Genomic DNA, 144179 nt, shown 5'->3' with positions numbered 1-144179 from the left:
TTATCAGGGTTGAGAGATTCTCTCCCTGTTAATGGCCTGATCCTGAAGAAATTCTTTAATTGAGAAGGTAATCCCTTCTCCTCTTTGTAGATTTGTGTAGTTTGTAGGATCGGTAGGAAATAAAACTATAGAGTATCCCCATTGACCTTTTGCTGTGTTTGAACAAGCTGTCTCACAAAAAATAATAAGAATATTTGCTTTTAGATAGTAGAACTCTCAATCAAAAGGAATAATTTTTAGGAAACTAGATATCCTTGTGTTCTGAAATTACAATCTAACTTTTGAAGACTCTTCTCAAGAGGTAAAAGTTCTGTGAATCATTTTCTGTTTTCAAAACTGGTCTCCAAAGGTTATCCATTTTAAGATAGAAGCTAACCCATTTTCAGCATCTTCAACTCTTCACCTGTCATCCATCAACTCTTAAGGAGAAAATTGTTCACCCCATTCACTAGAGTTTATGGTTACTCAGAGTGTAATTCTAAAATATAAAAAGATTAAAGATAAGAGGTCTTATTACAAGCCTGCTTACCATGTTCATAGGAAAATAGTTTGACTGACATTACCAATACTGCCTACCAAAACAGGGTAATGGCTTGAAATTTCAAGACAAGAGGTCTCATCACGAGCCAGCTTGTTCAGTTAAATTATTACCAGTGAATGGCATTGTCAACAGCTGGCCACCAAACCAGGACAATGGCTTTTTATCTTATCAATGACAAAGAAGAAAAAACAGGTGAAAATTAAAATATGAGAACATATTTTGGATTCATTCTGTTAACTACACTCTTATGTGAATGGAAAAGTGAACAATACTATGGTTAAAAGGTATCCCTGTCGAGACTATAAACGTTTGCTGGCAACAGAGGCTCTACCTATGACAGAGGGGTTAATTATAAAAGCTGATTTGGGAAAGTTTTTGTTTTATCATTATAAACCAATAAAGGCCTATTTTAAAAACTTAGAATGTATCTATTTTCTTGAGACTAAATGAGAAGAAGTAAACAGAATAAGTTCACTTTGTTCAGAACGCATGAATATCCAGTTAAATTAGAAGTTTTCCCTTCTGATTGAGTTTCTAGTTTTGAAAAGCTTAAGTGTTTGTATTAGTTTCAGAGATAACTGGTTCTTCCAGCGAATCGCCAATTGTTGTGCTCTACAACAACCCCCCATTTCATAACATTTTCATTTACACAAAAAATTATTATATGGAATGGGTCCCTTTTAAAATTTAATTGGCATCAATGCTTTTGTGTTCAAAAAGGTATGATAATCAAATGAGTTTATGTATTTAAACCTTTTTGAATAATAGTGTTCCAATAATAAAGCAATCTTTTATTATTGCGATAGAGCGATCGCAAGATCGCATATCGCAATGACATGAGAAATACATTAAAACGGCACCTTGTTCTCCGCCGATGCGATATCGCTGTCGGCGATCGGCGATATTCCATGCACACCTAATAAAGGCACATAACTCACGCCCCGACGCGACGCGATATCGGCGATCGGCTATCGGCGCTGCCTCATGTGGGAGAAAAACACTTTAAGTTATTCACCCCGACCCGATGCGATGTCGCAATCGGCACTCGGCAAGATCTTTTCCTAATCATTGTGTTGCATCTATTCCCCGATGCGATGCGATATCGCTCATCGGCACTCGGCATCCTCAAAAAATTCATCACCTGAAGCCTTAAAGTTATATCGCCATCCGGTTGATAAAGCGCAAATTTCAAAATGCCGTTAAATGCAGGGATAAGGTAATGCATGTGTATTTAAAACTTTGCCCCTTCGATTAACGAACACTTGCGTTTAACCGCCAAAATATCTGTTGCACGCTTAAGGGGGTCATTCAGCCGGATAACGGTGTGATACTCATTTAATGGGTAGCAGGCCTTAAATCACCATTAATGCATCTGCAATATTTTCCCAGTGATTGGATCCGCAGCCACTTTTGAGAATTAATATCACCACGCTTCAAATGATATATCTTTCCCTTTATGGATTGTCATTGTTATTTCCTTGTTACGATTTCTCTTACCTTTGTGTAGAATTCATCTGTTGAGAGAAGTCTGAGCATGATGGGGAAGAAATCCAAGAGGACCGCGGGCTCCGCTGCTGCATCTGTTGCAGGACAAGCTGCCGCGGATAAGAAGAAAGGCCTAATTTCAGACACTACGTGCACTGGTCTCAATAGGACTTCATGGCAGGGCACATATAACCTATTAGAAACTGAGCAACCTGAAGTGACAGTGACAGAGGCTAGTGTGGATGTACTAAAGAAGTCTGATGCTACTCTCAAAGACTTGGCCGATTCCTTCCTGCACATGATAGCAGCCAGAGAACAGGTCCTTCCCTACACTGATGTAGTGCGCTGGGCAATCAAGGAAATTCCAATCATTGATAGAACGTTCCACACAAGAGATGGAAGGATTTTCGGGTCGTTCAAGCAAGAGCACCTAAGGCAAATGTATCATTTGCCCGAGCCGGAGAAAATCTATAACAAAGCCTTCGTGGAGAAATTTGCAGCCGAGAATGAAGTACAATCTGAACCCATCCGGGATTGGAGGCAGAACCCGGCCAAACACAAGCACGAAAGCTCGGGTAAGTACTCCGTCGATTCTTTGGCTTCTCCCTATTGCTATGCGGGGATTATGATGTGTAGGCTATGGGGATTACATGACTCTGCTAATTTCGACATAGAAATGGTTCCTCTGATGGAAGCAGCTGTTAATAGTATAATCATGGATTGGGCCACCATTCTTTCTGATAAGTTGGCCGTAGCTGTTCGTGACTTTAGAGCCAAATCCAGAGTTTCCGAAAGGAAAATCCCACCATTTTATTATAGCGCTTACATTATGGACACTTTATGTTTTAATTCTGAATTTCCTATCCTCGGTTGGAGGTGGACCACCCAAGACCCCTCACCCATTCATTTGTATCATCAGAAATTGTGGAAGTCCTCTTACAAGGACCATTTGTATCAAATTTGCAATGGTTTTATGGTTCCCATTCATTATTCCATTTTTGATCGACCTATTCCCAAAATTTCCTATCTCGCTTCCTTCGACTTACCAGCTGTAGCAAGTTGGTTTGGAGAAGAGCATTTTACCTATATTAGGGTTTATGGGAGCCAGGCCAAGCCGCATGTTCTCCCTTTATATGTTCCAGACAAATTGTTGGCCCGAGAAATCTCCTACCAGATTATGGCTGAGAGTGTCACACAAACTCTCAAGAAAGAAAAGAAGAGGGGTTGGCCCTCTTTTCCCTTGAGAATTGGTGTTTATAAACAGAGGAAGAAAGAAGAAGAGGAGAAACAAAAGAAAGAACTGGCAGATAGGCAGAAAAAGGAATTGGCAGATAGGCAGAAAAGGGAGAAAGAAGAGCAGCAGCGAAAAGAATTAGAGGAGCAGCAGCGAAAAGAGTTAGAGGAGCAGCAGAGGTTAGAACAAGAAAAAGAGCGGAATAAATCCCAGACAGAGCAACATAAACAGACCTCCATTGATCCTGAATTGCTTAAACAATGGAACCAATTCGATTCCATTATCAGTGGAAAGGAAGGTTCCAAAGATACAAACACCTCTAAAACAAGCGATGCGCCAGAAACCAATTCTTCTCAGGTTCTAAGCGGAACCAGCGGCCCACCCATTTCAAAGGATGTTGAGGTAATTACTATAGATCCTTCCGATCAAATTGTTCTCCAGGTGGAAGATATTCCTCCCCTGGATGTTTTCTATAGCCCAAAGTATAAAGCTGTTGTTAAGCGCTCAAGGAAGAGACGAAGGCTTGATCAACCTTCTATCTTTCCTGAGCAAACAATCACGGGCAATGTAGTGTGGAAGGAGGAATTGGATCCTTCCGATGATCTAACAAAGCTGTCGCAGTATGCGGGAGCTTATTCTGCAGCGACTATTGACAAAGCATCGGAGGTAAGTCTTCTATTGAAGAATAAGGACCATGAAATTTGTGCATTACAGGCAGAAGTAACCGAGGCAAAAAATAAAGCAGCGCAGGTGGAAGAGCAGTTGCTGGCACAACAGCAAGAAAACAATATATTAACCCAGCAACTGCAGACTAAAAGACAGAGAATCGACCAGAGCGCAATCCAGAAGCAGAAAGAATTATCGGAGGCATTGGCACAGTTGAGAGAGGTGAATGAGCTGATGACGAAATCAAAAGACGAGCAAATAGCTCGACTATTAGCACAACTTGAAGACATCAAGGGCACCCGGAAAGTGGAGGATTTCAGAGCAGAAGCAGCTCAAATAAATGGCGCATTAATATCTCAGATTAGACTCCTATGCCAGCAACTTACAGAGGCTGAGCCATTATGCGAAATATCTACAGCAGTATGTCAGCAGATAGAGAAAGCCAGAAATGAGCTAGATCAGGCCGAAGAAACCATAACCGGGTATCTTGATTGGCAAGATACTGATGTGGGGAAGGCAGCGAACTTGCCTAGAATCTATGAGACATACAAAGACATACTCTTCGTGGAATGGAACACTCAGATGATGAAAGCGGAAAGGGCAGCTTCAAGGTGTAAGATGATTGCCAATAATATGATTGATTTAGTCAATAACACACTCTATTTGGCAAACATGATTTCCCAGTGTACACCTGGAAGCATAACAACAGCAAACATGATTGAACAAACAAGTTATCATGACTTGGAGGAGAGGGGAAGGTTAATCGCTGGAGTAAATACTTTAACCTCCGAGGCATATTGGCTCTTTCTAATCAAACCGCACACTCAAAGGTCGGCCCTCAAGTGTTTAACAGATGCTCTCGGATGCCTGATCCCCGACATTCAGGATGCCACATATGATGCCCAGCTCACTTCGCGTCTCAACACTCCACCGGAAGTAGAGCCAATGCTGGCGATATGTCAGCTGAGGTTTAAAGGCAAAGAGCCCACCGAATGAAGCATTGCTGCCGACTGCCAGATCGCCAAGGAAGATGGAAAATATTTATTGATGCCAATTTAATAGCTTTTCAGTTTTTTTTTAGATATTTAGATTAGATTAGTATTTATAGACCCTTTCATTGTTTTGGAAAGGGTCGTAAAATTTTGTAATAGACTTAAAGGCTGAAGTTTGCACTACTGTGCTTCAACCTATATTCTTTTATGAAACTCGACCGATAGTTCTTAATTTAACGAGAAGGCTGTTTTATACAATTGTGCACTATTGTCTCTTGTTTGGAATGCTTTCTGGTTTGAAGGAAGGACTGCGACATAGCGATTAATATACTGGATTGTTAAGCAACGTACATGGTACTTTTATCTGCATCTGTTTCCTTTCCTCTTATATGAATTGCTGTGTTATTATTTTTGCTATTGTTGAATACATGTATGCGCTGTAACAGCAAATCTTCATTTCATTCCACTATTGGATGTTTTGTGATATGCCCTTTCTTTTAATCATGCATGTAGCAATGATATGAATGACAATGTGTAGTAATTCGCTATTATCGCTCTGCATAACTAATTATGCAGAGCAATCTTAAATGGTTTAAACATCTATGCTTTAACGTTAGAGTCATCTATATGCCTGCCTTAAAGCACAGATTATCAAACGCTACGCTTTGAAAGATTGATAAGTCCCGGGATTAGATTATAGATAATATATTTCGCCGATAGTTTTAGTTGTTCGCTTATCACCATCATACATCATAAGTTACTCATCTATCCCACTTTTATCCATTATTGGGAAACTGGTCCCATTATCCCCAGTCGGAGCCACTATTCCAAACGGAAAAGGAGCTGTACTAAGGTCCGGACCGGGTGGTTTCCCCTATGTTGTCGCAACGATTTTCGTGGCCTCAACAGGTCCATATACTAATGTTCCTTAGGGCTTCATCAAATCTCCCACAAATGCTTCAACATCTTCACATAGACCATGCTAGAGTTTCATACATCAAATATCAAGTCTTTGCCATAAACTAGGGTTTTCTCTCCAACCCTAACCTCACATAATCCATCAAACCCTAATCATCAAGATGCCTAGGGTTTTCTTCAAACCCTAGAGTTCTTTTTAGGTCTCCACCATCCTCTTCGTGCTTCCATAAAATGTGTCATCATCTGGGTGATCTCCATGACTTTTCTTCAGCCCAGCTCTAATACCATAAATTTTCTTAGGGCAACATTGTTCTTTGCTTTGATAATTGCATTTTATCATTAATACATTAAGTTCACCCCATATCATCATTACATTATTCAGATTTACACCATTATACATCAACATATGAAATTACATAGAAAGAAACAACATCACCATCATCATCAATGCAACGGAATATAATAGGAATAGTAGAAGAAAGCATGCATACACATAGAGACACTAGGATTGGTCCGAGACCAGAGAAAAAACCACTATGGGGAAAACCCTTGCAAATCTTCTTCTTCTTAGATCGTCATCAAATGATGCAGCAAAAGAGAGTACAATGAACCATAACTTTATCTGTGCAGTAAAACAATCAGGATATCCATGAAACAGATCTAATCATGCTAGGAATCAAAACCCTCACACTGATGACTGTAATGTGTTGTCACAAACTAATGTCAACTGATGTATACTTCTATCACTGTGACGAACACTGTTGAGCATGTTGTCACTATCAATGAGCCCAATACATATGTTTGCAACGAATACTAACAAATCAGATCTATAGATCTACAGATCTGTATAATAGCAGAGAGAAACCTCGATCTATTAGATCACTGAAGTCAACTGAAGCCAAGATGTCAAACCCTAGATCTGAACTGGGGTTACTCTCATCAACACTGTCTGTGTGCGACCGAAATTCCCTGGTCGCTCTCTCGACTATTGTGTGAGGGTAACTATGACTATTTGGTCGCTCTCAGGAAGACAATGTGCGTGCGACCGAGGTGCAACACACCTAAAACCCTTGGTGGCTCCCTTAAAGTTAGTGTGCATGCGTCTGGGACAACTTGGTCGCTCTCAGAACCATTCTGTGAGAGCGACCCGGGACCGATGCCTCAAGATCTGTCTCTGAAGCCCAAGTCGCTCCCATAAGCCTTTGTGCCAACGCCTATGGGTCTTTGGTCGCTCTCATAGGCTTGTGTGCCAGCGTCCAAGGACTAAAATGCCTAGTTCTGTGCCAGCATCCGAGATCCAAAAAACCCTAACCCAAAGCAAACCTTTCACTTGTGATTTCAGACCCTTGAGAAAACTCCTTCCGTCAAACCTGTGCGAACCAAGACAAAAGAGGAGAAGATGTGTCCAAATGATCTTGAGGTCTCTTCTATTTATAGGCTTTCCTGAGGGTCCTCTTGGGGTTAAGGCTGACCCATGCACTTACTCATGTGGTTAGGGCCAACCCATTCCATAATACATGTATAAATAAAATAATTCATAACTCAACTTTCACTTGAACAAATTGGGTGATCTTTAGGTCAATTTTGGTCCTCTCGAAAAGAGGAATCTAATGCAATCATTATCTTGGTCATTTGAGTTGTCCAAGGTGGAATTTGACCACAGTCGCAAAAATTAACAAGATTTACAATATTGACAACGATAATGAAAAAATCAAGCATGCGTCCATCAGCTTGAAGGCAACACATATAATTGGTATATGTGGTGGAAGAAGTCAGCATATGCAACCAGTTGGAGTAAATTCAGAGATGCTTTCTTTAAACGGTTCCAGGGTGTCAAGAAAGAAGAGTTCTTCACAGAACTCACCAGATTACAACAAAAGGGAAATGTGGACAAGTATACTAGAGAATGGGAAACACTAGCTACACGAGTAATTGGATTATCAAAAAAACACCATACTCAATCATACCTCGCCAGGCTTCAACCATATCTCCAGAATGAACTTAAACTTCATGATGTTACATCTATAGAAGAAGCAAGACAAAAAGAAAAATCTGCAGAAAAGAAATTTGATAAAATATCACTGCCAAAAGTTGAAAAAGTATATTCAAGACGAAGGTTTCCCCAAACTTCTGACATGGAAAATACAAAGTATGTTCCACCACATCTACGAGAAGGAGGAAAATCTAATATGGAGGTGCAAAGAATAAAAGAAGGTAAATGCAAACGTTGTGGCGAAAAATGGGACCCTAGACACAAATGTTTTAAGGGAAAGGATACCAAGAACTTATATAAATGTGAAGCAACCAATGATTCAGATAGTGAAGAATCAGACATAGAAGAAGTTGATGATTCTCAACAATTTTCCCCAAAATCAGACGGTGAAAATGTTCTGCAAGTATTGATATTAGCCATGACAGGAATAGCCCAACCCCAAACCTTGAAGTTAAAAGGGCATATCAAAAAGAACAATGTAATGGTTCTAATTAATATAGGAAGCACTCACAATTTTTTGGATTTAAATCTTGCAAAAAGGCTCAAAATTTTCACATATCCAATGCCCAACATGAAAGTGATGGTAGCCGAAGGAAAGAAAATCGAAGGAGTGGGAAAATGCCATTAGGCTAAATTGCAGATTTAGGACTACAACTTAGAATACCCATTTTACACTGTACTATTTGGAGGAGTGGATGTGGTCCTAGGTGTCCAATGGCTACAAACCTTAGGCACTTACTCTGCAAACCATTGAAAACAATTTATACAGTTTAGATGGAAAGAACAAAAATATAAGTTATATGGTTTTCAACCACCTAAAAATCATATTGTGTCATCCCATCAAATGGTGAAGTTGATCCAAAAAGGAGGTCTAGCATATATGGTGCAATGTCATCAGATGGAAATGATGGCTTCAAAATTAATTGCTTAAGAAACCCTTGAGATTCAGGAGTTAATTCAAAAACACAATAAGGTATTCCAAGATCTCCCCTTGTAAATGCCTCCTGAAAGAGAGATTGAGCACATAATCAAAGTCAAGTCAGGATCAAACCCTGTCAACATCAAGCCATATAGATATCCACATCATCAAAAAACTGAAATCGAAAAAATAGTCCCAGATATCTTAAAATGTGGTATCATCACAAAAAGTAGAAGCCCTCATGCTGCTCTAGTGATTCTAGTCCAGAAGAAGGATGGATCATTTAGAATGCGTAGATTATAGAAGATTGAATAAGATAATGATTAAGAACATGTTAATTTATGGTATGTTCTATGCTTAGAGAAGTTTACTTCAAATCTTCTTATTAGCCACTGATTAAGCAATCACATAAACATACAGTAAAGTGCAAATAGAACATTAATAAATCGACAGAAAACAAGATAAGACAAGAGACACCAGATGTGGCGGCTATCTAGGGACAAACCCTAATGCGGGGAAACCCTTTGATCAATTCTTCTTTAATCTTCAATAGTTCAGCAGAGAGAGAAATAGTACAATAGTTCAGATCTGTAATTTTTATGACAGCAGTAAAAGATGCCCTAACCAACACTTGCAAAGTGGATCAGATGATTCACAAATAGTCTAGAATCAACCTTAGTCAACCCAACCTTCAACAGAGATGAAGGACAGCCGGAAACAATCCAGAGAAAAAGGTCAAATCTGGTCAACGTCTAGGCAACCCTATGGTCAACCCTAACCAGATTTGCGCTGGTCACTTTGTGGTCAAATCAGCCCTCCAAATAGCAGATCTGATTTGCGGCTTGCTTGAGGGAGACTCCCCACACAATGCCACAGTCAAAGGAGGCTTCTTGCTGGTCAACGCTGTCCCTATTTGTTAGCTGCACCCTAGGTCAATGCAGAACAAACCTACGTCCCTTCCTTGCTGCGTCCTCATCCTTGTGGTTGTGTCCTTCTTCTCCCACTAGCTGCTCCTTTGTTAACCCAAACAAGAAAGGAGAGAGAGAGCAGAAGAGATGATGAGATGAGATGCTAATATGACTCAACCTCTCTTCTATTTATATGAAACGCTGGGCATGTGTGCTACACACTTAGCTGCTGGCCGACCTTGACAATTTGTCAAGTAATTAGAAATAAATTCATATCTCCATAAATATTCGTCCGAATTGGATGATCTTTAGATCAACCCTACACCTCTCGATGAGAGGAATCTAGGAAAAATATCAGCTGCCATAACTAAGGTGACCCACATGGAGTTTGGCCCTAGTTTCCAATTTTAACACTCCCTCTCAACTAGGGAGAACTCCATCTGCTAATCCGTCTGACCGTCGATACTATCTCTGCCATCAAATGCACTGCCCTGCACTGCTCGACTCTATTCTGCTCTGCTCTGCTCTACTAAACTATGAAGAAGAAGAAATGATCGAGGATGTATCATACCATCCTCCACTGACCCGAAGACAGTCTCAGAGTGTGACATACCACTCTCACTGATCCCAGATCAATGGAGGTCATCCTAGGATAGGGAGTACGGTAGATAAAACAATGCGTCCATCGATAGTACTACTAATGGTCCCTGGCCCCATTTCCCTACTCATTGATCAGATGAGAGGTACTTCCCATGAGTCCCAGACTGCATGGATAGGATTCCTCGACAGAAGAACTAATCATCCTGTCCCAAAGTCGCCACGGCGTATCACAGGAGAAGATTGAACCTTTCACCCTGTACATAGCACACCAATAGGGGAGGGTGAGTCACCCTGTGGCTGTATGTCGCTCCAAGAAATACCCCACACCCCCTTGGAGCTCCCAAAGCTCAATGTATACATCATACACGACCCTCATAAGAGGGTCTCTCAACGACACCAAGTCATTCTTGGAAAGTCAAGAATTTGACCTTTCCTAGGGGCTTCGTCAAAATGTCGGAGACCTGCTCATCTGTATCGATATGTTGAAGCATTATTGCTCCTCGTTGCACCATATCTCAGATATAGTGGTACCTGATATCGATATGCTTGGAGCGATCATGAAATACAGGGTTCTCTGATAAACGAATTCCGCTCTGGTTATCACACAGGGTCACGGTAGTGTCCAATGTAAATCCAAACAGCTCACTGAAGAGCTTCCACAACTGTGAAAATTCTATCACTGCAGCGACTAATTTATTTTTCCTATTTATTCCACAATAAGTTATTTATGAAATTACTTCAATAAACATTAAAATAAATAGTGCTTCAAATATCACATTGTAATAAAAACACAAACATATGCACAAGCATTAACACATTGACACAGATATTTTCGACAATAGTCCCCGGAAAAACCAATAGTCCCTGGAAAAACCCAATATGGGAAAACCAATGTCGCAGAGAGGATTTTATTATTCAGCAATTTTCTATACAACAGGGTGCCAAACTGGCTTACCCACAAAGAGAAATAATTCTCCAGCACTTCTCCCAATCCCAGCGTCAGCCCAGCTGACCTCTGCGTGGCTCTCAAACCCTCTGCGTCAGCCACTGCTTGATTGAGTCAGCCCTGGGCCTCTCTGCGTCACTCACGCAAACCTAGCAAGTGACTGCGCAGTCTTTTGCTGCCTCTATGTCTACCTGAAAAGCCCTGCGTCCACCTCTCCTACCTCAGCGCTGATCTCCAGTTGCTGATCCCGCCTCTCTGCTCTGTACTTGCCGCCTCCTGACTGCTCACCAGACCACTAGTTCAATTTCTCAGCTAACCTCACTCCAAAAATTGAACTGACTAGTCTCTCTCAGTGTGTTCTCCAAGTGACCCTCAAACCTCCTCTTATACTTTTCTCGTGGACAAATCAACGGTCGCGATTAAGTCCCTAATCAACGACTAAGATTAGATCTGGCTTGATCCATGACTTTTGGACCATTCTAACACAGTTTTATATTAATACACATTAATATTTTCTTTTCCCTAAGTTTAGACTTAGGGACTCCATTAAAAATATTAATTATTTTAATATCTCCCAAACTGTTTAGAATCTGCCCAAACCCTTTCTGGGTATTGGAGATCTCATGTGCCTTAGCCTCTCCACCAATTTTCGTCGCTAGAGAACATCCGATGGTACCCCAAATCAACACTCCCTCTTTGCAAGGACTGTGCTCCAGTAATACTCCTCACTGAGTATCACCTTGATCATCCGGCATCGGTCCCTATGCTGATGCTAAGCCTCCCTGCCCAACATCCTTTGCACTGCTGCATCCTGTGTTGTTGCCCATGGCTCTGCTACTGTCACTACTTCATCTGTACAACAACTCCCTCTACATTCGTGCTACTGCTGGTCCTTTCTCCCAACACTACATCTGCACTGCAACTCCTTCTGCATCCTTGCAGTTATCACTCCCATTTCCGCTACTGAAACGAGTTCTTTACCATCCCCATATTTTCCCTAAAGTAGTCAAATTTTTTCCTGCCAAGGGCCTTGGTGAGGATGGCTGCCACCTGTTCTCCTATAGGAGTGTAGCTCAACTCTACAGCTCCTCGTTGGACACAGTCCCTGACAAAGTGACACCGAATATCAATATGCTTCGACCTATCATGAAACACTGGATTCTCAGAGAGTTTGATGCAACTCTGATTATCGCACACGATCCTGGTCAACTCCATATTTCTTCTGAATAGCTTCACAAGCAGTGTTCTAAGCCATTTGGCCTCACACGAAGCTGTGCTTGCCGCCATATATTCTGTCTCAGATGAGCTCAAAGCCACGGACTTCTGTTTCCTACTGCACCAGAAGGTCATTCTTGATCCAATGTTGAAACAATACCCAGAGGTACTTTTCCGATCCACTGAACTTCCTGCCCAATCTGCATTAGTAAATCCACTCAATCTGATATCCTTACTCATAGTATACAAGAGTCCATAGTCGACTGTGCCCTATAAATACCTAAGAACATGTTTGGCTGTTGCCCAGTGCGCCCTCTTCGGTTCCACCATGAACTGACTAAGGGTGTTGACAGAGTAGCAAATGTCTAGCCTAGTATTGACCAAATACATCAGGGACCCTATGAGCTGTCTGTATAGGGCGGGATCGACATCCTTGTCTTCTGATGCATCAATCTTCTTCTGATTGGTGATAATTGGCGTAGCCATAGGTCTACATTCCTCCATCCCGAATCTTTTCAAGATTTCTGTAGCATACCTCCCTTGCCCAAGAAAGATTTCTTCCTTCTGCTGCCAAACTTCCAACCCTAGGAAGTAGTGCATTCGTCCCAAATCCTTCATATCGAATTATGTGGCTAGATTCTTCTTATAGTCCCCAATGAGTCTGGATGATCCTGTCAGAAAGAGATCATCCACATAAAATACTAAGATTAGCGAATCGTTCTCTACAACCAGATAGTAGAGATTCGGATCTGCGTCACTCTTGACAAACCCCATCTTCTGCAAGTAGCTATCTATTCGACCATACCATGCTCTTGGTGCCTATTTCAACCCATACAAGGTTTTCTTCAATCTGCATACATGAGAATTCTTCTCATGAGTTTCAAAGCCGTCTGATTGTTCAATGTATACCTCCTCTTCTATTACCCCATTCAGAAATGTCGTTTTGACATCCATCTGATGGATCTCCCATCCCATTTGGGCTGCAAGAGATATCTCAGTCCTAATAGATGTATACCTGGCTACCAGGGCGAAGGTCTCCTCATAGTCAATCCCTTCCTTTTGAGCATACCCTTTAGCCACAAACAACCTGGCCTTGTATTTCTCAACGCTGTCGTCTGCAGCATATTTGATCTTGTAGATCCATCTTGAACCTACCACTGATCTATCTTGAGGTCTTGGCACAACCTCCTAGACATCATTATTATGGAGTTGTATTCCTCTACCATCACATCTAGCCAAACCTAATGTTGAGCTGCCTCCTTGAAACTGGTAGGTTCTCCATCCTGAGCTATTAATGCCTGATATCTATCTCACTGTTTTCGCTCCCTCTTATTGTTTCGTGGCGCACCTATGAAGTCCTCTGCATCTCGTAGAATCTAACGAAGTTCCCTGCTAGTTCTTCCTCTACCAGCAGGTGCTTCTGTTTGCTCCTCCTCCTCATCCTGAGAATTTTCCTGTCCTAAGGAAGAATTCTTTACTTCTATTGGTTGAAGAGGCTTAACCAACACCTCCTCTTTTGACTACTCGTCGGAAGGCATCTCGTGAGATCTTCTGAAAGCCCTGTCCTGCTCCCTAGAAGATAGATTCTGTATGCCTTAGCGTTCTCGCTATATCCTACCAGATATCTCTTTTCTACAGTCCGATCCAGCTTCTTCCTCTTTTCTTCGGGTATGTGGCAATATGCTAGACTCCCAAATATCCTGAAATGACTGACTTCAGGTGTCTTCCCTGTGAAGACTTTCTCTGGAGTAATCTTGCCCACTGCCCGATGAGGAGTCCTATTCTGAACATAGACTGTTGTGTTGCATGCTTCTGCCCATAGGAATTTTGGCATATCCTGATCATACATCATGGCCCTAGCTGCTTCTACAATAGTCCTGTTCTTTCTTTCTGCTACCCCATTCTGCTCCAGATTATATGGAGTTGTCCACTCTCTTCTGATGCCCTCCTTAGCACAAAAATCAGTTAAGTCCTTATCGACATATTCTCCACCATTATTTGAGCACAAAACTTTTATTTTCTTCCTAGTCAGATTCTCCACTAGAGGCTTGTACTCCTTGAATCGACAGAAAACCTCATCCTTGGTTTTCAAAAATAAAACCAAGTTTTCCTTGAGTGGTCATCAATGAAGGTAAGGAAATACTCAGCACCATTGAGAGCTTTGACAGACATAGGTCCGCAGATACCAGAGTGTATCAATCCTAGTATACTCTTGGCCCTGTGTTTGCTCCTAGGAAACGCTGCCTTGGCATACTTTCCTAGAACACATCCCCTGCATACATCATCTCGTTCCGTACTTAGATCCGAAACTCATGTTACAATGCTCCTGAGAATTCTCAGAGCTCCATGGTACAAGTGACCCATTCTTCTGTGCCATAGTTCGTTCAAGTCCTTGTCTCCATGACTGCTTATTAGTGCCATTGGTGATTCTAGTTGCAATCTATACAACAGATTACTTTTAATCCCGATCTGCACTTTCTTTTTCCAGCTCGAGTGTTTGACGTATACCTTCTCCTTGATGAAGTAGACATCATAGCCCTTGCCTTGTAGTTGCGACATGGAAAGTAGATTCATCCCCAATCCTGGTACATGCAGTACATTTGTAGCACGAAACCGTTCTCTTGATTCTGTTTGAAAAACTATGGTACCCTTCCCTACTGGAGTACACTTTGCCTTGTTCCCCATGGTGATCTGAAAGTTCATCTTCTCTTCTCGATATTCTAAGAAACACTCCCTGATTCCCATCATATGGCACGAAGCTCCATTGTCTATATACCATACTTCTGATGATGCAGCACTAGTCATACACGCCACTTCTTCTTCTAGCCTGGAAGCCAACATAGAGAAATCGAAATCTCTTTCTCTTGTGCAATCTTCTGAAAATCTGTGTGATTCCCCTGACGTGGATGCCTCTGCATCGCGGTCTCGACCCATAACTGATTTTCCCTTTCTGTCTCTGATTACTCGCACCGATACCATGTGAAAATTCTATCACTGCAGCAACTGATTTATTTTTCCTACTTATTCCATAATAAGTTATTTATGAAATTACTTCAATAAACATTAAAATAAATACCGTTGCAGATATCACACTGTAATACAGAAACAAACATATACACAAGCATTAACACATTGACACAGATATTTTGGACAACAGTCCCCAGAAAAACCTAATGTGGGAAAAGCAGTACAGCAAGGGAGGATTTTATTATTCAGCAATTTTCTGTACAACAGGGTGCCAAACTGGCTTACCCATAGAGAGAAATAATTATCCAATGCTTCTCCCAATCCTAGCGCCAGCACGGCTAACCTTTGCGTGGCTCTCAAACCCTCTGCATCAGCCCTGGGCCAAGAGAGGCATGCCCAGCAAGTGACTGCGCAGTCTTCTGCTACCTCTGCGTCTGCCTGAAAAGACCTGCATTTGCCTCTCCTGCCTCAACGCTGATCTCCAGTGGCTGATCCCGCCTCTCTGCTCTGTACTTGCTGCCTCCTGACTGCTCACTAGACCACTGGTTCAATTTCTCAGCTAACCCCGCTCCAGAAATTGAACTGACTGCTCTCTAAGTGACCCTCAAGCCTCCTCTTATACTTTTCTCGTTGACAAATCAACGGCCGAGATTAAGTCCCTAATCAACGGCTAAGATTAGATCTGGCTTGATCCATGAATTTTGGACCATTCTAACACAGTTTCATATTAATACACATTAATATTTTATTTTCCCTACGTTTAGATTTAGGGACTACATTAAAAATATTAATTATTTTAATATCTCCCAAACTATTTAGAATCTGCCCAAACCCTTTCTGGGTATTGGAGATCTCATGTCGCTTAGCCTCCACCAATTTTCATGACTAGAGCACATCTGATGCTACCCCAAATCAATAGCAACCAGACCGCCTCACAAGAGGCCATACTCGCAGCAATGTACTCTGCCTCAGCGGTGCTCAAAGACACCGACTTCTGCTTTCGGTCCACCACACTACCTCCCCAGTCAGCATCGGTATATCCATGCAGTCTTACATCTCCGACAGTGTATCTCAACCCATGAGTGATTGTGCCACAAAGGTATCTCAACAGATTCTTGGCACCAATCCAATGTGTGTGGTGAGGCTCAACCATATGTTGACTCAATGTGTTGACTGCAAAACATATATCCAGACGGGAGTTCACCAAGAACATCAATGCTCCGATGAGTTGACGATACTCGGTAGCATTTTGTAAAGCACGTCCGGCAGCACTACCGCTTAACTTCTTGAATTCAAGCTCCATCGGGGTAGTCACGGGCTTGAAGTCCACCATACCGAATCTCTCCAATATCTTCACCACATATTTTCCTTGAGATAGGAAAATCTCCCCTGGCTTTTGCCAGACTTTGAGTCCTAGGAAATAGTGCATCAGTCCTAGGTCCTTCATCTCAAACTCAAAAGCCAACTCCCTCTTACATTTGTGAATGAGAGGGTTTGCACCTGTTAGAAAGAGGTCGTCAACGTACAACACCAGTATGAGAGGTTTGTCATCTTCAACCTTAATGTAAACGTTAGGGTCGGCTTCACTCCTAGTGAATCCCAGCTTCATCAAGTAACTATCGATCCTCTCATACCACGCTCGGGGTGCTTGCTTCAGCCCATAGAGGGCTTTCTTTAACCTGCACACATGAGATTCCCGATCATGAATCTCAAATACTTCGGGTTGTTTCACATAGACTTCCTCTTTGATCGAACCATGCAAGAATGCAGTCTTGACATCCATTTGATGTAGGCTCCATCCTTGTGAAGCAGCAAGGACTATGATGGAGCGGATGGGGGTGTAGCGAGCAACAGGTGAAAATATCTCGTCATAGTCTATGCCTTCCTTCTGAGAGAAACCACGAGCGACAAAACGAGCCTTATATTTTTTAGCACTTCCATCATCTCCATGCTTTATTTTGTAAAGCCATTTTGAAGTGACAACAGCTTTGTCCTGGGGTCTGGGGACCACATCCTAGACATCGTTCTTCATGATGGACTCATATTCCTCAGTCATAGCATCCTTCCATATTTGATGTCTGACAGCTTCTGTGAACGACGAAGGCTCATTTTGTATGATCATGCTCATGATGGTGTCTTTCGGCATCATCAAGTGTCCCCCTGAACCATGAAGGCCTCTTCCTAGAAGAGGAAGGCTCTTGCAGAGGGGGATCAATAGGATCCATAGGTTCTTCCACATCAGGCATCATCTCATCTTCCTTTTCCTCCGGTTTCTTGGTGTCAGCTTCTTTAGATTCCCTTAGAGTAGGAAGATTGTCAACTTTGCTAAGAGCCATATCTTCGTCAAAGGTGACATCATGGCTAATCTCGACTTCTCTTTGACCAGCCACATAGATTCTATAGCCCTTAGTATTTTCATTATAGCCCACGAAGATTCCTTTCTTTCCAGATGCACCCAATTAATTCCTTTTCTCTTTCGGCACATGAAAATATATGGGACTTCCAAAAATTCTAAAATGAGATACGCCAAGTTTCTTACCAGTGAACATCTCTTCGGGAGTCTTGGAACCCAATGCTTGATGAGGGCATCAGTTTTGAACATATACAGCAATATTCGCAGCTTCGGCCCATAGAAACTTCGGAAGCCTTTGATCATGGAGCATAGCACAAACAACTTCCACAATTGTACGATCCTTCCTTTCCACCACACCCTTCTACTCAGGAGTATATAGTGTTGTAGTCTTGCTCTTAATGCCAGCCTCTTTGCAAAATTCATGGAACTCATTGGATTCATACTCAGTCCCATTATCAGTCCTTAAGATCTTGATCTTTTCGGTGTGATTCTCGATCAAAGATTTGAAGTGACGAAACCAGGAGAACGCTTCATCCTTCTTTTTCAAGAAGTATATCCAAGTCTTGTGAGAATAATCATCAGTAAAAGTGAGGAAATATAAATATCCTCCCAAGGAGTTCACAGGCATCATACCAGATATGTTTGAGTGAACCAACTGCAATATATCGAAGGTCTTGCTATGGCTTGAGGGGAATGGTACCCTTTTGAGCTTTCCTTCGGCACATCCCGGACATACACCTTCTTGCTCTAATTTGAACTCAGGCATCCCGGTCACCATTTGTCTCACATCAGGTAGAGATTTATAATGAAGGTGAGCAAACCTCTAATACCATAGTTCGGACTGAAGTGTGTCACAAGACATGACACCTGATCTGATATTCACCCTATGAGTGCAATCAGTTAAAGATTTATTAAACTAAAGGTATTACAGACTCATGTGCTGGTGTGTGTTCTGTGTTATTGAAACAACAGATCGATCAGATTGCCAATACACAGACAAATAAAATGGAGAGACAACAGAGAAATACAGTAAGCAATCATAAAGACACAAGCAATTTTAATAAGGAGTTCACCCTATTCTCCAGGGCTACGTCTCCGGTCCAGCTTCAGTGGTGGCCTTGTTTTATTGTGTCTTTTAGCAGAGAAATTACAATACAGAGACTCAATATGAGTTCTCCTGAAGCAGATTTTGCTTGGCAGGGTGGTTCTTGGATTCCCCAAGCCACTTGGAGTACACAGACTCTTCTTCTTCCTACCAGCTCTGTGACCCTTGGTCTATAGTGGAAAGAGCCAAATGTGATGCTCAGTCCGAACAGATTCCTCTACGGAAAGGCTTGAATCTTAAAGCTCTCTGGTGCTCGACGCTGCCTGTGGTCAGCTCGACCCTCTGTTTCTTCTGCTTGGCTTTACTGTTCTCTGTGTTCAGTCCTCCTCTCAAGGTTCACTGTCTCTCTTGGTCGCTTGGACTCTTCTCAATTCTGACTCCAAATCAACTCTAACTAATTCAACTGTCTCTGTTCATGGCTTTAGCCATTCGATCCCTATGCCCGTTCGGTTCCCCTTTCGCCTATGTCGATTCATCTTCTGCAGCTGCGCTTGGAGTTCCCTGCGTTCGGCGTCATCATGAATGCTCAGGGAGTGGCCACTTGTCCTCCTCTAAATGGCGCCAACATCTTCATCAGTTCGTTTCTTCAGTTACACCGTGGATGCGTTCTCCTCCACCGTGGCGGCCAAACGGATTCCAAATCCCTTTAGAACGCGGCTTAATTCCTTGTCAATTCTGCTTTTTTCCATTGGGTGCAATCTTAGTCATCCGATCTGGGCCCTCTAGATCCGACGCCATACGCACGTTTCACGCGGTTGACTTGCTCGACCGATAGTGCGCGATCAACGACGGTTTTCTCTCACCTCTGCCTGCCACGCATCGATCGGTGTATGGAATCGCTCTGCTCCTGTCCAAAACCTCTTACCGTTTAAGGGCACCCCAATCAATACCGCCGGTTTTCTAGTGCGTGGGTCCCGCCTTCGTACGTTAGCATTTTTCACTTTTTCCGCCCGCGGTTTCCTGGCTCCTGATGTGACCGAGTGCTCGGGCTCCCCCTTCAGGGCCCTGTTCGCCTAGTGATGCGCGATTACACTAATCGCGCATCAAAAACCTCTTCCTTTTCCCATTCCGAGGCTCCTAGGGGCTACTTTGGCCTCCTACACGGTCTCCATGGGCCTCGGTCAGCGCGCTTTGACCGAGGTCCTCGTCGTTCCACGTCAGCTGCCATTGCCACTGGTTCAAGGTGTTTTTGATATTGTTTTGGATTTCCTTAGAGATTTGTTCGACCTGATTCAGTCATGGTTCTCGACAGTCTTTCCATGGATCAAATTCGGATCACGGCCTCCCTACTAAAAAAGTTTTTGGACCACCAAAAGTTGGTTTTCAAGCATCGACTAAGTGAGGATATTGTTTCTTCACTTGTCCAATCTCAATCCACTTTGCGCTGCTCGGCTTTGAACCTTTGAGCCCAATCCTGAGGTACTCAACATCTCCCTTGCGCGTTGTCCTCACCTTCCTGTCCAACACTGTGTCTTCCTGCAACTCATTGAGGTATTAAGGTAGCAGGTCATCAATAGAAGGCAATTGACTTTGCTCTTCAAGGTCCTCAATCATTGAAGGTTCAAACAATCTCAAACAGTCTGCATCTACAACTGAGTAGATGTGCATGTAAGCTGGTAGATCAAGGCGAAACGCATTTTCACCAATTTTTTCAAGTATCCTAAAAGGTCCATACCTGATAGGCTTTAGCTTTTTACCTTCACCTTGCATCCTGTCCTTGCTGATATACAGCCAGACTTGGTCTCCAACTTGAAAACTATGCTCCATCCGATGCTTATCATGCCTAGCCTTGTACTTGGCCTGGCTCTTTTCCAACTGTTCCTGTACTACCTGATGGATCTCCTGGATCTGTTCAATGAACCTGGTTTCCTTGTCCACATCACTGTGTCCATCAACCATGGTGTCTTTACCAAAGACAAAATCCAAAGGAGACCTTGGTGTGAAACCAAAGCAGGTCTCAAAAGGAGATCTCTGTGTAGAAGAGTGTTTGGCTCTGTTGTAAGCATGCTGCACATAACACAAGTGTTCATCCCAAAGCTTAGGATGTTTACTGCAATATTCTCTCAGTAACTGGATCACAGTCCTGTTTACTACTTCTGTTTGGCCATCTGTTTGTGGATGAAAAGTGGTGCTTTTCTTTAACTTGGTGTCCATCAGTGCCCACAGACTAGACCAAAACTTTCCCACAAATCAGGTGTCTCGATCAGATACAATGGAAGTGGGTAATCCAAAATGAACCCATACATGTTCAAAGAACAATTTTGTAGTCTGTTCAGTTGTGATCTGTTTACTACAAGGTATCAAAATACACATTTTGCTGAACCTATCCACAACAACATATAGATAGTCATGACCTTTCCTAGATTTAGGCAGTCCTCCAACAAAATCCATGGAAACACTTTCCCAAGGGGGAGAAGGAACTGGCAATGGAGTGTACAAGCCTAGTTTTCTATTGCTAAGCTTGCTTTTAGCACACATGGCACACCCTCTTACATATCTAGAAACTGTCTCATTCATTTTCGGCCAATAGCAAAATCTTTGCAGCTGTGCAACTATTTTGCTTACCCCAAAGTGACTTGATATCAGAGAAGTATGTGCTTCCCTAATTATCTTTATCCTCTCAGTTTGTGGAATGCAGAGTTTCCCACAATGGTATAAGAGTCGGTCCCTTATATGATAGTCCAATTCTTCTACTCTTTTGCCTTGACTCAAAGTTGCATATACATCTTTAAAATCCATATCCTGAGCATATTGTTCTATGTAGCTTTCATGTAACACAAAATTATGCTTAAGTATGGTAGATGCATTTATAATGGGTCTAGATAACATGTCTACAACCTTGTTATGTATGCCCTTTTTATATCTGATGACTAAGTGAAACTATTGTAGAAAACCCATCCATCTGTAGTGTCTTGATTGTTGCAACTTAGTTTGGGAGTGTAGATATTGAAGTGGCTGATGATCAGTATGTATTACTGTCTCTTTGCCCATTAAATAATGTTTCCACTTTTTCACACTCTGAACTAATGCGTACAATTCTTTATCATATGTAGGATAGTTAACTACTGCAGGATTAAAAGTCTCAGAATGATAACATATGGGTTTGTCGTGCTGTGTCAACACTGCTCCCATGGCATAGTCAATGGCATCAGTTTGGATCTCAAATGGTCTTTGTAAATCTGGCAGTGCTAGTACAGGTATTGTACTTATTTTCTCTTTCAAGGTGTCGAAGGATTTATGATGTTTGCCTCCCCACTAAAACACCTTATTCAATCTTGTTAAAGCATGTAAGGGAGCTGCAATCTAAGAGAAGTTAGAAATAAACTTTTTCCAATATTGTGTTGCTCCTAGGAAGCTTCTCACTTCTGTAGCAGACCTAGGTTTAGGCCAATTCACAATGATTGCCACTTTAGAGGGATCTATTTTCAATTCACCTCCCCCTACTATATGACCCAAGTAGTTTAAAGATGTTTTGTCAAATTCACATTTTGAGAGTTTAACATAAAGTTTTTCTCTTTTCAAAACATCTAATGTCTGCTTAACATGTTTTAAATGTTCTTCCCACGTTTTACTAAAAATCAGAATGTCATCCAGATACACAATAACAAAATCATCAAGAAAAGGTCTGAGCACATCATTCATTAATCTCATGAAAGTAGCAGGAGCATTAGTTAAGCCAAAAGGCATAACCAGCCATTCATACAATCCCTGCTTTGTTTTGAAAGCAGTCTTCCATGCATCTTGCTCTGCAACTCTGACCTGATGGTATCCACTGTGCAAATCCAGCGTGGTGAAAAAAACAGCTTATACCTCTGGCTGCTATAGTTGTTTCATCTCCGGAGTCTGACCCCAAATCTCTCTGAATAGCTGCAACTATCTTCTTTTTCTTGCCCTTGGACTTCTTAGGTCTCAACTCTGGATGCAGAATACAATAATGTTCATCATCATGCCCCTCCTTTTTACAATGAGTGCATGAAGCTTTGGCTTTTTGTGCAGTGTTAGCCTTCCTTGCTTTCCACTTTTGTTTTCTTTTCTCCTTGCTCTTGCTTACAGTGGGTTGGGATGGTCCCCCAACTTCTAGATTGCTATTCTTTCCTCTAGCTTCTAGATGAGTAGCTTGTACATATACCTCATCTATAATAATGGGATTAAACATGAGGATGGTATGCCTCATGTAGCTGTGTAGACCACCAATGTACTTCAAAAGAGTCTCTGGTGAGTCTAGTGAGATACCCAACGTCAATGCTCTCTTTCTAAACTCTCGAGTATACCCTTGTACACTTTGCCCCTTCAACTGCCGAAGAGTTTGCCAACTCATCATGGCCTACTGCATGTAGGCCAATGGATAGAATTGTTTTTTGATTGCAAAAATGAAGTCACTCCAGACAGATATGGTCTTACCATGGCTTTTCATATCAGCTTGGGTTCTACCTTCCCACCAAACCAAAGTAGTGCCTCCTAGGCGTAGGCTTGCCAGCTGAATCTTACTCTTGTACGAGATTATGTTCTGTACCCTGTAATACACATCAATTTGTCTAATCCAATTATCCAATTTTTCAGCATTTAGCTCTCCATCATATATAAGCAAATCAAATTTAAAATCTAACTTAATCAAAGATGCTTTCTTATTATGTACAGGGCTATTAGGAGGTGTGAGAAAGTTTTCCTCTTTCCCCTTCCTTTGGAGTTGTCATGGAAGTGAGACTCATCGTCTTCTTTCTCTTGCTTAGAGCCTGATGCATCTTCCACCTTTTGAAATCTAAAGTCTCTGTACATTTCTTCAACCATAGACTTTATAGCTAGGAAACTCTCTATGAATTGAGGGTCTGGCCCCATAGAACTTTCTTCTGACATGGTCTTTCGAGGATAGACTCTCCCAATTTCAGGATTAGTTTCCACCAACTCTCCTTCTCCTAATTTGAGCTTTGATCTTGTGAGCATTCACAGCTATACCAACACAAGCTTGTCTAACCTTACAGCCTTGAGCTCTGATACCACTTGATCTAATATTCACCCTATGAGTGCCATCAGTTAAAGATTTATTAAACTAAAGGTATTACAGACTCATGTGCTGGTGTGTTCTGTGTTATTGAAACAACGGATCGATCAGATTGCCAATACACAGACAAATAAAATGGAGAGACAACAAAAATACAGTAAGCAATCATAAAGACACAAGCAATTTTAATGAGGAGTTCACCCTATTCTCCAGGGCTACGTCTCCAGTCCATCTTCAGTGTGGCCTTGTTTTATTGTGTCTTTCAGCAGAGAAATTACAATATAGGGACTCAATATGAGTTCTCCTGAAGCAGATTTTGCTTGCCAGGGTGGTTCTTGGATTCCCCAAGCCACTTGGAGTACACAGACTTTTTTCTTCCTACCAGCTTTGTGACCCTTGGTCTACAGTGGAAAGAGCCAAATTTGATGCTCAGTCCGGACAAATTCCTCTATGGGAAGGCTTAAATCTTCAAGCTCTCTGGTGCTCGACGCTGTCTGTGGTCAGCTCGGCCCTCTGTCTCTTCTGCTTGGCTTTACTGTTCTCTGTGTTCAGTCCTCCTCTCAGGGTTCACTGTTCACTATCTCTCTTGGTCGCTTGGACTCTTCTCAATTCTGACTCCAAATCAACTCTAACTGATTCGACTGTCTCTGTTCATGGCTTTAGCCATTCAATCCCTATGCCTGTTCGGTTCCCCTTCCGCCTGTGTCGATTCACCTTCTGCAGCTGCGCTTGGAGTTCCCTGCGTTCGACGTCATCATGAACGCTCAGGGAGTGGCCACTTGTCCTCCTCTAAATAGCACCAGCATGCTTCATCGGTTCATTTCTTCAATTACACCATGGATGCGTTCTCCTCCACCGTGGTGGTCAAACGGATTCCAAATCCCTTTAGAACGCGGCTTAATTCCCTGTCGATTCCGCTTCTTTCCATTGGGTGCAATCTCAGTCATCCGATCTGGGCCCTCCAGATCTGATGCCAGACGCACGTTTCGCGCGGTTGACTTGCTCGACCAATAGCGTGCAATCAACAGCGGTTTTCTCTCACCTCCACTTACCGCGCGTCAATCGGTGTATGGAATCGCTCTGCTCCTGTCCAAAACCTCTTACCGTTTAAGGGCACCCCGATCAATACCGCCGGTTTTCCAGTGCACGGGTCCCGCCTTCGTACGTTAGCGTTTTTCGCTTTTTCCACCCGCAGTTTCCTGGCTCCCGATGTGACCGAGTGCTCGAGCTCCCCCTTCAAGGCCCTATTCGCCTAGCGATGCGCGATTAAGCGCTAATCGCGCATCAAAAACCTCTTCCTTTTCCCATTTCGGGGCTCCCAAGGGCTACTTTGGCCTCCTGCGCGGTCTCCATGGGCCTCGGTCAGCGCGCTTTGACCGAGGTCCTCGTCATTCCACGTCGGCTGCCATTTCCACTGGTTCAGGGTGTTTTTGATACTGCTTTGGATTTCCTTAGAAATTTGTTCGACCTGATTCAGTCATGGGTCTCAACAGTCTTTCCATGGATCCAATTCGGATCAACACGCAGCAGACTTCCTCCGACCTGATATAATGAATCAACTCAAAACACAAGAGTAAAAGCATCTTTAAAATTCTTTTTACATACACGTACCTTGCCATCGATGAAGGCCACCTTGTAGCCTTTATCTTCCATTGCCAAAATGGACACTAGGTTCTTTTGAGATCAGGTACATATAGGACTTCTTGCAAATGAATTGTATTACCCTGATTCAATTGAAGAGTGACATTCCCTACGCCTTTCACAGGATATTTGGAGTTGTCCCCAAGAACAATTTCCAGGTTGGTCTCCTTCTCTATCAGATTAGAGAGAGCTTCTTTGTAACCAGTGAAGTGTCTTGAGGCACCACTATCAATAAGCCAATTTGCAAGCGAGTCCAGTGGGGAAATAGTAGAGAGGGATGCTATTAGATAATATTCATCTTGCTTATTGTTAACAACGTTAGATTCATACCCGGAGTTTCTTGCCTTCTTGGAGGGTTGACCTCTTCCTTGATTTCTGGCATTCCTTTTGCCATTGAACCTGCCATTCTTTTGATTGCCACAGGAGTGATTTTGATCATCGTCATGATGTGAGTCCCTTTTATTAGGGCACTCCCTCGCATAGTGGCCCATTTTGTTGCAATTGTAACATCGTCCTCTTCTTCCACCCTTCGGTCCGGCCTTTCCTTTGGATTTAGCCTCGAAATAGTTTCTCCTTTTAGCATGAGAGGAGAAAGCAGAGGGACTGCATCTAAGTGCAGGCATTTCCTGCTCTTCCATCCTTGTTTCTTCTTGAATGCATCTCGCCATCAATTCCTCAAATCTAGGAATTACATTATTGTTGAGAAGAGTGATCCTGAATATATATCATTCAAATGGGAGCCCTCCAAGAGTTGTAATAGTCATTTCCCTGTCAGGAACTATTTCCCCAATTGATAGGAGATCATTCTTGATCTCGGTGATCCTTAAGAAATATGCTAGCATAATGTCATCTTTGCCCTTCTTAATTTCCTTCAGCTTATTTCTAAGAAACAAAACTTGATTTGCATCATTAACTTTAAATAAACTTACCAGTCTATCGTAGATTTCCTTGGAGGTGGCCAGCTCGGAAACATAGGCCACCAGGCGCTTGTCAATAGAATCCCAGATGATCTTCTTTGCTTTGACTTCTCCCCTAGTCCACTTGTTCCTAGCAGCAGCAGATGCATTTGATGGAGGCTCGACAATTCTGCCTCTCACATGGTCCAACACTTCCTGCTCTTCTAATGTCAGATCTAGAGAGACCTTCCATCTGTGATAGTCAGACTTCTCACGGAGCTTGTGTTGAAGTTTCTAAGTCTATCAGTTAGAAACCCTCCATGCACTTTACTGATTTATTCCTACCTACTTGTTCCGTTAATAAGTTATTTACAATGTAAATATTGAAAATAAACACTAGTGCATGCTCAACATATTACAAATCATCAACTGAAGGAAATAGATACAAGCACACAAAATGACACCGTCATTTTAATGTCCCCAAAAAAACCTAATGCGAGAAAACCAATGCAGTTATCTGAGGGTTTTCTTTTAAGCAATTTCAGAGTACAATCTGGGTGCCAAATCCAGATTACCCAACAGAGAATGCCCTTGGCAGTAGTGCCTCTCAGTCTAAGACAAATGTCCTAGCTAAAACCCCAAATAAACCCTCTCGCAGCTCCTCAACTCCAATCTGCCCCAGAAACCCCAGCGTCTGCCTTTCTGGACTGCGTCAGCCTCTCTCTGCCCAGCACTGGCCCTACATCACCCTGAATGGGCCTGCGTCAGACTCAGGAGGCCCTACGTCAACCTTCTGGCCCTCTTCGTCAGCTATGCTGGCCTCTATGAAGCACTGCACAGCTCTTGGCTGCCTCTGCGTGGCCCTGCGTGAGCCATGGGTGTTACTGCGTCACTCTCTCTGGCTCTTGCGCTGATCTCCCGACACTATCTCTGCCTCTCTGTCTCTCTGTACTCACTGTCCCTTAGTTGCAACTCTAATCACTGATTCTATCTCTCTTAACAAACCCCGCTCTAGAGAATAGAATGATTGATCATCTGGTGTACTCTCTAAGTGACCCTCTAGCCTCTTCTTATACTTTTCTTGTTGACATATCAACGGCCGAGATTAAGTCTCTAATCAACGGCTAAGATTAGATCTGGCTTGATCCATGTCTTTTGGACCATTCTAACACGGTTTTATATTAATCCACATTAATATTTTAATTTTCCTAAGTTTAGACTTAGGTACTCCATTAAAAATATTAATTATTTTAATATCTCCTAAACTGTTTAGAATCTGCCCAAACCCTTTCTGGGTATTGGAGATCTCATGTGCCCCAACCTCTCCACCAAATTTCGTGGCTAGAGCACATCCGATGCTACCACAGATCAACAGCTTGTCTTCAGCGGGGAAGTGTGATGAGGACCCCATGAAGTCCTAGGATTGCTTCAACAGCCTTCGGTGATTGCTCGTGCTCTTGCTCTTGCTTGGGCTTTGTCTTCACCTCAACTTTGATAACATGTTAATTTATGGTATGTTCTATGCTTAGAGCAGTTTACTTCAAATCTTCTTATTAGCCACTGATTTAGCAATCACATAAACATAAAGTAAAGTGCAGATAGAACATTAATAGATTGACAGAAAACAAGCCAAGACAAGAGACACCAGATGTGGCGGCTAGCCAGGGACAAACCCCAATGCGGGGAAACCCTTTGATCAATTCTTCTTTAATCTTCAATAGTTCAGCAGAGAGAGAAATAGTACAATAGTTCAGATCTGTAATTTTTATGACAGTAGTAAAAGATGCCCTAATCAGTACTTACAAAGTGGATCAGATGATTCAAAAATAGTCTAGAATCAACCTTAGTCAACCCACCCTTCAACAGAGATGAAGGACAACCCGAAACAGTCCAGAGAAAAAGGTCAAATCTAGTCAATGTCTAGGCAGCGCTGCGGTTAGCCCTAACCAGATTTGTGTTGGTCACTTTGTGGTCAAATTAGCCCTCCAAACAGTAGGTCTGATTTGCAGCTTGCTTGGGGGAGACTCCCCACACAAGGTCGCAGTCAAAGGAGGCTTCTTGTTGGTCAACGTTGTCACTGTTTACTAGCCACACCCTAGGTCAATGCAGAACAGACCTGTGTCCTTTCCTTGTTGTATCCTTCTCCTTGGTGCGTCCTCCTCCTTATGGCTGCGTCCTTCTTCTCCCACTAGCTGCTCCTTTGGTAACCCAAACAAGAAAGGAGAGTGAGAGAGAAGAAGAGATGATGAGATGAGATGCTAAAATGGCTCAACCTCTCTTCTATTTATATGAAACGCTGGGCATGTGTGCCACACACTTAGCTGTTGGCCGACCTTGACAATTTGTCAAGTAATTAGTGTTGATTTTGGGTAGCATCGGATGTGCTCTAGCCACAAAATTTGGTGGAGAGGTTGGGGCACATAAAATCTCCAATACCCAAAAAAGATTTGGACAGATTCTAAACAGTTTGAGAAATATTTAAATAATTAATATTTTTAATGGAGCCTCTAAGTCTAAACTTAGGGAAGTTAAAATATTAATATGGATTAATATAAAACTGTGTTAGAATGGTCCAAAATACATGGATCAAGCCAGATCTAATCTTAGCCATTGATTAGGGACTTAATCTCGGTCGTTGGTATGTCAACGAGGAAAGTATAAGAGGAGGCTTTAGGGTCACTTGGAGAGAACACCAGATGATCAATCGTTCTATTCTCTAGAGCGGGGTTTGCTAAGAGAGATCGAATCAATGATCAAAGTTGCAGCTGAGGGGCAGTGAGTACAAAGAGACAGAGAGGCAGAGATAGTGCCGGGACATCAACGCAGGAGCCAGAGAGAGTGACACATAACCAGCCAGGGCCACGCAGACGTAGCCAAGAGCTACGCAGTGCTTCAGAGAGGCCAGCGTTGCTGATGCAGAGGGCCAGAAGGTTGATGCAGGGCCTCCTGAGGCTGACGTAGGCCCATTCAGGGTGACACAGGGCCAGCGCTAGGCAGAGAGAGGCTGACATAGTCCAAAAAGACAGACCCTGGGATTTCTAGGGCAAATTGGAGCTGAGGAGCTGCCGGAGGGTTTATCTGAGGTTTCAGCCGAGACATTTGTCTCAGAGTGAGAGGTACTACTGCCAAGGGCATTCTCCGTTGGGTAAGACGGATTTGGCACCCAGATTGTACTCTGAAATTGCTTAATAAGAAAACCCTCAAATAACTGCACTGGTTTTCCCGCAATGGGTTTTTCCGGGGACATTGGTCCAAAAATAACGATGTCATTTTGTGTGCTTGTTTTTGTTTCCTTCAGTTGATGATTTGTAACGTGTTGAGCATGCACTTGTATTTATTTTTAGTATTTACATGGTAAATAACTTGTTAATTAGCAAAACAAGTAGGTAGGAATAAATCAGTAAAGTGCATGGAGGGTTTCTAACGTGTCAGACTTAGCTAGTCAATGTCTAGGCAACCCTGCATTCAGCCCTAACCAGATTTGCGCTGGTCACTTTGTGGTCAAATCAGCCCTCCAAACAACAGATCTGATTTGCGGCTTGCTTGAGGGAGACTCCCCACACAAGGCCGCAATCAAAGGAGGCTTCTCGTTGGTCAACGTTGTCCCTGTTTTCTAGTTGCACCCTAGATCAATGCATAAAAGACCTGCGTCCCTTCTTTGCTGTGTCCTTCTCCTTGTTGCGTCCTCCTCCTTGTGGCTGCGTCCTTCTTCTCCCACTAGCTGCTCCTTTATTAACCCAAACAAGAAAGGAGAGTGAGAGAGAAGAAGAGATGATGAGATGAGATGCTAAAATGACTCAACCTATCTTCTATTTATATGAAACGCTGGGCATGTGTGCCACACACTTCACTGCTGGCCGACCTTGACAATTTGTCAAGTAATTAGAACTAAATTCATATCTCCATAAATACTCGTCGGAATCGGATGATCTTTAGATCAATCCTACACCTCTCGACGAAAGGAATCTAGGAAAAATATCAGTTGCCATAAATAAGGTGACCCACATGGAGTTTGGCCCTAGTTGCCAATTTTAACAGAACAAGTTCCCTATATAGATATCCACATCATCAAAAAACTGAAATCGAAAGAATAATCTAGGATATCTTAAAATGTGGTATCATCACAAAAAAAAGAAGTCCTCATGCTTCTTTGGTGATTCTAGTTCAGAAGAAGGATGGATCATTTAGAATGTGTAGATTATAGAAGATTGAATAAGATAATGATTAAGAACAAGTTCCCTATACCCTTCATAGATGAAATGTTAGACAAACTTCATGATGCCAAATATTTTTCAAAATTGGACTTGAGATCTGGATACTACCAAATTAGAATAAGACTAGAGGACATCGTGAAGATCGCCTTTCGAACTCATGAAGGTCATTACCAGTTTAAAGTAATGCTTTTTGGGTTAATTAATGCTCCATCAACCTTCCGGGCTACCATGAATTAGGTATTCCAACTATACTTAAGGTAGTTTGTACTATTTTCTTTGATGATATTCTAGTCTATAGTAAAACATGGAAGGAGCATCTACAACATCTGGAACAAGTTCTCACTATACTAGAAGAAAATCAGTTTTATGCAAAGATGTCCAAATGCACCTTTGGAAAAGAAGAAGTAGAGTACCTCAGACACATAATATCCAAAGGAGTAAAAGTAGATCCTAATAAGATCAAGGTGATAAAAGAATGGCCTAAACCAATTATCATCTCCAAATTAAGAGGGATTTTAGGGTTGACTGGATACTACCAAAGATTTATTCGAAATTATATCCACATAACTCCTCTGACAAATCTTTTAAAGAAATATTCGTTCATATGGGATGATCAAGCAGAACAAGGTTTTGAAAAATCAGGAGTTGATAACACTGATATTGAAGACATGACTTCCTTTAATTTTTCAAAACATTGTTCTACTTGATAATTCCATAAGAATGAATTTTTCTTTAAAATATTTGTCAGAGGAGAAGTTATGTGGGCATAATTTTGAAGATAACTATTTTCTCCAATCATTTTTGTTGTTCTGCCGAAAATGTTTTCTAATGTAAAAGGTATTGCAGGCTATTGGCATTTGTATGTATCAAGAATTTGCTTCCTAGAAGATATTGTCGCCATTTCGTTAGGGCATGCATGATAGCAAGCATCTCTTTATCATATGCTGATTTCAAATGCTCCCTCTTATTTAACTTTCTGCTCTCAAAAGCTATGGGATGGCCATGTTGCATTAATACGATTCCTAATCCAAACCCGGACGCATCATAGTCAATTATAAAAGGTTTTGAAAAAGAGAAGCCAAACAAATAGTTTGAAGGGTTACATCTGGTAGAATGGTGGCACAACTCCACTTATCACACTTTAGAAAAATGACACCATTTCAAGCTATATTGTTATGAACCTCCTAAATGGAAGGAGTTAGCCATAAATGATATAAAAATTTCAGCAGTAAAAGATCAAGTAGAGGAGAAACAAAAGTCGTTCAAACACTAAAGGAGAACCTAAATATTGCAAGGAACCTTATGAAACAAGAAGTTGACCAACATGGATCAAAAAGAGAATTTAGCGAAGGAGATTGGGTATATGTCAATCTCCAACCTTACAAACAGCTATCACTAAAAGGAGGAAAAAACAAGCTAGCTCCTAAGTTCTATGGACCATATCAAATCATCAAGAAAATCAGTCAAGTAGCTTACAGTTTGAAATTACCTGAAACAAGCCACATCCATAACGTTTTCCATGTTTCCTATTCAAAAAAAATGTTGGGAAAACATCAAACAACACTTCACTTTCTACATTGAATAATGAAGGAGAAGCTGTAGTAGAACCATAAGTTATCATTGCCACGAGAAAAGTGATTACATTCCTGAATAATTAAAGAATATTTCATCAGGTGGAAGAGCTTACCGAAAGAAGATGCTTCTTGAGAAACAAAAGATTTTCGTCAACAACATCCCTCGTTACCTATGCTTTGAGGACAAAGCATTTCGTGAGAGGAAGGCAATGTTATGTATAATAATAAAATGTATATTAATTATGATTAATTTAGGAAGAAGGGACATGATCAAAAGATCATGACCCTCGTGTAAAGGCACTAAGGCTATATTTAAGACAGGGACCGTCATTGTAAACATCATCGTTCAATTTCTCATACAATAGATATAATATAAACATCTGTTATTTTATAATATCAGTTCTCTGTAACATATATGATCAGAAATAAAGGGTCTTGTGAATATTTTTGCATGTGCGCTGGGCATTACCTTAGTTTTCCAGTGTCTAAAAAGGGCCAGTTACTTGGACGATATAAAACGATAGGCTACATAGAGGGTGCCCATGCACGACTGTTTTCAATATCTATTTATGCAATGCATGGGTGGAGGTCAGCAGACTCAAGTCTGGGAAGCTATTCTAGGTCAGAAAGAGGGTGCCCTTGCAGTTAATTAGCTGGAGGTGACAACACATGCGTTGCTGCCAGTGTCACAGTTGAGGGTCAAGTTCCTATGCTATTTTTGTCCAGAGAAAAGTGTATCATTTGGTAGAGGGGCTTTAACTAAGCAGCTGAGAAAGATTGTAGTAACATTGGATTTTGTGACATTCAAATCTCTGTTTTCACTCGTAATCATGGGGTCTGAAGATGAATAAAACTCGAGTATACTGGTGTACACCTTTCTGGATCTTTCTTGTACATTAATTAGTGATAGTTCACATTTTCAGCTTTCTCACAAAATCTTGTTAAAACAGCCTTAATGAGTCTTGTGGGTTTTCTTGTCCCCCAGCTTAGCGAGCTTGTTATAAACCTGAGTGCATGATGAATCCCAAGGGTTTGTATGCTAAGGTTTCCTTCTCTTGGTAACAATTTTGGTGACCAAAGCAGAGTTGTGACCAGAATTAGCAGCCAAAGATTAGAACACATCCATCCAATGAGATTCACCTTGCATGGATGCCTCATTTAAATTCTCCATTATCCTCTTGGACACTTGCTTTTGTTTCATCTGACTCCACGACCCAGGACAACACTAGTCTCCCAACAACAGCTGATAGTTTTACCTCTGCTGTTACCTGCTTATTGACCCAGATATCTTCTATTGAGTTAAACCCATAGGTCATTGGCAGTATTACGAATACCCCCCAGAGTTGGCACAAACCATCCCAAAGTGAGAGGAACCTGAGAGGTAACACCCCCCAGTGTTGGCACAAAACAACCCAAAGTAAGAGGAACCTGAAAGGTAACAGATATTTCGCTCATGAATGGTTTCAACTTTCACCCTGGGCTCATTCCAGGTGTTAACACAGTTAATAATTGAATGGACTAGGCCAACAGTTCTTTTTTTGCCAATCAAGGTATTCTAAAATTAGCAAAGAATCAAAACTTTCATGAGTGCACCAAACATATAGAAGTACAACATCATTTCATTCCACAGCTTGTAGAAGATGAAGACACTAAACTACAATATTTTACCACACAAAGCAGACTGCAGACATTCTCACCAAGCCAGTCAATCCAGATAAGTTTGCCAAATTTAAAGATAAACTCGCTTTAGTTTCCAGAATGGCCATTAAGGGGGAATGTTACTGTAATTATTTGGTTAACAATCATTTAGAGCTTTTGGCTTTTGTTACCCCTCTTTTTAGCAGGGGTACCAATAGTAAATTTTTTTATGAACAGGGCAGTTTGTGGCATGGCATAGCCTTCATGACCTGGTTGCATTCTGTTTTTTGGGTACTTTCACTGTTCACATTTCCCAAGACAGTTCACATTGTTTGAGGCAGTTCACATATATGATATATCGAAGCATTTGTCACACTACCCAAGGCAGTTTTGGGGCTATTTATGGACATTTGGACCCCTCATATACCTGCCACGTGTCACACAATGGAACACTCTCCTAGTTGGTCCATTTGGAGCTGATTTTCACATTATTTAAGGGCCATTTGAACTTATGACAGAAGCGGGGTAATGCGTTGACATGGAGAGGCTGAATTGGATGATTTGGGTGATGTGTCACTCTTTCAATGTAGCTTGGATGACATGGACTTGCATTAAATCCTTGACATGGGGAATAAATGAGCTGGAATGATGGTTAAATTTATTGTATTTGATGTCAGATGGCTGTATGGGGGTTTTATGATATAATTTTTAGCTTGTGGAGGCATCTTTCATGCTTTATAGAGTGCCTTGACCCAAGGTAAGACCATGGGCTTTCTTTTGAAGCATTAAATGGGGTTATTGGAGCACTATTTAGGTCTTTATTGAGCTGTTTTGAAGGAGGCCACCCCTTTTATTGGACGTCATTACAGCTGTTAGACAGTATTGGAGCTAATTTATGACTTCTAGAGGCATCTCCCATGCTTCATTGAGTGCCTTGACTGAAGTTGTGACCATGGACCCTCATTTGAAGCATTATTTTGGAGATGTTTGACCATTGTGTCACACATTTTATGGAGCTGTTAACATGATGCCGCCCCTTTTGATGAAGCATTACCACCTTTTCATGAGGCTGTTGCACAAGATAAGGAAGGACATTGAAGACTTTTGACTTGAAAATCATTTCATCATTTGACCAACATCTTTCATGGACGATCCTTCACCACTTATGCCATTGAAGGAGCCTTTGGAAGCTGGACACTAGTGGCTTGGACCATTTGTTCTCTTGGGTGGATCGACCCCTCTCTTTGAGGGTTTTTCTCAATCTTTCATTGTACATGTGGCTTGACCACTTTAATTTTATTGTTGTGATAGCATAGTTAGTTGGAATTGTGATTAACTTAGCTAAATTTAAGGAGTCATTTAAACAATTATTATTTTCATTGTAATGGAAATTAGATCTCACTCTATAAATAGAGGAGAGCTTCCTCATTTGTATTAATGGTTGGATTGTAAGAGCACTCCTCTCCTTGGAGCTTAAGGGAAATATCTTTGTGGAGCATTTTTGGTGTCAAGGCCTTATCAATGTGGATAATGGTTTTGACTTAGAAGTTGTTCCCAATGTTGCATTAATCGTTATCGGGATAATATCGGCGCAAGGAAAAAATCAGAAAAAATCGTAATTATCGGGAAAAAATCATTTGGTACAAAAATATTCAATTTTTTTCATTTTTTTTCAATTTTTTTAATATCTAAACCATCTACAACATAAAATAAATACATTGACACATAAATATGATAAAAGAACTAATATATAAGATGTTTAATATCATCTCTAATGCTAAAATCACACATAACAATGAATCATGTCCTGAATAGTAAGTCCTGACTCCTGAGTCCCAACTCAGCCTCAAAATATCAACAAAAAATATAATAATGTATCTCATGAGTCATAATGTCATATACAATAAAATGAAGAAAATATCTAAAGTCTAATACTATCGATTTCCTCTGCCCCTCTTGCGAGAAAATGCCACAGCTTTCCCTTTCCCTCTAGATGTAGATGTTGGTGCTGGTGGAGTTGGCAGTGGAGTCTACTGTGCTCTAGAAGCTGAAGAACTAGAAGTAAGAGCTATAGGAGGTAGACCACATCCTCTACTGGTGGCAGGGGTAGCCCGAGCAGGTGGTGTCACCTCCTCCTCCTCCTGTTCCTCCTCCTCCTCCTCCTCCTCCTGTTGCTCCTCCTCCTCCTCCTCCACTACATCCTGCACTAACCAATCATCAGCGAACTCCATGAGAGGCCTCTCGTCCTCAACCCTCCATGCAGCAGTGGTGTCAATCCCATCCAATGAGATGGCCTCCATATCAGGTGTCCTCTCAAGTTGCCTCACCCACAATCGAAGATTGTAGTAGACGTAGACCATGTCATTAAGTCGCTGGGACTCCAACCTGTACAAAGATCATGAAATAATAATTAACAATTATAAAAAAAATATTGTTTAATGAATTCAAAACTTTATTTGGAAATTTGCAATATTTTAAATGTTTAAGTGTTCACCTGTTGCGCTTCTTATTGTGTATTTTTTCAAATACACTCCAGTTGTGCTCACCACCTGAGGAGCTACATGTTTGGCTGAGGATGCAAATGGCAAGCTTTTGCAGAAGGGGTACCCTGCCACCATACATTCTCCACCATGCAGCTACAATAAAATTACAAATAAAATTTTAAATAAACATAAGAAAAAAATGGAATTTGAAGAGACAATGAAATTTGAAACAAAGTTACAAACTAAAAAATACCTGGCATTTTAATCGTCCTATCAATTACAGCCATCTCAAAGCCAAATGTGCCACCTGCCATCCTATATATCTCAATTTCTTTAGAGTTCTCTATACGTTTTGCTGGAGATCGCACCATCTTTTGGACACAGGATAAGAATCCATCCACGATCTCAGCATCAAATACAAACCCACATGCGTAAGAAAATGCAGGGTTTAGGAAAAGCCGAGCAGCATGAATGGGACAATGGAGTGTGTTGTTCCATCGCTCATCAATCACTCCCCATAGGAGGAGTTGTCTCTGAAACCCATCATCTCCCTTATCATCATAGTAGACCCAAATGGCTTCTTTGGCCCTGTCCATGGCCTCATACAAATAGCCCATTGTGAGCTTCTCACCATCAACTAACTGAAGAACCTTTACAAAAGGTTCAGTAACGGCGCACACCTCCTGCACTCCCGCCCAGAAGTCTTCCTGGTATGAAACTAGTGTGCATACGGCCTCTCCCTTTGGTTTGCGGCTCATTGGCAAAGCACGCCACTCCTCTGAAAGAAACATTATCTTCACATCCCACATAGAATCCAAGAGGGATTGAAGAGAGGGGCTGACGCAGTTCACAGAGAGGCAGTTGCTGGAGTCTAGAAGGCTGCAAAAATATTGCAAAGCAGAGTTGGTGAGGTACTGTAGTCTGAACAATACCTAACAGAGCAAGGACAGAGGAGTTGTTACCGATGGTTTCTAGCCGAGTAGGGGGCATCTCATCTCGACAAGTAGCAAAAGGATTTCCAGGAGGGAAATCAGGACTCCGAGGGAGTCCAGAAGAGAACTTCTAGACAGGAATTAGAGACTCAAAGGAGTCGAACAGAGAACTTCCAGGAGGGAAGTAGAGGAGCGTCATGGCACTACACAGGGTAAGAGACTAGGATAGACTGGACGGAGCATCGAACTTCGCAGTCTGGAAGGCCAGAATCTTATCAGTGCTTGACAGGAATCGTGTCAAGAATTTCACCTTGACGATTATAGCGATCCCAGTCAACCCCAATGATAATGACAAGTACGAAGAGGCGATGGCGAGGGCCAAGTGCATTATCCTTGACAAGGTCAAGGATCATGTGGTACCACATAGAGCCGAGAAGGAAACGGCACTTGAGATGTGGGAGGCTCTCAAGAACCTGTACCAGCATACTTCTATGCAGAGAAGAATGTTGCTCGAGACCCAGATGAGGTCGTATCAGATGAAGAAGAGTCAATCGATTGACACCTTCCTCGGAGGACTGAATGAGATCCGAGACCAGTTGACTGCTATAGGAGCGACATCGGATCAGGAGCTTATGGTGAGGACAGCCCTGAATGCTGTCTCAGAAGATTGGGAAGTGTTTGTCCAGAGTATCCTGGGCAGAGGGACTCTCCTACCTTGGGACAAGATGTGGGCAGCTCTTCACCAGGAAGAGATCAGACGACAGTCGAAGACAGGTAGCAGCAGCAAAGGGATCAAAGTTCAGCAGGAGGAGGAGGATGTGGCCCTAGCATCTGAGGGAAAGCAGGAGAAGCGGAAGAAGAAAGATCTCTCCAAGATCAAGTGCTTCCACTATGGGGAGATGGGTCATTATGCGACCCAGTGTCCAAGGAAGAAGAGTAAGGGAGAGTCTTTCGAGATCAAGGCAGCGCCAACACAGGCAGAGAAGGAAGTTTTGACAGACGATGACTGTGCCATGAGTGCACATGCACCACTTGAGCGGAAGTGGGGAGACATCGAGTTGTAGTCAAGCGAACTACAGGCGATGAAGGGCAGGATCCTCGAGATACCCAGCCTCTTGAATTAGACCTTGCTATGGGAGCCCTGACGAGGAGTAGCAGGACTGGTTGGGTGGGTAGAGACGGATGTGGATGAAGCGGCAAAGAGAGCTACAATGCAAGAGTCCCGAGACAACGCAGAGCTTGCAGGCTACAGCAGTGCGAGAGGCGCAGGAGTGTTGCACCAGTGCAAGAAGGCACAAAGAGGTGTGCAATGGTGCGAAATGCAGGGAGTTGTTGCAGCAGCGCAGAGGTCAGAGAGGAAGCACTTGTCAGCGACAGAGGGAACTTCAGCATCAGTGGGTGTCTCTAGCCCAACAGGGAGATCAGTTACTTACTTCTCAGTATCTGAGTTGCATTGCAGCAGTGGGCAACACGATGCAACATGATGAGAAGAGGTGTAGTGCGGATGCAGTGCTGGGAGAAATGACCAGCAACAGCACAGATGCAGAGGGAGTTGTCGTACAAATACAGCAGTGGCAGTGGCAAAATCATGGGCAGTCATACAGGAGGCAGCAGTGCAGAGGATGTTGGGCAGGAAGGCCTAGCATCAGCACAAGTACCGATGCCGGATGATCAGAGTAATACTCAGTGAGGAGTATTGCTAGAGCACAATCCTCGCTAAGAGGGAGTGTTGATTTGGGGTAGCATCGGATGTGCTCTAGCCACGAAATTTGGTGGAGAGTTTGGGGCACATGAGATCTCCAATACCCAGAAAGGGTTTGGGCAGATTCTAAACAGATCAAGAGATATTAAAATAATTAATATTTTAATGGAGTCCCTAAGTCTAAACTTAGGGAAAATAAAATATTAATGTGTATTAATATGCATCTGTGTTAGAGTGGTCCAAAAGACATGGATCAAGTCAAATCTAATCTTAGTTGTTGATTAGGGACTTAATCTCGATCGTTGAGATGTCAACAAGGAAAAGTATAAGAGGAGGCTTGAGGGTCACTTGGAGAATACGCTAGATGATTAGTCATTCTATTCTCTAGAGCAGGGTTTGCTAAGAGAGATAGAATCAGTGATCGGGAGAGCAGCTAAGGGGCATTGAGTACAGAGAAACAGAGAAGGCAGAGATTGTGTCAGAAGAGCAGCGCAACAGCCAAGGAGAGTGACGCAGAGCCAGCAAGGGCTCACGCAAGGCCACGCAGAGGCAGCCAAGTGTTGCGTAGAGCACCAAGAAGGCCAGCGTGTCTGACGCAGAGGCCCAGAAAGCTGACACAGGTCCTCTTGGGACTGATGCAAGCCTAGAAAGGCTAACGCAGGGCCAACGTGAGACAAAGAGGGGTTGACGCAGTCCAGATTGGACAGACACTGGGGTTGTAGGAGCAGTTTTGTGCTAAGGAAATGCCGGAAGGATTTTCTGGGGTTTCAGCTAGGAGATTTCTCTCAAACTGTGAGGTATAGCTGCTAAGGAAATTCTATGTTGGGTAGGCTAGTTCGGCACCCAAATTGTACTCTGATATTGCTTAATAAGAAAACCCTCAGATAGTTGCACTGGTTTTCCCACATTGGGTTTTTCCAGGGACATTGGTCCAAAAATAATGGTGTCATGTGGTGTGTTTGTTGTTTCTTTTAGTTGTTGTTCTGTAATATGTTGAGCATGCACTAGTGTTTATTTTCAGTATTTACATTGTAAATAACCTGTTAAAGAAAAATAACAAGTAGGTAGGAATAAATCAGAAAAAGTGCATGAAGGGTTTCTAAACTAAGTAAATTTAGAAACTTCAACAATTTCTTAATAAGAAAACCCTCAGATAGCTGCACTGGTTTTCCCGCATTGGGCTTTTCCGAGGACATTGGTCCAAAAATAACGGTGTCATTTTGTGTTCTTTTATCTGTTTCCTTCAGTTGATGATCTGTAATATGTTGAGCATGCACTAGTGTTTATTTTCAGTACTTACATTGTAAATAACTTGTTAAGTAACGGAGCAAGTAGGTAGGAATAAATCAGTAAAGTGCATGGAGAGTTTCTAACTGATAGACTTAGAAACTTCAACATGGTATCGGAGCGTGATTGCAGATCATAGAAGAACTGAGGACATCAGCTGAGCGGAGCAATAGCAGTAGAAAACAGTTGTCCCGAGTGACAGAAATTGTTCCTAGCATAGCAGCAACAAGGGAAGGGTGATGCAGTGCTTGCATCATCAAGTGTGAGCTAGGAAGAGGCAGCGTAGAGGTCAAGGGAGGCAAAGGGAGGCTCATGTAGAGCCACGCAGAGGGCCAGAGGGCTGTGACGCAATTGGCTGAGGAGGCCGAGTTGCTAGCATCAAGATTGCGCAGAGCCTAGGAGCTCTCACCTTCAGGTTGCTGGGGTTTAGGAGGCTGTGGGAAAATTGCAGAGTGGAGCTAGTGGGATACTATAGTCAGAACAGTACCTGACAGGGCAAGGCCAAGGAGGAGGGAGTTGCTACTGAGGGTTTCTAGCCAAGAAATCCGGATCAGTAGTGTGGTTGCACAAACGATCAAAGTAGGAGGCATCTCGACAATGGCAGAAGGAGGGAAATCAAGACTCAGAGGGAGTCACATCAAGAACTTCCAGGAGGGAAGTAGAAGAGCAACATGGCTCTACACGGAGTAAGAGATCAGGACAGACTGGACGGAGCCTCAAACTTCGCAGTCTGGAAGGCCAGAATCTTATCTATACTTGACAGAAATCGTGTCAAGCACTTCGCCTTGAGGAGGATAGCTATCTCAGTCGACCCAGCTGAGAATGACAAGTACGAGGAGGCAATGGCGAGGGCCAAAAGCATCATCCTTGACGGGGTCAAAGACCATGTAGTACCACACATTGCCAAGAAGGAAACAACAAATGAGATGTGGGAGGCCCTAAAGAAATTGTACCAGCATACTTTTGTGCAGAGAAGGATGTTACTAGAAAATCAAATGAAGTCATGTCAGATGAAGAAGGGAGAACCGATTGACACCTTCCTCAGAGGACTGAATGAGATCCGAGACCAGTTGACTTCCATAGGAGCCACGTCGGATCACGAATTGATGGTGAGGATAGCCCTAAATGCAGTCTCAGAAGACTAGGAGGTATTTATCCAAAGTATACTGGGCAGAGGGACACTTCCACCTTGGGATGAGATGTGGGCGGCTCTTCGCCAAGAAGAGATCAGACGACAGACAAAGGTGAGAAGCAACAGTAAGGGGATCAGAGTCAAAAAGGAGGCGGAGGAAGATGTTGCCCTAGCATTTGAGGGAAAGCAAGAAAAGCGGAAGAAGAAGGATCTCTCCAAGATCAAGTGCTTCCACTGTGGGGAGCTGGGTCATTATGCGACCCAGTGTCCAAGGAAGAAGAGTAAGGGAGAGTCTTCCGAGACTAAGGCAGCACCAGCAAGGGCAAAGAAGAAAGTGGAGACAAACGATGACTGTGCCATGAGTGCACACACGCCAGTTGAGCAGAAGTGGGGAGACATCGAGCTATAGTCAGACGGACTACAGGCGATGAGGGGCAAGATCCTCGAGGTACCCAACCTCTTGGATTAGAGCTTGCTACAGGAGCCCAGAAGAGGAGTAGCAGGACTCGTTGATGTGGGTAGAGATGGATGCAGATGGAGCAGCAAAGAGAGCTACAGTGCAGGATTCCCAGGACATCGCAAGGCTAGCAGGCTGCAACAGTGCGAGAGGGACGGGAGTGCTGCACCAGTGCAGGATGGCACAGAAAGGGGTGCAACGGTGTGAGATGCAGGGAGTTGTTGCAGTAGCACAAAGGTCAGAGAGGGAGCACTTGTCAGCGGCAGAGGGAGCTTCAGCATCAGGAGGGTCTCTAGCCCAACAGAGAGGTCAAAGTTGGGAGATCAATTACTTACTTCTTAGTAACTGAGTTGTAGTATAGTAGTGGGCAGCACGATGCAGCATGATGAGAGGAGATGCAATGCAGATGCAGCAGTGGCAGTGGCAAAGCCATAGGCAACAACACGGATGCATAGGGAGTTGCAGTATGGATGCAGCAGTGGCAGTGGCAAAGCCATGGGTAGCAGTACAGGATGCAATAGTGCAAAGGATGATGGGCAGCAGGCCTAGCATCAGCACAAGGACCGATGTCGGATGATCAGGGTGATACTCAGTGAGGAGTATTACTAGAGCACACTCCTCGCTAAGAGGGACTGTTGATTTGGGGTAGCAGCGGATGTGCTCTAGCCATGAAATTTGGTGGAGAGGTTAGGGCACATGAGATCTCCAATACCTAAAAAGGGTTTGGCCAGATTCTAAACAGATTGGGAGATATTAAAATAATTAATATTTTTAATGGAGTCCCTAAGTCTAAACTAAGGGAAAATAAAATATTAATGTGTATTAATATAAAAATGTGTTAGAATGGTCCAAAAGACATGGATCAAGCCAGATCTAATTTTAGTCGTCGATTAGGGACTTAATCTCAGTCGTTGATATGTAAACAAGAAAAGTATAAGAGGAGGCTTGAGGGTCACTTGGAGAGCACACCAGATGATCAGTCATTCGATTCTCTAGAGCAGGGTTTGCTAAGAGAGATAGAATCAGTGATCGGAGTTGCAGCTGAGGGGCAGTGAGTACAAAGAGACAGAGAGGCAGAGATAGTGTCGAGAGATCAGCGCAGGAGCCAAAGGGAATGACGTAGTAGTAGCCAGGGCTCACACAGGGCCACACAGAGGCAGCCAGGAGCTGCGCAGTGCTTCAGAGAGGCCAGCGTTGCTGACAAAGAGGGCCAAAAGGCTAACGTCGGGCTTCCTGAGGCTGACGCACATCTATTCAGGGTGACACATGGCCAGCGTTGGGCAGAGAGAGGCTGACACAGTCCAAAGAGGCAGACGTTGGGGTTTCTCGGGAAGATTGGAGCTGAGGAGTTGTCGGAGGGTTTATTCGGGGTTTCAGGCGGGACATTTGTCTCAGACTAAGAGGTACTACTGCCAAGGGCATTCTCCATTGGGTTAAGCCGAATTTGGCACCCAGATTTTACTCTGAAATTGCTTAATAAGAAAACCCTCAGATAGTTGCACCAGTTTTCCCGCATTGGGTTTTTTTGGGGACATTGGTCCAAAAATAACGGTGTCATTTTGTGTGCTTGTATCTGTTTCCTTCAGTTGATGATTTGTAATATGTTGAGCATGCACTTGTGTTTATTTTCAGTATTTACATTGTAAATAACTTGTTAAGTAACAGAACAAGTAGGTAGGAATAAATCAGTAAAGTGCATGGAGGGTTTCTAACTGGTAGACTTAGAAACTTCAACAGGAATGAGGACAATTAGAGGATATTTTCACATGCTCTCCTTTGTTGGTTTGGGGTAATTTTAATCCTCCTTGCTAGGCAATACTCTAAAGTTCCTTAGTCAAGTTTTTGATTCTATCTCACGCCATACTCGATCTTGTGGTTGAAGGATTTCTCCTTGGAGTGATCCCTTCTAGTTGGGTCACGATTTCATGATTTTCCTTGATTAGCCAAGGGGTTAGTTTACCTATCAAGTTTTAACATCCTGCTCTAATCCATAAAACATCAAATAACTAACTTAAGAGGGTTTTCTTCTTCATCCCATCTTGCCACTTGATTCCTCTTGACTCCATAGCCCTAGAAGGATATTGACACTTGTCTTCGTATACCTCCTGTTGATTTGGGGTAGCATCGGATGTGCTCTAGCCACGAAATTTGGTGGAGAGGTTGGGGCACATGAGATCTCCAATACCCAAAAAGGGTTTGGACAGATTCTAAAGAGATCAGGAGATATTAAAATAATTAATATTTTTAATGGAGTCCCTAAGTCTAAACTTAGGGAAAATAAAATATTAATGTGTATCAATATGAATCTGTGTTAGAGTGGTCCAAAAGACATGGATCAAGCCAGATCTAATCTTAGTCGTTGATTAGGGACTTAATCTCAGCCATTAAGATGTCAACAGGAAAAGTATAAGAGGAGGCTTGAGGGTCACTTGGAGAGTATACCAGATGATCAGTGATTCTATTCTCTAGAGTGGGGTTTGCTATGAGAGATAGAATCAATGATCGGGAGAGCAACTTAGGATCATTGAGTACAGAGAAACAAAGAAACAGAGAAGGCAGAGATTGTGTCGGGAGAGTAGCACAGCAGCCAAGGAGGGTGACACAGAGCCAGGAAGGGCTCAAGCAGGGCCACGCAAAGGCAGCCAAGTACTGCGTAGAACACCAAAGGGGCCAGCGCAACTGACGCAGAGGCTCCCAGAGCTAACGCAGGCCAAGAAAGGCTAACACAGGGCCAGCGTAGGACAGAGAGGGCTGACGCAGTCCAGATTGGACAGACGTTGGGTTTGCTGGAGCAGTTTTGTGCTGAGCAACTGCCGAAAGGATTTTCGGGGTTTCAGCCAGGGAATTTCTCTCAAACTGTGAGGTATAGCTACTAAGGAAATTCTCTGTTGGGTAGGCCAGTTCGGCACCCAAATTGTACTCTGATATTGCTTAATAAGAAAACCCTCAGATCGCTGCACCAATTTTCCCGCATTGGGTTTTTCCGGGGACATTGGTCCAAAAATAATGGTGACATGTGGTGTGTTTGTTTTTGTTTCTTTTAGTTGCTGATCTGTAATATGTTGAGCATGCACTGGTGTTTATTTTCAGTGTTTACTTTGTAAATAACTTCTTAAAGAAAAATAACAAGTAGGTAGGAATAAATCAGAAAAAGTGCATGAAGGGTTTCTAAACTAAGTAAACTTAGAAACTTCAACATGGTATCAGAGCGTGATTGCAAATCACAGGAGAACTAAAAGACATCAGCCGAGCGAAGCAATAGCAGCAGAAAACAGTTGTCCCGAGGTGACAGAAGTTGTTTCTAGCAACACATAAGCCAAGAAGTGTGACGCAGAGCTAGCCAGAGCCGCGTAGAAGAAGCCAGGAGTTGCGCAGAGCCTCAGAGAGGCCAGCATCACTGACGCAAAGGGCCAGAGGGCTGACGCATACCCATCTGAGGTGACGCAAAGCCAGCGTGAGGAAGAGAGGGGTTGACGCGGTTCACAGAGAGGCAGTTGCTGGAGTCTAGAAGGCTGCAGAAATATTGAAGAGTGGAGCTGGTGAGGTACTGTAGTCAGAACAGTACCTGACAGAGCAGGGCCAAAGGAGTTGTTACCGAGGGTTTCTAGCCGAGGAACCTAGATCAGCAGTGCAGTTGCACAAGACGATCAGAGTAGGGGGCATCTCAACAAGCGGCAGAAGGATTTCCAGGAGGGAAATCAGGACTTAGAGGGAGTCCAGAAGAGAACTTCCAGACGAGAAGTAGAGACTCAGAGGAGTCGAACAGAGAACTTCCAGGAGGGAAGTAGAGGAGCGTCATGGCACTTCACGGGGTAAGAGACCAGGATAGACTAGACGGAGCATCGAACTTTGCAGTCTAGAAGGCCAGAATCTTATCAGTGCTTGACAGAAATCGTGTCAAGAACTTCGCCTTGAAGACGATAGTTATCCCAGTCGACCCAAATGATAATGACAAGTATGAAGGGGCGATGCCGAGGGCCAAGTGCATTATCCTTGACAGGGTCAAGGATCATGTGGTACCACATATAGCCGAGAAGGAAACGGCAGTTGAGATGTGGGAGGCTCTCAAGAACCTATACCAGCATATTGTTGTGCAGAGAAGAATGCTGCTCAAGAAATAGATGAGGTCGTATCAGATGAAGAAGAGTCAAACAATTGACTCCTTCCTCGGAGGACTGAATGAGATTCGAGATCAGTTGACTGCTATAGAAGCAACACCAGATCAGGAGCTTATGGTGAGGACATCCCTGAATGTTGTCTCAGAAGAGTGGGAAGTGTTTGTCCAGAGCATCCTGGGCAGAGGGACTCTCCTACCTTGGGACGAGATGTGGGCAGCTCTTTGCCAGGAAGAGATCAAACGGCAGTCAAAGACAGGTAGCAGCAACAAAGGGATCAAGGTCAAGCAGGAGGAGGATGTGGCCCTAGCATTTGAGGGAAAGAAGGAGAAGCAGAAGAAGAAAGATCTCTCCAATATCAAGTGCTTCCACTGTGGGGAGATGGGTCATTATGCGACCCAGTGCCCAAGGAAGAAGAGTAAGGGAGAGTCTTCCAAGACTAAGGCAGCACCGACACGGGCAGAGAAGGAAGTTTTGACAGACGATGATTGTGCCATGAGTGCACACGCACCACTTGAGCGGAAGTGGGGAGACATCGAGCTATAGTCAGATGGACTACAGGCGATGAAGTGCAGGATCCTTGAGGTACCCAGCCTCTTGGATTAGACCTTGCTACGGGAGCACCGACAAGAAGTAGCAGGACTGGCTGGGTGGGTAGAAATGGATGCAGATGGAGCGGCAGAGAGAGCTACAATGCAGGAGTCCCAAGACAATGCAGAGCTAGCAGGCTGCAGCAGTGCGAGAGGCACAGGAGTGTTGCACTAGTGTAGGAGGGCACAGAGAGGTGTGCAACAATGCGAGATGCAGGGAGTTGTTGCAGCAACGCAAAGGTCATAAAGAGGGAGCACTTGTCAGCGGCAAAGGGAGCTTCAGCATCAGGGGTTGTTTCTAGCCCAACAAGGAGGTCAATTGGGAGATCAATTACTTCTTAGTAATTGAGTTGCAGTGCAACAGTGGGCAACACGATGCAACATGAAGAGAGGAGGTGAAGTGCAGATGCAGTGCAGGGAGGAAGGACCAGCAACAACACGGATGCAGAGGGAGTTTTCATACAGATGCAACAGTGGTAGTGGCAGAACCATGGGCAGCAATACAGGAGGTAGCAGTGCAAAGGATGTTGGGCAAGAAGGCCTAGCATCAGCACAGGTACCAATGCCGGATGATCAGAGTAGTAATCAGTGAGGAGTATTGCTAGAGCACAGTCCTTGCTAAGAGGGAGTGTTGATTTGGGGTAGCATCGAATGTGCTCTAGCCACAAAATTTGGTGGAGAGGTTGGGGTGCATGAGATCTCCAATACCCGAAAAGGGTTTGGACAGATTCTAAACAGATCAGGAGATATTAAAATAATTAATTATTTTAATGGAGTCCCTAAGTCTAAACTTAGGGAAAATAAAATATTAATGTGTATTAATATGAATCTGTGTTAAGAGTGGTCCAAAAGACATGGATTAAGCCAGATCTAATCTTAGCCGTTGATTAGGGACTTAATCTCGGCCGTTGAGATGTCAACAGGAAAAGTATAAGAGAAGGCGTGAGGGTCACTTGGAGAGTACACCAGATGATCAGTCATTCTATTCTCTAGAGCGGGGTTTGCTAAGAGATATCGAATCAATGATCGGGAGCGCCACTGAGGGGCATTTAGTACAAAGAAACAGAGAAGGCATAGATTGTGTTGGGAGAGCAGTGCAGCAGCCAAGGAGGGTGACGCAGAGCCAGCAAGGGCTCACGCAGGGCCACGCAGAGGCAGCCAAGTGCTGCGCAGAGCACGAGAGGGGCTAACGCAGCTGACGCAGAGGCTCTTAGAGCTGACACAGGGCCTCCTAGGGCTGACGCAGGCCAAGAAAGGCTGAAACAGGGCCAGTGTGGACAGAGAGGGCTAACGCAGTCCAGATTGGACAGACGCTGGGGTTGCAGGAGCATTTTTGTGCTGAGGAAATGCCGGAAGGATTTTTCGGGGTTTCAGCCAGGAGATTTCTCTCAAACTATGAGGTATAGCTGCTAAGGAAATTCTCTGTTGGGTAGGCTAGTTTGGCACCCAGATTGTACTCTGATATTGCTTAATAAGAAAACCCTCAGATAGTTGCACCGGTTTTCCCGCATTGGGTTTTTTCCGGGGACATTGGTCCAAAAATAATGGTGTCATGTGGTGTGTTTGTTCTTGTTTCTTTTAGTTGTTGATCTGTAATATGTTGAGCATGCACTAGTGTTTATTTTTAGTATTTACTTTGTAAATAACTTGTTAAAAAAAAAAAAAAAAAGTAGGTGAGAATAAATCAGAAAAAGTGCATGAAGGGTTTCTAAACTAAGTGAACTTAGAAACTTCAACACCTCCATCACCTTTCTCCTTTTTACAAAAGACCCTAAAAAATCTCCAAAAAGAATGATTCACTGATGCTACCATTGACATCACCTTGTGCCCTTTTGATAAATAGTGATTCTAGTATAGAAGCCCCCCTTGAGTCAAAGGAGAGATGGCCTAAAGTGAGAGGACAGGTTGTGGTGGTGACAGTGGGTGATCTGTCTAAAAGGTTCCTGTCAAATTGTGCATTGTGGATTGGGGCTTTTATCATGCACATACAATTTGGGTGGTGTTGATTTGGGGTAGCATCGAATGTGTTCTAGCCACGAAATTTGGTGGAAAGGTTGGGGCACATAAGATCTCCAATACCCAGCAAAAGTTTGGGCAGATTCTAAATAGATCAAGAGATATTAAAATAATTAATATTTTTAATGGAGTCCCTAAGTCTAAACTTAGGGGAAATAAAATATTAATGTGTATTAATATGAACCTGTGTTAGAATGGTCCAAAAGACATGGATCAATCCAGATCTAATCTTAGTCGTTGATTAGAGACTTAATGTCAGCCGTTGAGATGTCAACAGAAAAAAGTATAAGAGGAGGCTTGAGGGGCACTTGGAGAACACACTGAGAGAGACCAGTCAGTTCAATTTCTGGAGCAGGGTTTGCTGAGAAATTGAACCAGTGGTCTAGAGAGCAGTCAGGAGGCAGCAAGTACGAAACAGAGAGACGGGAGATCAACGCAAAAGATGCAGACGCAGAGCCAAAGGAAGCCACGCACAGGCAGCAGAGACTACACAGAGCCAGAAGGGCCTACGTCATCCACACAAAGGCTGCAAGAGTGACGCATAAGCCCAGAGAGGCTACACAGAGCCTCAGTACGCTGACACAGAGGGTTTCAAGTTGACGCAGAGGGTTTCAGGTTGTAGCAAAGGTCAGTAGGGCCTACGCTGGGTTTAGAAAAGTGCTGGTAGTTTGTCTATCTGTGGGTAAGCCAGTTTGGCACCCTGTTGTACAAGAAAATTGCTGAATAATAAAATCCTCCCTTGATGCACCAGTTTTCCCACATTGGGTTTTTCCAGGGACATTAGTCCAAAATCACTGTGTCAACGTGTGCATATGTTTGTTTCTGTACTACGGTGTGATATCTACAGCAGTATTTATTTTAATGTTTGTTGAAGTAATTTCATGAATAACTCATGATGAAATAAGTAGGAAAAATAAATCAGTTGCTGCAGTAATAGAATTTTCACAGGTGGTAGCAGGTTTTAAAGCACGGTTACTTAGTAATAAGTGAACATAAATAGCCCAAGGGGTTAGCTCAACTAGTTGTCAAAATTGTCTAGCTGTTCTACTTTTTGGACCTATTTTGGTCACATACTGACCTTTTATTGGTGAATTGACTAATTTTAGTAGTGCATGGGTCCAAAAAGTAGAACAGTTAGACTACTCCATTGTTGTCAATGTCATTGGACATTTGGTTGGTTCCATGCCGGGAGGTGCCTAATTGGAACCCCCCTGGGTGAGGTGCACTAATCTATGCAGACGGGTTTACTAGGGATGCATCCACAAATGTTGGGAAGCATCCCTTGGGTTTCCCACCAGGATTTCCTTGGAAAATAATAATTGAAAATAAACGAGAAAGAAGTTATGCAACCCCTCTTTCTCTCTTCTCTCACATATGTAAAGAAAACTTTTGAAGTATTGAAAAATATATGAACTTAGAAGTACATCTTCTCTCTCTTCTGGTTTTTCTGTTCGTTGTTGTCTGTGTATGAACTTGACAAATCTAGCAAAATATACGCATTTTATTTCCATATAATGTTGTGTAAAGGTGTAAACAGCATGATACGACAGTGGACAAGATCACACAGCATGGAAAAGTATAACAAAGGGGAGAGAATCATGTAAAGAAAAATAGACTTTATGGTGCCAGTAATGTTACCTGAAGTGATATCTTCACCGTATCATTGAAATTGGTTGAGGCAACCTGTTCATCATGCAGCTGTGAAGGAAAATATTATCTACCTTATCAAGAGTACCATTAAGAAATTAATCCGGCATATACTGCAACCTCGTTCTTTCCTTGTAATGCCTTAAAACCCAAAATCTAATTAGGACTTTTTAACTTCCTGACCCAACATCATCACTCTGAAGAAGTAACCCAATTTATTTCACCAGCCCAGCCTGTTTCATCCATAGAGACCATCTTGCAGCCTCAAGAAAGTTGTCACTTCTCTCAAATGCAGCAATAAGATTTACATATGTTATACGGTCAGGTTGAATCTCAGCATTCTGCATTTCCTTCACCACTCTAACTGCTTCGTCTGGCATTCCAGCAACACCATAGGCCCCTATTAAAGTATTATAAGTACATATGTTTGGCTCCAGACCTTCTTTCTTTAGTCTGATTATCAAATCTGTGATCTCTTCTATCAGACCATTTTTTCCATACACATTAATCATGATATTATATGTGTAGAGATCAAAATAACATCCAGCTCTGCTCATTCGTTCTAGTACATTTCCAAATTCTTTTAGCTGCCCCGACTTTCCATAAGCATCCAGCATGGAGTTAAAGGCTTCGAGAGAAACAACAAACCCACCACGCTGAATCTCATGAAAAGTTTCTTCCATGCGTGCATAATCTTTCCACTTACCATATGCTGAGATCAAAGTATTGTAAGATATAATATCTGACAAACCATGTTTCCTGGCTATCCTCAATACTTCATAAGCTTTTGTCAAAAGGCCAGACTTTCCATAAATATCAATCATTACATTAAATGTAATTGTATTAGGTAAAATCCCAGACTTCAGCATATCATCAAAGATCTTTGATGTCTCATCTATTGGCAGTGCTCGGCCACAGCAATTTATAATACAATTATACATGGCTCCATCCCACTTCAATTTAGCTCGTAAAATTCTATAGTACACTTCTGCTGCCTTATCTGGCATTTTGCACTGGTGATAAACTCGAAGCATATAATGAAAAAGACAAGAATCTGGTTTAATGTCATTTTGATTTTCCATCATTTCCAATACTTGGGCTGCATTATTAGGTAAATTTGCATTAAGGTACATCTTTACAACTACACTATAAGTAACCATGTCCAATTTTATATTTGAGGACTTTAACTGGAAATACAGATCCTGTGCTTTTGTAAATAATCCCATTGTATTGTAAACATCTATCATGGTGCATGTGATCTGCAAGTTGGGATAAACAGAACCCTTGGCCATTTTTGAGAAAATTTGTGCTGCACCCTCACAATTTCCCGCCTCTTTGAAGGAACATATCAAAACATGATACAAACCCTCATTAAAGGTAGTGTCTGCCCCAGGTATTTCTTCAAGAAACTCCAATGCCTCTGCTAACATGCCATTCCGTGCATATGCCAGGACCAGGATTGCAGAGGCTGTCTCACCAAGTTGTCCTCTTTCATGAAGAGATGCTTTCAGAATTGACGGAACTTTGTTGAGCCTATCAGCCCTTTCATAAGCTTGGACAAGGATCTGAATGATTGAGGCATATTCACAGCCCATATCTATCATGTCTGACAAAATTTGTATAGCTCCATTCTCATCGTTGAATTTTGCGAGCAAATTGATAATAGTTTTTAAATTTAGAGAGCTGGGATGAAATCCATTAGTCTTCATTTCGTTGTAGTACCATAATGCTTCCTTCAATCTGCCAGCTTTTCCACAGCCTTCTATCATAGACCTGTATGTTGCCTCATCTGGCCTTAATCCTACATTTTGGAGGTTTTGGAATAAACCCATAGCCTGTTTCAACAGGCCCACCTTTCCGTAGCCTGTGATCAAACTGTTAAAAACAATGATGTTGGGAGGCAGCCCTGACTCCTCCATCAGATGCATCACCTTTTCAGCTGCCTGTAACTTTCCCTGCTGACTATCGGTGTTGAGCTGAACTAGCCAATTTTCTTTATTAGGAGACACCTGCTTCTCATTCATCAAATCAATGACGACTCCTGCTTTTTCATACAAATTTGAACGGTTATAAATAGTAATCATTGCAGAATAAGCTCTGTAACAATGTATACCGCTGCTTTTCATGTGCTCAAAAGTAAATTCAGCTTCATGAAGATTGCCTGCCTTTTGATAAAGGATCATAAGCATACCATAAGTGGCATCTGTAGGCTGAACACCCTCCTCCACCATTTTATGAAACCACTTTGCACCCCATTGAACAAGTCCTTTCTTACTGCATACATATATAAGGGTATTGAAAATTTGAGAATTTAGCACACAACCTGGATCAAGACATATCTCTTCTAAAAGAATTTCCACTGCACTCCAATTCTCTCTTCTGCTTAAGACCCTAAAGGCAATGTTATAAGCAGGTAGGTTTCCCCTTGCCTTCCCACTCTGCCTCATCAAATGAAATAAACTCAGTGCCTTATCTTCATCTTCTCTTTCCAGTGATTTCAGAACAGCATTACAAAACCTAATAACAGATTCATCTCCAACTTTTGAAATTATGTTTTGAATTTTTTCATCGTTGTCAGCAGAGAAAATTGCTCCATACAGCCTTTGGAATTTACTTCTCCCGACATGGCTCTTTATATCTTTATATCTTCCAAGGTCACCTGAAAGTTCCTTTTGTTGAACTTTATGAACCAAAGCACTTTGATCACCTACAGACTTTGCTACAGATGCCCCAGAAATCCCACACTCATCCTCTCTAGTTTCAACCAAATTTACTGTGCTCTCTAGCAAATCAGTCTCCAGCAATTCATCCTCCTTTCTTGCTCGAGGACTTGTACACTTCCTGCAATCTTGCAATTGTTTTATTGAGCTGAAAGCCTTTGAATTCATGAAGCACTCACCAGATAATAAATCTGACGGTCGTACCCTTAAAATTACAAATTGTTTCTCCTGTGAACAACTCTGAAACCTAAGCTGATTCTTCGAAAATTTGCTCCCCACATATCTATTCCAGTGCTTTCCAGCACATTTTCTACGGCCATCCAGCTGCCAAGATTGATTGAACCTCAACTGCAAGAAATGGCTAGAATAGGGATAGGAATCCCGAAAATCCTGATCTTGTTTTCCATAAAGAACAGGATATGATCTTCGATCCCAATGATTGTTTATACTCGATGTTTTTGGTTCCCCTATCTCTGAAACAGTGGCATAGCCTTTGTAAACCATATTTTTTTCAAACTTCCAGAAGATTTTTCCAAACTATGTTGGTGAGTACAATGTTAAAGACCTGCAATACAAGTTACGGTGGTGAGTACAATGTTAAAGATCTACAATAGAAGTTACTGCAGAAAATTCCCTGCATAATTAGGAATGGTAATTGCACCAAAAGGCACTCTACGGCCGCATATCTATACACACACACTAAGGGGCTAATGCTAGCCATATATTAAAAAAATTGTCGGCAATAAGAAAATATAAAATAGTACAATATCAGATATATAGAAAATAATATAAAAATAATGTGGTTGATGCTGGCATATAAATAGGCTTCATCAACACACACTTATAGATGTACCTCTCATTACTTGACACTATAGTGCTTGACTTAAATGTTAATAAAGTAGTATGCACATTAACATAAATCATATATTGTAAAGCGGACTAGAAGGTAAGGAAAACTCTAAACACAAAATACGTTATAATAATGATTAAAACCAGCCTAGATCCATATTAATCCTGGATCTATCAAGCACCAAGAGAAATCAAATCCCTTGAGTTGCAAGCCCTTATTAGAGTGCAAAAGTTGAGTAAAGGTTTGCACCTCAAGGGATATGATCCCGCTCAATGCTTGATAGATCCAGAATTAAGATGGATCTAGCCAGGTATAAATTTGAACCAAAAACTGAAGGTCAGCAAATCCTTCAAGCAACAACAACCACTTTTCCGATGTGAAAGAACATCCCAAAGCAACCAGCAATGGTGATGGAGGGAATGGGAACTAGCCAGCATGCACATAATGAGTTTTCAAAAATGAAGAGCTGAAATTTATTTCCTTTCTCAATCAATGGCTATTGTCCAAACATGTTAAAAGGTATATGATTCACAATTCAAAAACAATGAAAACACTAGAATTGATCAAGGTCCAAGTTGCAAAAGGAAACTAGATTTAAATAGGAGAAACAATGTCAAGCTTCAAAATATAAGAGTTCCTCTCAAATTCTAGAGACTTATAAAGCTTTATTGTTCAAGGCTCCACAGTTGATACATAATTTTCATGTCTTGTCTTTCCTTTGAACCAAAAAATTGAGCTCCGACAAGGTGAGGAACTTGGTCTAATGTGGCCCTTCTATATTAGCTCCCAAATCTGGTTCTTGATCTCATTGTTCTCCAAAAATGAGTGTCTATATGTAGTGTTGTTGGGTAGAGGGGCGCCTGGTGCCGAATCAATTTCCATGCTTTACCTAATAGTGCGGAGCTACACCCAAGTATAGTGAAGATGTATCTATATTCTTCCACCAACTTGTGTGTCTATCTCTACTGCATAGAGAGACTCTTTGCAAAAACCTTGGCAGTCACAATGTTTTTTTTTGCTCTTTTCAACCAAACCATAGAGAGGACAAATCCATTAGTTTGAAATATTATCCACTTGTACTACTTAGTAGTGATCAAAGAGGTTGTGGTAGTTGGGGTTACCTTTGGTATCATATAGATTTGATCTTCCAAGGTAACAAAAACAAGCCTAGGACCTAGATTAGAAGACAACATGACACTTCCACATATATGGTTTCCCTAACAAAACATTACAAACTTCAAGTGAGGCAATGTCACATAATACCTTGCCTAAGTCTAGATGACATTTTTTACTAACACAGATGTCTTCTCTCTGGCTTGGTCAATTGATGGTGTATGGCTAGGGGTGCGGTGCCATTGGAAATTTTGTCTTCTTAATGACCTTTGTTGAGATCAAGTTCTTACGGTTGTTGTTACCTCTCATGTCAGCGAGGGTACATAGGAAAACTTTGCAATATCTGTCGTCACCAGCGTAAGCCCAAGGTCACAAGTCAAAAGCATTATAACAACCATGTGAAGTTTTGTATTACGTATCCCAACCATGTGTCTTGTTCGTATTCATGACCATGGACAGTCCATTGTAGTTCATTTCGAGTTCCTTTCATTCTATACAAGATTGGAGGGCCTATGGTGGACTTACTTCAGGACTCATGGTTTTATGGGAGCTTGTGTTTGTAGAGGTGATCACCGATGCATGGGCTAGTCCAACCTATGTCAAGGTGCACATATGTCTTACCTAATGGTTAGAATCTATAGAGTCTATAGGTGGCCTTGGCTTTGGTGCAATATATGATCCAGGTGGATATTGGTGGCCACCCGCCTATTCCACTTGGACCCCCACCGTTGTTTCTTTTCAGTTTCCTTAATGGCAGCACAACTTAGTATTTTTGGCATTTTTCAATGTTCCACCAAGACTCCGGGAAGAGAAGACGCGGGTGCGGGGAGACGCACAAAGGGGATGTGTGGGAGTACCCTCAAATTTTAGGGAAATTTAGGGGGGACAGGGGGACGTCGAGGTATATAATTTTTTTCTTTTTTAATATATATATATATATATAAATATATATATATATATATAATTCATATTCTATAATGAAAGCATAAATACAATAATACATACATATTTGAATTAAATAATGAAATACATTGATCCATACTCATCATCCTTACTAATACATACATGATTCATCCATAGACCACAAGATTCAATACATGATTCATCCATAGACCACGAGATTCAACAATGAAATACTCTGATCCATATTCATTATTCATTATTCACCATTCTAGAATCTACATTGATTTAAAAATTAAATTCATCCTTCTAGATTCTAAATTGATTTAAAATTTAAATTCATCATTCATCATTCTAGAATCTAATTAGTACTAAGAAAAATAGACTATGATAGATACTAAAATCTAAAGTCTGGAATAGTAAATTGATATAGCTAAAACTCAAAAACAGTGGAGTGATGAGTCTAAAATTCACTCTAAAATACACAGAGGGCTTGGTGCTCATGATTAAATACTAATTCCATAGCCTTGTACATGACAAAATGCAATGGAAACATTGCAATCCATCGAATCCTGAATTCCTGAAAAACTATTAAGTCTGATGGATTTTGAGTGAGATTTAAAATTCTACTTTCTCCATATGAAATCTAATGAGGTCGGAACCACTCTCAAACATCCTGAGTCATTTCATGGTAATGTTAAAAATTTAAGTAAAAGGATGAAAATGAAAGATAAAGGAAAATGTCACTTTTACATCCATGAATTGCATAGCATTAGTAGGGAAATATGGTCAAATACTAGGTTTTCCCTGTCATAAATCATTGTTTACAAGCAAATTTAAGGGGGGACGCATAACCCATTTTGAGGGGGGACGCCCAGGCATCCCCCTTTTGGGGAGTCATGTCCCCCACGTTGGGGAAACGTCCCCACTTGCGTCTCCCCGCGTCTCCCCAAAAGGGGGACATGGAGAAACGTTTCCCCAGACGTCCCCCCATCCCAGATGCGTGGGGTGCGAGGGGTGCACGCACCTGACCCTGGGGGATGCGTCCCCGTGGAACACTGCATTTTTCAGGTCCTAAACTTCTAGATCCATTTTGAGGGACTAAAAGACGTTTTTAGGGAAAACAGAGAGACTAGAAAATGTGAAAAATTTTGAATCTACACATCATAAACCCCTATTGCAATTACTCGTTTAACATCTCCTACTTGTTTTTTGAATTAACAAGTTATTTAATTACATAAATATCGATGTAAAACACTATTGCAACCTACACATACATACAGATCATGAACTGAAATACACTGAGACAATCGCACAAGGGACACTGTTACTTTTGGACAATCGTCCCCGGAAAAAACCCAATTCGGGAAAACTGGTGCAGCATATAGAGGGTTTGTATTATTAAGCAGATTCTTGAATACAACTAGGGTGCCAGATATGGCTCACCCAACAGAGAAAAATCTTGGTAGAAGTACCTCTATCCGAAGACAGATATTCCAGCAAATTCAGCAACTCGATGATCAAACCCCACAAATGAACGGGTGGTTCCCAGTCCTGGACATCGATGGCTGCTCCAAGCTTTGCGCTGGAACTGCGTCACTCCTCTAAGAGCTGTGTCACTCCAATAGTGAGCCTCCCTTGCTCAGAAAGTCGATTTTGTTGATCTGCTCCTTCTTTGCCCCACAGAATCTTCCCAGTGCTGCCTCTAAGGGCCTGCGTCAACCTATACGGCTTCTGCGTCACCTACGTCAGCCCCTACAACTTCTGCGTCATCCTCTCATGGACTACGCTGCCTCTCTCGGTGCTGCTCTGCCTCTCTACTATGTATTCTTCGACCTTACACTAAAGTTCCCTTACCTCACTGCAACTCAGATCACTAGATCGATTTTCTTAGCAAACCTCGCACCAGAAAAATCGAACTCTTTGCTCAATTCAGTGTATATCTCCAACTGACCCTCAAGCCTCTATGAAAATTCTATCACTACAACAACTAATTTATTTTTCCTACTTATTCCGCAATAAGTTATTTATGAAATTACTTCAATAAACATTAAAATAAACACTGCTGCAGATATCACACCGTAATACAAAAAACAAACATATGCACAAGTATTAACACATTGACACAGATATTTTGGACAACAGTCCCTAGAAAAACCAATGTGGGAAAACCGGTGCAGCAAGGAAGGATTTTATTATTCAGCAACTCTTCAGTACAACAGGGTGCCAAACTGGCTTACCCACAAAGAGAAATAATTCTCCAGCACTTCTTCCAATCCCAGTGTCAGCCCGGCTGACCTCTGCGTGGCTCTCAAACCCTCTGCGTCAACCCTGAGCCTCTTTGTGTCACCCACACAGGCCCAGCTAGTGACTGCGCAGTCTTCTGCTCCCTCCGCGTCTGCCTGAAAAGCCCTGCGTCTGCCTCTGTTGCTCAGCGTTGATCTCCAATGGTTGATCCTGCCTCTTTGCTCCGAACTTGCTACTTCCTGACTGCTCACCAGACCAATGGTTCAATTTCTCAGCTAACCCCGCTCCAAAATCGAACTGACTGGTCTCCCTCAGTGTGTTCTCTAAGTGACCCTCAAGCCTCCTCTTATACTTTTCTCGTTGACAAATCAACGGTCGAGATTAAGTCCCTAATCAACGACTAAGATTAGATCTGGCTTGATCCATGACTTTTGGACCCTTCTAACACAGTTTTATATTAATTCACATTCATATTTTATTTTCCCTATGTTTATACTTAGGGACTCCATTAAAAATATTAATTATTTTAATATCTCCCAAACTGTTTAGAATCTACCCAAACCCTTTCTAGGTATTGGAGTATCATGTGCCTTAGCCTCTCCACCAATTTTCGTGGCTAGAGCACATCCGATGCTACCCCAAATCAACACTCCCTCTTAGCAAGGATTGTGCTCTAGTAATACTCCTGACTGAGTATCACCTTGATCATCCAACATTGTTCCCTGTGCTGATGTTAAACCTCCCTGCCCAACATCCTCTGCATTGCTACATCCTATATTGTTGCCCATGGCTCTGATACTGCCACTGCTACATCTGTACAACAACTCCCTCTACATCCGTATTGTTGTTGGTCCTTTCTCCCAACACTGCATCCGCACTGCAACTCCCTCCGCATCCTTGCTGTTATCACTCCCATTTCTACTACTGAAACGAGTTCTTTACCATCCCCATCTTTTCCTTGAAGTAGTCAAACTTTGTCCTTCCAAGGGCCTTGGTGAGGATGTCCGCCACCTCTTCTCCTGTAGGAGTGTAGCTCAACTGTACAGCTCCTCGTTGGACACAGTCCCTGACAAAGTGACACCAGATATCAATATGCTTTGACCCATCATGAAACACTGGATTCTCAAAGAGCTTGATGCAACTTTGATTATCGCGAATGATCCTGGTCACCTCCATATTCCTTCTAAATAGGTTCACAAGCAGTTTTCTAAGCCATATGGCCTCACACGAAGTTGTGCTTGCCGCCATATATTCTGTCTCAGATGAGCTCAGAGCCATGGACTTCTGTTTCCCACTGCACCAAGAGGTCATTCCTGATCCAATGTTGAAACAACACCCACAAGTACTTTTCCGATCCACTGAACTTCCTACCCAATCTGCATCAATAAATCCACTCAATCTAATATCATTACTCTTGGTGTACAAGAGTCCATAATCATCTATTCCTTGTAAATACCTAAGAACATGTTTGGCTACTGCCCAGTGCGCCCTCTTCGGTTCCACCATGAAATGACTAAGAGTGTTGACAACATAGCAAATGTCTGGCCTGGTATTGACCAAATACAGCAGGAACCCTATGAGTTGCCTATATAGGGTGGGATCGACATCCTTGTCTTCTGATGCATCAATCTTCTTCCAGTTGGTGATCATTGGTGTAGCCATAGGTCTACAGTCCTCCATCCCGAATCTTTTCAGGATTCCTGTAGCATACCTCCCTTGCCCAAGGAAGATTTCTCCCTTCTGCTGCCAAACTTCCAACCCTAGGAAGTAGTGTAATCGTCCCAAATCCTTCATCTCGAATTTTGTGGCAAGATTCTTTTTGCAGTCCCCAACGAGTCTGGATGATCCTGTCAGAAAGAGATCATCCACATATAATACTAAGATTAGCGGCTCGTTCTCTACAACCAAATAGTAGAGATTCAGATCCACGTCACTCTTGACAAACCCCATCTTCTGCAAGTAGCCATCCATTCGACCATACCATGCTCTCGGTGACTGTTTCAGCCCATACAAGGCTTTCTTCAATCTGCATACATAAGACTTCTTCTCATGAGTTTCAAAGCTCTCTGGTTTCTCACCCATTATAAAAAGTGAGTCACTTATAATTCTAAAGTCCCTTTATCTTTTATTTAAGTTACAATTTAGTGGGTAGCTCATAAAGTACCATTGTAAAAGTGACTTTCACTTATTTATAAAAGTGGGTCACATAATTTTTTTTTAAAGTGAGTTAATTAGATTAAGTTTGGAAAGAGGGGGGATTTTTTTTTAAATATAACATTATCATTCATTTCCGCACATTCACGTACTTCGTCGGCATCTTCAACAATATTTTTTCACAAAGCCATAACTTCTTCATCCGGAAGTTGTTTTCAGAACTATTGTTTTTTAATCGGCCTAATTTTTCGAGATCTTTCCATTGCAACACTTAGTTTCAGCATCTACAGCTTCAGTTTCTGTTAAAATGGAAAGTCCATGCCAAGTTATTCTTGATAGCACCAACTACTTCCAATGGGTGTCCTACATGGAGGATTTACTTAGAAGTAAAGGTCTTTATAGAATAGCCTCAGGCCAAGAATATAAACCTAAAGATGAAGATAAGGCAGTCAAATGGGAAAATAAGCAAGATCAAGCACGTGGGTTGATAAAGATGTTTATTTCTGCAGACTTTAGATTCTATATCGTAGAACTTGATACCCCTGATGAAGCAATGAAACAGCTCAATAAAGTTTTTGGAATTAAAAATGAAATTAGAGTCCATCAACTCGAAAATGAGTTGCTTACGTTGGACCCCAATAATTTTTCTTCCATTGAAGATTTTTTGTCCAAGTTCAAGACTCTTAGACTTCTCTTGGAAGGTGTTAAGGTTAAGAAAGAATATGGTAGCCTTAACTATTCCATTCTTACTAAGTTAAGACCAGCTTACTCTGTGTTTGTTTCCACCTTCCATTTTACTAGAGAAGCCTTTATTTCTCAAGGACAAGCCTACAAATCCCCCTCTTTTGATGCCTTTTGTGATTCTTTAATAAGAGAACAAAAAAAACTCTTACATCTTGGTCTTCTTAATACTAGAAACTCTTCTAAGAAAGCTTTAGCAACCCAGCAACAACCAAATTCAAAGAATCCTAAGAAGCAGTGTCCTAAAAAGAATGGTCCTAAACCAAACAAGGGTCCTAAGCAATTTCAATCTCAAAATGAAAAATCAAGTCAACAAAATGATAAGGCAAATAAAAACAAAGGGAAGAAGCCTAATAGACATTGCAAATTTTGTAATCGAGATGGCCACTTAGAATGCAAATGCTTTAAGAAGATGGAAGCCTTGGAAGCAGCAATGAAGAATAATAACATCCATTTGGAACACTCTTCAATTTCAACTTCATCTTCAGGAATAGCACTTTCTGCATGTGGTTGTCAAGCATCTCGATCTGGTTATGCACTAAATGTATCTTCTTCTTCTCATTCTCATGAGTGGCTCATTGATTCTAGAGCTTCTTATCACATGGCCAAAAACAAAGCCATGTTATCTTCTTTAAAATATTGTAACACCAAAAATATATATGTTGGTGATGATATATCTCTTAGTGTTGTAGGGACTGGAACTATTCATCTAGACAATGGTCAATTTAATGATGTATTATGTGTTCCTACCTTATCCTGCAACCTTCTATCTCTATATCAGATAACTCATTCAGGTGAAGGTAAAATCATTGAATTTTCACCTCATGATGTTGTAATTAAGGACCTAAGAGATCCTAGATAGATTTTAGCTACAGGCATTGCTGATGATTCTACAAAGTTGTATAAGTTTAACAACTTTGGATCATCAAATCTTCCCTTAGTATTTGTTGCTCATAATGATGAAGTGAGCAAACTTTAGCATGAGCGATTTGGTCACTTAAACTATCGCTCCCTTCAAAATCTATGTAAAGAAAATATGGTGACATGTCTTCCTACGGTATCTTGCAAAGATGGTGTTTGTTCCGGATGTGTACTCGGAAAACATCATCGGGATAGTTTTGAAAAACGTGCCTCTTGGCATGCCTCAGCCCCTTTACAGCTTGTGCATAGTGATTTATGTGGTCCACTTCCAGTTGTTTCATTCTTTGGCTACAAGTATTTCTTAACTTTCATTGATGATTTCTCCAGACGCACTTGGGTACACTTCTTGAAACTCAAGAGTGAAGTCTTTAACATATTATTGGCCTTTAAGGCCTTTGTTGAAAAACAATCTGGACATCAAATTCTAAAGCTAAGATCTGATAATGGCGGAGAATATGTTAACAACAAATTCATCAACTTTTGCACTGAGCATGGAATTCAATTGCAATTTACTGTTCCATATACTCCACAGCAAAATGGTGTAGTTGAAAGGAATAATCGCACCTTAAAGGAAATGGTGAATTGACTTCAATCTAAAGGGTTTAGTCTTAATTTTTGGGCAGAAGCAATTAACTGTGCAAATTACATAGTAAATCGCACTCATACTAAGGTTTTAAAGAATATCACTCCAGAAGAAGCATCGAGCTCAATTAAACCAGATGTAAGTCACTTCCGTGTTTTAGGAAGTGAAGCATGGGCCCATATTCCCGATGAGAAACACAAAGCCTTAGAACCTAAGAGTGAAAAATGCATTTTTGTTGGATATTCTGAAGATGTCAAAGGATATAGACTTCTTCCACCTAAGTCCAAAAATGTTATCATTAGAAGAGATGTAAAGTTTGCTGAAAATATATCGGCCTATGAGCCTAGATCGGCGGATGTGCCACCTCTCTCTATCCCTTCTACTTCTGAAAATATTTCTTCTTCAGATGATTACAACGAGGATGAGAATCGTCCCCCACATTCTTGGGATCCTCCTTCAGCTCCTCAGCTTCCAAAATGGTTTCGTGCTACTCGGGATGCAACAGTTGCTCTTGCAGGTGATCCTACAGATCAGCGACGTACACGTTCTCAGTTTGATAGAGTCTCTTCTTTATTGGCTCAAGCTTTAGCAAATTATGATCCTGACACCTTTGCAGAAACTTCAGGCCATCCAAATTGGGACGCAACTATGAATGAAGAATATCGTTCATTATTGGCAAATGATACATGGGATCTTGTTCCTCTTCCAAAGGGATGAAAACTTGTTACATGCAAATGGGTTTACAAAACCAAGTTTGGACCAAATGGAAAAGTTGATAAAACATAAAGCTCGTCTTGATGCTAAGGGTTTTTCACAAGTTGAAGGCATTGACTATACTGAAACCTTCTCCGCTATTGCCAAAATGAACTCTATCCACCTTGTTCTTTCCCTTGTTGCCTCTTTCAAATGGGAAGTCCATCAAATGAATGTTAAATTTGCCTTCTTGCATGGGGAGTTGCATGAATAAATCTATATGGAACAACTTCTTGGCTTTATACAAACAGACTCCAGCCTTGGATGTCAGCTTAAGAAATCCCTTTATGCCAAAATGGATAGCATTCTTTTAGATACTGGCTTTTCTAGGTGTCATTCTAACAATACTGTCTACACCAAGAAAGTGGGTAAGTCTTTTATCATTCTTGTTTTTTATGTTGATGATTTTACCCTTACTGGTAGTGATCCCAACCTTATAAACCATGTGAAGTCCATCCTTAAAAAGCAGTTTCAAATGACAGACTTAGGACTCTTGCATTATTTTCTTGGTCTTCAAGTCTTGCAATCCAAGGAAGGTATTTCCCTTTCCCAGTGCAAGTATGCCTGTGATCTTCTACGCCACTTTCGCATGGAAGACTGTAAGCCAGCCCCTTCTCCCTTTCAGTCTGGAGCCAAACTTTCAATCACTTGTTACTTTCCCTGAAGTTGATGCTACCTTATACCATCAACTTGTTGGAAAACTTTTGTATTTGACCCATACCTGTCCTGACTTTTCCCTTGTTGTTGGCCTTATTGCTCAGTGTATGCAAAACCCACATGAAAGTCATTGGAAAGCAACTAAGAGAATACTTCGTTATGTTTGAGGTACAGTTCAGTTTGGGATTCATTACAGTGCAGAAGATTCTCCTCTATTGGTTGGTTTCACTGATTCCGATTGGGCTGGTGACCCTGGTGATCGGATGTCTACTGCAGGTTATGTCTTCACTCTTGGTTCTGGACCTATTACATGGGCTTGCAAGAAACAAAGTGCCATTTCTCTTTCTTCAGCAGAAGCAGAGTATCGTGGTGCCGTAGAAGCTAGTAAGGAAGCCCTATGGCTTCGTCAAATCCTGTCAGAGTTTGGCTTTCAACAGTAGCATCCGACTACACTTTGGTGTCATAATCAAAGTGTCATTCAACTATGCAAAGATCCAATCCAACATCAGCGCAACAAACACATTGAACTACACATGCACTTCATTAGAAAGCTCATTCATGACCATGTTCTTGAAATGCAATATTGTTCAACTGATGATCAAGTTGCAGACATCTTTACAAAGGTTCTCACAAAGGCGAAGTTTACTAAACTTCGATTTATGGTTGGAGTTCATGAAGTTGTCACTAAGGGGGGATAGGCTCTAATGCCTCCTTCCTTCTCCTATTGTGCCATATTTGTACATCCTTCAATCCTATCCCAAGTTGTTCTTAAGCGGGGATGTTAGGATATTCTGACACATAAGAAATAGTTAAGTATAACTTGGTCTAGTGTAGAGTTAGGTAAAGTGTGTTTCTTTTTTATGTACTTTTGTAACTTACAATCCAACGGTCACGATATGTTCTAGATATGAAGTGATCTGACAGCTCATTCTCTCCTCGGTATTACCGACACTTGATCCGTGGCTTAGCACCCAATTAGTCCATGATCTCTATTTAAAGAGCATGGAGGGTCATTTGTAGTGTGACTGTTCATGAGAGAAGCTTATGTAAATTTTCTTTATTTTACATTAATAAATTGCCTGAAGTGGCCTGCATTGGCTTAGGCCGTGGACTGTTTCCCTCTTTGAGGGTTTTAACCACGTCAAGAATACTGGTGTACTGATATGTGATTTGTTTGTGAGTGGTGTCCTTTGGTGTTCTATCTGAGGAACTTACCCTGTAAATTCCTACACTTGCTTCTAGGGTTTTGTGGATGATAATGTTAGCTACGAAATACTTCAGAATCCCAAGCCATATGTCCATAGTTAGTACATAAAACGCAATAACCATTAAATGAAAGTGCGTACCTAGATGATTCATTCAGAGGCGATGGTCTCTGATCACTGTACCTCTCAACGACTTTACAATCCCTGCCCAGTGCCCATATGTCCATAGTTAGTACATGAAAAACAATAGCCATTAAATGAACGAGTACTTGGATGGGCTTGATTCTTCTGTATTCGTTCTTCTTCAGAAGTGGTGGTGTAACCTTTCATTGTCCTTTGTCCTTGACTACTTCACCATCATTCTTTGAAGTTGCAATATTTTCAGTCTTTTCCTCACCCTGATTTTGCAAAGATTTAGAGCTTGTGCCTTCGTTACATGGAGCTTTACTTGCTTCTTCTGCCTTTATCTTCAACTGGGCCAATTATTGATATTTCCTGTCAATAACCTGCAAATGTTCTTTTTGCCAATCCTTGAATTTGTTGGCTTCATTAAGTGTTGCATCAATTTCTTCATGCTTTTGAGAAAGGTCTTCTTGAAACCGACTTTTTAAGATTTGTCTTCTTCTTTCAACTTCTTCTATCTGTAGCTTTAGAAGAGTGACCTATTCTGCTCCTCTATTGAGAACTTATATATGTTCCTTCTGCCTTCCATTTTCCTTCCTGATCCTGTCTATTTCAGTAATAGTTATATCTAGTTCCTTTTGTTTTTGGTCAACTTAATATACGTACATTTTACAAGATTCCTTTAATTGACTTGACCAGTCTTTCTCTTTTTTCTCTGCTTCCTGCACTTGGAGTTTCAATAGAGCAACTTCTTCTTTGAGTGTACAATTCTCTGACTCTTCGACTTTTCTGGCTTCTTCTAACTGGATTCTAAGATTGTTGAACATTTCCTCGGATTATTCATTCTTCTTATTAAGCCTTCTGACATGTCCTTTTGCTATCTTCAGTTCTTCCAGAAATTTATCCCTTTCCTTTTCACACTTGAGTTCGTTTATAACTCTGACAACTTCATTTTGAAATTTGATTTCACTCATTTCTTCAACTTCTTCACTATCATCATTGTTTGATTCCTTGATATCAGGATCCACATGATTATCAACATCTATATCTTGACCTGCATGCTTCCTTGAGTAGAAATTATGGAGCCTTTCCCAAAGAATTTTGGTTGTTGAGCATTGACCAACTTTTGCTTTTACGAGATCTGGCAGAACATTAAAAATGACATTCATGGCTTTCGTATTGTACCTTTTAGCTTCATTGATAGATGTGCCTCAAGGAACAAAATATTGCCATACATTGTGAGCTTGCAGATGGACTACTATTCTAGATTCCCATATCCAGTAATTATCTTCATCAAATTCGGGAGTTGGTGTACAATACTAAGTTTCTTTAGATTTAGAGACTGTTGCAATACCTAAAACTTCCTTTGAATGCTTGGCGACTTTCTTATTTGATTTTCCCATCTCTGTATTCTGAGATCTGCCTTCCAGCTATTAAGTTGCTATTGAAGGAACCCGCTCTAATACCAATTGTTGGAAATACTTGGGGGGTGTATCAATATTTCTTAGCAATTAGCACTTTATTAATCTTTTTCAGAGCATTATTTATTCTTCAGCATTATTGTTATTATTCTTTAGCATATATAAAATGCAGTAAAGAACACCATACGACAATGCAGAAAGATAACACAATAGAAACAAGATTTTTAGGTGGAAAACCTCCTCCAAGTCAAAAACCACCGAACGCTTCTTAGTAATTGTCTTCTTCTTCTCTTTAAAAGAAAAAATAATTACATCAAGTTCTCAGCCACAATTGAAAGAAGCCACAACCCCTTGATTTACAAGCTACAACCTATAGGACACTACTACACCCTAATATCCTGCTACAACCGGAAGGATGCCCCGACGTACTGTGAGTCAAGCCACAACCTAACGAGTGCCCCAACACTCTATTTACCAATTGTTATCAGAAGGATCCTTCGTTGCCCTGTAGTTTGTCAGCCCCAACTGAAAGGAGGCCACAATGCCTTGTGCAGGCCACGACCTGCCGTAGCACCTTACACCCTGAAGAGTTCTAAGCCACAACCTGAAGATGTCTCAGATCACCTGCCTTGCACCACCCTGAAGAGTCGGCGGACCACTTTTCACAATTTTCAGACTGGATCCCCCTGTGCTCTGAATCAATAAAAGAATGTTGTAAAGAATATGTCAAGTCCTGATAGCCACTAACCATTGTACAGAATAGCTCAAGTTGATCACTGCACAACACTGCCCAACTGCACATCAACTATTCATCACTGTCACTGTTATCTCTGACAACTACACCTCACTATCACTGCTGTTAAAATTGTCAACTAGGGCCAAACTCCATGTGGGTCATCTTATTAATGGAAGCTGATATTTTTCTTGGATCCCTTTCATCGAGAGGTGTAGGATTGATCTAAAGATCATCCGATTCTGATAAGTATTCATGGAGATATGAATTTATTTGCGTTATGGGACAATTCGTCAAGGTCGGCCAGCAACCAAATAAACCCCAATTGTGCTCAACGTTTTAGCATAAATAGAGGTGGCTTTCAAGTCATTTTCAACACACTTGGGATATCTTCCTCTCTACTTGTGTTTGGGTTTTAGTAGGAGGAGAGATCCTAAGGGATAACGCTGCCCTAATCTAGAGGGCATAGGTCGGAACTGCCAGGAACTGACGAGAACAGCCGGAACTGCTGAAGCTGCCCAAACAACCGGAACAGTCGGAACAGCCGAAATTGCCGGAATTGCCGGAACCGCCGGAACTACCAAAACAGCTGGAATTGTCGGAACTGTTGGAACTGTCAGAACAGCTGGAACTACCGAGAACTGTCGGAACAGCCAGAACTGTCGGAATTGTCGGAACAATCGGAACTGCGGAACAGCCGGAACTGCCGAAACTGCCGGGAACTGTCGGAACTGTCGGGAACTGCCGGAACTACTGGAACAGCCGGAACTGTCGGAACTGTCGGGAACAGCTGGAACTATCGGAACTGTCGGGAATAGCTGGAACTGTCGGAACTGCCGAGAACTGTCAGAGCATCTGTCTCCGAAGGAGAGCAACATGCAAGGGACAGCTAACTAACATTGGGACAGTTGTATGGTACTTAGCAGCAAATACACCAAGCATGCAATGTTACAGCTAGCATGCAAGGGACGGCTAACATGCAACATCAAGCATGCTAAGGACAAGAAGCATGCTAGGGACAACAAACAAGCAAGGTGCAGCCAGAGCATAGGTCAGTACGGCAACATGGTGTAGCAACGACACATAATGCAGTACAGTGATGGGTAGAGTCATGATTAATGAAGTGTGATGAGATGCAGCATAGTGATGATGGGTGCAACATGGTGCAGCGCGGTGAGGTGCAACATGATGACGAAATGCAGCACAATGATAGGTGAAGGAGTCACCTTGGAGAATCAGTTGAAGCAACATGTCTTCAACTGATCTCATGTATCATCTTCTTAGAGATGATTTTTGGTCTTATCTAGATAAGTCAAAGTGTTGACTTCTGTTGTAAACGTACTATCTCTCTCTCTCTCTCTGCTGAACTATTGAAGAACATATAAGAAGAATTGATCAAGGGTTTCCCCACACTAGGGTTTGTCCCTGGCTAGCACCACATCTTGTGTCCTCTTGTCTTGGCTTGTCTTCTGCGATTTATGTTTATGTTCTATCTGCAGTTTACTTTAATGCTGATGTGATTGCTAATCTGGAAAAGATATTGAGCTAACTGTGAAAACTGAAATAAATTGCTCTAAGCATAGAACATACCTAAAATTAACATGGTATTAGAGCTGAGGTGAAGACAATGCCCAAGCAAGAGTGAAAGAGCAATCATCGAAGACAATTGGGAAAGGACAAAAGGATCAGTGGATTCCTCACCCCTATTCAGATTCACCGAGGGTGAAGTCGAAGCAGATAATATTATCAGAATGGCGCAGCGGAAGTTTCTGATGGCCTACCTAAAGATCACTTCATTGGGAAGTCTGAATCTAAGGGTGGAAGGAAAGGCAGATGCCTTGGTTGCAATAAGTTCGAGCATTATGTGAAGGAGTTTCCGAATGGCAGAGACACATCTCTTAATGAAGATAACAATCATTCCAGGGACATCTTCAATGATCAAAGGAATGACAGGTAATGCAGGTCATCAAGGAAATGGCCGACTCTTCAAAAAAAAAAAAGCAAGGAACCCCAAGTATGAAGAATCAAATGTTCTTTTTGATAAGATAACGAAGCGTTATCTTGTATTGGCCCTTTCCTTCAGATTCTTTGGGAATTTGGCTTATTGATTGTAGTGCTTCAGGGCACTTCATCGGATAGTAGGGTGCACTCTCTAATTTGGTAGAGATGGAAACAATCATGGGATTATACTTGGAGCCGATGCCACCTATCCCGGAAAGGGTGTAGGGAATGTTACCCCTCAATTGAATGAGGGTAACTCGATTCATTTACAGAATCTTTTTTATGTACCTGATCGCAAGAAGAACCTGGTGTCCATTTCGGCAATGGAATTCAAAGGTTACAGGGTGGCACTCATCGATGGAAAGGTACGTGTTTGAAAATAAAATTTTCAAAGATGTTTTTGAGTTCAGGGTTGTATCAAGTTGCAGGAAGTCCACTGGGGATGATGTCCATTGACACATAGCACCGGAGGTTTGTGAGTCAGATGGTGACAAGGATGCCTGAATTCAAAAAGAGCATGAAAGTACATGTCTGAGATGTACCGAAGGAAAATCTTACAAGGGGACCATTCCCCTCATGTAGCAGGTCCACAGGTTTGGAACAACCCGAGGGGTTTGAGATTCATGACCAGGAATCCACGTATGCAGGTGGAAGAAAGCCCTCTATGGCTTGAAACAAAATTCCCTGGGCATAGTATGCGAGGATTGATAGCTGTCAGATGAAGCTGAGATTCACTAAGAGTGAAGCCGATCCAAACCATTGTTTGAAGGTTGTGGATGATAGACCTCTCATACCAACACCTTCTGAGGACGACCTATTTCAAACAGGTGCAAACCCTCTCACTTGCAGAAGTAAGAGGGAGTTGGATTCCGGATGTGGAATGGTAAACTACAAGCCTGTGACTACCTCAAGGATCTTAACTTTCAGAAGTTATATGGTGATGATGTCGGACCAGATTTGGAAAATGCCTCTGAGTTCCATAAACTCATTTGCATTGATGTTCTTGGTGAACTTCTATCCGGACATATGTTTTGCAGTTAGCATGGTGAGCTCATATTTGGTTGAGCCTCACTGGATTGGTGCTAAGAATCTTTTGAGATATCTTCGGGGCACAATCTCTCATGGATTGAGATACACTACCGGAAATATGAAGCTGCATGATTATTCGAATGCTGACTGGGCAGGCAGTGTGGAGGATCACTAGAGCACTTCTCAGCGTTGGTTCTCTTTGGGTTCTGCTTCGATATCATGGACGAGCAGGAAGCAAAAGTCAGTTGCTATAAGCACCGCCGAGACTGAATACATAGCTACGAGTATCTCTCGTATGAAGTTGCCTAGTTGTGGAAGCTCCTTAGTGAGCTGCTTGTACACATGATGAATACCACTGTGATTCTTTGTGACAACCAGAGGGGGGATTCAATTATTGAGGAATCCCATATTCGATGATTGCTCCAACAGATAGACATCAGATACCACCTTATCTGGGATATGGTAAGTCGATGAGCGATGAGGCTCCATCGCATTGAGACTGATGTACAGGTCGCAGACATTTTGTCAAAGCCTCGGGAAAGGTCAAATCTGTGACTTTCCTGAACAACTTGGAGTCGTTGAGAGTCCTTCTTATAAGGGTCCTACATGTTGCATGCATTGAGCTCTGGGAGCTATAGGGGGCTTGGGGTACTTACTGGAGCAACATACGACCACAGGACGACTCACCCTCCCCCGGTGGTGCACTATGTACAGATGATAGGTTCAACCTTCCCCTGTGATACCCCGTGGCGACTGTAGAACAGGATGATTAGTTCTCTTGTGGGCCGGGATGATTAGCTCTCCCGTGGCAACTGTGAAACAGGATGATTGGTTCTCCTGTGGGCCAGGATGATTAGTTCTCCCGTGGCAACTGTGAAACAAGATGATTAGTTCTCCTGTGGGCCGGGATGATTAGTTCTCCTGTGGCGACTGTGGGGCAGGATGATTCGTTCTCCTGTGGACAAGATGATTAGTTCTCCTGTCGAGGCCTCCTACCCATGCAGTCTGGGACTCATGGGAAGTACCTCTCATCTGATCAATGAGCAGGGAAATGGGGTTAAGGACCATAGTAGTACTATCGATGGACGCATCATTGTATCTACCGTACTCCCTATGCTAGGATGACCTCCATTGATCTGGGATCAGTATGAGTGGTTTGAGACACTTTCTTACAATATTGATCTGGGATCAATAAAACTGACTTCGGGTCAATAGAGAATGGTATGAGACATTCTTGATCAATTCTTCTTCTTCATGGTTCAGCAGAGCAGAGCAAAGCAAAGCAAAGCTTAGCAGAGCAGAGCAGTGCAGGGCATTGATGGCCGAGATAGTACAGTCGGACATATGGATCAGCGGATGTGGTTCTCCCTAATTGAGAGGGAGTGTTAAAATTGTCAACTAGGGCCAAACTCCATGTGGGTCATCTTATTAATGGAAGCTGATATTTTTCTTGGATCCCTCTCATCGAGAGGTGTAGGACTGATCTAAAGATCATCCAATTCTGATAAGTATTCATGGAGATATGAATTTATTTGTGTTATGGGACAATTCGTCAAGGTCGGCCAGCAACCAAATAAACCCCACTTGTGCTCAACATTTTAGTATAAATAGAGGTGGCCTTCAAGTCATTTTCAACACACTTGGGATATCTTCCTCTCTACTTGTCTTTGGGTTTTAGTAGGAGGAGAGATCCTAAGGGATAATGCTGCCCTAATCTAGAAGGCAGAAGCTGGAACTGTCGGAACTGCCGGGAACCACTGGAACAGCCAGAACTGCCGGGAACTGTCGGAACTGTCGGGAACAGCCGACACTATCGAGAACAGCCGAAACTGTCGGAACTGTCGGGAACTGTCGGGAATAGCCGGGAACAGCTGGAACTACTGGAACTGTCGGGAACAACTAGAACAGCCAAGAATAGCCGGAACAGCTAGAACTGTCAGAACAGTCGGAACAGCGGGAACTGCTGGAACTGTCGGGAACTGCCGGAACTGTCGGGAACAGCCGAAACTGCCGGAACTGCTAGAGCATCTGTCTTCAAAGGAGAGCAGCATGCAAAGGACAGCTAACTAACATTGGGACAATTGTATGGTACTTAGCAACAAATACATCAAGCAAGCAATGTTACAACTAGCATGCAAGGGACAGCTAGCATGCAACAGCAAGCATGCTAAGGACAACAAACATGCTAGGGACAACAAGCAAGCAAGGTGCAGCGAGAGCATAGGTCAGTACGGAAACATGGTGTAGCAATGGCACATAATGTAGTACAGTGATAGATACAATCATGATTAATGAAACGTGATGAGATGCAGCATAGTGATGATGGGTGCAGCATGGTGCAGCGCGGTGAGGTGCAGCATGATGACGAAATGCAGCACAACAATAGGTGAAGGAGTCACCTTGGAGAATCAGTTGAAGCAACATGTCTTCAACTGATCTCATGTATCATCTTCTTAGAGATGATCTCTGCTCTTATCTAGATAAGTCAAAGTGTTGACTTCTGTTGTAAATGTACTATCTCTCTCTCCCTACTGAACTATTGAATAACATATAAGAAGAATTGATCAAGGGTTTCCCCACATTGGGGTTTGTCCCTGGCTAGCGCCACATCTTGTGTCCTCTTGTCTTGGCTTGTCTTCTGCGATTTATGTTTATGTTCTATCTGCAGTTTACTTAAATGCTGATGTGATTGCTAATCTGGAAAAGATATTGAGCTAACTGTGAAAATTGAAATAAATTGCTCTAAGCATAGAACATACCTAAAATTAACAACTGCTCAATTGCACATCATTGTCACTACTCAACTGCACTACTCACATAAGCTACTTAACATTGTCGTATAATCACTGCACTTCACAACGCTGGCTACCAACTACACATCACTGCACTGCACTGCTCACGAAGAATAAGCATCAAAGCTTATATGCAGGCAACCATATTACTAACCCAAACTGCCTGTACTGCTGTGGATGCTAAACGCAAACATATGATAATGGCATACTCCAAGATGCCTCAGGTCATCCCTATGACCTGATACCAATGCTTTCAAGCTCTGCCCACGGAGAGCTACCAGCGTATGTCTTTTCACCGTTGATCACTGCTCATACGATGCTATCCATATCCACGTCAATAAGTTGTACATCAAGGTGATATTGCCCTCAAATACTTGTTTCCCTGTAAGGTCATAGTTAAGTCACTTACTACTTATACCCTCTAGGTCATCCTATAAGATATCTAACAAATCCTTACAGTCAAACTCAAAGTGTCAACTTACTGTCAAGTACCTATACATAGGTCTATGTGTGAAGTTAATGTGTCAGGTCAATTATCATTTCTAGGTCATTGTCTTGTATGTCAAGCAAGTCAAATCACACCAAGATCTAATGTCGATTTCAATCCCTAAGGTCACTGTACAATATCATAGGATACATGACCACTGTCTTGTCAAGGTCAAGATGTCAACTAAATTATCATGTTTAGGTGTCAATACACAACTTTATGACTTTTACTATATGTCATATATATCAAATAGAGTTGTTGTTAGGAGTACCTGAGATCATTGTTGATTCGCAAGATATATAATTGATGTCATATATCTGTATATCAGTGCACTGTCAAGTCCTAAGGTATATGTATCATCAAGATAGTAAATCAATGTCATATCACAATTATATCTTTTATAACTTGTCAAGTATGTTAGGTCACTGCTCAGATAACAAAGACAGTGTCACTATCTCAAATCACAATAGAGGTCACTTAATTAACTCATGCTATTATTTATACAACAGTTGCATCACTATCATGCCATATAAATTGTCATACAAGAGAATCCCAAAACAAAGGTACTGTTGTTACAAAACCACTATAACTATTTCACTGTCAAGGTCATATCAAAGTCAATGTATTGCCGCAGTCAACATGTCAAGTCAATATGTCTATCTCACTGTCAAGTTTTCTCTTATTGTTCCATGCCATATTACATGAACAATAACACTATCATAGTATCAAGTCTATTTATATATCAGGTCATTGTCTCACAATTTTACTAGAGCCTTATGTCATGGTAAATGTTAGCCTTATGTCATGATGATCATTTGTCACTGTATTTTGGTTCAGAATTTCAATGAGAGGCTTGTCAACAAGTTGTTAAATCAATCATTGGGTTAGTGCATTTGATTCTTGAAGTCACTCACTAATATACAAAGAGATTACTGCCATTGTTTTATGATGAGCATCAACGTCATATATCAACAATGGGATGACAATGTCTTACTGCAATTTTCTAAGTCACAGAGGTCTTTCCCAAAACCAAGGCAGAATTAACAAGGATATACTTTGGATTTAGAATGCCTTATTTGGACAGTTCCAAACAAATGTCAAGAGACAGGTCCGAAGTTTTGTAATAGACTAGGGAGCCTGCAATAAATCAATCAATGCAAACCTAGCACCTAATACCCAAACGAATCAGCCAAAACCAAAAGAAATACAAGTAAACACCTCGTTTGCGAATGTTATACCAGTCCAGAGCTTAGGAAATAATGCCCATAGATCTGAGGTAATAGTTTGAGGGTTGAACTCTTGAAATAAGTGCAGGTTGAGGTATTGAAATTGCCCTCAAGCCTTAATACCTAAATTCGAGCCCTAAAATAGAAAAATTGTAAATGCTAAATTTTGATGTCGAGTTGTTGTTCCTTACCTAAAGTGGAGGCCGATGCTACAAGAGAATTTTTAGAACAGGTATAGTGGGCTTAAAGCCCTAAAATTACACGTTGTCCTATTATGAAGGATCCTTTGTATGGATTTCCTTTAGGACCTATTGACCACTCTGTGTCAACTACCTTATAGCAATACACTTTTTTGCGAAGAGATTCCATCATGTTCGAGCACTCATATCATCCTAGATTCACCAGTCATCAGTGTATCAAAGTTGTAAACTCAATTTGCAAGTTTATTATGTATATGATCTTAGTAAGACCATATGTATGTAACAACCTAGGTAAACATACTATTTTGGTGACGATTTCCAACCTAGGAGGTTTTTCATCTCACTAATTCATCTGTGTTTCTAAACACATGATCGACAGAGTTTTTCCCTCCAACCTCACCCCAAAACTAGGGTGGAGTTTGTTGTCAAGATCTTAGATAAGTCCTAGTGTTCTAGCGAGTATTTTGTAAAGTGATTTGGGAATAAATTTAGCTAATTGGCTAAATTATTTTATTACAAATAATTTGGTCTATTGGGTAATATTGAGTCGCAGAATTGGGTAAAATAATTGAAGGGCTATAACGAACGGGTTTTCCCCCTTTAAGGGTTGAAATGTAATTATCTTATGTAAATAATATTTTAGTCATGGTGCTAAAATATTAGAGAGTTGAAAAAAATTATTAATCCCCTCATGTGTCAATTAATTAAATTTTCTAGCAAAAAATAAAATAAAAAATCCTAAGCCAGAAATTTAATTAAATGGAGTCAAAATTAAGTCTTAGAAAAAATAAATTCTCCAAAATAAAAAAATTCGTGGGTTCTAGAAAAAAGAATTTTTGGAGGTCCCTCATCAAGGGAATATTGAAAATTTCAAGAAATTTTGGACCCTTAGACCTTGGTGGTTAAGTCAAAGTCAATTTTTTTAGGAAATTAACACAAAATAATTAATTTTGAGTAAATTAAAAAAGAATTAAAAGAAAATTTCGAAAATCCCTCAAAAAATAAATATTTCGACAATAGAGATTAAAAGATAATTAAATCTTTATCAACGGTCGAAATTACTTTGACGAGGATCAAGCCAACTAGCTGTTTGGATAGTTTATGTATAAATTAGAGGTCATTTGTCTCACAAAGGATCCGATCATTGAATCGTGCACTTGCTCTTGAAGCTCTCTTGTAATCTTTTCTGGAATAATAATAACGCAAAACCTTTGGGGTTTTCATTGATGGTGGTGTTCATTTTCTGCTTCTTATGGTAATATTGTTCTTAATATTCTGCTAAATAATATTTTTATAAGTTGTTGATTATTAGCCTTCATGGAAAAACTTATTGCACAGGTATCTTGCATAGGTTATTGGATCTAAGATAACATTTTAATTTAATTGTTTAGTAGGTATCTCTAATTCTTTAAGATTACATTGTTGTTTTATATCTCTATCGATCTGACAACTTGATCGAGTGTGTAAAAATCACTTGTATTCAAAAAACTTGGGAGTTAGGGGAAGTCCTCGATTGGACCAGCCAACTCTCAAGGCATAAGATCTGAAGAATCTTCTTGATTGAAACCCTGGGATCTATTTAACAAAGTTTCCCTTGCAGGGTTTCTTAGCTAGTGCCTCATTTAAAATTATTTATCTTTCATATGCTGAGTTTAATTGATAGATCTGGCAAGGAGGAGCTTGATTCTACAGATCTGGGAGCGAAGACGGACTCATGCTCCTTAAATCTAGTAGACTTGTATTTTATTTGTAAGATCTGAAGTCTTTGTAAAATAATTTTTAGTTTCTAACATCTAGGTTTTAGGCTTTAGTTTTATTTTTGTACATATTCGGGATTTGGGGTGTCATTTTTTACTTATGCAAGTGTAGATCTGAGATTATTCAAGGAGATTTTTGGAATTTGAGACAGATCTAGGCCTTGGAGGGCAAGATCTCGTCTCAAATCTTTGTTTGCAAGGCTAAATAATTCGAAATTATTCTGTAAAAAAGCAAGGTTGACAAATTTTTTGAGGTTAGGCAAAAAGATCTGAGTTTAACATTGCCCTTAATAACCCTGCTGCAACTCCAAAACCCTCCTACCTCCTCTCAGATCTCCCCTCATCCTCGACCTTTCCTCCTCTTCTCCTTTCACAAACCACCCTCCTTTTGCCTGCTGCTGCCTTTTAACCCTACCTCAACCTTACCTTAGCCCTGTCCCAACCTTCATTCCCTCCACGCTGCCTCCTTCTCCTCAATCTGCAACTCCTTCCTCCACGCTGCCTGCTCTTTCTCAATCCACAGATCCTTCCTCCACGCTGCCCCTTCATACCCTTAACGCTACTTGTAGAAGCCTCTTTCCCTTGTCGTTGTTCGTCTTAAACCTTCTGTCCCTCATCCTTAGTCATGGCTCCCTCTTCCTTCGTCTCCTCTTCCCTTGCTACCTTAACACAGTCCTTAACCAACCTATCGCTACCCTAGTATTCTTCCATGTTGCCTATAGCAGCGTCCTATACTTTAACACAACCATCATTTGCTGCCTATAGCAGCCTTCAAGCCATCATTCGTTGCCCTCACATTTCATCGCATCACCTTCCAACCTTCAGATCTGCCTCTTATGCCTTAACGCGGGCTTTGGGAGGCCCTCTATAGCTCAACATAGTCTTATTTGGGCTTCTTCTTTCTGTTGTTCAAACTGTCATTAGCTCAGTTTCATCACTGTGGAGAAAAATTAATTTTCTAAGTTGACATTACATCAAATTTTGCAGAGAACTTTGGTCAAGACTTGTGGCATTCATTGGAAGAAAATTGGCAAATTTCTTCAAGGCCTAAGGCCTCAAGTTTCATTTTCTAAACCTCTATCATTGTCTAATACATTAAGCTAATCATCTAAAACAATGATATTAAAACACATTGGTAAGATAATCTCTAGCATAAATCTATAAATTCAAGTGATTGTCATACATTTCCCAAAGTCTAATCATAGCACTAGTTTGCACTTTTATTTTGGATATATTCGAGAAAATAATAAATTCATAATTGTTTAAGATATTAGACGTTGATTTGACATTAAATACTTCACTGTTGTCACAAGAGAATATACTGTTGTCCTAAATAATATCTTCGAAATATCAGTGTTGTTAGCTCATTGATTCAGAATTGTTTGACATATTTGGCACTAGTTTGGCATCTTAATCTCACTGTGGTCATAAGTATAATTTCTATTTTGGGCTCATTGTAGAGGTGGTTGTTCACATTATTCATTTCAGCAAGGATTTGGCCTTAGAATCTAACTTTGAATACTTGCTCTTGAGAATTCACACACAACATATTTGGGTTCAGTAATCAGGTTTAAGAAACTGATGGTATTTGCCTTCTAAGATATTCTCGTTATTTGATTAGTGAATGGTAACTTTGCTGGAGTCTAATTCTCTTTGAACTAATTGGCATTGAAAGAAATTCACTCTAATTGCATGACATTGGAAAATCTGAAGATAGTTGATTGGTTTGGATCTAATTGAATACTTGGGCTATTTGAACATCTCTTGGATAAATAGTTTTGGAATTTCAAGCAATTGTCATTAGCATTTTGCATTGAGATTTCTATTGTGAATTGGTGGCAAATTGTGCATTTCAATCATTTATTTTACTTTGTTGGCACTTTACAAGATTGGCATTTATCTTTGTGATTGGGATTATCCATTGAATCTTTGCTTAAGTACTTAGCGTATAGTTCAAGATTAAATCGTAATCTAAGTGCTTCGAAGTTTTAACAATCTTGCTTCATTAATCATCTGCTAATCTCACTTTGCATTTGCATTCTAAGTTAGTCTTGCATTTAATAACTGACCTCCAAGCATAAGCTTGGTTGATAGAGAGATAGGAACACATTTGCATCTTCTCTTAAGAAGTCTACCCTTTTTAGTATCTAAAACAGTGACCTTGCAGTCGTCAGAGCCACAACCTTTGCAGCGCTGGAGGCACCGAGTATTTTAGATTTCAAGGAGAGGGATCATTAATCACACCCTCGTGTGCTTCACCTTGACTTCTCTCTACCATTTGCTATAAAGTTTAGGCTCAATACAGACAAAGATCAAAAGACATACTTAGACTAAGCATTTAAGTAAAATCAACCAAGATTCCTGCATTTCACATAAGTCCTAGAAATTGCATTTCATATAAGATAGTTATTCATCAAAGCAGTAGTTGTCCATCTAGTACTTTGTCTTAAAATTCGTAAATCAAAAGTATTGACTCCATAACGCACTGGTTTCAAATCTTATAAATCTAATTGAATCCTTAAAATCTTTCTAGCTCTAAACTAATACTTGTTCACTTAACTGTGTCTCCCGGATTAGTTGGTTCCCAACTAGTCCTTCTTCATCTCATTCCCGTAGGGTCTACCCCCCATAGTCTATTGTTGGGAGACAGCTTAAATGGAGAGGTTGGGGATTAGGTGACAGCCCCTCTACCTGAGTCATTATCACGGTGCCTATTCATTTTGAGAGACAACATTTTTTGGCGCCATTGCCAAGGATCGAATTTTCGGACCATGGTTTTGCGACATTCGTCTTAATCATTTTCATCTCCACATTTCTCATCCTTTAATCTCTCACTGGGATAAGGTCCTTGTCCTTGGTTCCTTTTACTAACTTCCTTCCTTGCATCTTGGTTGTCTGAAGTTAGATTTATGTCTGAGTGGCGACTCCACTTCCTCCATCTTCTAGAGGGGCGGGTACTAAAAGGAACCCATGTAGCTTGTTTATCCTACTTTGGATCCTGAAAAGGTTCTCAGAGTCTGATTACACAAGCTATCTTCCCATACACTTCTTTTAAATCTCGGGAAGGAAGCTCTCTCTAATATCCATTCACTTTTTCTTGATCCTGTTCAGCAAGACTTCATGGATGACTTGTATCTTCCTTGTAATTTCGCTAACATTTAAGATTATCTTCATGACCTTCCTGATAAAGGTTTGGATAGATTTCCTTCTTTCTAAGGCAATAATGTGATAATCATTGAAGCTCATCTTAATAATTTTAGGCATTTCATTAATAAATGGGGTGGTGCTAACGCTAATCATGAGGATGTAAAGATGAAGCTTTTTGTGCTCTCTTTGGAAGAAGATGCTTTGGAATGGTTCACTGAGAGAACTGATCATTATTTTGGTTCATTGCAGTCAATTATTAATGCCTTAAAGGACAAATTTGGAGATAACAGAGAAGGAAGAAATTTGATTAAAGCTATCAGTGTCATAAAGAAGAATGAAAATGAGGTTGTGGAGGAATTAAATAAAAGGTTTAAAGGTATTGTAAAAGAGATACCTCAAGATTATAAACCTCCTGACAAGTCTCTTTTGGATTTCTATATCGATGCCTTTAATGTTGATGCTTCTTATGAGTTAAGACGTGCTAAGAATCGTTACTATAAAGTTGCTCAGACTTTAGCTGAAGAGCTTGAAAAGGATAAGAAAGCATCTGTGAAGTCTGAAATCCCAGGTTTTCATAGGGCTTCAACCAAATTGAAAGAGCCTAAAGGAAAGGAGATTAAAGAATCTGATGATGATCCTATGCAAAAGATGATGCAGAAACTTGAAAGCATGGAGCTAAAACAAGCTAAGTTAATGTCTAATCATGCTAAGGAAATAAATGCCTTGCAATCTAGGTTGGTCCAAATGGAAAGGTCTAAGCTTAAAACTTCCAACCTAGAAATAAAATAATAATCGGAATAATAATGTTTGGCAGAAGAAAGGCACATCTAATGAGCATAGACTGCCAAATCCTCTTGAATCTGCAAATCTTGTGGATGAAACTCCTCCATATTGTAGGGCCTGTGATGTTCTTCATGAAGAGGCTACTTACCCCACTGTTAAGAGGATCATGGATAGTGGGATGATTGGGACAAGTAATCAAATAAATGTGGTTGGCAAGGAATATTCTTTATCTATGGAAGATTGGATGGAAGTTAAGGAAAATAGTCATGCCTTCCACATCTTCCTTTAGTATAAATAACTTTGATCACGAAAAGGATTTGATGGTTGAATTATTTGGTGAAAAGCCTTCTCCAAAGCAAGTCTTGGAGATTGCAAAAGAGAAAGGGTTAACTTATCAAAGAAGGAATAAGGATCAAAATGATAATCAGATTACCTCACGAAATTTTAACCCTAGTTCAAGCTCTGGATTGGATTTTGATTTGGGAAGTTGGTTTGATAATGCAAAAAGTTGGGTTCCTGTCACTGAGATATTGAAGATTCCTTCCCAAAAGGCTAAGTTATTAAATGCCATTGAAGCTCCTCGTGTTAATGTTTATCAAGAGACGGCTCCTGAGACCATTTATCAGGATGTCCCCATATATTCGCAAAGTATGGATTCAAATAACAAAGATCATTAGCCATTTTTTATTACTTTGTTGGTCAATGGTTATAGATTATAATATTATATAACTTCTTAAAATTGGAAACTAGGGCCAAACTCCATGTGGGTCATCTTATTAATGGAAGCTGATATTTTTTGGATCCCTCTCATCGAGAGGTGTAGGATTGATCTAAAGATCATCCAATTCCGATAAGTATTCATGGAGATATGAATTTATTTGTGTTATGGGACAATTCATCAAAGTTGGCCAGCAACCAAATAAACCCCACTTGTGCTCAACGTTTTAGTATAAATAGAGGTGGCCTTTAAGTCATTTCAACACACTTTGGATCTCTTCCTCTCTACTTGTCTTTGGGTTTTAGTAGGAGGAAAGATCCTAAGGGATAATGCTGCCCTAATCCAGAGGGAAGAAGCCAGAACAGCGAGAATTGCCAGAACTGCCGGGAAAAGCTGGAACAATTGAAACAGCTAGAACTGCCGAAACTGTCGGGAATAGTCGGAACTACCGAAACAGCAGGGAACGCTGACACAGAGAGCAAAAGCCGAAACTATCGGGAACTGTCGGGAAAAGCCGTAACTGCAGAAACTGCCAGGAATTGCCCAAATTGCCAGAACTGCCGGGAATAGCCGGAATTGCCGAAACTGCCAAAACTGTCGGGAACAGCCGAAATTGCCGGAACTGTCGGGAACTACCGGAACAGGCGAGAAAGCTGACGTGGAGGGCAGAAGCCAGAACTGTCGGGAATAGCCAGAATTACCGGAACTACTGGAACTGCAGAGAACAGCCGGAATTGTCAAAACTGTCGGGAACTGCTGGAACTACCAGGAACAACCAGAACTGCCGGGAACTGTCGGAACAGCCAAAGCATTCGTCTTCGAAGGAGAGTAGCATGCAAGGGACAACTAACTAACATTGGGACAGCTTTATGGTACTTAGCAGTAAATACACCAAGCATGCAATGTTACAGCTAGCATGCAACAACAAGCATGCTAAGGACAACAAGCATACTAGGGACAACAAGCAAGCAAGATGCAGCCAATGCATAGGTCAGTATGGAAACATGGTGCAACAATGGCACATAATGCAATACAATGATGGGTACAGTAATGATTAATGAAGCGTGATGAGATGCAGCATAGTGATGATGGGTGCAGAATGGTGCAGCGCGGTGAGGTGCAGCATGATGACGAAATACAACACAATGATAGGTGAAGCGATCACCTTGGAGAATCAGTTGAAACAACATGTCTTCAACTCATCTCATGTATCATCTTCTTAGAGATGATCTATGCTCTTATCTAGATAAGTCAAAGTGTTGACTTCTGTTGTAAACGTACTATCTCTCTCTCTCTCTCTGCTAAACTATTGAAGAACATATATGAAGAATTGACCAAGGGTTTCCCCACATTGGGGTTTGTCCCTAGCTAGCGCCACATCTTGTGTCCTCTTGTCTTGGCTTGTCTTCTGCGATTTATGTTTATTTCTATCTGCAGTTTACTTTAATGCTGATGTGATTGCTAATCTGGAAAAGATATTGAGCTAATTGTGAAAAATGAAATAAATTGCTCTAAGCATAGAACATACCTAAAATTAACATGGTATCAGAGTTGAGGTGAAGACAATGCCCAAGCAAGAGTGAAAGAGCAATCACCGAAGATAGTTGGGAAAGGACAAAAGGATCAATGGATTCCTCATCCCTCTTCAAATTCACTGAGGGTGAAATCGAAGCAGAGAATATTATCAGAATGGCGCAGCGGAAGTCTCTGATGGCCTACCTAAAGATCACTTCAGTGGGAAGTCTGGATCTAAGGGTGGAAGGAAAGGAAGATGCCTTGGTTGCAATAAGTTCGGCCATTATGCGAAGGAGTGTCTGAATGGAAGAGACACATCTCTTGATGAAGATAACAATCATTCCAGGGACATCTTCAATGATCAAAGGAATGACAGGTAATGCAAGTCATTAAGGAAATGGCCGACTCTTCAAAGAAAGTAAGTAACCCCAGGTATGAAGAATCAAATGTTGTTTCTGATAATATAAAGAAGCGTTATCTTGTATTGGCCCTCTCCTTGAGATTCTTTGGGAATCTAGCTTATTGATCGTAGTGCTTCGAGGCACCTCATCGGATAGAAGGGTGCTCTCTCAAATTTGGTAGAGATGGAAACAACCGTGGGATTATACTTGGAGTCAATGCCACCTATCCCGGAAAGGGTGTAGGTAATGTTACCCCTCAATTGAATGAGGGTAACTCTATTCATTTAAAGAATCTCTTTTATGTACCTAATCGCAAGAAGAACCTGGTGTCCAACTCGGAAATGGAAGTCAAAGGTCTCAGGGTGGCATTCATCGATGGAAAGGTACATGTTAAAAAATAGAATTTTCAAAGATGCTTTTTCTCATGGGTTTAGGGTTGGCAATTTGTATCAAGTTGCAGGATGGTCCATTGGGGATCATGTCAATTGACATATCGCATCTATAACACCGGAGGTCTACCTATGGAGCCCTACCCAATGTGAGTCAGATGGTGATAGGGATGCCTGAATTCAAGAAGAGCATGAAGGTACATGTCTGAGATGTACCGAAGGAAAATCTTAAAAGGGGACCATTCCCCTCATGCAGCAGGTCCACAGGTTTCGAACAACTCGAGGAGTTTAAGATTCATGATCGGGAATCTCATGTATACAGGTGGAAGAAAGCCCTCTATGGCTTGAAGCAAAACACTTTAGGCGTAGTATGAGAGGATTGATAGCTGACTGATGAAGCTGAGATTCACTAGGAGTGAAACCGATCCAAACCATTACCCGAAGGTTGTGGATGACAGACCTCTCATACCGGCACCTTATGAGGACGACCTATTTCTGACAGGTGCAGACTCTCTCATTTGCAGAAGTAAGAGGGAGTTGGATTCTAGATGTCGAATGATAAACTACAAGCCTGTGACTACCTCGAGGATCTTAACTTTCAGAAGTTATATGGTAGTGATGTTGGACCAGATTTGGGAAATGCCTCTGAGTTTCATAAACTCATTCGCGTTGATGTTCTTGGTGAGCTTCCGTCCGGACATATGTTTTGCAGTTAGCATGGTGAGCTCATATTTGGTTGAGCCTCACTGGATTGGTGCCAAGAATCTTTTGAGATCTCTTCGGGGCACAATTTCTCATGGATTGAGATACACTGCCGGAAATATGAAGCTGCATGATCATTCAAATGCTAACTGGGCAGACAGTGTGGAGGACCACTAGAGCACTTCTCAGCGCTGGTTCTCTTTGGGTTCTGCTTCGATGAGCAGGAAGCAGAAGTCGATTGCTATAAGCACCGCCGCGACTGAATACATAGCTACGAGTATGATCTCGTATGAAGCTGCCTAGTTATGGAAGCTCTTCAGTGAGTTGTTTGTACACATGATGAATACCACTGTGATTCTCTGTGACAACTAGAAGGGGGATTCAATTATTGAGGAATCTCGTATTTGATGATTGCTCCAGCAAATAGACATCAGATACCGCCTTATCTGGGATATGGTAAGTCGATGAGCGAGGAGGCTCCATCGCATTGAGACTAATGTACAGGTCACAGACATTTTATCAAAGCCCCGAGGAAAGGTCAAAACTGTGACTTTCCCGAACGACTTGGAGTCATTGAGAGACCTTCTTATAAGGGTCCTGCCTGTTGCATGCATTGAGCTCTTGGAGCTCTAGGGGGCTTGGGGTACTTATTGGAGCAACATACGACCACAGGGCGACTCACCCTCCCCTGGTGATGCGCTATGTACAAGATGACAGGTTCAACCTTCCCCTGTGATACCCTGTGGCGACTGTGGAACAGGATGATTAGTTCTCCTGTGGGCCGGGATGATTAGTTCTCCTGTGGCAACTGTGGAACAGGATGATTAGTTCTCCCGTGGCAACTGTGAAACAGGATGATTAGTTCTCCTATGGGCTGGGATGATTAGTTCTCTCGTGGCAACTGTGGAACGGGATGATTAGTGCTCCTGTGGGCTGGGATGATTAGTTCTCCCTTGGCAACTGTGAAACAGGATGATTAGTTCTCTTGTGGGCCGGGATGATTAGTTCTCCCGTGGCAACTGTGGAACAGGATGATTAGTTCTCCTGTGGGCCGGGATGATTACTTCTCCCATGGCAACTGTGAAACATGATGATTAGTTCTCCTCTGGGCCGGGATGATTAGTTCTCCCGTGGCAACTGTGAAACAGGATGATTAGTTCTCCTGTGGGTCGGGATGATTAATTCTCCCGTGGCGACTTTGGGGCAAGATGATTCGTTCTCCTGTGGACAGGATGATTAGTTCTCCTGTCGAGGCATCCTACCCATGCAGTCTGGGACTCATGGGAAGTACCTCTCATCAGATCAATGAGCGGGGAAATGGGGTAGGGACCATAGTAGTACTATCGATGGACACATCGATGTATCTACCGTGCTCCCTATGCTAGGATGACCTCTATTGATCTGGGATCAATGAAACTGATCTGGGATCAGTATGAGTGGTTTGAGACACTCTCTTGTGATATTGATATGGGATCAATAAAACTGACTTCGGGTCACTAAGAGTGATGTGACACTCTCTTCAGATGAAACTGACTTCAGGTCAGTAGAGAATGGTATGAGACATTCTCGATCAATTCTTCTTCGTCATGGTTCAGCAGAGCAATGCAAGGCACTGATGGCAGAGATAGTATAGTCAGACATATCGATCAGCGGATGGCGTTCTCCCTAGTTGAGAAGGAGTGTTAAAATTGGCAACTAGGGCCAAACTCCATGTGGGTCATCTTATTAATGGAAGCTGATATTTTTCTTGGATCCCTCTCATCGAGAGGTGTAAGATTGATCTAAAGATAATCCGATTCCGATAAGTATTCATGGAGATATGAATTTATTTGTGTTATGGGACAATTCGTCAAGGTCGGCCAGCAACCAAATAAACCCCACCTGTGCTCAACATTTTAGTATAAATAGAGGTGGCCTTCAAGTCATTTCAACAGACTTGGGATCTCTTCCTCTCTACTTGTCTTTGGGTTTTAGTAGGAGGAGAGATCCTAAGGGATAATGCTGCCCTAATCCAAAGGGAAGAAGTCGGAACAGCCGGAATTGCCAGAACTGCCGGGAACTGCCAGAATTGCCAGGAAAAGTTGGAACAGCCAGAACTGTCAGAACTGCCGGGAATAGCTGGAACAGTCGAAACTACTAGAACAGCTGGGAAAGCTGACACAGAGGGCAGAAGCCAGAACTGTCGGGAAATGTCGGGAAAAGTCGGAACTGCCGGGAATAGCCGGAATTGCCGGAACTGTCAAAACTGTCGGAACTGCCGGAATTGCCGGAACTGTCGGAACTGTCGGAATTGCCAAAACTACCGGGAACTGCCAGAATAGGCGAGAAAGCTAATGCATAGGGCAGAAGCCGGAACTATCGGGAATAACCGGAACTACCGAAATTGCCGGAATTGCCGGAACTGCCGGAACTACTAGAACTGCCGAAACAGTCGGAATTGCCGAAATTGTCGGAACTATCAGGAACTGCCGGAACAGCCAGAGCATCTGTCTCCGAAGGAGAGTAGCATGCAAGGGACAACTAACTAACATTGGGACAGTTGTATGGTACTTAGCAGCAAATACACCAAGCATGCAATGTTACAGCTAGCATGCAAGGGACAGCTAGCATGCAACAATAAGCATGCTAAGGACAACAAGCATACTAGGGACAACAAGCAAGCAAGATGCAGCCAATGCATAGATCAGTATGGCAACATGGTGCAGCAATGGCACATAATGCAATACAGTGATGGGTACAGTCATGATTAATGAAGCGTGATGAGATGCAGCATAGTGATGATGGGTGCAGCATGGTGCAGCGTGGTGAGGTGCAGCATGATGACGAAATACAACACAACGATAGGTGAAGGAGTCACCTTGGTAAATCAGTTGAAGCAGCATGTCTTCAACTGATCTCATGTATCATCTTCTTAGAGATGATCTATGCTCTTATCTAGATAGGTCAAAGTGTTGACTTCTGTTGTAAACGTACTCTCTCTCTCTCTCTCTCTCTCTCTCTCTGCTGAACTATTGAAGAACATATAAGAAAAATTGATCAAGGGTTTCCCCACATTGGGGTTTGTCCCTCGCTAGCGCCACATCTTGTGTCCTCTTGTCTTGGCTTGTCTTCTGCGATTTATGTTTATGTTCTATCTGCAGTGTACTTTAATGCTGATGTGATTGCTAATCTGGAAAAGATATTGGGCTAATTGTGAAATTGAAATAACTTGCTCTAAGCATAGAACATACCTAAAATTAACATAACTGCATGTTGGATTTTGATGCATCAGTTTGTGTTATGACCAAGGGGGTCATGGAGCAACTCAATTTGAGAATTTCTAGGCCTTACTACAACATATGTGCCATGGATTCTAAGAAGATTGAAGTTCATGGGTTAATCAAAGATTTACAAAATCATTTATCAGTGTACCCTAACATAATGATTGTAATGGACATAGTTGTAGTCGATGTTCCTGATGCTTGGGGCATGTTGTTGCCCAGGAAATGGGCCTCTGATCTAGGAAGAAGTATTCAAATGAATTGGTCATATGCTACAATTCCTTCTCAGGTGATGGATTTGTTAGTTTTAACAGAGAGACTAAAAGAAGATTTCATGTTAAAGATCCTAAGAGTCTCCATAATGAAATAATAAAGGAGCAACCTAGCCTTTGGAATTATGACATTTTGTCTAACTCTATAATTCCCCCAGAGGTCAAGATTGATGAGAAGGTGGGTGATTTAAAGAATAAGGTATGGTATACGTATTTTGATGGTGCATCTTCTAGGCATGGTAAAAGTGTTGGAATTGTATTAAAGTCTCCCCTTGGTCATATTTTCAAATTTGCCTATAGATTGGAATTTGAAGCGACCAACAATGTTGCCAAATATGAAGCCTTATTGTTGGGCCTTGAATTGGCAAAAGATTTGAGGGTTAAGTTGCTTAGTATCAAGGGAGACTCTGATTTGATTATCATGCAGATTAAGAACAAATTTACTTGCAAGAATCAAAGATCAAGAAATTATCAAAATGTTGTATGGGATACTAGGGAATGTTTTGATGCTCTTGATCTAGAAGCTATCCCTAGAGAAAAGAATAACTTGGCCGATGAACTTGTCGTTGCAGCGTCTACTTTGTAGTTATATAATGAATTGTTGAAGGATAAGGTTAAAATGGAAATTATTTTTAGACCTTCTGTACCTGACAATGTGGAGCATTGGCAAGTTTTTGATGATGAAAAACAGGTGATTCGCTTTCTTAATAAGTTGGATGAATTTGAAAATTTTGAGGTTAGTTATAAAGAGGATGGATCTGATAATCATGAAGATGTAACTAATCCTACTCCCAGGAACATTGTAGCTTTGGAGCAGCATTTTGATCATCATGATGTTGCAAGGAAAAAGGATGAAATTAAGATGGATCTAGGGGAGTTCATTGAAGTAAACATTGGTACCTCTAGTGACCCTAAAATCGTGAAGATTGGTAAAGGTACTAGTGATGAAGAAAGAAAAAAGTTGGTTAATTTACTTCGTGAATATAGAGATGTTTTAGCATTTTCTTATGATGAGTTAAAAGTTTATACAGAAGATGTCATGGAACACGCTATCCCTTTAAAAGATGAAAATGCTAAACCCTTCCGTCAAAAGCTTAGGCAGATATGTCGGAAAATGTAACTAGGTTCGGTCTTCATTAATGTATTTGAGTCATCATGTAATGTACTTGTCAAAAGAATGAAGAAAATAATTCTTATTATTATTATTATTTATGACTTATTAAAGCATGGGTTTCATGCTTGGGTCATCATGTTTTAGGTCAAAGTCCCCGTTGAGGACTTCTAGAATTTATTTTGAGTTAATAGAGTCATTGAACTTTTAAAGAGACCCTTCTTGGGCTTTTGAATCATGTAGAAAGGTTTAGTATTGAGTCAAAAATGAATTATGTTACCTCCACACCAAGTCGGCCTTAAGATGATCAAGTCGGCCTCAAGGAGGGTTATTCGACCTCACCTAAAGACTACAAAAGAAGCAGTTCGAATTCATTTGGAGGAGAACATCTCAAGCAAGTTCAATATCTCTCTAGAAGCTGGGAAAAGTGTGAAGTGAAGGAAGAGGGCTAAAGAAGTGCAAGTTTGGTCAAGGTGAAAGAAGAAAGGAAAATCGAAATTTCGGTGCATCTCTCTCTCTCCCTCGTGCCCTAGATTGGAATATCAAAGTTCTCTTGTTGATGTGGCTGCCAGTTGTTGCATGTTGTTGTTGCTAAAGCAAGTATAGGTCGAAGTTGCTATTGTTGGATGTTGTTGCCTCAGGAAGTTGTATTGGTCCAAGATCGAAGTTCCTAAGTGAAGATCGAAGTCTTTTAGCCAAGATAGAAGTCTCCAAAGCAAGATTGAAGTTATTGGGACCAAGAAAGTGTTGCATAGTGTTGTTATTGTTGTTGTTATTGCCAGGTCAAATAGGATCATCTGCAAAGGAAGAAGGTTGACTTGGTGTGGAGGAAAGTTTGTGTCAAGGTCTAGAGTGTGAAAATTTGGATGCCCAAATTTCTACTGTAGCAACTGATTACGTTTCTCCTATTTGTTAATTACTGAACCAAATTATTCACTGTTTCCTACAGTAAACATTGAAACGGATACACTGCAGCCTTCACCATTTAAATAAAATGCGGAAACAAGAAACTGAATAAGAAAGAAATACAACACATCTACACAGTTATTTTTGGACAAATGTCCCCGAAAAAACCCAGTGTGGGAAAACCAGTGCACCAGCTTTGAGGGTTTTATTATTAAGCAATAGTAATTTCTCAATACAATCTCTAGATGCCTTCTTAGCTACCCAGTACAGAGAATATCATTGGCAAAGAGATAAGTGAGATTACCGCACACTATTGCTGGAAATATGATTGATGCAACCACTGAATGAACACCGCCTAGCTCCCTCTGTGCTGCCTCTGTGCAATCACTGCGTCAACCCAGCGTCACAGCCTCTAGGGACCGCGTTACCCCTTCTGTTGATCAATTTGCCTCTGAGATTTTGACTTTTTCTCTCCTGGTCTCACACCTCGGCTTTCATCCACAAAAATCGATCCCTCAAGCAAATTTTGGATCTCCTCAAAGCTCTGCGCTGCCTCTGCATCAGCCTACGCTACCTCTGCGTGGCCCTGCGTCAGCCTCTTCTGGTTTTGTGTTGCCTCTCTCGTATCTCTCTCTGCCTTCTCTACTAAGTATTCTTGGATCAAGAGAAATCTCCAATCGAAACTATCCTTGCCCCTCACTGCAAAAGCTCACTTCAAATTTCTCACCAGCAGCTGCTCTGCTTCAGAACTTTGATCTTCTGAACTCTACTCGATATGTTCTCCAAGTGCCCCTCAAGCCTCTTCTTATATCTTTCTGTTGGACAACCAACGTCCCGGATTATCTTCTAATCAATGACTTAGATCATTTTGACTTGATCCTTGTCTTCTTCTAGAGGTTACACCAACAGTTTAGATTAATACCCATTAATTATTTTAACTTCCTAAGTTTAGACTTAGGGTCCCATTAAAAATAATTAATTATTTTAATAAAACTGTCTCCTGGTGGAATTTCCCAAAACGATTTCTGAGTATTGGAAAATGCATGTGTCTAAGCCTCCCTGCAAATTTTGAGACTTAGAGCACATCCGATGCTACCAGAAATCAACACTCCTCTTAGCGAGGTGCTCTAGCAATGCACCCTGCTGAAGCATCACTTTGTTCTACAACATTTCCTTCTGTGTTGTTGATGTCTGACATTTTGTCCACCAACTACTGTGTGAATGTTGCATTTGTATTGCTGCTAACCCTGCCACTATCAACACTGCATCCGTACTACAACTCCCTCTCAATTCTGCATCCGTGTTGTTGCTGGCACTACCACTGCCAACACTGCATCTGCACTACAACCTTCTCCAACTGTTGTTGCTACTGCATCAACAACGGAAAAGCATCCCAAATTACTAAACTAGTGTTCAGTATGATGCATCTCGTTGCTGAAGTCTCATTTGTGCCAACTGCACTGTTGTCAACTTTGGCTCTGCATTGCTCAGTCTCTAGCGCTTCTAGCCACTGCAACTATCACTCTGACACTCCTCTGCACCAACTGACACTGGTCCATCCTGCTACTTCTAATCTGGGCTTCCGTAGCAAGGAATTGATCCGAGAGGTGGGCTCCTCAAATATCCTGCCCAACTGCAGTCCTTTCGAACTACAATTCTAGATCACCCCACCTGCCTCCTGGAAATTCCTGGGCTTTCATGGCGAACTCCTCCTCAATCTTCGCGGCTGTAACCTTCAGATCATGCTTCTCATCTTTGTCCTTCTTGAGAGGACACTGTGTTGGGTAGTGACCGAATTCACCAAACCTAAAGCATTTGATCTTTGAAACATCTTTCTTCTTCTTTCGTTGCTCCTGTTGCCCCTTAGATGCAAGGGTTGCATTCTCTTCCTCCTCCTTGGGCTTCGACCCACCGCTGCTTCCGTCAAATTTACACTTGACCAAGTCTCTCCTCAGCTCCTCTTGCTTAAGAGCTGCCCACATTTCATCCCAGTTTGGCAAAGTCGCCTTGCCAAGATGCTCTGGACAAAAACTTGCCACTCCTCCGAAATTGAATTCAAAGCCAGTCTTACCATCTCGGAACCTTGAGGTGTTGACCCCACAAATGCCAGCTCGTCTCGGGTCTCCTAAAGCTTAGTAAGGAACTAATCAATGAGTTCCCCATTCTGCATCTGCATAGATCTCATCTTCTGCTCTAAGTACATCTTCCTCTGCCCGGAAGATCCCTGATATAGTGTTGACAAGGCATACCACATCTCCTTGGCAGTGTCTCTGCCAGCGATGTGACAGACTATATGATCCTTTACTTCGTCGAGGATCATTCTCTTTGTCTTCACCATTTCTCCCTTGTACTTCTTGAGCGGATCTGGATTTGCGGGCTCAGCTACCACGCTATCGACGTAGACTTTGAGAAAATGCTCATCCAGAAGGCATGACATCCTTGCCTTCCAAATCACATAGTTGGATGCCCCATCCAACTCTCAGTCCACTAGCTGCCATCTCTGCCAATCGAAATGTCGAATGACCTCCTCTCTCTTGTTGCTGCTCAATAAATGAGAATTCGAATTCCCTGGCTAGGAATTCTCTAAGGAAAAAATTCCCTTGAGTGTTTCTTCTTCCCTCTAACATCTTTCTGCCCAGCAACTGCCTGCAGAAAACTGCGTCAAGCCAGGAACCCCTCTTCGCTGAAACTACTGCTGCACTGCTCCCTCTACCGTTGACAGATTTTGATCTGGAAATCCTACCTTTCTGTCGACTCACTCAGAGAGAGATTTACCATGAAAATCTATCCCTCCCAGCGTGAACTGTGCAATCCCCCTGGGGATTCGATTTGTTGCCTCTGCAGGAATTTCTAACTCCCTTCCTCCTTCAGCGTTGGGCTCTTCTGACACTATTCTCTTGTTTCACCTGCAGCTCTGATATCGTGTGAAAATTTGGATGCCCAAATTTCTACTGCAGCAACTGATTGCATTTCTCCTATTTGTTAATTCCTGAACCAAATTATTTATTGTTTCCTACAGTAAACACTAAAATGAATACACTGCAGCCTTCACCATTTAAATAAAATGTGGAAACAAGAAACTGAACAAGAAAGAAATACAACACATCTACACAGTTATTTTTGGACAAATGTCCCCAGAAAAACCCAGTGTGGGAAAATCGGTGCAGTAGCTCTGAGGGTTTTATTATTAAGCAGTAGTAATTTCTGAATACAATCTTTGGATGCCTTCCTGGCTATCCAGTACAGAGAATATCATTGACAGATGTCTGACTGATCCAACCATTGAATGAACAACCCCTGACTGCCTCTATGTTGCCTCCACGCAGTCACTGCGTCAACCCAGCGTCACAGCCTCTAGGGACCGTGTCACCCCTTCCGCTGATCAATTTTCCTCTGAGATTCTGACTTTTGCTCTCCCGGTCTCACACTCCGGCTTCCAGCCACAGAAATAGATCCCTCCAGCAAATTTCGGATCTCCTCAAGGCTTTGCGTTGCCTCAGCGTCAACCTACGCTGCCTCTACGTGGCCCTGCGTCAGTCCACGCTGCCTCTACGCGGCCCTACGTCAGCCTCTTTTGGCTCTGCAATGCCTCTCCCGGATCTCTCTCTGTCTTCTTTGCTGAGTATTCCCGGATCAGGAGAAATCTCCAACTGAAACTATCCCTACCCCTCACTGCAAAAGCCCACTTCGAATTTCTCACCAGCAGCTGCTCTGCTTCAGAAATTTGATCTTTTGAACTCTACTCGATATGTTCTCCAAGTGCCCCTCAAGCCTCTTCTTATATCTTTCTGTTGGACAACCAACGGCCTAGATTAACTTCTAATCAATGGCTTAGATCATTTTGACTTGATCCTCGTCTTCTTCTAGAAGTTACACCCACAATTTAGATTAATACCCATTAATTATTTTAATTTCCCAAGTTTAGACTTAGAGTCCCATTAAAAATAATTAATTATTTTAATAAAATTGTCTCCGTGTGGAATTTTCCAAGAGTTAAAACGATTTCTAGGTATTGGAGAATGCATGTGTCTTAGCCTCCCTGCAAATTTTGAGACTTAGAGCACATCCGATGCTACCAGAAATCAACATAGAGTCTTGGATTATCTCAGGAAAACTATTGAAAGAAGAATTACTAACTGGGTTTTCCCCTAGAGAGGGGTTTTTCCTTGGCAATGTGCCTATGTCTGGTGTCCATTGATTTATGTGCTATTTCTTTGGTAATTGCTTGATGAACTAAAAGAAGGAATACATAAAGGAAATCTAATAAGAAATCAAGAACACCACAAGTAATTATCAAGTATAAGAAAATCTTTCTGCCTTTCTGATTTTCTAACATGGTATCGGAGCTTTGGTGACGAAAGAAGAAAAAGGTAGTCTCAAGCACTAGATCAAGGAATCATTCAGAAGGATTATTCAAGGGAAGAAGTCTACTATCTTCAAGGACAATGTCTAACACAATCAAGAGAGAGAACAAATTTGAAGGAGCCTCAAACTACAGGTCTTGGAAGAAGATGATTGACCTCATTCTTGAAAAGAACAGGGTACTAGATGTTATGAAACCAGCTCACAAAAAGATAGAAAAGATAGATCAACGCCTTAGAAATAAGCCTCTTCGAGGGGGCAACGTCCTTTACATTACACAAATGAACAATTCTTAGATGATACAAATGACAAGACCTCCTTTCTATATATAGAAGTCTAAGGGGTCATAATATAATCAGAGCCAACACAACAATAATAATGTAAGGGCACAATAATAACAATAGTGGGCTTCTAGAAAAAAAAACCATCGAGAGCTGGAGCGCTGGTGCAGACCATGAAGACCTAGTCTTCTGCCTGCGCTTTGGCGCCTCTACGCCCTAGATCCCCCCGCCCTGCGGCCCCGTGGTCCTGGGCCCTATGCCCTGCTGCGTTACTGAAACTCCCCATCTGCCTGCGTCTGTGTGGCTGAAACTCCTGGAGTTGCGTTGCTGAAACTCCCTGCTCTGCATCTGCTGCACGCGTGTCTACTATAGTTCTGGTCTGCGTTGTAGGCCGGGGCCGTCTGTCTTGGCTGGGCCTTCCAAGGCCGTCTGATCTCATGGAGGCGCTGGGTACTCCTCAGGGGCCTCCCTTCTCTCCCCCTACGCCCTCTGCCTCTGATGCTTTCAAATCCCTGCTGGCTTCCTTGCCTAAGAAGAAGAAAGTGGAAGCTGCAAAGTTCGTGAAGAAACTGGATGATATTCCTCAGATTTCTCTCCTGCCAGAAGGGCCGATCCAAGTCGCCCTGTCTCTTGCAGATCGTGCCCTCGTCAGCTAGTTCACAGGGCTCTGGCCTTCCCCAAAATCCACAGAGAACTGGGTCGCCAAGAACTGGGCACCCTTGATAAAAGACAAGGTAACCTCTTACTTTCTCGGGAGAGGCTACTTTTTGTTTGAGTTCACTGCAAAAGAGGACAAGGATCTGATTTTCCGAAATGGACCTTACTTTATGGGTCCTCAAGGACTATATTTGAATAAATGGACGCCAGATTTCGATCCAGCAGTGGATGTGCCCTCAGCGGTCCCGATGTGGGTGAGACTTCCCAACCTTCCAGTGCACTGTTGGAATTGGGATTCTCTGAAGCACATAGGCAACACCCTAGGCAAATTTATAGACAGGGCTAACAACAAAGATCAGTATGACTGCACCAGAATTTGCGTGGAGGTAGATCTAGAGGTCGGGCTACCGGAAGCCATCAAAATAATAGTAGGTCCCTGGACTCATGTGCAGAAACTCAATTATGAGCAGCTGCCCTTCAAATGCCGGAAATGCCACATCCATGGTCATTTTGCCAGAAACTGTCCATCCAATGAGGTGGAAGAAAAAGGGAAAGAAGAGGGTTGGAACCAGGTAAAACGCACCAAAATCTCTCACAAGAAGACTGCAAATGCAAATGCTAAAGCCCCGCAGACGGGTCCTGCTCAGAAACCAACCATGGAAGGTCAAGGGAACAAATTCGAGCTCCTAGGATCTGAAATCATGACCTCCCAAGAGGTAGAGATCCCAAAGGAAATTTCTCCCGCCAAAGCTTCCCCCTCCATCAAAGGTGGAAGTGCAGCAGAGAGATCCAAAGGAAAGATCTCAGAAGAGGAGGAGGAAACCCAAGAATCTGAGGAATCAGAAGAAGAAGGAGAAATAGGTGACTCCCAATCCTCTCCCAGAAGATCCACAAGAGGACGCAAGTCTGCAAAGGAAAAAAGAGAACAAGAAACCTACAAGGACAAGCTTCAGGGCAGCCAACCAACTCTAGAGAAGCTATTGGCAAAAACCCCGAAGACGACGAGGAACCAACATCAGGGCTCCAAGGGAGCCCATCACAACAAAAATAAATGATGAAGATAGTCTCCTGGAATTGTAGGGGTATGGGCACTAGAGCCAAGGAAGAAGCAATGAAAAGTTTAACGAGATTGGAAGCCCTGGATATCCTCCTCATCCAGGAGACCAAAATGGAGGACGCAACTTTCCTCCAAGCAAGTAAAAAATTTTGGAATAAAAGCGGAGCACAAGCAATTTCTGCCCGTGGAGCCTCGGGAGGGCTTGGGTCGCTCTAGAATTCTAATAAGTTCTCATTAATCTCTGAGACTTTGAATACTCATTGGATTTTCTTAAAAATGCAACAATTAGAAACCAAGGAGATCATTTGTCTATTCAATGTGTATGTTCCTAATAATGCAGGTGAGAAAAAAAATTGTTGGGACTCCATAAAAAGCCTGGCAGATCTAGAGAATCTGGAAAATATCATCATAGCCGGAGATCTCAATCTCACCCTTCTCTCGTCAGAAAAAAGAGGAGGCAACATTGTAAGGGATCCGGCAAGAGAATGGGCGGAGGATCTCATGCAGGACTGGGACCTGCTAGACATCAAGCCTGTTACTGGTAAGTTTACTTGGTCAAATAAGAGAGTTGGTCCTGGACATATAGCGGCAAGACTTGATAGATTTTTTGTTCAAAGCTCCTTCCTGCTTCTTGGGCTAGAGGCTAAAATGCACATCCTACACAGCAGTGTATCGGATCACAAGCCCGTAAGTCTTGAGCTGCTGGCTCCCAAGGACCTAGGTCCTATCCCTTTCAGATTAAGTTCTCTTTGGACTAAAGAGTCAGAATTCATGCAAAAGGTCAGAGACTGTTGGAAAGACCCAGTCAAGGGTTCCCCATTTTTTGTTTGGGAGGAAAAACTTAGAAGAGTAAAAGCAATGCTAAAAAACTGGGCCAAGACCTTGCCCAATCCTGCAGCTGAAAGGAAAAAAAGTCAAAAATCCCTAGAAATGCAGCATCTCCATCTAGAAGCAACTGAAATCACCAAAGAAGATCTGGACAAGGAGACGCAGCTTCAGCAGAAATTCCATAAGGCTTGCTTGGCCGAAGAAGAATTCTAGAGGCTCAAATCCAGGAGTCTTTGGCTCAAAGCAGGCAATAGAAACTCCTCCTTTTTTCATAAGCAAGCCCAAGCCAGGAAATGCTGTAACTCCATCTCTGAAATCAAAGAACAAAACTGCACATTAAAGGATTTTGCCAGCATCAAAAAGGCAGCTTCCGAACATTTTAAGAAGTTGTATAGTGAGGACATGGAGGCTAGCCAAAGCTCTAAACTCCTGGATGTTGTTCCCCGCCTTATCACTACCAGAATGAATCAGCTGCTTGAAACCAAAATCAACAAAAATGAAGTCAGGGACGCCCTCTTTGCAATGGACCTCGACAAAGCCCCGGGACCGGATGGTTTTACAGCCAGATTTCTTCAGACTTGTTGGCAGATTGTGGAGAAGGAGTTCTTTAAAATGATTCAAAAGTCCCAAGATTGCCAGAAAATTGGAGGTTGCACAAATTCAGCATTTCTCGCCCTCATCCCCAAGGAAAAAGGAGCAAACTCATTCAATAGATTCCGTCCAATTTCCTTATGTAACATTGGATACAAAGTGATAACCAAGGTTATAGCGAATAGGCTGAGAAATATTCTCCCCAAAATCATCCTGGAGAACCAAGGAGGATTCATTCATGGCAGACAGCTAGTGGACAACTTCATTCTGGTCCAAGAGGCGATCCAATCCAGTCTACATCGAAAAGAAAAAGGTATGGTCATCAAACTAGATCTAGCAAATGCATTTGATCGAGTAAGGCATAGCTTTTTGATAGATGTTCTGCACAAGTTGGGTTTTGGTCAAAATATTATAAACTGGATCCGAGCTTGCATCTCGGAGCCCTGGATTGCTCCCTTGGTAAATGGTAGGGCTACTGATTTCTTCAAAGCCTCTAGAGGGCTGAGGCAGGGGTGTCCCCTCTCACCCCTCCTCCTTGTGCTACAGGCTTCTATCCTCAGCTTCTATCTAGATAAGAAACAACAAGATCAAGAAATAGCTGGCCTGAGCATAGCAAAAGGGGTTAAAAACATCAACCACGCCCTTTTCGCTGACGATACCTTGCTGATGGGGGCTGCAATTCCACTTTCAGCTGCCAGATTTAAAGAAGTGCAGGAAGATTTCTATGAAGCCTCGAGCAGCAAATTATATAATGGCAAATGCGATATCTTTTGTTGGAATACTCCTCCCTCTTCCGCAATCTCCATTGCCAGATGTATAGGCTTTGCAGCCTCTTCAAATTGGACCTCTTTCAAATATCTTGGCCTCCCCATCTTCCTCAAGAGGGCCTTGAGCAAAGACTAGACCCCTCAGATCGAGAAATTCAAATCAAAAATGCAGGCCTGGGGATCCTCCTGGCTCAATATTGCTGGCAAATCAATGCTTATCAAAGCAGTTCTCAGTAGCCTTCCTTTATTCCAATTCTCTATCCTCTTGGCACTAGTGGGTATCCTCAAGAAGATGGAGGAGCTAATTAGAAAAAAAAATTGAAAAGGAGGCAAGCAAAACGAAAAGAAGGTCCCTCTAGTTAACTGGGGAATAGTCACCAAACCACTTCAGGAGGAAGGGCTGAATTTCAAAGATCTCTGTGCTCAAAACTTAGCCATGGGAGCAAAGCTGATTTGGAGAATCATAGCTCCCAATCCAGGTTGGGCGCATTTAGCTTTATGGAAAAAATACTTCAGAGGTCAGAGACTTCGATGCTTGGATCAGCCCAAATCCCATCTCAGAACCCCCTTCAGTATGCTCAGTAACAAAGCAGCCCCGCTAGTAAATGCTCACGCCTTCTGGATACCTGGGAATGGTCAATATATCAATCTGTGGGATGACTGCATCATGAACAGGCCCCCGCTAGCTGAATCGAACTCCATGATCGAACTGAGGAATTGGATGAAGGACGCCAATATCAAATCGCTGTGGGATATTTCGAGCTGGAGCGGTGACTGCTGGTCTGGTTGGAAGCAGCTCCCGGTTCCACCCGCACTGCATAATGACTACGCAGCTTTCCTTAACATTCTGCATGGGCTGGCTCCTATCCACGCTCGGAGGAAGGACGTCCGAGGCTGGGGTCAGCATCGAGAAGGTTTCACGGTTGCGTTGGGCTACTCCAAGTGCGTGGAAAGACCCCACATTCCTCCTAACCCTGCTCCTTGGATGGGCATCTGGAATTTCCCCTCTATTCCAAAAATCGATCATTTCTGTTGGCTGCTCTGCCACAGAAAAATCCTTACAGATGATAGGTTACAGAAGAGGGGCTTTCTCGGTCCTTCAAGATGCACGTTATGCAAAGAAAACCCGGAAACCGCCCCTCATATCATGATAGAGTGTAAATTTGCAGGCCTTATCTGGCAAGAGCTTCTTGGAACCTGGAACTTTAACTTCATCTTCCCCTGTTCCGTCACGGACCTGTTTGCTAGATGGTTGTCCAAATACCTAGGTCCAAATCCTAAAAATAAAATAATCATTGCAGCTTGGACTATCCTTCCTAAATTCATCAGTTGGAAAATCTGGTTTGAGAGGAATAGAAGGATATTTAGAAATAAAGAACAGGATTTCAGACTCGTTGCAAATATAGTAAAATGCCAGTTGAACGAATGTCTGAGAGACAAAAGGGATGATACAAATCTATGCCAGCAAGATATCGAGTTGGGAGCTGCACTCAATCTCCAATTCCAAAAATCGACCACCATACCTATCTTTCCCAAAGATTGGCAAATCAGAAAAAAAGAAGAAGAATTTTAGTCCTGGATTTCCAAGCAAACACTTCCTTCTCTCTTCTTTGACGGGGCAGCCAAGGGAAATCCAGGAATTGCTGGCGCAAGAGGGCTCATAATAAACTCAAAAGAAACTTCTATTCACAGATATGCTTGGGGACTGGGTCACTCCTCAAGCATGCAAGCTGAAGCGATGGCCCTTCTTCAAGGGATCAAACTACTTAAAGAGTTGGGCCACAAGGAGGCAAATGTCTTTGGCGATTCGCAGGTCATCATCAAAACAATGGCGACAAATTCTAATCCAGCAGATCTGCGTCTTGCAAGGACGATTACAAGGATCAAAGACATGACAAAGCCCCTGAATTTGAAATTCTTCCATGTATTGAGAGTAAACAACAAAGAGGCAGACATTGAGGCAAACAAGGCAGCCCAGTTATCTGCTGGGATTATTCTCAAAGACAAAGAAACCTCATGGGATCCAATCCCCTAATCTTCCATGTTTTATTGCATTTTATTGAAGCAGTTTGTATGCATTCATAAGCTCGGGAAAGCAACAGCAATAGATCACATTATAAAATGTAAAAAGAGGAGATTCATAAGCATATGTGCTATGTTCCTCTTGTTGGAGAGGCGCTTAGAAAGAAGCTCCACTATCTGTAATCTGAATTGTGGCTTTTTGCCAAAAATCTAATGAAATCCCATAACTGTTTCTGTAAAAAAAAAAACAATAGTGGGCTTCTATGGGGTACAATAACAACAATATGGGGACTACATAGGCACAAAAATATAATAAGGGGGTTGTACTAATAACAATAAGGGGTTACACTAGTAGTATAGGGACCTAACATGCCCCTCTCCTTCAAAAAGTGTTGTCCTCAACGCTTGAGTAGTTCTTGATGCTTCTGTATAAAATTCTTGTCCTCCCATGTAGAATCTTCAGCGGATAAGTTCTTCCACTTGATGAGATACTCTGAAATTGATCGATTTCGTAGCTGTCGGGTTCTTGTTTCTATGACTGCTCCAAATTCCAATATGATTTTTCCTTCCTCATCAAGTTCTGGCAATATTGTTTGAACTGGGATCTTCTGGAACTTTTGAATGAGTGGCCACTTCTTCGTCCTTCTTCCATTCATCCCTTGCTTCGTTTATCCAATCTGGTTGGATAATAGAAATAACACAAAACAATGCTTCCACATCCTCATCCTTTATTGAGAGCGCATCTGCAACAACATTTTGCTTCTTTTTTTTGTAGATGATTTCAAAGTCATAACCCAACATATTTGTGACCCATTTTTTTTGTTCTTCTAAAGATAATCTTTGTTCTAAAAAGTATTTAAGACTATCATGATCCATTTTTACCTTGAAGTGTCTTCCCATTAGGTAAAGTCGTCATTTCTTAAGTGCATGTAGTATTGCCAACATTTCCTTCTCATAAATAGCTTGCTTGAGATGTAGCCGTAAAAATACCCAATCGCCTACATCAAAACTTCTTTCATTGTGATGTTGATTTGCCAGTTGTTTCATTTGATTCTGCACCAAAGTGGCATTATCCTTTAAAAGTTGGAGAACTTCTTGTTGATGCTCGATGTGATCTTTCACTACTTGAATGTTTTTCTTCTTGATATGTCCTTCTATATAGAGAGTTTGAGGAATGGTAATTTCTTCCAATGCATTACAAGATATGGTCGGATTCATTTCTTGATGCTTGATGTGATCTTTCACTTCTTGAACATTTTTCTTTTTAATATGTCCTTCTATCTTGATAGTTTGAGGAGTGGTAATTCCGTCCAATGCATTACAAGATATGGTCGGATTCATTTCTTCTTTCTCGATGTGATCTTTCACTTCTTGAACCTTTTTCTTCTTGATATGTCCTTCTATCTTGAGAGTTTGAGGAGTGGTAATTCTTGCCAATGCTTTACAAAACATGGTCGGATTCATTTCTTCTTTCTCTCGGGTTGGTTCCTAATGTATATCCTCTTCTTTTGATGTTTCTTGATCCCTTTCTTCCTCCTCTCCACAATCAATATAAAATAATTTCTTCTCAGCACACTTATGACCCTTAATGTATTTGTTATCACAATTGTAACAAAGCCCTTTTGCTCTTTTTTCTTCCAATTGTTGTGTTGTCAACCTTGTAGGTTGTGGAAGGCTAGGAGAAACAACACTTTCATCTTTATAGTTGTGAAGGGTAGACTTCCTGATTTCCATAATTTTGCTTTCCACTTTTCTTGCCAACCTGAATGCCTTCTCAAATGAATTAGGTTCCCAAAGATGAACGTCATGTTGAATGTTATTCTTTAAAGTCCCTATGGAGACATCAATCTTCTTCTTCTCTAGAATATCATTTTCCCTTATATTCAATTTTTGAAAGTCCTCAATGTGCTCTTCCATTGAACACTTTTGTTTGAGATTTAGAAATTGGCTAAAGAAGGTGTTTCTCTTTGCATCCTCATAATATGTTATCATTTCCTCCATGAAAATTGACCATGTAACAAGTGGTTTACGAGAACAAAGCCCTTTTATACCATAAAAATTGATCTGGTTCTAAATATGAAAATGCAATACATACATTTTGTAACAATGGTACACCATGTAGATCAAAATATTTCTCCATCTGTAGTATCCAATTTACAGGATCCTTGCCATCAAACTTCATCATCTCGTTTTTTCTTGATTTTAGGAGCTCGATTTTGAAACGACTCTAACTCTGTAATTTCAGATCTTTAAGTTATGAAATTTTTGCTTGTAATAGCCCTCTTAGTCCCCTTTCTAGCTCCGCAAGTCTGATACTTGTACGACATGCCACGTGTCACTGTTTCAACCTTAGGTTCTCAAAATTATACCCAAACAAAAGAAAGTTCATCCTATTTCTGTAACTTCTTACGAAATTTCAATCTGATGCTCGGAGAGAAAGTTATGACAATTTTCCCAACGTCACCTGTTTAGGATGTAATTCGGGAGTCTGCAAAAACCCTAACTTTCTCAGATCATATATCCGAAAATATAGCGAGCCAAGACCTGAAATTCAGACCCGAGGTTCAGACTGATTTCTCCTCAAATGGGTTTTTTTTTAACTTTTGAAACTTCGTAGCGAAACAATTATAGCGAAAATTCCACGATGGCCTGTTTTAGATGAAATTTTGGGTCTTACAAAAACCCTAACTTCCTCAAATCATATCTCCGAAAATATAGTGATACAAGCTGTGAAATTCGAACCCGAGGTTCAACGCGCTTTCATCTCAAACGGGTTTTTTTTAGCTTTTGAAACGTCGCAGAAAAAAAAGTATCGCAAAAATGCCATGATGACCTGTTTGGAGCAGCGAAACCCTAGAATCCAAAGCTCTGATACCAAATGTTATGAAACCAGCTCACAAAAAGATAGAAAAGATAGATCAACGCCTTAGAAATAAGCCTCTTCGAGGGTCAACCTCCTTTACATTACACAAATGAACAATTCTTAGATGATACAAATGACAAGACCTTCTTTCTATACATAGGAGTCTAAGGGGTCATAATATAATCAGAGCCGACATAACAATAATAATGTAAGGGCACAATAATAACAATAGTGGGCTTCTATGGGGTACAATAATAACAATATGGGGACTACATGGGCACAAAAATATAATAAGGGGGTTGTACTAATAACAATAAGGGGTTACACTAGTAGTATAGGGACCTAACACTAGACTTGGTCAAAGGAGAAGTAAAGAAGCCTACAGAAGACTCCAGTGATGCTAATAAAGTGACGTACAGAGAATGATAATTAGTGGCCATGACTCTAATGGTAGAAAGAATAAAGGACAGTCGTGTCCCATTCATAGCCAACACTGACCATGCTCAAGAAATGTATGAGGCCTTGTCAAATTTATTCACTATTAAGAATAATGGTCAAGTAGCAAGCTTGAAGAATGAACTAGGGACCACAAAGATGACTAAAGAAGACACAGTGGCCTTCTTCTTTGTGAAAATAGCAAGAATCAGAGATGACCTTCTGGCCATTGATTAAATTGTTCCAAACAAAGAACTTGTGATCACTACTCTATTAGGATTGCCACCTACTTGGGGTGCATTTGCTGCAGGACTTAACAGTTGGAAGGAAACTCCCACTTTTGAAAAACTATGGACTACTTGCAGCCAAGAAGAATTAAGTATCTCATTAGTTGTCAATCCTAAAAGACTTTCAAATGACTACACTACTCATCACAAAGGAAACTTCAGGCAATCGAAAGGACCGAAAAGGAAGGTAGACATGTCCAAGGTATAATGCTACCAATGTCATAAGAAGGGTCACTACAAGAGTGATTGTCCTGACAATCCAAGAAATAAGAAGAGAGAAAGAGATCAAGCTAATATTGTTGAGGAAGAAGACCTAAAGAAAGCCAAACCCTAGAAATCTGACATAAGGGACTTACACTACAAAGTCCTTTGCTTTTAGTCTTAGATATTCTATTTTGTATTTTTGATGTTTAAAATTTATAGGTTTTAACATGTTTTTGGAAAAGACATTTTTGTTTTTGTAAGTTTGTAGGTATCCCTCAAGCTTTGGAGAGAGCCCCCAACATCTCCCAAAGATAAGTATCTCATTTCTTTTCAGTTGTTGGTTTCATGTACTTATTCAAGTTTTGTTTATATTATATACTAATCACCTTTCTACCTCTATTGTCTTGATTAGGAAAAGATCTGATATATCCTCAAGGAGTATAGAAGAGGGCCTCCCAAGACAAGGTTTGTCAAGAAACAACGGTATGCCTTAAACTACAAAACATTGATCTCTTCATAATAAAGGTTTATTCATTTTGATAATCTATTACTAACATTGTTATGTCTAGTTGTATTGAATCATAATGATTCTTGTTTTGGGTGATTCATCATTTGATAAATCTACCCTCCTCATACTCATGATTGATTATATATAACCCTAGAGAGGTTCTTTGAAAAACCCTAACTTAAGGGTATGACGATGTGTGAAACCCTAGCTTACTTAAGGCTATTGGGAAATTGCTACTATGTTTGATATATTGATGATGTAATGTTTGGGATTTTGGTATGATCATGAGAACCCTAACTTATTAGGGCTGAAATGGTGTCGTCTGAAATCCCGAACTTTTGAAATTTTGGTAATGTAGGGTTTGCTATGTTGTGTTATGAAACCCTAGATCTTTAGGGTTTGGTTGGGTCTATAAGCAAAAACCTTGTTATGTAAGGTCCTAGGAATGAAAACCTACGTATGTGTCCATTGGTTGAATCCCTAGCCTAGTCTAGGTCGGTATATGTCTTATGTATTAATGTTGTCTAACATATGATGTGCTTATGCATGATAATGAATTCCTAGATATGTGTGTTGACCTAATTATTGATGGTCATAAGTCTTAGGGTTTAATATAAGCCCTTGTCTGAGTTTAATATTATAGGATGATGTTGTTTGGGAAATCTAGGGTTTTGCAGCTAAACCCTAGTAGTAGTTAAATTCTCTAGTATGTGTGATATGACAATCTGGAATCTATAAATTTATATAGTGATTGTTGAGATTGTGTAAATAAGAAATCTAGGGTGTACATCAAACCCTAGTAGAAGCTAGTTATGTTGTTGATTAAGTTGTGATTGATTTTGATTATTAGAGCTCATCTATGAAATCTACGGTTTACATGAAATCCTAGTGGGAAGTCTAACATTTGAATTCTGAAAATTGTTAGATACATTACTTTCTTGAATTGTTTCTAGGGTTTTCTATATGAAAGAACTTGTCATATCGTTGAAAGAATATTGAAACCCTAGATGAGTTTAATATTTTGAACTGTTGATGTGATTTAGGGCAAGAAGTTAAAATATTATCTCTTGTTGATTATGTTTGTAAAATCTAATGCTTTTGTTATTATAAGATTTTGATAAGGCTAACTTCATGCTTCTATAGTTTTGGTTGTACTTGCTATCTAAGTTGTGCAGGTACATCGTCTTCAAGATGGTGAAGATGATCGTAAGTAAAGTTGATGTGATAAGCATGATGAAAAGGATGGAAGCCATGAAAGATTCTCAAATGTCATAAGAAGAAGTTGATCTCCCTAAGTTAAGAGGGAGCCTAGATAAAAGAATTCTCCTTGGTTAAGAGAAAGGGCATTACATAGTTTTGATTGGAGAATGCATTTTAAAGGATATGTTGTTGCATGTGGAGTAGAAAAAGAAAGTGTATGATTGAGGAATCTTCTGTCAAAGATTCAGTTGATAGTCCTACTGTATTGAGAAGCAACATCTAAAAGACCCCGAAGGCTTGTGTTTGTTTATGAACATACGAAAAAATATTATTAATGGGGGTTGTGTTTGTACAGGGAAATCTCTCGAAGGTTTTGATAGCATGTTGGTTACCGATCAGTTTGATCGGGAGGGATTTGTTGTCCTTGATCTACTGGATCAAGGAGTGTTGAGGCTTTGTGAGTGAAGCATTATCTAGGAGGACCTCTGGCTAGCACTTTGTGTTGATGTCTAGGTCCCAAAGTTGAGAGGGTGGTGTTGGTCATAGAGCTCTGACCTCAGATACACAGCTCGATCCCTTATTTGATGGTTAGCAAGTAAGCCTGATGGTACCTAGAGTGGCTAAAAGCTTGAGTCCATCTTAGTCCCACTTTGATAGATTGCCCTAGTCAGGAATCTAGTCCATGGCATTGAGGTGCTTAAACTGTTGAGAGACCAATGGATAGATTGCCCTAGTCAGGAATCTAGTCCATGGCATTGCGGTGCCTAAAATTCTTCATGGTTCATATAGTTGAGATCTTCCTCGTACTTGTATATGATGAATACCTCCCTAGTTAAGAGGGAGTCTGGAAAATGTAACTAGGCCCAGTCTTCATTAACATATTTGAGTAATCATGTGATGTACTTGTCAAAAGAAAAAAGAAAAGAATTTTTATTATTATTATTATGACTTATTAAAGCATGGGTTTCGTGCTTGGGTCATCATGTTTTAGGTCAAAGTCCCTATTGAGGACTTCTAGGATTTATCAGTGTACTTTTAAAGAGATGCTTCTTGGGCTTTGGATCATGTAAAAAGGTTTATATTGAGTCAAAAATGAATTATGTTACCTCCACACCAAGTCGGCCTTAAGATGATCAAGTCGGCCTCAAGGAGGACTATTCGACCTCACCTAAAGGCTATAAAAGAAGTAGTTTGAATTCATTTGGAGGAGAACATCTCAAGCAATTTCGATATCTCTCTAGAAGCTGGGAAAAGTGCGAAGTGAAGTAAGAGGGCTAAAGAAGTGTGAGTTTGGTCAAAGTGAAAGAAGAAAGGAAAATCGAAATTTTGGTGCATCTCTCTCTCTCCCTCGTGCCCTAGATTGGAAGATCGAAGTTCTCTTGTTGATGTCGCTGCATGTTGCTGCTAGCAAAACAAGTATAGGTCGAAGTTGCTATTGTTGGATGGTGTTGCCTCAAGAAGTTGTATTGGTCAAAGATTGAAGTTCCTAAGTGAAGATCGAAGTCTCCAAAGCAAGGTCGAAGTTACTGGGTCCAAGAAAGTGCTGCATAGTGTTGCTACTACTGCTGCTGCTGCCAGGTCAAATAGGATCATCTGCAAAGGAAGAAGAAGGTTGACTTGGTGTGGAGGAAAGTTTGTGTCAAGGTCTAGAGTCTTGGATTATCTCAGGAAAACTATTGAAAGAAGAATTACTAACTGGGTTTTCCCCTAGAGAGGGGTTTTTCCCTGGCTGTGTGCCTATATCTGGTGTCCATTGATTTATGTGCTATTGCTTTGGTAATTGCTTGATGAACTAAAAGAAAGAATATATAAAGTAAATCTAATAAGAAATCAAGAACACCACAAGTAATTATCAAGTAGAAGAAAATCTTTCTGCCTTTCTGATTTTGTAACAAGATAAATCCTAAATTGGCCCCCTTAGTTCAAAAGGAGCTTTCAAAGATACTTTTAACGGGAATTATTGCTCAAACTAGGCATTCAACATGGTGTTCTAAATTGGTAATTGTTAGGAAAAGAATGGGACAATCAGACTTTGTGTCGATTTTAGAAACCTTAATCTAGCATGTAAAAAAGATAATTACCCTTTGCCAAACATGGAGACTATGTTGCAAAGGGTAACGGGTTCAAGAATGATGTCATTGCTAGATGGTTTTTTCTAGATACAATCAAGTATGTCTTAAGAAAGATCACCACAAAACTACTTTCACCACACCATGGGGTACATTCGAATACATTAGAACGCCTTTTAGATTAACTAACGCTAGAGCTACCTTTCATAGAACCATGGATTATGCCTTGGTTTCATTGGTAAAATCATTGAGATATATCAAGGTGATCTTACGGTTTTTTCTAGGGATGGTATCAGTCATTTAGGTCGTCTTAGGCAAGTTTTTGATAGATGTAGAGAGTTTGGAATCTCCTTCAATCCTGCTAAATCTGTATCTGGAGTAACTGAAGGGAAGTTACTTGGTCACATCATCTCGAAAGATGGGATCAAGACAGATCCTAAAAGGGTTGAGGCAATCCAAAAGATTCATCTTCCTCATAATCTCAAATCCCTTCAATCTTTCCTTGGAAAGACCAACTTTCTTAGGAGATTTATTCCAAATTATGCAGAGATAGCCAAACCTATTCAAAGTCTTCTTAAGAAAGATGCTAAATTTTTGTGGAAAGAAGACAGTAAAAAGTGTTTTCAGGAAATCAAAGGTGCTATTGCTAAAGCTCCTATTTTGGCTAGCCCTGATTATTCTAAAGATTTCATGGTTTTTTCTTTTGCTTCAGAGGATACAATTGTCGGTGTCTTGTTACAAAAGAATAAGGAAGGTCACGAACAACCTATTGCTTTCATGAGTAGAGCTCTTCAAAATTCTGAATTAAATTATACTACCATGGAAAAGCAAGCATATGCCTTGGTCAAGTCTCTTAAGCATTTTAGGACTTATGTGGGTTATTCTAAAATCATTGCTTTTGTCCCACATTCAATTGTTAAACATATATTAACTCAGACTGATTACCTAGGGACTCGTGCTAGGTGGGTTACTAAGATCCAAGAGTACTTGATCTGTATATTGGTTTAGGCTACAGTGTATTTGCATTAATATTTTTTGAATATTTCTAAAAATAACTTGTTAAACTGAAGAACACAAGTAGGTAATGCAAATCAGTTTACTGCAGTAGGATTTGTGGTTTGTTAGATTCAGAAATTTTCACAGTCTATATGCTCCCCTTTCTGCATCCTCGTGCATCTCAGCCAATGTTTTAAAACTCCAACTCCGACACCGACTCAGCCGAGGATCAACTCCAACTCCGACTCCAACTCGGTATCGACTCAGCCGGCTCGATTTCAATGACTCGGTCGTTGTAAAAAGTACATTAAATATTTATTTTTTATAAAAAAACATAATTTTAAAGATTTTCATTCATGTTTCCAAACACACCGCATTAGAATATAGATAGAAGACAACATATGATCAAAGTAGGCTCATGTATATATCCATTATATCAAAATGGCACCCAGTGCACTATCCAATACATACATGATGATGATATAGAGATCAAAACAAAAACACATAACCAAGGAGGCTAGAAATGGCCTCCACAACAAAAGTAAACTGACCAGTACCACTGGCTACTGCTAGAGGAACCAAGATCATTTGGATCAACCTCTGGATCAGAGTCAGACAGGGGGCCCCACGGATCCTCATCATCATCATCTCAAACTACCACTGTAGAAGTGGTAGCACTAACAGGCTGTGCAACAGCTGCAATCTGAGATAGACGAGATATGTGCTTCTGTCATGGCTCCACAGAAAAAGCGCCTGCAACTGGAGGACTTGGGGATGGCCCTGAGGCTGGTACAAGTGGATCAGGATCTGCATTCAACTGAACATTATGTTCAAGTGATGCCTCCACCTGTAAATCCAAATCAAGATCCTCATTAAAATCAAACTCTGCTGGATGACTCTCCACTACTCAGTCTGATGTTGGATTAATGTCCTCCAACACAATGGGATCTGAATCAGGTCTTTTGTTCAGCAATTGGTTGCGTCTGAGCCGGAGGCTGTATTGGACATAGACTAGATCATTTAACCGTTTTTTATCCAAAAGGTTTCTCTTCTTTGTGTGAATCCTCTCAAAGACAGACCAATTGCGCTCACACCTAGTAGCACTACAAGTTTGACTCAAAATATGAATTGCAAACCTCTGCAATTCAGGACAATGGCTACCAAAAGCCTCCCACCATTGTGCTGCAAAAAACATAGGAGTGTAATGAGTTAGCTCAACAAAATTACAAATTATATCCAACTTTCAAATTATAAACGATTTAACGAAATAAGTATTAAGAATTTGAAATTGAAATTTTTGTTTACCTAGCTCATCTACTTCCCTTGCAATCTTTGCTAGGTTCTTCGCAAAGGTACCCGAGGCACTGCTGAAGATTGTGCCTGTCGGTGTATCTCCAGCTGATCACACTCCGATGGGATCATGCGATCAATGCAGTCAATCAATCCATCTCTAACCTCCCCTTTCAAAGCTCCTGTCGCCTTAGCTTTATAATGATATAGTGGATTCAAAAAATACCCAGCTGCATGTATAGGGCGATGGAGTTGATTGTTCCATCTTTCATCAATGATTGCCCAAATGGGTCGATACTTAGCCACTTTATCCTTGTATGCCCTCTTTATTTGCTCCTTTGCTTGATCCATATCCTCATAAATGAAGCCCATAGTCAATCTTTCCCCATCCACCAACCGCAACACCTTAACCAGTGCCTCAGCAAGCTTCACAATCCCTGCTGCCTTCTCCAAAATATTTCTTCATTAACTTTCTTTTTCAATTCTTTGCCTTCCAGTTTGTGAGACCACTGGCTTTGATTCCATTCTTCACTAGAAAAAATCTTTTGCAAGTTTCTATGTTGTGAAAGCATAGATTGCAATGTCAAAAAATGAGTAGCAAATCTAGTGATGGCAGGCCTAATAATATCCCTGCCCCCCATGTTTCCTCATCAAGCTCAAAATCCATGAATGATTGTAGACAAATTTTGTTATGCTTTTGGCATGATCTACAATGTTTTTGACCCAATCTAATTTGCCAATATCCTCAACCATGAGGCTATGCAATGTGCAGCACATGGGGTCCAAAACATGGTTCTGTGTTTTTCCTCTAACAGTTTACCAACAAGAACATAGTTAGAGGCATTATCTGTGATGACTTGAACAACATTAGCCACCCCCACCTCCTCAACGACCTCATCCAATAGTTGAAACAACAATTGTCCATCTTTTACCTTATCAGATGCATCAACTGATTTTAGAAACATGGTTCCCTGTGGGCAAAAGATAAGAAAGTTTATGATGGTATGGTTTCTTTGATCAGTCCATCCATCTGACATGATGGTACATCTTGTTCTTGCCCATGAGTCCTTGAAATCTTTCAAATACTCATTAATGGAGGCAATTTCTTTCTGCAAACAATACCCCCTTAGCTCATGCATAGTAGGGCCTTTGAAGCCTTTTCCAACAGCATGTATGGCATCAAACATAGGCTCATAATATGGTGAACGGGAAGCATTGAAGGGGATATCAGCATCATACCACCATCTAACTATGTAAACAAGCAGTCTCCCTCAATGCTTTCTTCCAATGGTCATCTAAAGTGGGATGCATATGACTTCTACTAGCTTGAGGATCATGTGCATTTGATGGAGAGGAGGGATTGAAATAACTTTTGATATTCATATCACCATTTTTCATTTTACCCTTTCCCTTTTCTTGAATAGACTCAAAAGAGGGAGGAACATATCGGAAGGGGTTGGATGCATCAGTACAAGGGATAGCGAAAGAACCCTAAAAATCAAAATGGGGGTTGGTAGCCAACATTTTTTGTATATTCCTCTTCCTCCCAATTTCATCCTCTAACTCTTTTTGCCTAGCCTTATCTTCTTTAAACTTCTCAAAGTTGGCTAACAAATCCTTCCTAATCTCCCCAATTTCTGGCGAGGTACATGGATTAATTTGGCCTCTAATCCCCGCCAAGTGTTGTTTCAGCCTATTAATGCCCCCAGGACCTTCCTTAATTTTCCTATGGCAAAATTTGCAATGCACTTGACTATCAACCATTTCAACATATGCCCAAGCAGCATCTTTCACTCTAGGTGCCATTTTTTGACTTGGAAATGAAAGCAAAAAATCTGAAAATGAAAACAAACAAACAAAAAAGCATTGATTCAATGTTCATTTCTTTCACAAAAAGCACTCTTTAGGATTTCCAAATTTGCACATAAAATTTAATAAGCAAAAACAGATTTTTACAAGTGAAAAAAAATACCTCCAGGCACAAACTGCCTCCTCAAGCTTGCTCCAAGAAACCAACTCCTCAATGGCAAATGTTGCTCGAAATGGCTGCCCAAGAAGCTCCTCACTCCAGCTACAATGCTTGCCCAAGACTCCTCACTGCTGCTCCAAAAACAAACTCAACAACTCCTTACAAACTCTCACTGAAATTCTCACTCAAATGCATAATATAGTTGTGAGAAAATGAGAGGCGTTGGGTGGGTTAAATAGGGTTTAGGAGAGGGGAATGGACCCCAAACACCACATAGGCAAAATAAGAACCGGTTTGGAGTCCCCCAAAATAACATTTAAAAAAAAATCGTTGATTGACGAGTTTTACGAGCTGCTGTTCCAACCAGGCCAAGTAGGTTCAGACTCGGCCGAGCCAGCCGAGTTGTTAAACAACCCGACCGGCTCGATATTAACCCGGCCAGTCGAACCGAATCCAAGGCCGAGTCAATGCTGGAGGGCCTGGCTCGGACCAACTCGGCTGAGTCGGTTCCGAGCTAGCCGGCTTTGAAAATAGAGCTTTGGCGTTAGAAATCATCTAAGGAACAAGCTCCCTCTGAAGTTCGATTTCCTTCACGAAAATCCTTTTGCCAACCACTGTCGAACCATCCCTCTCTGATCTCTCTTTGTTGCTGCTCAGCACTGGATCTAGATTTCTTGGCAAGAAATCTTCTGAGGAACTGATTCCCTCTACTTTGCTTCTACCCCACTAGGTATTGTTCTGCACGAACAGAATCAGCGCCCCACTAGCAACTTCAGATCAAATGTGTGCTACACCTCTAGCCCCGACGACTGAAAAAACAAGACTCAATAGTCTCTGCGTTGGCCCAGTAATCACTGCGTTGCCCTCTGCAACAACAGCGTCACCCAATCAGGCTGACGCAGGCTTTGCGTGAGCCTCCCTTGGTGACTGTGTCGCCCCTCTTCTACACTCTCAGCCAAAAACTACGTTGTCTCCTGGGACAGCGGCCTTCACACAGATTTTTCTATGTCCTTTCGTCGATGGCTTCAGTCGTCCTTGATCTGCAATCACTCTGATACCATGTGAAAATTTCTGAATCTAACAAATCAGAAATCCTACTACAGTACACTGATTTGCATTCCCTACTTGTGTTCTTTAATTTAACAAGTTATTTTCAAAAATATTTAGAAAATATTAATGCAAACACACTGCAGCCTACACCAATATACAAATCAAGTACCGAAGGAAGGAAAAAAAAAAAAAATATATATATATATATATATATAAAATAAAAATAAATAAATAAAATAAAATAAAATAAAATAAATAATTGAGACAATCATGCAAAGGACTTATTTTTGGACTAAACGTCCCTGGAAAAACCCAATGCGGGAAAACCAGTGCAGCAACTCTGAGGGTTTTCTATTATTAAGCAGAAGTTCTAAATACAAATGTTGGTTGCCCTCCCGGCAAACTAGTGACAGAGAAATACAATGGCAGAAAACCTGAGTGAGTTTTACCTCACTTCACTCGGCAGATTTCGGCTGATCTGACAACAAAACTGGCTGGCCCCGACTACAACTGCGCTACCCCTTCGCAGTAACTGCGTGGAGCTCTCTGAGGCTCTGCGTTAGCTCTTCTGCCCACTACTTCAACTTTCCCCGCCAGTTTTGGCACTCTGCGTGGAAGGCAGCGCTCTCCCTCTGCATTGGCCCTTCTGGCTTTATGTCAAGGCTGCGTGAGCCCAGACTGGCCCAACGTCAGCTCTCCTGGCTACTGCGTTGCCTCCACAAGCTTCTTTGCGCCTCTCTGTCAGTATTGCCGAACTATCACTACCCCTCAGCTGCAAGATCTCCCCAATTTATTTTCCTCCTGAGAACTTCTCACCTTAGTAAATTGATTTCTTCAATCTCTCTGTGTCTTCTCCAACTGACCCCAAGCGTCCATTTATACTTTTCCAGTTGAGAAACCAACGGTCGAGATTAAGTCTCTAATCGACGGCTAAGATTAAATTAGACTTTATCCTCATCTCTTAAAAGCTTCTCACCCATATTTTCATTATTACCCATTAATATTTTAATTTTCCTAAGTTTAGACTTAGGAACCACATTGAAAATATTAATTATTTTAATAAAATACAATCTGTGTGGAATTTCACCAAACGATTTCTGGGTCTTGGAGATCTCATGTGTTCTAACCCCTCCACAAAATTTCGGAGCTAGAGCACATCCGATGCTACCCAAAAATCAACATAGACCCCTTCTTTGCTAGGCTTCAGGATGTCCGGGACCAACTGTCTTCAATAGGGTCAGCGCCCCAGCCTACAAAATTGGTACAGTTACCTCTGAACAACATTTCCGAAGAATGGCAAGTTTTCATCCAAACTATCCGGGGCAAAGAAAAACTGCCAGATTGGTACCGTATGTGGGCTGATCTACAACAGGAGGAGATGAGGTGAGATTTGGTGAAGAGCACCATCAGTGGTAGTAGCAGCAATGGGATGAAGCAAGCAAAGGAAGAGGAAGATGTGGCCCCCGCATCAAAGGGGCAGCAGGAGCAGTGCAAGAGGAAGAAGGAAGTTTCCAAGGTCAAGTGCTTCAGGTGTGGTGAGCTTGGCCACTACAACAATGTCCTCTCAGAAAGAAGGGCAAGGAGGAGAAGCAGGATCAACAAGCTGCATCCGCAGAGATCAACAGGTTGTCCTCCAGATTGGAGGAAGAGTTTGCCATGATCACCGAGATACCTCCAAGAGTAAGGTGGGGTGATTTGTTTTGTAGCCCCGGAGAGCTATAGGATGGGCAGGATTCTTGAGGAGGTCCACCTCATGAATCAATACCTTGCTACGAGAGCCCATAACATGCAGTAGCAGGATGGATCAGTGGCAGTGGGTGCAGTCAAGTGACAGATGCAGTAGCTAGTAGCAAGTCAGATATTGAGCATCGCAGTGCAGAGTTGGCAGCAATGTAGATGGCACAGAGCATTAAAAGCATTAGCGCAGAGGCTTCAATGGCAGCGCAGAGTCTAGCAGCAGTCAGGACTCAGGTGACAGATGCATCATACTGACCACAGTTGGTTCAGTATTTTGGATGTTTTTCCGTTGCAGTTGTTGCAGTTGTTGCAGTTGCAGCAGCAACATATGGAGATGGAGTTGCAGTGCAGATGCAGTGTTGGCAGCAGTTCAGCAGGGCCAGCAGCAGCACAGATGCAAAGTTTATCAGAGTTGCGCAGTAGTTGGTGGGTAGCAGCAGCCAGACATCAGCAGCGTAACAGGAGGTGGTGCAAAGACAGAGTGTTGCTTCAATGGGTTGCAACACTAGAACACATTCCTCGCTAAGAGGGAGTGTTGATTTTTGTAACATCAGATGTGTTCTAGCCACAACCCAGAAATCGTTTCTAGAAATTCCACCTAGAGACGACTTAATTAAAATAATTAATCTTTTTTTAATGGTGCCTAAGTCTAAACTTAGGAAAACTAATTAATTGAAGGGTATTAATTAAGTCATGGTGAGAATCTTCTAGAGGAAGGCATGGATCGATTTCTAGTTAATCTTAGCCATCGATTATGTATTTATCTTGGCCGTTGAAGCCTTAGAGAGAGATTATAAGAAGAAATTCGACAGGGATTAGAGAACACACTTGAGGGGCAAGGAATTTGATATTGTTGAGAAATCGAACTCCAGAGTAGCAATTGTGTGTTGCCGGAGGTGATTCAGTAGTTTCGAAGCAGTGAGAGAGGGGCAGGGATAGTAAGGGTGGAAGGAAGTTTTTCGAGTCCGGTGAGTGCATAGCAGAGAGACAACATACTCCACAAAGAGGCTAACATAATGCAGAGAGGCAATGCAGAGCTTTAGAGGGAGATCCGTATTTTGTTGAGCAGAAGTTGAGATTCAGAGGCAAGAGCCGGAGTGGGAGCCCAAAGGCTAGAAGATCGAGTATCTAGAGCAGTAGTTGATCAATAGAGTGAGAGAGATGCTAGTCCTAGTACGCTGACGCAGATTTGCGTAGGCTAACACAGAGGCAGCGCAGAGGCAGCAAGGGGCAGCTCATCTTGAGCTAAGGTCAATGTTAGATCACATGTGGAAGTGAGATTTTTCTCACTAGACTTCTGTCAGTCATTTTCTCTATATGGAAAGCTAGATTTGAGCTTTCATAGATTTGTACTCAGATTTACTACTACATAATAATAAAACCCTCAGTTGTTACACTGTTTTTCCCAAGTTGGGTTTTTCTGGGGACATTGGTCCAAAAATAACGATGTTTTATTGTATGTGTGCATCTATTCTTCCAGTGTTTTTATTTCTTCTGCGATATTTATCTTGTGAAGGTTGCAGTGTATATGTTTCGATATTTGCCGTAGGAAACTGCGAATAATTTGGTTGATTAATTTAACAAATAAAAGAAACATTATCAGTTGTTGCAGTAGGATTCGGAGTCACCGAATTTTCACAAAGGTACTCTAATCATTGCTTTGGGTTTATTGGTTGTTGCTATTTCGAGCATATTGGTAAATCATTTATTTTGTTAAGCACAACTTGGTATCATATTAGCACTTGTCTTATGGTTAAAATTTTCTTTTGAATATCATTGTCAAGTACTTGTTTCCTTAACTAGAGGCTTAACTATAACTTAAGTACTTAATCACTAAGCAAGTCTTAACCTAAGACTCACTCAACATCCTTGCATTACATAATAAGTTTAATTGCATTAATAACTTACTTCCAAGTATAATCTTGGTTGACAGACCTCCAGGGCCACCCTTCTCATCTAGCTTGAGGGGCTTAGCAACTCTTTAGTGGTTAACACGGTGGCCTTGCAGTCGTCAGAGCCACAGTATCTGTAGCGCCGAAGGCATTGGGTGATAGGAGCCTAACCGAAGGTATCGCTAATCAAGCCCTTGCTTGCTTCCTGTTGGCCTCCTTCCCACAACCTACCTTGGAGCCTAGCTTCAAAATAGTTAAGGGAAGGTCATACTTAGATTAGGCATTTAATTAAAAATAACCAAGATCTTTGCATCTCACCTAGGTCTTAGGATTTGCATTTCATATAGGTTAGTAAAAGCATCAAAGCAACAATTGTCCATCCGATCACCTGGTCTCAATTTTATAACAAGCAAGAGTGTTGACTCCATAAGGCACTGGTCCGAAATATAAATTCAATCTAGTCCTTAAAATCTTGGTAAATTTAACCAGGTAGTTAGGCCACACAACTGTGCCTCTCGGACTCGTTGGTTCCCAACTTGTCCTTCATCATCTCATTTTTACAGGGTCTACCCCCCATAGCATATTGTTGGGGGACAGCTAGAACTGAGAGATTGGGGATCCGGGTGATAGCCCTTGACCTGAGTCGTTATCGCGGTGCCTGTACAATTTGAGCAACAACATTTTTTGGCTTTGTTGCTGGGGAACAATTTATTGGACCTTGGCTTAGCGACATTCATCTTAATCATCTTCATCTTTCATTTTTTTCATCCCTCACCAGGATAAGTTCCTTGTCCTTGGTTCCCTTTACTAACTTCCTTCCTAGCATCTTGGGTTTCTCAGAGTTAGATTTCTGTTCGAGTGGCGACTCCACTTCTTTCATCTTCTACAGGAGCGTGTACTAGGAGGCATCCAAGTAGCTTGGTTAATCCTACTTTGGATCCTGAAAAGGTTCTCAGAGTTCGATTACACAAGCTCTCTTCTCGTACACTTCTTGTTAATCTCGGACAAGAAGCTCTCTCTGATATCCATTTGCTTTTCCCTGACCTGACTGAGCAAGACATCATGGATGACTTGTATCTTCCTTGTAATTTTGCTAACATTCAAGGTTATCCACATCACCTTCCTAATAAAGGCTTGGAGAAGTTTCCTTCTTTCCAAGGCAATAATGCAATAACTGCTAAATCTCATCTTAACAATTTCAGGCATTTCATGAATAAATGGTGTGGTGGTGCTAATTTTAATCATGAGGATGTAAAGATGAAGCTTTTTGTTCTCTCTTTGGAAGAAGATGCTTTGGAATGGTTCACTGAGAAATCTGATCAGTCCTTTAATTCATTGCAATCGGTTATTACTGCCTTTAAGGACAAATATGGAGAAAGGAGAGAAGAAAGGCATCTTGTTAAAGCTATTAGCGTCATAAAGAAGAAAGAAAATGAGATTGTGGAGGAATTCAATAAAAGGTTTAATGGTATTGTTAAAGAGTTACCTCAAGATTGCAAGTCTCTTTTGGATTTTTATATTGATGACTTTAATGCTAATACTTCCTATGAGTTGAGACGTGCTAAAACTAATGATTATAAGGTTGCCCAGGTTTTAGCTAAGGAACTTGAGAACGATAAGAAAGCATCTGGGAAGTCTGAAATTCCAGGTTTTGATAGGGGTCCAAGTAAATTGAAAGAATCTAAGGGAAAAGAGATTAAAGAATCTGATGATGACCATATGCAGAAATTAATGCAGAAACTTGAAAGCATGGAACTTAATCAAGCAAAGCTAATATCAAATCATGCTAAGGAAATAAGTGCCTTGCAATCTAGGTTGGTCCAGATGGAAAGATCTCAAGCACAAAGTTTCCAACCTAGGAATAATAATAATCAAAATAATAATGCTTGGTAGAAGAAAGGCCCATCTAATGAGCAGAGACCGCCAAATCCACTTGAATCTGCCAATCTTGTGGATGAAGCTTCGCCTTATTGTAGGGCTTGTGATGCTCTTCATGAAGAGGCTACTTGCCCCACTGTAAAGAGAATCATGGATAGTGGAATGCTTGGGACAAGTAATCAAATAAATGTTGTTGGTAAGGAGTATCATTTATCTATGGAGGATTGGATGGAAGTTAAGGAAAATAGTCATGATGTCAAGACTCTTACATCCTCCTATAGTATCAATAACTTTAGTCAGGAAAAAGATTTGATGGTTGAACTATTTGGTGAAAAGCCTTCTCCAAAGCAAGTCTTGGAGATTGCGAAAGATAAAGGGTTAACTTATCAAAGAAGGAATAAGGATCAAAGCGATAATCAAATTACCCCTCGAAGTTTTAACCTTGGTTCAAGCTCTAGATTGAATATTGATTTGGGAGGATGGTTGAATAATGCAAAAATTTGGGTTCCTGTCACCGAGATATTGAAGATTCCCTCCCAAAAGGCTAAGTTATTGAACGCCATTGAAGCTCCTCATGTTAATGTTTCTCAAGAAAAGGCTCCTGAAGTTGTCTATCAGGATGCCCCAATATATTTGCAAAGTATGGATCCGGATAACAAAGAGCATCAACCATTTTTTATTACTTTGCTGGTTAATGGTTATCGATTATATAACTGCATGTTGGATTTTGGTGCCTCGGCTTGTGTTATGACCAAAAGGGTCATGGAGCAGCTCAATTTAAGGATTTCTAGGCCTTATTACAACATATGTGCCATGGATTCTAAAAAGATTGAAGTTCATGGGTTAATCAAGGATTTACAGGTACATTTATCAGTTTACCCTAACATAATGATTGTAATGGACATAGTTGTAGTTGATGTACCAGATGCTTGGGGGATGTTATTGTCAAGGAAGTGGGCCTCTGATCTAGGAGGAAGTATTCAAATGAATTGGTCATATGTTATGATTCCTTCTCCTACAGGTTCTGGATTTCTTAGACTTAATAGAGAGCCTAAAAGAAGAATCCATGTTGAAGATCCCAACAGCCGCAAGACACAAGTGAAAATACACTCTTCGAAATTGGAAGCAAGCTTGCTCAATTGTGTCCCTATTGTCATTGCAACTATCTACGACTTCCCCTGACTTCTTCTTCTGTGGACACTAAGAAGCAAAGTGGCCATTCTTACGACAGATATAGAATTTGATCTTTGCTCATATCTCCCTTCTACCCACATTGTTGTCCCTCTCCCTAACTATCACCCTTCTTGATGGAAACTTTCCCTTTGGTCTTCTTCATCTTGCTGACTAGGGCCAAGTTTTCATCTATTGCTCCTCCTCCTTACTTGTTGGCCCTAGACTCTTTACGAGTCTCCTCTTAGATGCAGTCATCCTAAAGTCTCTCCCACTTGGAAAGATGCCCCCAAGCACAGATGCCCATGATGAATTGTTGGAGGAGGGTTGGACATGAATTCCCACAAGCCTTGCTCCTTTAAGTTCGTTGAGATTCTTGCCTTCCATGGTAAGAAATTTGAAACCCCATCAAGTCGATCCTCAACTTTCACACTAGTTACTGACATGGTTGTCCTGAGATCTGTCTCTCAAGCTTGTTGAAGTAACTTGGAAAACAATAGATCTACTTTTCTCTCAGAGCAAAATCTCTGATACCATGTTAAATTATCCTAAAACCAACTATCTAAGCAAACATATCAAATCTAGTTACTTGTTGGAATATTATTAACTCTTGCATGCAACGAAAAACAAGAAAAGTAATCACACATAGTGCACAATTATTTCTGCTCTTCTAGATCAATTCATCATTTAAAATTATCTTCAGAACTTACAAGAGCTACCTTATAGGGAAAATGGCTCTAAGAAATTAATCAAACGAACAGCAAACCTAAAAATTTTAGTTTACGCAAAAATCAAGGCAACCTTCTCTACAACCATATGAATTGTTGTATAGCCTGCTCTACTGGGTTGTATGGTTGTTCTTTTCGTTGTTGCTAACTAGTTGCCTCCTCCTTGCTGAAGACTGATTGCCTTCTACTTGCTAAACTACTGCTGAAATCATCACCAATGGCTAAAAATCAGATCTTTGATTTTCTCCTTCACTCATGTGACTTGTGAAAGTAATGCTCTATGTGTGTCTTTGTCCTCTTCACTCTTCTCCTTTTATAACTTTGACGCCCAAAACCTAATCTTCAACGGTTAAGATATAACCGTGAGACCAATGGCTCTCTTTTAATTAAATCATTAAATGACCCACTTTAGTCACTTTATTAATTAATTAATAAAGTGAACTTCTAGAAAAAACATAGGATACATTAAATAATGATTTCCATAAGTAGACACCCTCATGGCAATACCTGTCTAAGCTACAAACACTAACAATTTAGGGGATTTTAACTTAGAAAATTATTATTTTATTACGATGGAAGTTGAGCACCTCATCTATAAATAGAGGTGCATTTCCTCTCATTTTATCATGGAGTTTTGGAAGGGAAATCTTATAACAATCTGAAATTTCTGCATTATTTCCTTGTAAATTTTGGCTTTGGATCTTTCAAGTGAAGTGAATTGTCTTGGGGAAGATATGTTTTGGATGGGTGAACTTTCTTTGGATTGATGAAGTAATGCTTGGATGAATAGTGTTATTTTATTGTGAGTATTATCTTCCATTTTGCTACAATTGTTGGATTTGAGTTTTATTAGGCCTTCTTCATAAATTATATACCATTTTATGAACTCGGATTCCTTCATATGCAAAATTTGTCTTCAAGTATCCATCAAAGAAACTATCTTTAACATTCCTTGACCTTAAGTCTCCTAGTTTGGAAGGTTGCTAGGGTTAGAATGAGAAGTTATCCTTCTCTCTTTCCCACTCCATCCAAGGTCTTCAACCATTGACTCACTCCTTGTCTGACTCCATATGCCTAGAAATTCATTAATAAGCCAAGGCATTGATCCTCCATTCTCCATCACTTTATACTTTTTGTAAATCATTAAATTCAAAGTAGCATGTGTTTGGGAATTAGTTTGAGCATTTCCAAATTGTATCTTGAGCCATTGACTCTTTAACATCACCAATTTCACAAGGTTTATCGAATTTGAACCTTGAGGTTTGAAATTCGACGAACCTCAAAAAATGGTTTAGGTTCACTGCAAATTCGACTGGGGTTCGATTTGAGTTCACTTTCCTCTTTTGAAATCAACCTTTAGCCTCTGCAAAGCAGTGAAATGTACCTTGCGAATTTGCGATAGGTTAATTAAGCCATGAATTACCAGTCAAACGTGCCTTGTGAATCTGCGATAGGCTAATTAAGCTATGAATTGCCAATCATTGTCGTTCTGTTGGTGCTCTACGGCCTTGTCGGAAGCAAACCATCTTGAAAAAATGTCGCATTAACCTATTGCGTGCCCGAAGAAGTGGTGCATTAAACACTGGATATACAATCAATTACCGACACCACTGGTTGTGAAGTGCATCTTCAGTATATATATATATATATATATATATATATATATATGCTTATTATTAGATGTTTTATATATTAAATTTTGTTATAAAAAATATGCGAATGGGATGAGCATTATTTTTGAGTAATTTTATGCTTTATTTTATATATACATATATATGAATGGGAGTGCGTTAGTGGTAAAAAATTATATATATAATTTATTTAAATTAGGTGTTTTGTATATTAAATTGTATTATAAAAAATATGTGCATGGGATGAGCATTATTCTTGAGTAAATTTTTTATATATATATATATCAAATTTAATGGCGAACCACATTCGAATCTTATCAAAAATTCGAATTGGAATCTAACTGAATTGTTGTTGAACTCAAACTCGAACCTAAACCATGTGGCATTGGACATCGCTACTTCATTTCACCAAGAGCCATACATTATTGAAGATTATTCTATGGTGTCTATGTAGCAAGATCCTTGGAAGAAATTTAGCCTAGGAATCCTTGGGTTGCTTAATCTCCAAAACCTGTCGGGGAAGCCTCCTTTGTGGAGATAACACCTATCCACAAAACAACAAGAGAATTTGTTATTAAGCATAATATTAAAAATAGGTCGGTCTAAACCAGAAATCAGTCAAATTGGTCGGTTCATTGGCCAAACCAACCGAACTGGTCAAAAAACCCGGTCAACCACCTTCCCTCGTCGTTTTTTTAGACAAATCAGGCATAAACCGGTTGGTTAATTGCCAGACCAGTCGCTGACTCACCAAACACATTCTTGGAGGCTTGTGAGGTGGTTTGGAGGGAAAATAAGGGTTGTCTCCCTCGAAAAACGACCCTTCCAAGCCAATAAAAGGAGGTATCCCCTCTCATTTGCCTCACATATCTCATTTGGAGTTTTTGTGAGCTTCATTGTGTGCTTAAAGAGTGTTGAGTTTTTGCTTAAGTAGTGGGACAGTAAAGATTTTGAGCTAAGTAGTAGCCACCATGCCTCCAAAAGCCAAGGATACTGCATGGGCTCATTGTGATACGATTGATGGCGAAATGATCTGCAAATATTGCAAAAAATTTACTGAAGGAGGGGGTATTAACAGGTTCAAGAAACACTTGGCTGGGATAGGGGGTCATGTAAAGCCATGTAGAGCACCAAATGAAGTAATAGGGCATATTAGGGCAGAATACCTTCAGAAGTTTGAGACTCGAGTCACTGAACCAGCAGAGAAGTTTGTGACACAAGCAGTTGCAAATTTTGGGAATCAAAACTCAACCAACTCAGTTTGATCATGATGAGAAGTTTCAAGTGATAATGTCGATCACTAATATCATATACATAGACTTGTAGTAGGCCAGTGGCCCCATAGCTTGTAGGTTTTTTTTTGGACTCTATAGGCCATGTAGAGCCTCATTGATTATATATTTTGTTGTTGACATGTATTGCACTCGAAGTCATTTTGATATATTCACCTTTACATGGTATATATGGTTGATTTATGGTAGCATTGTATGTGCTCTAGCCATGAAAATTGGCGGAGAGGCTAAAGCACATGAGATCTCCAAGACCCAAAAATGGTTTGGGCAGATTCTAGCCGATTAAGGAGATATTAAAATAATTAATATTTTTAATGGAATTCCTAAGTCTAAATTAGGAAAAATAAAATATTAATGGGTATTAATATAAAACTGGGTTAGAAAGTTCTAAATGACATGGATCAAGCCAAATCTAATCTTAGCTATTGATTAGAGACATAATCTCGGTGGTTGAAGACTCAACAAAAAAAAGTGTAAGAGGAGGCTTGAGGATTAGTTGGAGATGCACCAGAGCGATCAGTCATTCGATTTTCTAGAGCGGGGTTTGCTAAGAGAAATCGAATCAGTGATCAGTTTCCAGCGAGGGGCAAAGGCAGAGAGGCAGAGATAGTGCCGGAAGACCAGCGTAGAGGCAGAGAGGCAAAGATAGTGCCGAAAGACCAGTGCAAAGGCAGAGCGGCAGAGATAGTGCTGGAAGACCAACGCAGAGGCAGAGAGGCAGACGCAGAGCTAGAGGGAGCCACGCAGAGGCCAGCAGTGACTGCACAGAGGCTAGAAGGGCCTGTGTTATCCACGCAGAGGCTGCAGGAGTGACGTAGAGAAACAGAGAGGTTGCGCAGAGCCTCAAAGAGTTGACGCAAAGGGTTTCAGGCTGACGCAGAGCCTCAAATTGTGCTGGAGAGGGTTTCGTGGGGCAGACTTTCAAAATATCTGCTTCCGAATAGAGAGGTATTACTGCCAGATTATTTTTCTCTGTCGGGTGAGCCAGTTTAACACCCAGTTGTACTCAGAAAGACTGCATAATAATATAACCCTCAGAATTGTTGCAACAGTTTTTCCAAGTTGGGTTTTTCCGAGGGCGATTGTCCAAAAATAACGGTGTCACTTGTGTGTTTGTCTATTTCTTTCAGTTGTTGATCTGTAGATGGTTGAGACTGTATTGTGTTTATTTCAGTGTTTATATGGTTAAATAACTTGTTAGTAATTAAACAAGTAGGCGAAATAAACCAGAGAATACAGATAAAATTTCTAACAGGTAATACTTAGAAATTTCAACATGGTATCAGAGCATTGCAGATCACAGGAGAGCTGAAGGCGCCAGCTGAATTAGAGAATTTGCAGCAGAAACAGTTGTCCCGAGTGACAGAAGTTGTTCCTAGGAAAAAAGCAGCAGAGAAGGGTTGATACATAGGGATTGCATCATCAATTCGAGCCAGAAAGAGGCCAGCGCAGAGGCAGAAGAAGGCAGAAGAGGCTCACAAAAAGCCACACAAAGACCGGGAGGGTTGACGCAGTTGGCCAAGGGAGCAAATTAGCCTTCCCGAGATTGCGCAGAGCCTAGAGGCTCAGTCCTTCAGTTGTTGGGGCATAGGAAGCTATGGGCAGATTGCGGGGAGTGAAGCTAGTGGGGTGTTGTTGCTGCCGAGACAGAACGGTATCTAATGGGGCAAAACCAAGGTAGAGGGAGTCGCTACTTAGGCGGATTTCTAGCCAAGAAATCCAGATCAATGTTGCAGGTGCATATGAGATCAGAGAGGTACGACTCGACGGTTGGCAGGCAAATTTCCAGGAGGGAAATCGAGACTCAGAGGGAGTCTAGCAGAGAACTTCCAGGAGGGAAGTAGAGACTCAGAGGAGTCGAAAAGAAGAGTAGAGAGATGACCATGAATGGACTGAGGGATCAGGACAGGTTGGACGGGGCGTCCAACTTTGTCATCTGGAAGGCCAGGATCCTGTCCATTCTAGATAGACATCGCATCAAGGCCTTCGCCTTGAGAACTGTGGCTATCCCAATCGACCCAACCGACAATGAAAGTTATGAGGATGCGATGGCCAAGGCGAAATGCATAATCTTTGATGGAGCCAAGGATCATGTGATCCAGCGTATTGCCGAGAAGGAGACAGCAAAGGAAATGTGGGATGCTTTGAAGACATTGTATCAAGGCATTTTCGTGTAGAGGAAGATGCTACTAGAAAATCAGTTGCGGCCGTACCAGATGCAGAAGGGGGAGCAGGTAGATCACTTCCTCGGCAGGTTGCAAGAGATCCAAGACCAATTGACTTCCATAGGGGCCACGCCGGATCATGAATTGATGGTGAGGACCACCCTAAACGCAGTCTCCGAGGAGTGGGAGACATTCGTCCAAAGCATTTTGGGCAAAGCGAATCTTCCAGATTGGGAACAATTGTGAGCAGCGCTTCGCCAAGAAGAGATCAGACAGCTAACCAAGACAGGAAGTAACAACAAAGGAGCTCGGGTCAAGAAAGAAGAGGAAGAGGATGCAGCTCTGGCATCTGCAGGAAAGTAGGAGAAGAGGAAAAAAAAGGACCTCTCCAAGATGAAGTGCTTCAACTGTGGGGAACTGGGCCATTATGCGAACCAGTGTTCGAGGAAGAAGAATAAGGGAGAGGCGTCTGACTACAAGGCAACGCCAGCAAAGGCAAAAAAGGAGGTAGAGGAGGATGACGATGTGTCATGAGTGCTCATGTCCTTGTAGGGAAGAGGTAGGGAGACATCGAGTTGTAGTCAGGAGGACTACAAGCAATGAGGGCAAGGATCCTTGAGGTACCCAAACTCTTGGATCATACCTAGCTATCGGAGCCCCGAAGAGACAGTAGCAGTATGGCGAATGTCAATAAAAGCGGATGCGGATGAAGCGGCAGAGAGTGCTAGAGTGCAGTAGTCCCAGGCAACGCAGAGAGGTTGCAACAGTGCGAGAGGCACAGAGGAGGTTGCAGTAGTGCAGGATGGCACAAAAAGGTTTGCAGCGGTGCGAGAGGCACAGAGTTGTTGCAGCAGCGCAAAGGCAGCAGAGGGAGCACAGGATAGCGGCAGAGAGAGCTTTAGCATCGAGAGGGTTTCTAGCCTAACAAGGATGTCAATAGTTGGGTGGATCAGTTACTTACTTCTCAGTAACTGAGTTGCAGTGCAGTAGCAGTAGCAGTAGCACGATGCAGCATGATGAGAGAGAACTGCAGTGCAGATGTAGTGTTCAGAGAAATGACCAGCAACAGCACAGATGCAGAGGGAGTTGTCGTACGGATGTAGCAGTGGCAGTGGCAGAGCCATGGGCAGCAGTACAGGATGCAGCAGTGTAGAGGATGTTGGGCAGGAAGGCCTACCATCAGCACAGGTACCGATGTCGTATAATCAGGGTGATGCTCAGTTGTGGAGTATTACTAGAGCACATTCTTCGGTAAGAGGGAGTGTTGATTTAGGGTAGCATCGGATGTGCTCTAGCCATGAAAATTGGTGGAGAGGCTAAAGCACATGAGATATCCAAGACCCATAAATGGTTTGGGCAGATTCTACCTAGTTAAGGAGATATTAAAATAATTAATATTTTTAATGGAGTTCCTAAGTCTAAACTTAGGAAAAATAAAATATTAATGGGTATTAATATAAAACTAGTTTAGAAGGTTCTAAATGACATGGATCAAACCAAATCTAATCTTAGCCGTTGATTAGAGATGTAATCTCTAATCTTAGCCGTTGATTAGAGATGTAATCTCGGCTGTTGAAGACTCAACAAAAAGAGTATAAGAGGAGGCTTGAGGGTCAGTTGGAGATGCACCAGAGTGATTAGTCATTCGATTTTCTAGAGCGAGGTTTGCTAAGAGAAATCGAATCATTGATCAGTTTGCAGCGAGGGGCAATGAGTACGAGGCAGAGAGGCAGAGATAGTGCCGGAAGACCATCGTAGAGGAAGAGACGCGGACGCAGAGCTAGAGGGAGCCACGCAAAGGCCAGCAACGACTACGCAAAGACCAGAAGGGTCTGCGTCATCCATGCAGAGGCTGCAGGAGTGATGCAGAGAACCACAGAGGCTGCGCAGAGCCTCAGAGGGCTGACGCAGAGCCCTAGATTGTGTTGGAGAGGGTTTCATGGGGCAGACTTTCAAAATATCTGCTTCCAAATAGAGAGATATTACTGCCAGATTATTTTCTCTGTCGGGTGAGCCAATTTGGCACCCAGTTGTACTCATAAAGACTGCATAAGAATATAACACTCAAAATTGCGGCACCGGTTTTCCCAAGTTGGGTTTTTCTGGGGACGATTGTCCAAAAATAATGGTGTCACTTGTGTGTTTGTCTATTTCTTTCAGTTGTTGATCTGTAGATGGTTGAGACTGTATTGTGTTTATTTCAGTGTTTATATGGTTAAATAACTTGTTAGTAATTAAACAAGTAGGCGAAATAAACCAGATAATACGGATAAAATTTCTAACGGGTAATACTTAGAAATTTCAACATATATATGAGCAAACTTTGCATATTTTGTGTCTATTGGTTTGGAATCATGGTTTTAAATCTTAAAAATAGTTTTTTCATTAAAAATTAATTATTTCATGTGTTTTTTTAAACTAGTTTATTGATATCTAACCAGTCCCGATTTGAACGGTTCCAGTTTGAAACCCGGTTTATTAGGTGGACCGGTCCAATCACCAGTTCTGGTTTTGAATACTATGCTATTAAGGTGACAATGGTGGTGGATCCCACTATTGTCGGGGATCTAGTGCAGCCTAGCACTAGGGTGCTAGATTTTGCAGTAACAGACCTTAACACCCAAAAACAAAGACCATGGAAAAAGCAACCTATACTCTTGAATATTCAATCCTTGGTTTGGTAGTAACAAATATTAAGTTTTGATAGATAGTATCCTAACATTTCAGTTTTAGCAGTAGGGTTAAACTATTTGAGTGCACATCTGCTACCATAAGCTGAAATTTCTACACTAAGATCCTCCTTTGACCATTCCACGTCCTATGTGGGTTGCACTATAATAGTTATATAGGTCCATAGATAGATAAATAATTTTATTAACGCCCAACAAATGACCAAAAGGTAGGTCAGTGGTACTAGGAACTACAATCTAGGAACTACAATCGGTTATACCAATTTGTAGGAATGCCATAGGCTACCCTGAAAGTTATCACTTGCACTTTTCTTCTTTCTCTTTCCTTCTTTGAGATATATTTAATTCTTGTATTTCATGTCCTAGGTCATTTGTTAGATATTTAAGATTAGAAAATAAAACTAGAAAAACTGATTGGCTAATAGGGTTTAACAAAGAATTCAGAATCGACATAATTAAACTCGTTAACTGATCCATCTGTATACAAAACAAAGAGGTAAGGCAACAACCACAGTGGCCATTAAGATCCCCACTGACCATTCAACAGCCCCAATGTGGACTGCAACAAAATAGTTTTATAAGCCCATACACAGATAAGAGTGTAAGAGAAAATTATATATTATTAAATGATATTCCAAGGTAAGAAACTGTGTCACACTATGATATTAATATGCCCATTTGATAGATATTGAACCATCAGTATCTCACAACTCACGAACCACTAGCATCTAATGCTATATCCTAGTCACACCTCACATGTCATACTATTAACTCTACACACAACATACTTTAAGTGTTAACTATATTCTACCGTAATAGTAAGGAAGTGGCCATCAACAGCCTCCTCCGCATTTCACATCCAATGTGGACTACACTGCCACCAACCTTCTACAACATGGCACGATTTCTTTACAGTGCATATGCTAGACTATTTGCCCATGTGTCAGTTTCAAATAACCTGTAACTGTTTATTTTGAACTTGTGGGTAGATTTCACTATAAAGCCCTGTTTAATATCCAATTATGACCTAGTAAAATGGCGGCTTCTCTAGCTCAGAAAAATGGCGGCTTCTCCAGCTCAGTAATAGCAAGGAAGTGGGCATCAGCAGCCTCCTCTGCATTTCACATCTAATGTGGACTACGCTGCCACCAACCTTCTACAACGTGGCACAATTTCCTTGCAGTGCATACGCTACACTGTTTGGCCAGGTGTCAGTTTCAAATAACCTGTAACTATTTATTTGGAACTTGTGGGTAGATTTCACTACGAAGCCATGTTTAATATCCAATTATGACCTAGTAAAATGGCGGCTTCTCCAACTCAGTAAAATCTAATTAAGACCTAGCAGAATGACAGCTTCTCCAGCTCGGTAGAATCCTATCCCTTATTTTTGTGCTCGCAGAAACCCAGAAATATGAATTGTATATTAATCAACTTTTCATGTTTTCAGACAACAACAACAAAATATATATGTGTATATATATATATATATATATATATATATATATATATATATATATAAAATTCTGACCTGTTCAGCAGAAATTAAAACCAAACATCGAACTGCAAACAACTCTAAATGTCCATCAGCGTGCCTGACTCACGAGATTATTCATGGAATTGCGCCTCGGAAAACTGTGGGTAAGAGCCCAGAGATCAAAGGTGGACTAATTTTAAACGGGAATGCCGCCATTGCCCTTAAATGTTATGGAATGTCAACAAATTATGGTCTGGATGAGGAATCCAGGATTCCTGAACTGCAAACAACTCTAAATGTCCATCAGCGTGCCCGGCTCGCGAGATTATTCATGGAATTGCTCCTCGGAAAACTGTGGGTAAGAGCCCAGAGATCAAAGGTGGACTAATTTTAAACCGGAATGCCGCCATTGCCCTTAAATGTGATGGAATGTCAACAAATTATGGTCTGGATGAGGAATCCAGGATTCCTGTGGGAAAGCGGTGGTGGACAATAACTTTAGTGGATTGAAGAAAAGCCTTTCATTTCCCATCCTTGCTGATAAAGAGTTTAAAAGAATCACCCTAGTTAACTGTGTTTGCAAAGTTTAGTTGTTTGTTCATTCATCCTGGTTTTGGTGTTTTATTATTTTGTACATAATGGTCCCTCTAAATTTTCCTTATGATTCTCTCTTTCTCTTGGTTTTTTTCATCATTTTGTTATATTTTGAATGAATTTAAAATAAAAACATACATTTATATGTAATATTATTTTATTAATGGTAAAGTTGGGAATATTATTTAATGTTAAAGCATTATTATTATGTTTACTATAGATTTTTCGTTGTAAATCACATGGTATTTTATTTGTCGACGTATTTCGTCATCGTCAGGACAAGTTGAATGAAGAGATCTCGCTTTGCATATTAAATAGATAAAGCAAAACATCCAATTGCTAAATCTTCATGACCAGTAACGGCTAAATTGACAACGGCTAGATTTAACCGGTAAACAGTTAGTTTGGACAAGGTTAGAGGTAAAAACTTTTATTTAATTAAATAAGTTAATTCTGTTAGTTATATTCTTATTAAAATCAAAGTAAATGGACCAATTTTATAAACTTATAATTATAAATATATATTAAAATAAATAAATTATAAAATTTATTAATTTAAATTAATAGTTAGTTATCAAAATTATTATATATAAATATTAGAGTAATTAATAGTTGGTTATAAAAGTTATTAAATATATAAATATTAGAGTAATATATAAATAGTTAGTTATATTTTTATTAAAATATAGGTTAAAGGAACTGTTTTATACACTTATATTTATAAATTAATTTTAAATTAATAGTTATTTATAAAAGTTATTAAATATATAAATATTAAAGTAATTTAAGGGTTAGAAAGAATATTTTAATGTTTAAAATTAATTAATAGTTTATTTAAGGGTTAAAATTACTATATTATCATAGATTAATTTCAAGATTATTTTCCTTTTGTTATTAGAATAAAACTAATAGCATAAATTAAGAGCTATTACAATACTTCCAACTATATCAACCACACCTTAAAGAACAAAGGTTACAAGAAACGGGAAACAAGGGGAAATTACTTAAAAGACAACAAGAAAAAGCTATACCTAGGGAGGGGAAGAAAGGAAGAAAACGACTAGCTAAGTCACAGGACACGTCCTCCAAGGCCCCGTGTCCCGTATTTTACGTACCGGACACGAAAACGGCCCTAAAACGTGTCGAAAACGGTTTTTATCGCGTCCTGGAAAATGTAAAACGTAATCGTTGGTTTTCGTCGTGTCCTGCATTTGGAAAACGCGTATTTCGTTGGTAGAAAACGTGGCCCTAACATTTTTCGACAGGTTGAATACATACCCCACAAAAAAATGTAATTTAAAGCCTCGCTGCCCACGCAATGGATTTTTCCCGGTTATTTTCGTCCTGTGCTGTCGTCTGGAGCTGTTATGTGTGTGGAGCTGTCGTGTGGAGCAGCATGTTTGAAGTTTGAACTGAGTTTGGAGTCTGGAGTAGAGTGTGGTGTGGCTGGTGCCCGTGCCGATTGCTGTGCAGCATTCAGGTTTTCGCTTCAGCGTTCAAGACCGGCCCGTAAACCAGTAAACCCCTAAACCCATGTTCAAATTAACTTATATCATGATTGATGCCAGATGGGGTTTCCTGTTTCCGTTCACCATTTCTAACTTTTATGTTATAATTTTTTTCATTATCGTGTGATGTGAAGAGATTTCTCAGTTTCTGGCATTTTGATTTCACTCTATTGGACACAATGATCCTAGTCAAAGATAATGAAACCTTGTGTTGTGAAGAGCCCGTTACATGTTCATGCAACATTGTGATAAGGTTCGTCATGTGATTATGAATTTGGGGATTATGAGCCCCAAATCTGTTATGCGGATGATGAATTGGAGAAGAGCAAAGGAAATTTCGTAAGGAGTCAAGGGTTTGTACTATATAGATAGAGCAACCATCATTTTGGTGGAGTTTTCGTAAGCATAGGAGCAGCCAGAGTACTTGGCTTGGGCCAACCTAAGCAGCACGAACAAAGATTCCATCATTCCAGTGAGGGCTGATTCGCTGAAACACTTATTACAACCTGGTGAAGGCCCACGGGCCACCACAAGTATTGTGGTGAAGTGTTGACATTGAAAATCATAGCCAACCTATGTAACATAAGCTCTAATTCTCCATCAAAAATGCTTGAACCCCCAACAGCACGATCAACAAGAAAAGAAAACTCTGTCTCATTGTCCTTCAGGTAGATGCCTAGATTCAACTACACTTTCAACAATTAGCTTGATCAGGAACGTTGGATTTAGAAAGAAAGGTTAAAAATTGTTTCAACCCAACGCTTAATATACCCACAACTTATACCTTTTATTACGTGGAGGGAGTAAACCTCACCAACATCTTATAAAAATAAAATTGATATAGAAATCTAATGAACTATCATGTAATCTCCTCACTTTGTCATATTGGAAATTGATATATTGTATATAGTATTGCAAAGTGAGTCATCAACTTGTCAGAAAATATATACGATCCTGCCTAACATGACACTGGACAACTTGACACGATTATTGAATGTTAATTTCCAGCCAGATTTCCAAAGATACAATAAGGATAATTTCTTGGCCATTTTGTTTCAAATCAGATTGTATTCCAAGAAGAAAATTTGTCATGGCTATTTGAAGGTTGTTGAAGTCCATTTAATTGTTTGGGCATAAAAAAGATCTTTCAAAAAACTTTTTGAGATTTAATGTGATCTTGGAGAAATCAGCTCAAAGCCTCAATGTAAAAACAAAAACTTTCTTTGTGTAAGATAATAAATTTATGACTATGAGTTTAAGTCTTTAAGACGAGCACACAAAGATATTGTTTTAGAAAAACACTAGGGTTGAGTCTTGACCTTTTGGTGTTTTAGACAATACTAGAGTTTTCATTCAGATTCATTTGGCATGTTGAAACCTTTCAACTTCAAGGATGGCTGGTCTACCCCATATTATGTTGGAAGAGCAATCAAATGTTTAACTGTAATTTAAATCAGCCTGCACTTCTTTATGTGCTGTCATCACCAAGGGTTTCAAACTTTCAATTATAAGTGCAACCTGCAATTTAATATGGATAAAAAACTATATTTCGGTATATATATATATATATATATATATAACATGTCCTCCGTGTCCTGTTTCCAGGTCGCTGCGTTTCGTATTGAATACTCGTATTTACGTGTCCTCCATGTCTCGTGTCCTTGTGTCATGTGACTTAGACGACTAGGAGGAGAGGGTTGGGACCCAACAACTACTGATCTTCCAGCTATCCTCTCTATTGAGATTCTTCGGCCTTTTTTCAATCTCAAGGGCTTCCCTAAATTTCCGGTGATGGAATTGTGACACTCTAGGAATAACACCAACCTCCTCAATACAGACATGATGATTGGTTTTTTCCACATGTTCTGCCAAAGCAGAAGACTTGGTTCTCCTATGCTTAAGGTCAGCTGCGTGCTCACTAATCCTTTGATTAATGGAGCGACCAGTTTCACCAATATAGGGGGTCCCACATGAACAAGGAATAATGTATACCCCTTTCATGTCCTTAGAGTCGATAGGATCCTTCACTGATCCATGTAGATGACACTAATGTCATTTGGTCTCACAGCCAAGAGGAGTTAGATCTCTTCTTTGATCATCTCAATAGTCAATCCTCGGCCATTAAGTTCACTAAGGAACAAGAAGTCGATGGTTGCCTCCCTTTCCTTGATATTCTTATCTCTAAGAATAGTGATGGTTCCCTCTCCCACCGAGTGTTTCGTAAGAAAACTCATACGGAGCAGTATCTTCATGCTAGTTCCCACCATTTCCCAGCTCAGAAGTTGGGGGTTCTCAACACCCTTGCTACTTGTGCCTTAAGGATCTCTGATGAAAAGAGCTTTGAGGAGGAGAAATCCCATCTCCTTAATGTCTTTGTTGAGAATGATTATAGTAGACACATGGGACAGAAGGCTTTCCTCAAAGCAACTAGGAATTCGTTAACTAAAAGAGAAACGAAGGAACAGATTCTTGGTGTCCATCTTCCGTTTGTTCAGGGGACCACGAATAGGATTGCGAGGATCCTTAAGAAGCATAATGTCCCCTCGACCTTCAGACCTCTTAACACCATTCGTAGGTCCCTCGGATCAGTGAAGGATCCTATCGACCCTAAGGACATGAAAGGGGTATACATTATTCCTTGTTCATGTGGGACCCCCTATATTGGTGAAACTGGTCGCTCCATTAATCAAAGGATTAGTGAGCACGCAACTGACCTTAAGCATAGGAGAACCAAGTCTTCTGCTTTGGTAGAACATGTGGAAAAAACCAATCATCATGTCTGTATCGAGGAGGCTGGTGTTATTGCTAGAGTGTCACAATTCCATCACCGGAAATTTAGGGAAGCCCTTGAGATTGAAAAAAGGCCGAACAATCTCAATAGAGAGGATGGCTGGAAGATCAGTAGTTGCTGGGTCCCAACCCTCTCCTCCTAGTCGTTTTCTTCCTTTCTTCCCCTCCCTAGGTATAGCTTTTTCTTGTTGTCTTTTAAGTAATTTCCCCTTGTTTCCCGTTTCTTGTGACATTTATTTTTTATTTTTTATTTTTTATTTTTTATTTTTTATTTTTTATTTATTTTTTATTTATTTTTTATTTTTTTTGTGTAAGTAAGCGATTGTATTAAAGGAAAATATAGTACAAAACTTCTGCAAACTGCAGAAAAACGGGCCGCTAAACAGCAGGCCTAGCTTCAGGAAACTAAAAAGAATAGACTGCCCACCACGCAGGGCGGCTTAGAACCACAAGACTGACAGGGCAGCCGGAAAGGATAAAATATCCACCTCGGCTCCCAAGAGAAGAAGAGACTAGAGCAGAGCTGAACAAACAGAACCAGAAGAAGAAGGAAGACCGGTCCAAACCAAAGATTCTACACAACGAGGGTGGAATCATTTGGTCGACCTTTTTTCCCTTTCTTTTTACCGACTTTGACCCAACCAGTTGGATCTTGTTGGTCAAGAACGATTTGTAAACTGTTTTGGGCTGGAGGCGAAAGCTCCTTGTCTGAATCTGAAGGAGATGACTCATGAGTTCGTTTCTGAGAGACGGGAGGAACTGTTGCTTCCTCGTGACGCGCTGAAGGAGAAACCTGTTCTGGCATTTCGTCCATGACTTCCTCATCTTCCTCCTCGTCCTCTTCATCTGAGCTGGAAAAAACATCCATTGGGGGAGGATCATGAGGTTTCCAGCTTTTGGATTTTGGCTTGGATTTAGCTTTCTTTTTTTGGAAAGGCATTGAAGGACACGAACTTTGAAGGTGCCCTGTGAGATGACAATTTCGGCACCGAAATGCTGTATTCTCGAAATCCAGAGGTTGAGTCCAATGGAAATCACCTATTTTGAGAATGATCTGCTCAGGAAGTCCTTTACTTATGTCTATTTCTGCGCAGATTCTGGCGTAGGTATAAATTCCTTTTAGCCCTCGTGAGGGATCTGTGTCGAGGTAGCGACCTAAGGAATTGCCGATAGCTTCAAATACAACAAAGTTCCATAGATGCGCCGGAAGGTTAGGGAGTCTAACCCAGATCGGGAGTTTGGTGATGACTGCTGTGGAAGGATCGAACTCTGGGAACCACGGAGTAAGGAACAGACCCGCAGAATTCCAAAACCAAGGGCCTCCAGTCAAGACTCTTTGGTAATCCTCACTGTCAACAAACAGAGTTATAAAGAAGCCTTTAGAACAGAAAATAACCTTGCAATTGTTGGTCCAATTTGCATGAATCCATTGGTACAGATCTGCTGTACTAGGCCAAAGACCATTGAACCTGCAAATGATGCCCTTCTCTGCAAACACCTGGTGTTGCTTTTCCAACAAGGGATGTGATATTTCAATGGTGGGGGAATCCTCCAGCTTGTCCACTAAGAAGGGTTTGGGAGCTTGAGCAGGAGGAGCTCTTTCCTTGGGCTTCTGAGAATGGACCGCATCTTTATAGGAAAAGGCTGCAGCTGAAGAGGACTGTCCAACAACACCCCCTCTCAGACGCATGGACAGGGTAATGGAGGCATTTCTTTGAATATTATAACAGGACAGGGGACAGGTATCCTCCAATTGTTTACCTTCATAAAGGAGACGCTGGAAGATTGTCGGGATCCCCGCCTTATTTTCCAGGAGTAGCTTGAGGTGTTGTACCAGATCTGAAGATCTCACCCAAAGCAGCATTGACTTACCGGAGATGAGTACAATCATAATCTGGAATGGTTCTGAAATTTCTGTTCTCTGCGGGCTACTGTAACCCTGATGGCCAGGAAAACTGGTAAGCACGCATCTGTCTGGGAGGGAGGCACTCCTGAGACTCACGGATGTTAGATTTGCAAGGTTATGCTTAGGCCATGCCTCCGCTGAGTCTTGGGATTTAAGCCGGAGACTTAAAACCTTTCCAGCGCATTCCGTTTGAGCTGAAACAGAGAACAGGCCCCTGTTTGGGATAAAATCTCGAAGGGGCGTTTTGTCAAACATATGCCCTGCATCCTCCTCAAATTTGGCGACCTTTGCAACGGCAAGCTTAAATGCTTCAGCTCTGGTCGTCTCGTTCACCTTAGACCACCAATCGACGCAGGCTCTCTTCCTCCAGAACACATTTGAAGCAATCCCTGCCAAATCTCTTCCATTTTTGTGCACTTCATGGCTCTTCGCCATAGAATTCGTCCTGGAACTCCGTTTCTTGCCGTGAGAATGAAGCCACGAGAGCCTCAACGAGAGCTCCAGCTTGATGGCCACGAAAGCAGCGAGGCCGTAATAACCCTTGGCCTTCAGCCATGGCAGCTCCTCCCACTTGCAAGCCGACGGAGGAGACTTCGCACTTCTCAGAAAATCACAGTTAGCAATCGCGTCCATGACTCGCTTTTTTGTAAGGAATCTGTGAGGCTTCTTCATTCCACCTATCGTCAACGCAGATTTCCGAGTAGCCATGGTTGCAAGCTGCTTCCTCGGCGCCTTCCCGCCTGAGGACTTACGGGCATTCTGCTTCGATCGGGCCATTTTCCGCCAAACCCTCGCTCTCAGTCCTCTCTGCGAATTCTTCTAAAAATTCGTGCCTAATCTGTCGATCCCCGTTTCTTGTGACATTTGTTCTTTAAGGTGTGGTTGATATAGTTGGAGGTATTGTAATAGCACTTAATTTATGCTATTAGTTTTATTCTAATAACATAAGGAAAATAATCTTGAAATTAACCTATGATAATACACTAATTTTAACCCTTAAATAAACTATTAATTAATTTTAAATATTAAAATATTCTTTCTAACCCTTAAATTACTCTAATATTTATATATTTAATAACTTTTATAACTAACTATTAATTACTCTAATATTTATATATAATAACTTTGATAACTAACTATTAATTTAAATTAATTTATTTTATAATTTATATATTTTAATATATATTTATAATTATAAGTTTATAAAATTGGTCCATTTACTTTGATTTTAATAAGAATATAACTAACAGAATTAACTTATTTAATTAAATAAAAGTTCACACCCTAATCCTGTCTAAACCAACCATTTACAAGTTAAATTTAGCCGTTGTCAATTTAGTCGTTACCTGGTCATGAAATATAGCCGTTGGATGTTCTGCTCTATCTATTTAATATGCAAAGCGAGATCTATTCATTCAACTTGTCCTGACGATGAACCATGTTAGTTGGTTCGAAACGCGTCGACAAATGAAATACCATGTGATTTACGCCGAAAAATCTATTGTAAACTTGATATAGATCACAGAAGCCTCAATTCAACATTATTATTATTTTTAATATATATATATATATATATATATAAATAATTATATTATAAAATTAACAATATCATCCAAAGTTTTATGTTAAGGCATTATTAGTAATAGTATAACTATTTATTTGCATTTTTATGATTTTTAATTTTAATTTGATTTATATAATGTTTAATTTTAAAATTATATATATAATAATTTATTTGTTTTTTTTTTCTAATTAGTAATTTTATTTTGATTTATACTATATATATATATATATTTTTCAGAAGTTATACTATATATATATATATATATATATTAAAATTTGATTGGTAAATAAATTATTACTTTCGTCATAGTGTTTTCAAAATATAATGTGAGTATTTACAAGTTGCTCGCTTAAATATTGTTCTCAAGATATAATGTCATGTGTATTGCAAAGTACTTGCCATTTTTTCACTTTAATATTGTTGCATTTATTTTTGGATATCGGTTGTGATTTCTCGATATTTTATTGTTAATTAACTAGCCTAGATCCATCTTAGATTCAGATCTACCAAGCACCAAGAGGGATCAAGTCCAGCATTAATATAGATTTAGGATGGTACTCTTGCATTACATATTGGATTTCCTCAAGCCTTTAAATAGTCTTCGTCATAACAAATATCATAGACAAATACCATGGGTCATGCAATATCATGAGCTTGTAAACCACCATAAGTAAACCCCTCGAATGACTCAAACTTATCTTAACTAGTTTATTACCTAAACATTTAATTTTATTTTTATTTTAAATAATTTGACCAAGTCAACATAACATTACATTACATAATGCATTATGTAACATTTTACAACATTGTTATCATATTGGTGATAGAGCACTTCTTGACACAATTATTAATATTACTAGCTAAGATCCATCTTAACTTAGGATCTATTAAGCATCTAGAGGGATCAAATCTCTCATGGTGCAAACCTCTTTTTTTAGTGCAAAACTTGAGGAAAATTTTGCACCTCAAGAGATTTGATCTCTCTTAGCACTTGATAGATCTGAAGTTAAGGTGGTTCTAGGTTGGTCTGATATGTATAAGATTAGTAGCTAAGACAATCTCTTTGAAGCTCTATGGTTAGACCATAAAACCTAATAGGCTCCTATGTTATACCATAAAACCCAATAAGAATATATACATTTGTCTTTGTAGGAGTCCAAAATATTAATTATCTTTGGTTTAATTGCATTCGTAATGTTATCATTCGATCTCTTAAATAAAAATCAATAACAATCTCATCTAAACTAAGTTGTTAGAACATCTCAGGATATATTCCTATGAATTTTCAGGAGGAGGTTAACACCAATGATTGCACAATTTAAGCTAAGCAACTCCAATAAATTTTAGTGCGAACAAAAAAATATAAACAAAATGTAGGACTGATGCACCGTATTTTTTTTGTGTTTGTATTTCTTTTCACACTTAAGAGTAAGATTTCCAATATATAAAATTATATGAATAACATACAAAACAGCTTGGAAAAATCTAATTTTTGAAGGCTATGTAACAAAGTTAGCAAGGTTGTTTTTCCCAAGTTTTACATGAAAGACATGCATCCGCATAGCTATAAAGTCTTCATGTAGTGTGTCTTTATTCAATGGTTTTCTTTGCCAAATTGGATATGAAATTGGTTAGGGTTATGATATTTGTTGTTGAAATTCATATTTATTTTGATGTAGTTAAAAGTTTTTATTGTAATGAATGTCGAAGAATACGTTCAAATAGGCTTCATTAGAGAATAATACTACCAGAAAAACCATGGGTTTTGAAAACCTGCAGCTCAAAAACCTCCATTCATAAATTTACTATGTTATCTCAATTTTATTTTAATTATTAATTATTTATTTTGTTTTGTTTTGCTTTTTTATTTTTAATTTGTTTATTTTTATGTAGTTTGACTATTAGAGAAGAATATCATGGGTAAAACCATGAGTTGTGAAAACCCAAAGTCCTAAATCCTCCATCCATAAATTTACTATTTTATGGCAATTTTATTAAAATTATTAATTATTAATTAATTTATTTATTTATTTTTATTTTTTATATTTATTTATTTATTTATTTATTTATTTTTTTTTATTTTTATGTAATTTGACCATGTCAAAATGTTTACATAACATATATGAGAACATTTAAAAAATATTCACATATTTACTCCTACACATCTAACATGCAGCACCTCTCGACGCAATTAGTTTTAATAAATATTATAATGTTGTTGTCAATTAATATTATTTGTTGTTATTAGTTAATATATACTAATACATTACTACTATTTAATGAAATTGCATTAAAAATTGATAAAAAGTCATTACTCATAGCTATAATTACAAGGGGATATTTAACTGAATTTAGATATTGTAATGTTCCCAAGCAAAATTTCATGCAAATGTTTCCAAAATATTTAAACTTTCTTTGACGCCTTTTCTACAAACATTTGGGATGCAAAATCTGGAAAATACCTTCAACAATTAGGAACAACCTCGGGAAAATAACATCAATCAAAGTGTGAGGCAAAATCTGATTTTTATTAAGGTTGGTGTTCAATGTTTACGAAGGCAAAATGGAGAATAACACCTGGAATTCACTACAATTGTGTCGGGCAATTCAATTGCTTAAATTTCTTTCATTAAATTATCAACCAAGGATACTCATAAGCTTGTCATGATGCCAACAAAATATATGGAGGAGTAGGAAATTGACTCTAAGCTAAGAAAATTTGGTTGTTGTAAGCAAGAAAACACTAAGCTCCCTTACAAGGGGTCCTTCCATAATGTGTCACAAGACCTATCAACAATCAAAATTATCGAGTATTCATAATGAAAACAATAAATCATATAAACCTATAGAAATCATTCAGATGAGTTACATGACCTAGTTGTTGTAGGCAAGAAAACACTAAGCTCCCTTACAGGACTTTTCTTCGTAATATTTCACAGGACCTATCAACAATCAAGATTATAACCCAACATATAAATCTAACCAATATTCACAACTATTTATAATGAAATAAAATGCTTCCTTGATCCATTTGGAGTGAGCTCAATTCTCCTAAGAGCAAAGTGACAAACTATTCCATAAATTCATACACTACATTAAAGCAATTTACATCTAAAACTATAGAATGGAAATTTATGTAAAAGGAAGATTTATTCTATTCCATCATAAGTTGGATACATGCTCCAAGAGTCCTCTTCTTGGAATGGAGGAGGCACTCCTATTTATACATAAACTTGAGATAACTAACAAAGATTTGAGATCCACAAATCTCTCCTAAATCCACAAATGTCTCATGTGGTTACAACCATGTGCTAACACTTAGCAAGTAACATCTCTACAAATCCTCTCACAAATATATAATATCTTTGATAAGAAATCTTATCAAAACTTTCATGATTCTTCTCCATGAAGTATGCTTCAAAGAATCTCCCAAATCTTCATCAAATCTTCAAGGGGTTGGAGAAGAAATTCGAATTTGAGGCTTGGTGGTAAAATATAACTTTTTTGAAGTCTTCAAATACACCTACAAATATCATGACACTCATCCCACTTCCATATATAAATGAAAAAATGTTATTTTTCCAAAATGTAATCATAAAGTCGTTCAAAAACACTAAAACAAATGCATTGGAAAATAATAAGTCTAAACCCAATGTAATCATGAAAATAGTTTGATGTAAGGGTATGAGAAAGAGAAATATGGTTTAAAAGTGAAGTGAAAGTGAAATGAAAGGTTGGTAAAAAAATTGTATTTGGGCGACCCAACATTCCCCCCAACTGAAGGTGTTGAATGTCCTCATGCAACGTTGCATTGGTTTTCTTGAACTGTGTGATGGAGTCTTATTTTCTGATGTGTAGCAAATTTTTTTCTTATGATTGGTTCTTGTGTGACAACCATAAATATTGCAAGTGTTGGTTCTTCTGTGATAACACTTTCCTTTTTACTCTTTTTCTTACTACAACAAAGAATGATCTTGAAAATTCAACCATATGAATACATTTTAAATGATGATTGGATAATGTGTGCATCAACCATTCAATCTTTTTAGCTTCATTTGCTTGAAATTGTTGTGCAAAACATGCTCTTTAAATAGTATATGTATAGGCAACCACAAAATTATGGATATCTTATTGAAAATTTATGTTTCTATGGCTGCAAAAATTATTTGGAACATCCTCCACATGGTAGTTTTGTTTAGGAATGTATGCTTCATATGAAAACCAATGATGCATTATGGAAGTCGATAAAGGTGTTTATAAGAACAACAACTTTCAATTGGGAAAAACATGTTGGTCAACAGTATATGAAGTTATGAAATATGGGATCAACAAATAGTGTAATGAATATAAGGAATGATGAATACCCCCTCCCCCCCCAACTGAAGGTCATTGTACTATAGTGGTGAGTATTATCGCCTGTCATGCAAGTGACTCGGGTTCGATCCCCGACAACAACACCAAAAATGTTGGGCAATTCAATTGCTTAAATTGCTTTCATTAAATTATCAATCAGGGATACTCGTAATCTTGTGATGATGCCAACAAAATGTATGCAGTAGTAGGCAAATGACTCTAAGCTAAGCAAACTTGGTTGTTGTAAGTGAGAAAATACTAAGCTCCCTTATAGGAGGTCCTTCCATATTGTTTCAAAATACCTATCAACAATAAAAATGATCAAGTATTCCTAATGAAAACATATAAACCTATAGAAATCATTAAGGTGAGTTGCATGACTTAGTTATTGTAGACAAGAAAATACTAAGCTCCCTTACAGGAGGTCTCTTCGTAATGCTTCACAAGACCTATCAAAATCAATATTATAACCCAACATATAAGTCTAACCAAATTATAATGAAATAAAATGCTTCCTTGAACCATTTGGAGTGATCTCAATTCTCCTAAGAGCAAAGTGACAAACTATTCCATAAATTCATACACTACATTAAAGCAATTTACATCTAAATCTATAGAGTGGAAATTTATGTAAAAGGAAGCTTTATTCTATTCCATCATAATTCAGATACATGCCTAAAGAGTCATCTTCTTGGAATGGAGGAGGCACTCCTATTTATACATATTACATAAACTTGAGATAAGTTACTAACAAAAATTTGAGATCCACAAATCTCTCCTATATCCACAAATGTCTGTTTGTGGTTACAACCATGTTCTAACACTTAGCAAGTAACATCACTACAAATCCTCTCACAAATATCTAATATCTTTGATAAGAAATCTTATTAAAACTTCCATGATTCTTCTCCATGAAGTATGCTTGAAGGAATCTCCCAAATCTTCATCAAATCTTCAAGAGGTTGAAGAAGAAAATCGAATTTGAGGCTTGCTTGTAAAATATGACTTCGTTGAAGTCTTCAATTACACCTACAAAAATCATGAAACTCATCCCACTTCCATATATAAGTGAAAACATGTTATTTTTCCAAAATTTAATCATAGATTCACTCAAAAACACTAAAATAGATGCTTTAAAAAATAATAAGTCTAAACCCAATGTAATCATGAAAATAGGTTAATGTAAGGGTATGGGAAAGAGAAATATGGTTTAAAAATGAAGTGAAAGGTTGGTAAAAAGGTGGTATTTGAGTGACTCAACATTCCCCCCAACTGAAGGTGTTGCATTGGCTTTCTTGAATTGTGTGATGGAGTCTTCTTTTCTGATGTTTAGCAACATTTTTTCTTATGGTTGGTTCTTGTGTGACAACCATAAATATTGCAAGT

The 144179-nt window shown here is 40.8% G+C and overlaps 1 protein-coding gene and 1 pseudogene across 7 annotated transcripts; one reads left to right on the top strand and one right to left on the bottom strand.

Moving 5' to 3' along the window:
- Positions 1-31914: 31914 nt before the first annotated feature.
- LOC149242065 (pentatricopeptide repeat-containing protein At4g30825, chloroplastic pseudogene) lies at positions 31915-130637 on the bottom strand (annotated as a pseudogene). Of its 6 annotated transcripts, none has more exons than XR_016246622.1 (4): positions 130133-130637; positions 50157-53450; positions 32280-32336; positions 31915-32118 (listed from the first exon to the last, which is right to left on the bottom strand). The product of XR_016246622.1 is annotated as a pentatricopeptide repeat-containing protein At4g30825, chloroplastic pseudogene, transcript variant X5 (transcript). The 6 variants fall into 6 exon arrangements; XR_016246618.1 differs by lacking the exons at positions 31915-32118; positions 32280-32336 and adding exons at positions 36028-36189; positions 36299-36440; XR_016246621.1 differs by lacking the exons at positions 31915-32118; positions 32280-32336 and adding exons at positions 36028-36189; positions 36299-36412.
- Positions 95453-97380, top strand: LOC149242066 (uncharacterized). The gene is made up of 2 exons (XM_089370754.1): positions 95453-95945; positions 96680-97380. Exons 1-2 carry the CDS (start codon positions 95453-95455, stop codon positions 97378-97380), a joined length of 1194 nt encoding a protein of 397 aa, XP_089226880.1.
- Positions 130638-144179: the final 13542 nt, after the last annotated feature.

Source organism: Pinus tabuliformis, chromosome 8, assembly GCF_031772625.1.
Source record: "Pinus tabuliformis cultivar Carrire ecotype Pingquan chromosome 8, CPIR1, whole genome shotgun sequence".
Classification (NCBI taxonomy): domain Eukaryota; kingdom Viridiplantae; phylum Streptophyta; class Pinopsida; order Pinales; family Pinaceae; genus Pinus; species Pinus tabuliformis.
The sequence above is the reverse complement of the archived record's forward strand: the minus strand, read 5'-3'. Positions and strand labels throughout refer to the sequence as shown.

What these genes read in the sequence shown, in the direction of transcription:
- LOC149242066 (XM_089370754.1), top strand. Translation starts at nt 95,453, where the DNA reads ATGGGTCCTCAAGGACTATATTTGAATAAATGGACGCCAGATTTCGAT. An exon ending in TCAGAAACCAACCATGGAAG is followed by an intron (nt 95,946 to 96,679) that starts GTCAAGGGAACA and finishes CTAATAATGCAG; the next exon opens with GTGAGAAAAAAAATTGTTGG.